General features: G+C 44.4%; 2 protein-coding genes across 5 annotated transcripts; one reads left to right on the top strand and one right to left on the bottom strand.

Moving 5' to 3' along the window:
• Window positions 1-8,272: 8,272 nt before the first annotated feature.
• Window positions 8,273-100,595, top strand: LOC120843665 (trypsin-1-like). The gene is made up of 6 exons (XM_040502667.2): window positions 8,273-8,297; window positions 11,421-11,628; window positions 14,051-14,144; window positions 17,642-17,825; window positions 23,480-23,640; window positions 100,443-100,595. Exons 1-6 carry the CDS (start codon window positions 8,273-8,275, stop codon window positions 100,593-100,595), a joined length of 825 nt encoding a protein of 274 aa, XP_040358601.2.
• A 7,974-nt stretch (window positions 100,596-108,569) lies between these two features.
• On the bottom strand, window positions 108,570-119,890 carry LOC120843651. 4 transcript variants are annotated; one of them, XM_040215080.3, is made up of 8 exons: window positions 119,708-119,890; window positions 116,442-116,562; window positions 116,032-116,161; window positions 115,772-115,887; window positions 112,727-112,814; window positions 109,860-109,949; window positions 108,803-108,838; window positions 108,570-108,708 (listed from the first exon to the last, which is right to left on the bottom strand). In XM_040215080.3, exons 3-8 carry the CDS (start codon window positions 116,142-116,144, stop codon window positions 108,705-108,707), a joined length of 447 nt encoding a protein of 148 aa, XP_040071014.1. In that variant the 5' UTR covers window positions 116,145-116,161; window positions 116,442-116,562; window positions 119,708-119,890; the 3' UTR covers window positions 108,570-108,704. The 4 variants fall into 4 exon arrangements, with proteins under 4 accessions (XP_040071014.1, XP_040071012.1, XP_040071015.1 ...); XM_040215078.3 differs by lacking the exon at window positions 116,442-116,562; XM_040215081.3 differs by lacking the exon at window positions 108,803-108,838.
• Window positions 119,891-131,411: the final 11,521 nt, after the last annotated feature.

The following is a 131,411-nucleotide window of genomic DNA, read 5'->3' on the forward strand; positions in this document are numbered from 1 at the left end:
CAAAGAAAAAAAAAGGAAAAAAACGAAAATCGGGTTTTACGTTTTTCGAACCCGGTAGATTGCTCGCACGGGGCCTAAAGCCTCGGACTTCAACGGCAGCAGCGTTGGAAGGCACGCCACAATCCTGTGCCGGCTGGGCCACGACGCCGCGGACATCCCACGCCGCGGTCACACATGCTAATACATCATGCAAAGGACAGTCTGCACGCGCTGTCCGCGCCGAGATTCTTTATTGTACCAAGTTCCTGCCAGACTGGTAATAAAAAAGTTGTCTGCAGTCATGTTCAACGGACACATGCGCATGAATAAAGCAAGCAGGCTTCGGGCATGGGTGACCCGTGTCCGCGTATAATTCTGTCCTCGTGCGTGTATTGTCTTTGATGTAAAAGCCGCGCGACTGTGGTTTCAGCTTCCGTATCGTCGACAGAGGCCGTCTAGGCGTCGTCCTCTAGGCGTCGTTCGAGACGTCGTTCGAGACGTCGTCCTCAAGGTCGTCCTTGAGGTCGTCCTCGGCGTCGTCCTAGATGCCATCCTTGACGCCGTCCTCGTTGTCGTCCTAGACTTTGTACTCGGTGGCGATCTCTAGGACATCGTCCTATACGTCGTCCTAAACTTTAATACTTGTAGAAACATTACCCGAAACATTTCTTCCGCGAGACTACAATGCTTTCGCCTTCCCACAAGTAAGCTGTCCTGAGCTGTCTTAAATGGCGGATGCGGTTCACTCCACGAGTGATATAGATGCGGTTCCTACCGAGAATGGTATGGTTGTGGCTCCTTCCACAAGTGGCATTGATGTGTTTTTTTGTTTTTTTTTCACGCGTGATATGGATGACCGTATCCAAGGGCGTCGACGTCCTCTGACAGGCAGAGTACAAAAAAGTTGCGAAAGAAATTACAGGAAGATCTATTGGCGCATTGTTAGGGAATCCATTAGTATAGGATTCATGGGAAACGCCACACACGTCTTCCTTCGGGAAACGCTAACACTGACTACGTAACTAGGTCCACAAAGAGTCATGAGAAAATACAGGAAGTGAAAGAGAAAGCCAAAAGAAAAATAAGTGAAGGGGTAAGTGTTAGCATACTCTAAAGAAGGATGTATGTAACGCTTCCAAGGGTCAGGCCTAACGCATTCCCGAAAAATCCACCAATCAGTCATCCTGTAATTTTTTCTTCGCCTCTTTTCGGATGTTGGGTATCTTCCATATGGGGATATGAAACAATAGCAGGAAAGATAGCGTCTCCTCCGCGAAGGAAGGCGCGGCGTTCAGCGGCGTTAATTAAGGATCACAAACACCGCAAATTTAAACGGCCACAGTGATACAAAAGAAAGAAGAAAAAAAAAGGTTGTGAAATCTGAAGTTGCTGCGTAGGTTGTTTTGCAGTGGAACGCATACGTACATTACCAAACTAGGTGAATAAAATAAAACTAAATTGATAAAAAAAAAAGTTCATGGTAAGGTCGGCGCAAAGTTAAAGCTTTGACGTCATAATGGGATATATACACAGCCATCTCTAGCTCTGTAGATCTGTTAATATGCGTTCGTATGTGCCTGTGGATGCAAGTGTATGTGTGTGTATTTTTTTCTGTCTGTTTTCGAGTGCACGTGTGTCTTTGTGCGAGCGTTCGAGCGTGTGAGCGCGTCAGTTTGTGTGTGCGTGCTTAAGTAAGTGCGTATGTCTACGTCTAGTAGTGGTAGACCATAAAGCCATTCTCGCAAAACAAAATAGAGTTTTAAAGCATAAAAAGTACCGTATCTGAGAACAGCTAAAATTGAGCGTAATAAATGATCGAAGAATAAAAATGGGCTTTCCAATTTTTTCAGTTGAATTTAGATTTCGATTCAAGCGTTTCCTGCCATCTACAAAAGAAATGGTGTCTCAGCAGAACTTTCAATTAAAAAAAAAAACAGACCGGAACAAGCTTTTGTTTAGTTCAGCAATTTTGTTTTCAAGAAAACATTTTGCACCATCAGGGAAGGTCGGCGAGGATACAGCAGTACCGCTACTAAACACCCATTCCTAGCCTATACTCTTACATTGTGATTCCAATTTAGTATCTTGAATTCATTTTGATGCGCCTGCCGGTACTTGTGAACGCTCCTGCATGTTTGTTGATAGTATTCAATAAAAAGTTTTATCGAAATAAAGAACTTCAACACGGACGCTGAAGCGCGAACGCTTGCAGCTGAAGCTTTTTATTCGGGTGCCGCGTCCTGCCACCACTATTGGGCAGGAGATCGAACTACAGGCGGTGCTCTGACCCGGTTGTTTCCCCACACCTCGGTTTTTCCTCTACACAAAGCCTGTGCACATACCCTCAGGCCTTCTGGGCATTTCCATGTCATCTTCTACAATAAAGCGCCGGGCACTGTGTAATGTCAAAAAATACCAACAATTGACGAAGTGACGTTAAGTACCGGATCTTCCCCGAAAGCAGTCGTCAAATAATGCGAGCTTTACCCACTCCGGCTTTTGTGCTGAGCTTGGCACAGTTCAGGCTGCGTTGTTCATGCAGGCCGGAGCAGAAAGAAAAGAGCCCCTCCTCCCCTTCACCGGAGAGCACGAACTCCCGCCGAAGGCTGACGCCGCGTTCGGTTATGTCGGCCGAGCGGTGAGTGATTGTATTTGTTGTCCCCATCCTTGTAGTTTTAAAGTTAACCGCTTGGGGCGTCACGGCCGCTTTACCTCCCCATAGCTTCGAACCCCAACGACACTTCTCTCACTCGTTTTTTGTTCCTTCTGATTTTTGGAACGCGTTCCCGTTACAAGTTTCATATGTGAAAAAGGAACTCGTTCCTGTTACACGAAACAAAATATAACGTATCGTTATACATACGTTACATTGGTATTTTGCTGACTTCCTGTTTAGTTAGTTTAAGGAACTTCTTTTATCTATCCCACCAAATGGGAACATACGAAATTCAATGCCGTGATAGAGAATCACCAGGGGAAGAAAACAAGTGAAAGCAGGTTTTCATTTGTTGATATAGCCAGCCGGCAACGACCAGGCGGCGCCAGCAGGGTGAGAGCGCACGGTTATATCCTGTCTCGTTGCAACTTAGCAAAGGGTGAACGATAAGCCCCACATTGCGTGCCGAAGGCTTCGAAATGCGCGACGTATACGAGCGCAACACACAAATATTAGAGCATGACGCAGCGAAAAGCCTGATACTTCTTCAGAGTTGAGGCGCGCTCCGGTGATATGCGGTCACGTTCCGATTGGCCCGCCAGGGCCGCAACTTTCGCTCTACTGGCACGTTACGCGATCACGGCTTCCTGGGATATCCAGTATTTCTTGCTTCAGACACTAGGCTAAGCGGCGCCACCAGAGTAATAGCTCACATTTGAACAATGCAGCCGCCACTCCCAGGGGTACCCAATATTTCTTGCTTCAGTCGCTAGATGGCGCCGAACCAAACAGCATTGCAGGTTGCCTATATTGACCTTTAAAAACCTCAGCTATTAACCATATCCATGTTTGCGGTGGGCAATTCAGACGAGCCAGATGTGCTGTTACTTCAAATTGCAAGGCCATTTTGTAACAACCTCACACATTTCAATCTAACAAAGACCGTTCAAACTTCTGAAATATTGCTTCGCGATGTTGCTGTCCGCAATACGAGCAAGTGAAGAGTGTAATGTTTTCAGAAGGTTGGGTTTGTTGTTCAATTTGAAGGTGGGGGACAAGGTGAGAAGGAATAAGGGTCAATTTTTATGTATCTTTTAAGTAACCAATGTCCGGAATACAAGGTTGAGTTCGATGTCTGTTAACCTGTTCTTTTGTTGTAACTGTAGGTCTCTTTGTGGAAGTTCAGTAATGACTGTTGTCGGCCTTAGAATTCTGGGTGTACCAGGATTTGTGGAAACAAAGAAAGTAGCTAAGTTTGAAATGACCGTCTGTCTCTGTGTGTTCCTCCGACAAAAAGAAATTGTTTTTGTACTGAAATCTCGGGCACCGAAAAAAGGATCGATGTCCAGTAGCTCTCCTGCACCCGACAGTCACCAAGCGAGGACCACACAAAATAAACCCTAAGATAAGTAACTAAAAATTTTCCTCATAGATATATAATAAAAATTACCCAGATGGGCAAAAAAAAAGAAACAACGCCGTTCCTTTTTCCGTTTTAGTAACAATGTAACGAGTTCCCGTTCCAGTTCCACAGATGCCAAATGGAACTGCGGCGTTCCTTCGTTCCTCCTAAAAGAAACGCGTTTCAGGAACGCCGTACCGTACAACACTGCCTAAAACTCCCTATTATGTTTGCAGCAAACGCACCGTATCTGCTGTAAGATGCCACAGTCGCACGAATGTGCGACTGTGGCTTTCGGCTGTGAAACGTGCTCAATCAGCGAGGACGCCGATTTGAGCCGAACGTTGGCGAGGCACCCCCCGTTCAATTTGTGCCCTGCGTTTGCCTTTTTCGATAACGTTAAAAAGTCAGCCCCACTGCCTCGCAGCCTAGAAGGTGTTGACTTCAGCGTGCTGGCCCTGACCAACGCATGTACAATAAACGAGGTTATGCGCAGAAAGTCTACATTCTCCTCGTTCACGCGGGTCCTATGACACGAACACCAAGATCTCGCGACTTCCGCGTCGCCAGTGCATATTTATCAACGCCACATCAGCGAAGCAAACAGATTTGATGACAGTGTCTAACGTGGTTTGACTCAGCGATTTCGTCGTACCAAGCAAAATAACACGCCGAAGACACTTAAAACTGCTCACGTGTAGGAATGCGAAGGCATTAGAGTCCCGCGGGTCCGGCGGTGACATCAGGCAACCCAATGCACAGGCGAGGCCCCGCGCCGGCATTATGGCTTCCGTGACGAAGCATCTGCGTTGCTGTGCTTTTCCTTGTGATTTATTTCTAAGGCGCGTCCGATTTGACCTTGAGCGGGGCTTGCTTTTTTTTCCCCGCCGGTTTCACCACTTCCGTGAGGAGGCATCTGCGTTGCTGTGCTTTTATTTGTGTTTTATATCTGAGCTGCGTCCGCTCTGACTTTGAGCAGCGCGTGTTTCATGACGTATTTTTATGGCCATCTTTCGGGCACAACACCGACGCCTTTTCGCGTAACGGGACATATAAGGCTTTCGCCTTAATAAAATCGGACAACCACAACGTTGGCGTTTAGTTTGCGGTGCTTGCGGAAGAGAGCAGATGCTTTACGTCATTCTGATGTTGTTTTCCAACGCTCACACTGTTCGCTATCTGTGATCAGTAATGTGTCTTCGTTGTCATATTCCTGCTATTAAAATAACACACTGTCGGTGGAAAGCTTTCGTAATGAACATGTCGCACGACGCTGTGAGGATACATTTGAATTTTCATTATTTCTTTTTAAGCACGTGCAGCAGAAAAATAGTGTTGTTTACAACCTCCGAATATTTTGTTTTTCTGACATCTGTTTCCTACTCAAGCCGCCACAGGCGCTCTGACCGGTACCCTTGACATCCTCGAGCAACGGCAACAAATGTACAAGAAAAAACAAACACAAAAGGACAACTTACGTCATGGCGTTTTTTTCCCCTGGCAAATAAAATAGGAACACTGATACATAACGGGACCACATGCCCCATCGACTTGGATGCATGCGTTTCTCTTTCCTTGCACGTGCGTTCAATACACACCTGCAGCTTTGTTGAAGTCGTATTTCTAAATTCCGGGCCAATTCAAAAGGCAACCCATTTGATTTTAAGTTTAGCGCTATGGTAGCCACGACTATCTTGGTTTTTTTGTCGGCTCTGGTGGGGAAGGCGCTGTCGTCCACTCCTGGTAAGTGAGATTCTTTTCGTCATGACAGCTTCGTTACTTTTTGTTATTTATTCTTCAGCACGTGTAAAACAAACTGCTACGAATCTATTAATTAAGATTATTATCATTAAACGTGTCTTTATTCAAAGGATTATCTTATTGGAGTAGATTGTTGGGCTAGTTGGTTTTTGAACTTGGATTACATTTTAGCGCTTAAAATACAAGGACACAAAGACGAGAATCAGACACCACAGTGCGCTACTAACTACTGATTGTATTAAATGAAACGTCACTTATATACCGTCCATGTTTCTGATATCGCCCCATCACTAGAATGCCCGATGCCAGGCCACTTCATTGAGGAAGGGGGGTTCCGTATCAAGTAGATCAATCCAGGTCACGCTGATACATGCTGCCCCACCCTTTTGAATCTTATCCCTTGTCTTCTGACATCGAAGGGAGCGTGGAGGCCTGGGACGTCAAGGCGAAGTCTATCAGGACGTTATGGACCTCCTCCAAAGCATATGTCTGGCCATCTGGAGACATTTGTGCGAGGTCCTTCAGGAGCCGTTTGTCGCTAGTGATGCTCCTGAATTGGTTGTAGGCCTGCGAGTTCGAGGATGATATATGTTTTAGAAAAACTACCATCATTTGGAAGAACAAAAACATACTAGGATCAATCTATGGTCCTGTTGGCTCTGGCATGTCAACATGGAGGCACCTTCCATAGGTTCCTTCGTGCCCCGAGTGCTTGTTGGTGACATGGTTGTGCATGCTGAGCCAGATGTCGATGAGCAGCTTCTTGTAGCCTCCTGCAGCCCCTGCTGACCAGCAGATGTGGTTTGTAGCCGTCTGGATCCAGATTTGCAGGTCTTGGCATACAGCCCGTTTGCTTGCTGCGGTCAGCTTCTTCACACCTAAAATTCAGAGTTGTGTCAGGGAAACCTGCAGCGTGATCACTGGAAAATGAAAGCTACAGGAATGGCCTATTAGGAATGTTTACTTTTGGAGATGTGCCATATGTCGAAGAAGTGGTCAATCCCAGGTTCGTGCGTCTCCATGTGCCTTTGTGTGGCGGGGTGACGGTCAGTCACAAATGATCGGATCTTGATAGCTGCACCATATAGTTTCCGTGGATAGCAAAATAATAAGTGATTTTACCAATTTGAACAAAGTACCTTAAAGGCCGCCGAGTACTGATATACACGAACTATGCATGAACATATGTTTCTCCTTGAAGAAATCCAGAGGCATGAGGAGGTCCTCTTTTTCCATGTTGACACTGGCCATGACCCATTCAAACTAGAAACAGGTGTGAAATGAATATTTTGCCCAAATAGTGCATAGCTGTAAAGTAAATGATGACATAACGCAAGAGAAAGATTACGAGATTGTTGCAACTGGTTCACCTAAATCCGACTACTTACCTCTCTTAGCTGGACCTGAACAGAGTGGAAAATCTTGTTGATCTGCTCGACATGGACTGTGTACGGCAGGTACTTGGCACAGAACCCAGGGGAGTCATATCTCCCGTCAGCAGAGATGTCCACCTCTTTGTTCTCCAACTCGTTGAGAAGCTCCTGTATCTCTTGCGGCCAGACCTGTTCATGCAGATGAATACTGCTTCAGAAAGGCATGGAGCGTACTACAATAGTCCCATCTGCTCATGTATGCACAGTGTAGTGTTATAGAATGAACGACTGAGTGAAAGAAAAAGGAAAGCGCAATTCAGCGAGTTTGAATGTGACTTAGATTGTGCCAGGTTGCGATTTCTGTTTTTACGTTTGCGTATTTCATAAAAGAGGCAGCCGGCCGCCAGTTACCTCGGAGCTGCCCTACCCTTTCCGCGCTACCAGCCACCCTCTGTTTCTTGACTGTCACGGAGAACCCGACTCACTCAACATGATGCCAGACAGTGAAGTGCCCCAGGATATTACACATAGCAGTAATAAATTAAAGTATCATGGATTTAGTAGCCCATCGCACATATTTAGCATGATGAATGACATTTTATCTCTTTGAACTATACCATTGAATGCGCATACTGAATTAATATATTTATTCATTTAATCGAAGTGTGACTGGAGCTCCAGTTTTGTAGCTTAATCGAAAGTTGGGTGTATGGAAAAGAAAGTGCAGCTGCATTGTCCTTCCGGAATATCGCTCACCTTGTGGGCTGCAGGTAGAGCGAAGGCTTTCCGATGCTCATAGAAGCTCGAGTCGGAGATGACCTGCACGTTCATATGGCGTAGCATCCGCAGCGTAGGGGAAATCTCTCCAGAGAAGACTAGGTGGCTGGTCAGCAGTATGTTCCCTGCTGGTCCGCCGTTGACGACGGGCTGGCTTTTCCATGTGCGCACGTGCTCCACAGTGCAGATGGTGTAGACTGTGGTCAGTGTACCGTCAGTTTCGACCCTGGTTTGGCACAGTCTTGAACACTCTTGGCACGTCTTGAAAAGCTTGAACACCAGCAACTGGCACTCTTCTAGTGACGGTGGTGGAACCGATGCACCATGCTAGATTCTGAAATGGGACCATGTGAAACATTCTTTGCAGATTCTATGTGTTTATATGCACAACTTACATCTCAAAATCCTCGCTGCGAGACGCAGAGTAGGTTGCGTCAGTCTGGGATGTCGCTGGGAACAGGAAATGTGCATTCATATGGCACCCAACTTGTACAAGTGGAGAAGGCTAACTCATGTGGATGCGACGGTGCAGGCACATCTGCGACAGGGACAGCTGGCACTACTGCAGGAATATTTGTCTCAGCAGAACAGTCCCTGAGGGTCATTTCTGCCTCGCAGGGTCCAGGCAGTCCAGTTGCCGAGGCCTGGGTCTGCAAAGGGCACTGTTTATTACACATTTAATATTTTTAAGCTTTAAAGGTGCAACTCGAGCACTCCAAACAATGTCATCACCATGCCAAACATCCATGAATTGTTTTGCAGCTCTTAAATAGCTTAGAATTTCTTGCACTCAATAAACGTTCACGCTGTAATACAAATGTAAGGGATGCCTTACTCTTTATATTTGTTTTTATAACTTACAGTACCATCTATATGTTCGGTCTCTAGTTCAGAAACCATAAATGTTCATGTCGCGATATGATGCCACATTACATACATATGTGAAGCTGCACCTTGACCTGTATTTACCAACCACTCAAGGAAATGCAACAAACGGGTGCTCATAGCCGCAAGTAGGAAACATACAGCAACCGCTAAGGGTTTTCAACGTCTAGAAGTGCCACTAAGCAACAAAATTATGGAGTCCATTTGCTTTATGCATATAAAATTGCAAACGCGGGTTTGCACGCAGTCGTCGGTGCAGGATAGTAAGAAAAAAAAAACTGAGTTTGCTCACAAGAGTCGATATAAAAGAAAAACTGCTTGTTAGTAGTCACGGACAATTGGAGCTTCGCTAAGCTGATACGAACGGGTTTGTGTCTGTAAACAAGCTGGGAAAATGTTTACTGAATTCGAGTGGGTCAATAGTAGAGAAAGGTGGTTCTGTTTGTGTTTTATTTTTACAAATAAGGGTTCGATCCTGGTGGCGCGTGCTGATATGGTTCGTCGTTTTCGGGTAAAACCCGATATTACCCGATTGTTATCCCCCGAACAGTTCTGATGAAAATCAGGTTACACCCGATTTGTCTTCGAAAAGCAGTGTTGAAATCACGTGACTTGATAGAAAATAGGAGCCATTCCGGATCTGTTTAAAAGGTGTTTCCTTCGTCATTCGTTGATGGTCTTCGATTTGCGTGACCTCCGCATAGATTCGCTTCAGAACCGATCAAAAGGTACAAACATCCTATGCCTATATAATATATTCTGTTTAGTTTTGTTTATCTAAGTAACATATTGCACGTCTTTGTACTTGATCGATAAAACCCCCCAAAAATCCGAATTTTGGAATGGTTTCTGGAAAAACACGATTTCCCCCCGATTATCGCCCTGAAAAATAGCACCCGATTTTTACCCCCCGATTTTCGAAAAATGTAAAACCCGAAATCGAAGAACCCCATGCACGCACCATTTTCGCGATAAGCTCTCGAACCGCTAGACCGGAGCATTACGCACCAATGATCAACTTGACGAATGCCATGTGGATTCCCATTTTACACAAGTGCCTCCTCAGCTCTAAGCTCAGAATTTAGAGACCAGAAGCAGCCACACTGCGCAACGCAGAATTGAATGTTCATGACACTCCCAAAAATATTTGAGTCATCGAAGAACTCACTAGAACTTTTTGGCGCTTTGGCGGAGGATCCTTGGTCTCATCGACGACGGGAAGTAGAAGCGTCGGCAAAGCACCTGATCGAAGACATGAACGACCCAAGTCGTCCTTTCGGAAAGCACTCGGCTCGAAAAGTTGGGCACATAAACGGGAAATCAGAGGCATGTTGTCGATGTCGTGCCCTCGCCCGGCGCAGCGTAACCACGCAGTTCTTCGTGGTTCTATCTCCGGCAAAGGGAAGAATCGCAGGCCCTTGCGAACGTTCTTCCCTGTTTGATGGTGGCACGTCTTGACGAAACAATTGTTCGGCATTTCAGGGAAATCGCTCAAAGTATGAAAGAAACTACTGCAATACGCGGTCGTATTCCACAGATGACAAGGAAAAGTTTGACTCGTTGACGTGGAAGGATCGCAAAGCTGGCTTCGGATTAGGGATCCACGGGAGGAAGGAACAGGTGTCCCGCAAACGCACGCCTGCACACGCCTCGGGAAGCAGACGTGCCGACGCATCACACCCTAATAACAAGCTTGCGGGGAGAAAACATAGTTCGCTGGTTTTGGAAGGATAATCGCGAACTTTGTTTTCAGCACCACAATCATTTTATGTTTCTCTCAAACTCTATTTTACAGCAACCTTAAATATGTTGCAATATCAACGTTCACATTCACGCGAGATGCAGCATTTCTATCGGTCAAGTTTTAGCGATCGGCAGGGTATGTGGAATTGTCTTCCAAGAAAAAATAGTCCCGATATATTTCTACTGCCATCTGCTTACTAAACGGTTTTGTAATCTAAAACTTTCTGTACATACTAACTTGCACCTACTACGCAATATAAAAACATAAGCAGACAATGTCAGAAAGCCTCCGGAGGGCCCCCCTTTTAAAAGTTCAGGTTTTGCCTCGGCGATAGCTACGCCATAAAGCGTACACCCCAGGACGAGTTCTACTCAGCTCGGCGTGAATATGGGCATATTGGAGGGCAGCTCATGGGCGCCCGTTTCCGGCTTGAGCGGCGTCGCCGCTCAAGCCGCGAACGGGTGCCACTGGCAGCGTTGGAGTAACCGCGCGTTGCATTATGGGACGTTTTCCCGAATGATGTCTCATGTGATGTCAGGTGTGACGTCATGAGTGAGTAGGAAGAGGAAGATTGAATATTTTCCGCTAAACGTAGCGGAAAAAATTGCCCGCTTTAGCGAAAAAATTTCCCGCTAAATCCAGTGGGAAATTGTTTTTCGCTGAATTCTGCTGGAAATGCAGCGAAAACTTCCCATTAAATGGGGGGGGGGGGGGGGGAGCACGAGAGGAGGTGGGGCATACTCTCTCCTCTGTACCCTCCCCTCCTCCTCCTCAAGAGCTGCGCTCTAATTTTGCATCACAAGGAGTAGTAAACGTTTTTAAACTTGTTTTCCCATAATAAAGTGTGCGGAGTCCGAGGAGCTGCTGCCAGCGGCAGTGTTCAGGGTGGCACCGCACAAATCGTGGGTGGGACGGCCGCCACACCGCTCGAGTTCCCCTGGCAGATCTCCCTCCACCTCATCCAGCTCCCGAACACAGATCTGGGTCACATCTGCGGCGGTTCCATCATCAACAAGCAATACGTCGACACGGCGGCTCACTGCATCCTAGAGTAAGTCGCCCGCCTTATTGAACAGGATTTCAGACAAATTAAAATAACTTTGGTTTCAGCTGAAATGGGACTCAGCTCACATCCTTTTGGCTGCTAAGTGGAGCATGCCGACAAAAACCGCCTGGTCCGGGATTCGATCTCGGGGCCTCTCCAAGGTTAACGCTCTACCAACTGAGCTTACCATGGGTTGGCATGTCAGTGGAGCAAACGGGTGTTAACGGTTTCCACCAGTCTTGATCATACTGCTAGAGTGAGATCAGTCGTGAATAATTTGACATCATGAGATTCGGGAAAAGTCCCCAAGGTGGGGAATATTTACACACTCGTATGTCAACGTTCCCGGGCAAGGCGGATTTTCTCAGCTGTCACCAGTCGCTTAAAGCGCGCGGGCTGCGCTCCATTTCAGGTGCAAGACAATTCCATTCTCACTTAAATCTTTTCCCCTTTTGGGAGTTCCCATAAGCCCCAGTATGTTAAAACGCCTACCTTTTCGCAAAGCACTTGAGAGGGTCGATCACCACAATAAATGGAGGGAGGTATTTAAAGCTATTTGTAGGCCTGAAAAAGTGATTCTGCAGCGACACTGCACATGCTCTAACTCCACGCTCAGTATCAGAACGCACAATGTTTTTTCTTTATTTTTTGTTTAAACATAATTTAGATTTCTTCATTCACCGAGCTCCCTCTCTAGATTGCGGCGATTAGGAAGTTTTCGTATACCATTTTTCGCACAGCGCTACCTCCGCGACGGAGACGCCGCTATCGCGCATGCGCGTCGCTAGCCTCGCCTGCAGAGTTCTGGATCTCGTAGCAGGTAGCGGAAAGCGTTGCGGGACGGCGGAGAGAATGTACGAAAACTCCCTAGTGACTCACCCATGTGCGTCGCGGGAACGTAGATGCTCAAGATTTCTCAATGCGCAGTATAAACATCCTTTGAGAAGTCAAATTGTTTGTATTATTCTTTTCCTTGTATTCGAGAGTGCTAGAATATTTCTTGACCCAACATTTGAACCTTGACAACAGCTTCCTTTTTTTTTGTGTGTAATCAAAAAAAGGAATGAAGATAGAGTAATCGTTACTCCAGCCCGCTGCTCGCCCTCTCGCGGGAAGAACGAAGAACAAGAGGAGTGGTGCTCGGCGAGAGGCTCGGCTTCAAAAGGAGACGACTTACAAGACTTTTATGCCATCTTCTCACGAAGCCGAGCCTCGAGCCTCTCAACGAAACTGTCCTAACATAGAAAAACTTTTTTGACACACTCTCACACGCGCGCGCACACACAAACGCACACACGCGCACAAAACAAACATGCACACTAACACACGCAAGCACATACACACACCTAGTCTCTCTCTCTCTCTCTCACACACACACACACACAAGAACACACAAATGAACTGTACTTGATGGAATGAATAAAAGTTTTACCAATCCATTGAAAGTCAAAATCAATGGCATACGATGACGAGAAAGTGGCGGTGATACACGAGACTTAACTGAGTTACGACCCTTCAAACACTCAGTTACTTCATACTTCAAACGACAGTTAAGAAACTGAGTTCAGGAACTGAGCTACGACATCTCCGATTCGTTTAAAAAACGTTTATGAACGAATATTAAAAAAGTGAGTGTACTAATAAGAAAGAAATATTAATACAAACCACACGAGTACATCATCTATTCAATTAAAGAATAACAACGCGACTTGGATGCATTACAGGTCAAGAAACTTGTAATGCGTAGCGCCATGTCTTTGCAAATATAAAAACTTTCACTTTTTTCTTTTATTGTGCGTTCCGTTTTGACAAATGCATGTCACATTTGGCCCTAAGACCTCTATTTGCAAAAAAATAACGGAATACGTGGCCGGCACACAGACAAGACATCTTCACCGGAAACAGGAGCGTTACCACGGCTGCCACCGGTATTATGGTTGGGGTCGCGATAAGAGAAGTCAGTATATTGCCGCGCGTAGCGTCACGGACTTGTAGAAGGCTCTCGTTTATTCTTGCTGCGGACATAACTTCTATCGTTTATCCCTGCTTATGTTGTACTAGAAAGTGCGTGTTCATACTCGCCCTGAGCGCGCTACTCTCGAACCTTCTCTGCCGAATCTTCGAGATAGTGACTCACCTTAGATAAGAGTTCGCCCGCGACCTTGTCGAGTCAGTTTTTGTCCCAGCGTTCGACTCTGCTCATTCGCCGACTTCGACGCTCGCGACGCTTCGCTGTTATCTTTCTTTTCCCTTATATTTTTTGCACAAGTTGGCCTCATTAAACGTTTCAGTTCCTTCAGATATTTGCTTTGTTTCACTTGTCATTCGTGACAATATTTCATTTTAGTAGAAATGTGGAAACCTATCGAACTTCCACAGCACACTGAAACTTTTAGGCTCTTGATTAGTTTGTTTGTTTTTATTTCAGTGGCTACAAGTCTCCGTCGAACTATATTGTTGTGATTGGCGACCAAAACCTCAACGTGGTAGATCCCTACGAGCAAAGAATCGCAGTGGCGAACGTAAGAACTCGAATTCTCTGCACCTGTCATGCTCAGCCTTCCCCCTCCCCTCTTTTCACCCCCCCCCCCAGCACCCTCCCTCCTCCCCTCCCGCCCCCTCCGATCCCCACGGCAAAAACCTTCGGATGAAGAACGCTTTGGAACCGGAAGTACGTGTTCCCACTATATGCAACATGATACAGGTTAAAGAAGCCGGAATAGCGAACTGACGTAATTAAAACTTCTACGGGCGAGAGGAAAGGACGCGCGAGGGCAAACGGTAAGGCTCCTAAAGAAAGTAGAAAAGCGAGGGCAGAAAGGAAATTCCATGAAATCCACTACATCACAGAAGCGGCAAACCAGCTGGGGAGCGACTATCCCCGGTTACGCAGTCAAAGTCCCGAAGGACCATGCACTCGCGCACAGCAAGTGCCGACCGTGCGGCTGTGCAAGCGCGCCCGTCGCTTCAATTGCGCAACCGGAAAAAAAAAATATGAAAATAAAAAAAGGAAAAGGATCTTGTTTTAGAGCGCAGCTCTTAGGCGCCCGTTCCCGGCTTGAGCGGCGTCGACGTCGCCGCCGCCGTCGGCGTAACCGCGCGGTGCATTATGGGTAAATTTCCCCGCTTGATCTAGCGATAAAGGTTTCCCGTAGAAAAAGTTCCTCGCTAAATCTAGCGGAAAAAATTTCCCCGCTAAATCGAGCGGAAAAAGTTTCCCGCTAAATCTAGCGTGAAAATTCCCCCGCTAAATCTAGCGAAAAAATTTCCCCTCTAAATCTAGCGGAAAAATGTTCCCCGCTAAATCGAGCGGAAAAGTTTCCCGCTATATCTAGCGGAAAAATTTATCCGCTAAATCTAGCGGAAAACATTTCCCCGCTAAATCTAGCGGAAAAATTTTCCCGCTAAATCTAGCGGAAAAACTTTCCCCGCTAAATCTAGAGGAAAAAGTTTCCCGCTAAAACTAGAGTGAAAATTCCCCCGCTAAATCTAGCGGAAAAATTTCACCGCTAAATCTGGCGGAAAACATTTCCCCGCTAAATCTAGCGGAAAAACTTTCCCCGCTAAATCTAGAGGAAAAAGTTTCCCGCTAAAACTAGAGTGAAAATTCCCCCGCTAAATCTAGCGGAAAAATTTCCCCTTTCAATCTAGCGGAAAAAATTTCCCCGCTAAATCGAGTGGAAAAATTTCCCCGCTAAACCTGGCGGAAAAAAATTCCCGCTAAATCTAGCGGAAAGATTTCCCCGCTAAATCTAGCGAAAAAATTTTCCCGCTAAATCTAGCGAAAAAATTTCCCCGCTAAATCTAGAGGAAACATTTCTTCTCAAATTGTAGCGGAAAAGTTTTCCCGCTATATCGAGCGGAAAAATTTTTCCACTAAATCTAGGGGAAAAATTTCCCCGCTAAATCTAGCGGAAAAATTTTCCCGCTAAATCTAGCGCAAAAGTTTCCCCGCTACATCTAGCGGAAAAAAATTTCCCCGCTAAGTCTAGCGGAAAAACTTTCCCCACTAAATCTAGCGGAAAAATTCCTCTGGGGGGTCACGTGACCCCCGTGGTCACGTGACACCCCCAGGTTACGTGACCCCCCCCGCGTGCTTGGGGAGGGGGACATGTGACCCCACGAAGGTGACGTGACCGCACCCAGTCACGTGACCCTCCCTTCCCCCCGAGGTCACGTGACCCCCCCCCCAGAACACGTGCACCTCAATACCCTTCCCTCCTCCTCCTCAAGAGCTGCGCTCTAATGCGGCGTTACAGGTAGTTGTAAACGGCTTTCATTTTAAAACGCCCAGAAAAAAAAAAAAAAAAACATTTAGACTAATACAGAAATTTAGTACACGAAAGAAAGTTTGGTGTTAAGGCCAATGGGGAATTCTGTTTTGAGGTTGAAGATCAGGCGGTTTTCCTCTCTCTTTCGTACTTGGGAGGAGGGGAAGCCTGATCTGGTGACACAGACGCGCAAGTTTAGTTCCGTATGGCCGTAAGTCGAGAAGTGGTCAACTACATGTGTGGATTGTTCCGAAGGAAGGTCTCCCGACAATCTCCGGGTGACGAGACGGCGGTGCTCACGGAATGGTTCGTGCGGCCGTCGGTCTGTCTCTCCGATGTATAAAATGTCGGGGCAGCTCGTGCAGGAAATGGCGTAAATGACATTGGCTGACTTGCAGGTCTGGTTGTCCGGAATTTTGAATTTAAAGTGTTGCGGGGAGCCAAGGTGCCTGCAAGTCAGGCGTTCAGGAGCATTACAGGGCGTGGTGCCAGGTATGATGCCAGCCGGGTCTGGGTTGGTTTTCGCCTTCAGGCTACTTTTGACAAGAAGGGTGCGGAGGTTCGGTGGACGGCGGTAAGCGACGGAAGGAGCCCTGGAAATTAGTTGGGAGATGTGCAGATGAGATGCTGCAGAGAGGAGTTTATGTGCTAGTTTTGGGACTTTAGGATGGTACATAACTATAAAGGAGTTCCTTTTGTCTTTAGGACGGTGGTTTGCGAAAAGGGCGTCATGTCTTCTAACGGTTTCGCCTTCCCCTCTCTCTCGGCCAATGTACCTAACTCCACCTTTGTGACGTGTCCGACCCCTGCCTGTTTCTTGTCGTCTTTCGCGTCTCTTACTTGAAGAAGGGCGTCCGCCCGAAACGTCGTGTATACCTCCTTGTCCGCGTATTTGTTTCGAGAAGCACAACCTTATCACTTGCGATTACGCATATGTATCTAACCTGGAAAGAGCCCAATGGCCGTCAATTTGCAAGAAGGTGCTGATCGATCGGTTCTGACAAAATTAGTTAGATTGTTTTCTTCTAATTATTTCATGTGCGTTTTTTCTCTTGAACTCAAATATCTCATGGAAGGCTGTCATTTCTCGGATTGCCTAGGGTGCCTCAATGACCTTCTGTTTAGAGTGATGCCACCCTTTGTAGTACCCGATGCCGACAGCACGCGCTCACGGGGAAAATACAAAGAAATCGACGAAAACAAAATATCGCCATAGCACAGTCAGCGCCAGTGACGCGTGCAGGGACACGCTCTTTCACGCGCTTCTGAACAAAAAAGAAATTTGAAGGTGGGAACAAAATGGCCAGATGTCGCCACCCTAAGCAAAGCGCACATGAAGGCACCCTAGGATAGCCTAAGAACCCAAGAGGAAAGTTAAATATTCCCATAAAAAAAGTTAGCACCCCAACCAGAACTTCAAATATTAAAGGGATCCTGAAAAATATTTTGTTCTTACTTTCATTCCGGTCTCCTTAACATGTGAAAGACATTTCTTGGTTTAGATCTTAACAAACTAAACGTTACAAAACACCACGTTTTTGGTTTTCGTCGACTTATGCCACGAGCTCGTGCCATATGTACCCTAATATACCCATCACAGTCGCCCGCTTTTGAAGGCAAACCGGTGCAATGCCTCTCGGCGTCGCAACAGAGAGGGGCGAGGATCGAACTCCCGAAGTAGCGAGCTGTTTGCTTCAACATTCGGATTAATTAACAAAAATAATTTTACATGTTTTCTCGAGCCACAGATCATGATTCATCCGCAATGGAACCGTTCCACCGTGAACTACGATTACGCCTTGCTGAAGCTGGCGAGACCGCTCAACTTCACGGGAAGCGAGAAGGCACTCATGCCCATCTGCCTTCCGACGCCCAACCAGGAATTCGACGGAATGACCTGCACCGCCAGCGGATGGGGACTCACGAAAGACGGTCGGTATCTGTTTCTGTTCGTGGCTGGGAATAGCTAATAGTAACCAAATGGCGAATCCAGAGCATCAATTTTCTTTTTTCTCCGCCAACTCCTCATTGGCGCAGAAGGGGTCACTTGCGACAAATTCTACTACGGTGCTTGCGGGGAAGTGACCTTGTGGGGTACCCGGTTTGGGGCCGGACATATTGTTCACTGAGCGTGCGCGTAGTGTTTAATATTGGACTGAAGCCTGACAAGAACAAAGGTTCTTGAACCTTCGGACATTGTATGCCACTAAAACGTGAGCGTAATTGCGTTATCTATTATAATGCAAGCGCTGTTTCAACACGGCCATGTACAAGCAGACGACACGACAACCGACCACGGAGTGCCTGCGCGCGGGAGCTTCCGAGGAACCCGAGAGACGCCCAAAAGCGCATGCGCGGTGAGCTGCCGCCGTATGTCGTCGCACCCGTCGCGTCTCCTGCGAGAATGACGGTCGCTTCTCCCGCAATACCTGGAGTCAAAAAGTTGAGGCCATTGTGATGCTTTGCCCCGCAAGAGGAACATATAGAAATCCTTTAGGCGTGAATACAACGGACAGTCGCTGAATAGACAATAACCGTGGATGGTGTTATTACACACAACATAAAGAACTAGAACTCCTGTATGGTGGTTTCTAACTCGGGATTGCTCTCAACTGCAACTTCAATGAGTTTGTCTCATTTGCTGTTGCCAATGCCGTTAACGGGAAACAGCCTTGGACATTTACGCTATACTCTACCAGTGCACTCTTTCATGGTTGTGGTGTCTGTGACTCTTTGATGGTTGTGGTAGATAAAGTGTTAACCACTTCAACTACGAGGCCTTCAGTATTCCCCCGCCAGACAACGTTACATTTTGCGTTGCATGTAAATCAATCTAATGCGCGAGCATTAGCTGCTTTATGGAGAGACGCCAGGATTTCTGTGGCCGCAAAAGATTACCCATAGCAGCAAAAAACCGCGGCTAAATCCCGATTGGCTGCGACGCGTTACAGTTCCAAGGAACGCCACCTCACGGAGAAGCCCTCATGCCTGCGGTGCGGCGCGCGCGTCGGTAAAAGAGAGAGGGTGGCGCGTGCGTCCTCTCCACACTTTCCTCCCTCTTGGGTCACGAGACAGGCGTGGCCGGAGGGGGGGGACGGGGGGAGAGGGGGAGCGGGAAAATTTGCCTCCCTCTCCCTGTGCACTACTGCATCACGTGTTGTACCATAGCCTCCTCTATACTCACAAACTCTGGCAGTTCGGTGACGGAGCCATAGAGCGCCCGGTCGCAGATTTGGAGCGCGAGGGTGTGTAAGCACAGAGAATTTCCCGGAGAGTCTGGTATTCAGCGCACAGCTTTTGCAGCGGCGAGGACCCGAAACATGGTTTTCAAACCCGACGAGAAAAGATGCGGTCGCCCGAGGAACGGGAGAGGCACCAGCGGGCATTCCATCGCTCGGGACAAGTGTGTTTCGGCGTCTCGCCGCAGAGGGTCGCCCATTAAGCGCGATCCAAACCAACGCGTTTTTGTGCGCGCGTAGGCAACACCCTCTAGAAACGTATAAAGCCTTAGCTCATTTCCCGTGACGTCACACGATAGGGCGGATTGGTAAATGTGCGGAGCGCTGTTCAAGAGAAGTTGTCGCACCAATTTACCTCGCGGGCACTTTTTTTCTTTTACGCAGACAGAGTACATCAGCCACGGGGCCTCATCGTCGATAATAACAAGCCTTTCGTCCTGTTCTATTATGTTCCGAAACTTCATCTCTTTGCTCCGCAAGTGTCCGATTAGTTCTGCTAAAGAATTAACTTTCTCCTCTTCATGTGCCCTGTTAAACATCTCATCGGACTCCGCGATAGCTTTTTGCATAGCAGCATGCTCCATGCTCGCCCGCTTAGACTCGGGATCTTCCCTTCTTGTGGCTTCCCTAGACAGGTAGGTCGGGCAGCTAGGGAACTTCGACGGTACAGCGTCAGGGCAAAGACGGACATGAGATAAGGGCACTGTGATGGTGCGGCCAGTACTTTCGGTATGCGATGGCTCTCGGATGAGGTCCTCATATCCGAAGTGAAGTTTGCATACCTAGAGAGGAATTTTGCGTCCAATGAACAAACCAATGGGTATTTGACATAAAGTGCGGATTGCGAGCCACATTTATACGAATGTATACATATATATTGAATTTCCATTTGCAATGAAACAATTAATTCTCTACCAAAAAGAAAGCTTACCCTTGAATTCTCGGTGACGGAGGGGTCTTCCCGCGGCACAGCGCGTATCCATGCGTCCCTCAGTGTTTGATCCTTTGGGAATTTGAGCACGCGCACTTTGGTGTCCACGGTGTAGTTTCCGCGGCATCGCGGCACACAGCACTTGCACGGCATCTCACCGTCGCTGTTTTCACGTTTCTCAAGCTTGCAGAGACACGAAAAAACTCACAACGACGCGCAAAAAACGAGAAAATCGACAGAACAGATATGCCCGTCGAAAAAGACACTCGGAAGCAGGTCGATTCTGCGGGGGACTGGTTCAGCCGCACCTGCAATGGGGCGACATGCCTTGACAGGCCCGGACCCGTCGAGCCGTCTCTCGCAGCCGCTCCATTAGCTGACGTAGCAAGAGTGGAAAGGGGGCAGAACCGAAGCTTTCTCCCTTTCCAGTTGGTGTTGGCGTAGGTCGTGCGACTCCCGGAAATTGCGTATTTCATGACGTCGCCCTCACTCCTTGCGCCTTCCCGGCGCGCACAAGGAAGTTGGATAATTCCGACTTTTTCTGAAGGCGCATTAAACGCCCTGTGACGTAGTAGGGCACTCCTCTCCCATATCCTCTCCCGGCTAATGGACCGATGTCACCAAGCAAACTGCGCAGGCGCGCGCATTCCGGAAAAGGTGCCGCCGCCATGCTACTTGTAGTCATCCCTTCCCGGCTACATACGGCTGCACGTACATACATCATCATATATTATCATTTAGCACATCCCGGTATGACCTTGATTCTCTTGCATGTTTTTAATTCATACAATTGTGTTGTTTGTGATGCCTTACTTTCCTCAGCAACTGCAGAAAAGCAGTTTCAGTCGTCTTATCGCTTTAGAATCGCTTTGTCGTCTGCTTCTTCGTCTTCGTGAACGCGTGAGCCCACTGCCGTTCACGGGGTAATCCCACTGCCGGCCGCGGAAACACAAAACACAAAAACAACGGCGACACTACTCGAGCATTCCGACTCCTCGGACATCTCAATTACCTTGCAAACAAGTGAACATCTAGTGCAATGGCAAAGAACACCGAAATTCGAGGGACCATTGGCTCGGTGTAGCACCACGAAACAGCATCAAATGTGATGAAAAACTGAGCTTGGTTGTGCTCAGTCTTGTGCATAACGTTTAATCAGCCATCAAGTAAGAGGAGCTAAATAGACTTTCTTGGTCAGCGATAGTTTTCTAAATGTTGTTTCATTCTCATTGACAGCCTGTGCCACAGAGTACCGATGAACAGCGGGAGAAGCCTGCACACAAAGTACTGATCTAGAGAAAGGCCATGCCTGACGCGCCGTAATAACTGGCATCAATCAAAAAGAAGCAACCATGCCAGATACCTGAAAGCTTGGGGTGGAGATGATTTTTCGTGCACAGTTTCTATTCACTTTTATTTTGTTTGCGGAAGGATCCGAACGCTAACAGTTGCCCGACGGGGGAAGCTTTTTTCTGCGGTCTCGACTGGTGCTAATGCAGAATGGATCAGTAACACCTGCCTAATAGACCACCACAAAATGAATGAGGTTTGTTTCTTACATTTTTGGCGGTAAATACGTGTTCCACTTCTAAATTGCATTGTGGAATCTTTTCACGTTTGTATAAAAAAAAATGGAGGCTGCTTCCGAAACGTCTGTCTTATTTCAAGTGGTGCATATCGAGATGCGCTGCTCTTTTTTAGTGATTGTCCTGATTTCTTGAAGTACAGTTGTGCTTGAAACATGTCGTCGCAATAACAGTTATAACCCCCAAAATACATCGAGCAAGAAGTGTATTAAAAACAGCCCCCGCAAAGCAGTTCGGAGGTCCTATTTGAGATAGACCAAGGAATAGGCCGCGGAGCATATGGTCAGAGAGACTCCAGCTTACGGAACACTTCCGCACGCTCTATGACTCGTGCTCTGTAATCTTACACATTTTAGGTGACGTGCAATAGGTTCGATATAAATTACGAAGCAAATCGCGAAACAAATCGTAAAACGCTATTTTTCCTGCCGCTCTGTCCGGCTCAGTTGACCTTTCTTTGCTATGCTTCTTTCTTGCGGGAAGACATAATATCCGAGGCCTTTTTGACTGGTGCTGTTATTATAGCTCCGTGGCATACAACCCTGTGAGGCCACCGATTGAAAACCATGAGTAAACACCCGGCTAAAAGTCTCGTGCTAACCCGAAAACTTCAAAACGCCTGGCGTACAACGCGCATCGACGCGGCCGGAAAACTGGGGAGAACTACAGGTACCAGAATCCACCGCGGCAGCGGTGGCGTCGCGCAACTCCTGGTGAGATCGATCTATTGGTGGAGGGCACCAGTTCCCTCTCCGCGTTTCTGCGCCGTCTGGCGCAGATGCTCTCCTCTTGCCCGAAAACGCACCGTCCTAACCAACGAGCATGCTTGTGACTCTAAACACACACCGGAAACAGCAAAAACGTCACAAAATACGCAATTTCCGGGAAGCGCACGACCTACGCGCGCACAAAAACGCGTTGGTTTGGATCGCGCTTTACACGCATCTTGTCTGCCGCTCTGCCTTTTTACTTTCGGCGGCCGCGTCTCGTGGCGATCTGCCAGGCTTTGTCAGCATAGACCTTTCCAAAAAAAGAGCGTGTGGCCAGTGCCATTTTGAGTGACAGTGCGTACGGCACGTGCTTTGCTCGCATTCTGAAGCGACGAACACACACGTGCTGGGCTGTGAAGAATTCACGCCGGACTGTGATTTTGTAATCATTGGAAACGTCTATAGAGGAGGCTATGGTTGTACGCTCTGCTTTCAGCCATGTCGCGCCGCCCGGCCAGCCTCTGCGGACGACAGCTTGGCCCGCTGCTTGTGGGAATGCACTGCGCGTAGGAATCCTTTCGCATTCCCACACGTAAGCAGTCTTAAGTGTCCTCCTGTAATTTTTTTTTTGTTTTGTTTTTTGCTTTGTGTTTTGGGGGAGGAGGCTTAGTCTAGTATAGCCTTCCCCTGTTATTTTGCGTAGATAACGTTATCATTTATGCTTTTATTAAATACATAAAGAAACCTGCAGCCTTTCCACTCGTGTGAAGAAGGGAGACCAGCGAAGCTGTACTACTGTGGTGGGAATGAAGTAATGCCCGGCTGCGAGTCGGCAAGCCAGAGTGGAAATGCTCGAAAGGTTGCCGCCATCTATGAGCGACGGCGGAAAGCAGACAATTGGCAAGTCGGTTGTCTGGCTGCCGCCGTCGCTCATAGATGGCGGTAGCTGTCCAGAGTGCTGTGTCATCAGGCCATTTAGGACGCACACGATCCTGGGGAAATTAGCCCTTTACAGCTCCGCTGTAAAAACGACTGACCAATACTAACCACCCAGTGTTCGGATACCATGGGTAAATGATAATGGACCTTGACTCCTGCTTTATTCGTCTTCTCCCTGCAGAGTCCCGGGGTGGAAGAAACCTATCCCAATCCCTTCAGAAGGTCGATTTGCCCATCGTGGCTTACACAACCTGCCACGATTACTACCGTTTCGTTAATCCGGTTGTACAAAGCACCATGATCTGTGCCGGTCCCGAAGCCGGCGGAAAAGGAAGCTGTCAGGTAAGAAATTCGTGGTATTTAGACTGAACCCCAGAGCGGAATTTTGTAAACGAAGGCATACTGATGTCCACGAACTGGCCAATAGCGCCTTTGTTTTTTTTCTATAGCACACGGATGCCGCGCAATAATTAATTTTCATCACGGCTCCTGGAACACGTGTCAGACTGGGAGTCAAACTGGGGTCTTTATCGGCAGCTTTAATTCGTCTTCATCTAGAACACGGCCGGCGCTGAACTGTCCGCGAGGCCAGTGCTTTCTCAGGGAACCACGTCCACTGTCCCAATTCCTTTTCTTAGAAATACCGGAAAGTTGTTCCCAACGTTTGTGTTGTTTACTTGTCTTGTCTTTGGGGCAATCTCATGTCCGTGTCCAGTTTTTTTCCACACAAGACCCGATAAACGCCGAATATTTTTGGACGTCAAACATTGACACGAGAAAAGGACGAATTCGTGGAAGCAAATAAATCCCGAATAACAACAACCCCGAATTCAAAGCAAAATATGACCCCCCTTAGAAGAAAACAAAACAAAAAAACGGGGAATTATACATTATTTTTATGTAGATGAAATCTTTAAGTCGTTTTTGAGTCGTGGTCACCCTGGTAATGCATCATACAAAAGACAGACTGCAGACACCCTCTGAAGCATGTTTCTTCCTTGTTTGTGATCCTTTCACACTGGACATACAGGCAATGCAAACATGCTTCGAACATATGTCTGAGGTATGTCTGCAGATCAGGTCTGCAGAGAAACTCCGTGACCTCTGCATGAAGTGTGCGAAGTGCGGCTGTGGCCTCAGGCTATCCGTTGCAACCGCGCGCTCTCTTTGTTGCCAGGGTGACTCCGGGGGGCCCCTGCAGTGCGCCAGGTCCGACGGACGCTACGTGCTGGCCGGAAGTATGTCGTGGGGCGTCGAGTGTGCGGCGCGCATGGAGCCCTCCGTGCTAGCGAGAATCTCTACCCAGGTCGCCTGGATCAATAGCATCGCCGGCCCGACCCCGTGAATTTGACCTGGTTTCCATCGAGCGCCCGCTGTCTTTTGTTTGCATTAAAAACTGTCCGTGTACCTGAACAAAACGTTATTTTAAAGCCTAGGTGATTCTTGCGTGTGGCTGTATTTTTAGTTGAAATCAGAGAAGAGCAGCGGACGTTGCTGTAAGGACGGTCCTGTCCACGAGAAAGTACCCTCTGACTTGCGCATGAAGGTGCCCTTCATATCCACACACTCGAGATTCGTGAGATTTGAGTGAGGTGCCACGACTGCGCATGCGTGCCAAGCCGACACCAGCGCCACCGCTCTGGCGTGACGTCAGGGCCGCCGCGTGTTGGTGTGTGCGATTTTCCCGCCGAGTTCAGGCGATTCGAAAAACTGTCCAAAAACACTGCGAGACATAAAAAAAAAAATATTATATTGCGCTCGATCGGCACGAAGTTTTCGCGGTGTTTCAGACTTCCCTTTCTCTGCGCTGGCTCGTAAGCAGCCTTCCTCACACTGAATTTGCCCGATTAAGTGACCGGCAGCGAACGCTAGCTCAGACTGTTTCCAAGTCCCATATCGCATAAGTTTCGATTCATTTACTTACAAGGCGCAGTCACACTGCCGATACATCATACCAGAGCAGGGGTGGAACTCATGAAATGTACTTGGGAGCAGCCACGGGAGCAGCTGAAACAGCGGTTTTGGAGCAGGTTGGGAGCAGCTAAAACTACATTCTGGAGCAGGCTAGGAGCAGCTCAGATCAGTTTGCATTGCACTTCAGCTTCTATCTTAGACAAGCACGAAAGCAACTTCAATTGTGCTTAGCAGCAGAGATGAACATGAGCGGTTAGGGACCTAGGTAGAGGGGATAACAGTGTAATATATGCGAAAACTTGAATCTTTGTGAGCCCTAATGAGAATCAAACAGCAAGTACTCTATGTTTCTGAAGATAGCGTCCTTGATATTTTCTGAGTGGCCTTCAGACGCTCAAGATGCAAACCAGCTCTGCTTATCGCACAACCCACACGTGCTCGACATAGTAATTATATGTGCGAACCACGTGACGTGCGTAAACAACGGACGTGCAGTTGCACGCAGGAACAGGGCAACAAATTTCGAGTTTATCCTATTGTGCAACTCGATATCGAAGCAGCAGACTACGATTAACGAAGTTATCGTATTTGAAGCGATAAGCAGCAGCAAGGTTAAAGTACGCCGAGCAGATAAGTAGAGCTGCTGACCGGCAAGGATTTCGGATCGGACCTCGTTTTAGTTCTATCAAATCACGATTTATCTTGCAAGAATGCGCTTTCAACTCCTAACGATGAAGCACCAAAAAGGAATATTTTGCTCATTTGCTTTCGACTGGATGACGTCCGGATCCCGGGCCGCAGAGCCTCATGCAATTTGACGCTTAACGACTCGACCTCACCTTCGGCCTACTTGCCCTACCGCTTATGGTTGAAGAGTAACAATCCAGTCGCAGGTGGTGTAGCGCTTAGAATCAGAGTTTTTTTCGCGGGCTTCCGACTCGGGATAGACAAGGGGAATAAACAGAACAAGGGATTGCAAGGCCGACCAGGCTAAACGCCCTCATTGTTGACAATCGAGTCGATAAAAACCGAAACCAAGACAAAATAAAACGTTTTTTTGGCGCACGTTTTGCGATTTGGCGCATAATGGCGCGAGGTATTGGCTGTGGCGCAGTTTCTGCAACATGGCGCAGGATGGCGCAGACACATGCGTCTGGCGCAAAATGGCGCAAATGGCGCAGCCGTTCCACCCCTGCAGAGACAGTCTTGCAGATACTGTCAGAGGTATTCCTTGTATAACGGTTAAATTGGCCGTACAAAAGGTGTCTGCAGGCATCTTCGAAGCATACAGGGGGATCGGTAGCCTCCAAGTGGTCTAGCGCCCACCAGCTCGGAGCACGTGGAGCAAAAGCTCGCGCTGCACAACCCAGGAATCCTGGGCTCAATCCCGCCCGTGACCGTTTCGATCTGGATGAGCATCGTACCGGCGTGTGGTTGTGTATCACTACTGCGTGGTGCACGTCAAAGACCCTAGGCTAGCGGCTGTATTACACGGGCTAAATTGCTCATCTACAGGGTGTCACAAAAGAAAATTTACACGGTCTTTTTTACCGCAAAAATAAACTAGGCATCGCCGAACGCTGATTCTCCACTCAAAAATAGTGCTAGAGGTCACAGCCAAATGTCAAAGCTTCAGCCCGATTCCATAACTTATTTAAACATTCGCAGTGATTTTTTGAAAATTTCAATGGGAAAATGTTGGCCGTCGGAGTTTTCGAACATAAGGGGCTTTATGGCACCAGAAACCGACAACAGGCAAAAATGCGCTCCATTTTCCCATTGAACTTTTCAGAAAATCACTTATAACTTTCTGATTAAGTTATCGGATCGGGCTGAAACTTTGGCATCTGGTTGTGACCTCTAGCCAGTCATGGGTAAGTTACTTTAAAAAGTAATTCGTTACAGTTACAATTACTTTCAGAAAAAAAATAGCGAAGTTACCGTTACGGTTACCACAGCAAAGGAGTAACTCGTTACAGTTACTTTTAAAAAGCAACGACATTACTTTTCAGTTACTTTTTTATAACACAAAAAATTTAGAAAAAACTAGAAAACGCCCTTCACAACGTTTTATTGCATAAAATGAAAAAGTACGCTTTTTACTTCTTATTGTAACTTAGCAGCCGTTGCTTCTCGAAGTTAGTGTTTGAAAGTTTCCACGCCAGAGTAGTGGCGCAAATCAAAATACGAAACAAGCACTGTGCGTAGTAGTGGCGCTGATCAAAATACGAGACATGCGCAGTGCCCTTCACATGTATGCACAGAAAAGAAAAAAAACCACAACATAGGTAGTGCTTGAAGACACTAAGATGTAAGTGTTCAGGCACAAAGTACAAGCGCGTGCGTAAAGATAACTGGATATGTTTTCATAAATCTACACGTGGCTATACTCGGGTCGTGACTCGTGAGAAAGAAAGTATCCACAACTTTGTGCAAGGCCAACTTGACACTCGAAATGTCGGAATAGACGATTTGGAAAGTGCAAGGAATGCCTAAATTACACTTGTCCAGTGATATATTATTCATAAAACACTGGAAAGTAACGACAAATGTAACTTCGTTACTTTCATCGTTACCTAAAAAAAGTAATAGAACTACAGTTACAAGTTACATTTCTAAAAAGTATCTCGTTACAGTTACAAGTTACCAAAAAAGTAACGAAGTTACAGTAACGCGTTACTAGTAACGCGTTACTATTCAAGACTGCCTCTAGCTTTACCTTTGGGCGGAAAATGAGCGTTTGGCGATGCCTAGTTTATTTTTGCGGTAAAAAAGACCGTGTAAATTTTTTTTTGTGACACCCTGTACAGAGTGGGTAACAATGTCGCCATGCTCTGGCAGACTAACCTTCCTGCTGTTCAAATCAACTAACACCTAAATCAACTAACGCTAAACCACTCGGCCATCCATTCCCCCAGAAAAAAAAGGAAAAAGTGAAGCAAGCTATGTTTTAAACGATCTTAGCTAGTTCATGAAGATGAACTGTGTCATCAAACGCAGTTGGTAGTCTAGCAATTGAATGCGTCTCTCGAATTTTTGTCTATTTTTGTGTTTCTTTTTTTTACACCTTTTACGACGTGCGGTGAATGAAATTCGCTTTTAAAATCGGTTCATGGCCCCTTGATGAAACCAAGAAAAAATATTGCAAACTTGATTTTTTCTAGGCTCAGGGCAAAAAACAAAATCGAAACACATCACAAAAATATATTTAGCCAAGTAATTGATTTGATGAACAACGACGAGCATTTTTTTAATAAAAGCTGAACGTTTTACAGATAATCTGTCTGGTTGGTCAAAAACGTACACTCTCAAGAAAAAGGGTGTAAAATGGGTGTATCGTTACACCCTCTGTCCCATATAATACACCACAAAACTTCATTTCAACATACTGAGCCCTACAGTCGAGCAGACGGCCCCAAATTTTACGAGGGGCTTGATAACGGTGCGATATCTCTTTTTAAACAGTTAAAGTACGTATCAAAGACCACATAAAAAAACACCGAGTTTTTACAGTAGGGCCAAGAAAAACCCGGATTATTTTTTTTTTGTAGTCAGCCAAACGTATATTAGATAATTTAATAAGTTATATCGCACCGTTTTCAAGCCCCTCGTAAATTATGGGGCCCTCTGTTCGACTATAGGGCTTAGTACGTCGAAATGAAGTTTCGGGGTGTATTACATGGGACAAAGGGTGTAACGATACACCCTTTTTTCTTGAGAGTGTAGGACATATTTTGTTGTCTTTTTTATTTCCTAAATATATTTTCCTTCATGATGTTTAACACTTTTATGTCACTTCTAAAAATTTTTAGTGGAGAGTTATCCACTTATAACAATACCATATATAAAGTTGTACCGCTTATAACAATAAGTTGCTAGTTCAGATACAACGGTAATCGGTTATAGCTATTGGATTTTCTGGTTTTCTATTATGGCTATAAGTTAATTGCGCAGTAAATGCATTAAAGTAATAAGAAAAACGAACCGTCGGCATGTAAATTGGCAATAAGATCGAACTTGAGAGGCGCTATGTCCAGCTTTTATTCCCCAAAATTGTGTGTTTACCCCTCATCTGTATTGGTAAGGTGGATAGCGGATCGGTAGCTCGTAGGTGGCACCACCGGCAGCTATTGCTTGACACCGGACAATACACGAAACTCTACGGGAGAAACACATAGAACTAGGAATATTGAAACGTGTATACGGCGCTCTAAGGCAAGTATTTTATGATATGCTTTGATCATTATATCGGGTGTTTGGAGATCGAATTACCAAAAAAACCAAAGGTGCCTGAGCACTAGAGAGTGTGCCGGCGTCGCTTACTTCAGTTGCTAAATAGATGACACGTTCAACAAATCTACGACACGCTCCAAGTTTTAGTTCGCCTCAGAAGCCCTCGATGTAGTTCAAAGTAAAAGGCTGCAAAGGATGTGAATGTCCCCAGTAAAGGTCTTTCGAGTCCTTTGAAGCGCTTGCACCAAGTACTTCTGGAGCAACCCTTTTGCTTTAATCTACAGCGAGGGTCATAGTCCTGCCTTCACGCTTAAGGTGGCAGTGAAATGTACGGACTTCGGGCAAACGAAGAATAAAGACAGGCTTTTCATCTCTGCAAGTGAAAGCTACATGCTTGTTACAGCAATTAATCGCTTACTTTTACAGCAGACCTCACTGTTGATATGAAAAGCCTGTCTTTATTGTCATTTTTCTCGAAGCATCGTACCGGCGTGCGGTCGTGTTTTACTACTGCGTGGTTGTTGTGTCGCTACTGAACATCATCATCATCATGAGGTCAACATGTGTTTGAAAGATGAAGAGCGCTCGGATGCCGGCCTTGCGGAGCAATGTCCCAGGCTGACTCCAGTTCCTCGGAGCGAAGCCTAGGCCTGCTCGGTGCGTCGCCGAGACCTCGTTCTCTTGCTCGGTGCGTCGCCGAGAGCTCGTTTCCTGGCTCGGTGCGTCGCCGAGACCGGATGCTCCAGCCGATTCAAAAAGATCCCAACCACTTCTGCTCCTCGAGCCCCCCCCCCCCCCCCCCCCCTGCTTTACTTCTTTTTTTCCACCTGGTGGCACACCCGTTACACTGCCCCCCCACTTTTGAAAATATCACCTTTTCCCTGGCGTCTTCAGTTGGCTCACCGTGATGCCGTCGAACGGCGCGCCTCGCATGCGCTCTGGCCACTTAATTCACCGCAGCATTGCTTACTGGCACCACCTGGTTCAAATGTACCACACGACGACAACCTCATGCTACAGACATAAAATTTCCGGTTGAGTCACACACACAAAAACAAAATATATATCAACAAAAAAGAAAAAACAAGGAACCGCTACCCTGGCATGTCACCGAGATTAGTTTACAAACACTCAAAAAAAAAAAAAAAAACCCGAATGCGTTTATACAATTCAAGAATCATTTCCGAAACCCTAATTCTCCTCTTAAATCTGACTTAACAAGTCTGCGCCGACGTCATCACCCCACTTGATATACTCACCGTAAAAATCATAATCAGTTTATTTTTGCGGTAAAAAATACAGTGTAAATTTTCTTTTGTGACACCCTGTACAGTGGCTAACAATGCCGCCATGCTCTGGCAGACTAACATCCTGCTGTTTAAATCAACTAACACCTAATTTGACTTTTGTGTGCGCTAAACCACTCGGCTATCAATGCCCCCAGGAAAAAAAAGGAAAAAGTTCAGCAAGCTATGTTTTAAACGATCTTAGCTAGTCCATGAAGATGAACTGTGTCATCAAACGCAGTTGGTAGTCTAGCAATTGAATGCGTCTCTCGTTTTTTTTGTCTATTTTTGTGTTCCGTTTTTTTTTCCTTACACCTTTTACGACGTGGGGTGGATAAAATTCACTTGTAAAATCGTTTCATTGCCTTTTGATGAAACCAAGAAACAAATATTGCAAAGATGATTTTTTCTAGCCTCAGGGCAAAAAACAAAATCGAAACACAACACAAAGTTATATTTAGCCAGGTAATTAATTTGATGCACAACGACGAATTTTTTTTTATAAAAACTGAACATTTACACACACCTGTCTGGTTGGTTAAAAAGAGAAATATTTCGTTGTTTTCTTTATTTACTAAATATACATTCCTTGAGGATGTTTAACGCTTTTATGTCACTTCTAAAAATGTTTGTAGGGTGATACCCACTTATAACGATACCACATATAACGTTGTACCGCTTAAAACAATCAGTTTCTCGTTCAGGTACAACGGTAATCGGTTATAACTATTGGATTGTCTGGTTTTCTCATTAGGGCTATGAGTGAATTGCGCAGTAAATGCATTATTATAATAAGAAAAACGAACCGTCACGACATGTAATTGGCAATAAGATCGAACTATAGGGGGCGCTATGACCAGCTTTTATTCCTTAAAACTGTGCGTTTACCCTGATCTCTATTGGTAAGGTGGATAACGCATAGGTAGCTCGTCGATGGCACCACCGTCGGCCATTGCTTGACACCAGACAATACACACAACTCTACGGGAGAAACACATAGAACTAGGAATACTGAAGCTTGTATGTGGCGCTCTAAGAAGAGTATTTTATGACGTGCTTCGATCATTATATCGGGTATTTAGAGATCGAATCGGTATTCGCCAAGCGTTCAAACGCCAATTAAAATAAATCAAAGGTGCCAGTAGCACCACAGATTGTGCCGGCGCCGCTTGCTTCAGTTGCTAAATAAATGACAAGTTCAGCAAATCTACGACACGTTCCATGTTTCAGTTCGCCACAGAAACCATCGCTGTAGTTCAAAGCAAAAGGTTGCACTAAAGTACTCGGTACAAGCGCTTAAAAGGATGTGAATGTCCCCAGTAAAGGCCTTTCACATCCTTTGAAGCACTTGCACCGAGTACAGCAACCTTTTTACTTTGGACTACAGCGAGGGTCATAGTCCTCCATTGACGCTTAAGATGTCAGTGAAATATATGGGCTTCGGGCAAAAGAAGAATGAAGACAGGCTTTCCATCTCTGCGAGTGAAAGCTACGTGCTTGTTACACCAATTAATCGCTTACTTTTACAGCAGATCTCACTGTGGATATGAAAAGCCTGTCTTTAATGTCATTTTCCTCGGAGCCCACACATTTCACTGTCATTTTACCAGCGTTGGACAAAATACTCGATCAAAGTATTTAAGTTAAGTAACTAAATACCTGCTTCATAAAGTATTTAAAATACTACTCAAGTTACTTTCACTGTAAGATATGTTGAGTAGAGTACCAAACACTTAGAAATCTAATTCAATTACCTTTGAAGATACTTCGGATTGCGTAATTTAAATCGACGTCAGTGACAACGACAATTATACAGTTGCGCAAATCTGGTTTACCAGAATGGTTTATTAGACGCAACAACACAAAACCCCCCGGCGCAAAAAAAAAACAAAAAAAAAAACAGCATCATAGGGCTATTTTATGGAGTCATACTATAAGGAGCACAATATTGTCACAACTGACAATAGATGAGGCGGCGAATAACTGAATAAACTAAATATTTAATGGGGCGAACTTGTGCAAAAATCAAAATAGAGAAAGGCTAGCGTGGCAGGCGTCGAAGTCGACGAAACAGCAGGATCGAGCGCTGGGACGAGTCTGACACCGAACCAAAAAAAAAAGAAAAAAAAATGGCCTGCTTTTGTATGTTTAGACAGCCTTGATGATGGTAAGCCTCAACGGGTGACCGGTCGCTTAGCTGTAGATGAGAAATTTAGCCAGTGCGGTATAACCGCTAACCTGGGATTTTTAGCATGCATCAGGCAATAGTGACTACACGAACGCGTGCCGGTGCGAAACCCATCCAGATCGAAAGGGGCGGGTGCGATGGGGATCGAACCAAGGAGGTTACCAGCGCAAGCTTTCGCTACCCCCACATGAAGCACCTTTTGTACCCACGAGGGCTTCTCGAACATTCGGCGTAGAACGTTCCTGGTGTAAAATATTCGTAAAGGCCCGTTCACACTCTTGCGTCCGACTTCGACCGAGAGAGACCAGACCGGATTTTAAGCCTTTTGCGACTTCTTAGGACCGGATGCGATACAGCGGAGCTGGTCCTCAGTAGTCTCGAGAGGCTTAAAAACCGGTCTCGTCTTTCTCGGTCAAATGGTACGTTTACACTTGCGGATCCGCTAGCGAATCCGCCCAGCTTTTGCCGCTGGGGCGAAACGCTGGGTGGAAAACGCGGCGGCGAGCCGTTTTGGTCCAGGACCTATTTCTGCCGCCGAACGAAGCGTTTCGCTGACGGGAAGTGACATTCTTGCGCGGCGCGACGCTGCCTACGTCACGAGTACGCGTTCTTCCGGGAGCAGCAACGCCCGGGAGAGAGAGAGCCGAAGCGGGAACTCTCGCGCCTTCTCGTCATATCTGACGAGACGTTACGGGAACCGCTGCCGCAGCCGGCGCTGCCGCCACTGCTCGAAGGAAATAGATGTAAACACAGCCAGCTCGTCACCGCCGCCACCGGGAGCGGATCCGCTCCCGCGGCAGCGGATTTCTTCTCAGGTGTGAACGTACCATAAAGGGGTGTCCAAACAGGACACTACAAAACGCACGACTCCGACAAATCGTGAAAATTGAAGCGGACGCTTCTATTTTTACGATTTGTCGGAGTCGTAAAAATTTTTGCAGGAGTCATGAAAATTTTTACGATCACGGCTTCTCTCCTCGCCTCCTCCACTTTTCTCTGACGTCACATGCCACCTACATCTGGCTCACCTCGCCACCGCTGTCGCGTACCGCCGTCGCCTCGGCTCGAAGACCAAGGGGGTCGGGCTTCAGGTGGATTTGGGACATTCCTGCGTCAAAGGGTGCGTTTCGCCCGCCTCAGATCAGCTTTCTTTGTCGAGATTAACTTTCGTCGTGATGGCGTCCGACGCGGTTCTGTACACTCTAAGAAAAAAGGGAGCGTGATTTAGTCCCTTCGGGGAGTAAATGCGCTGACACTACCATTAGTCCCCTTGGGGACTAACGGGGATGGGAGCAACTGTTGCACCCGTACGGATAGTCCCTCACAGTTAGTCCCCCTAGGACTAACTGTTGCACTCTTGCATTTAGACCCCTGGGACTAACAGTAGCGCCCTTCCATTTAGTCCCTTAGGACTAACACATGCACCCACCACTTAGACCCCTAGGACTAACTGTTGCGCTCTTGCATTTAGACCCCTGGGACTAACAGTAGTGCCCTTCCATTTAGTCCTCTAGGACTAACACATGCACCCAACCCTTAGACCCCTAGGACTAAATGTTGATCCCACACATTCAGTCCCACAGGACTAAATATTAATCCCGAAGGAGTAAATGTTAATCCATTACATTTGTTCCATAGGGACAAATATTTGAGCCCTTGCTTTTTGTCCCCTAGGACAAGCTGTACGCTTGAAGATGCACTCCTGTTCCCTCGATGGTTTTTCAGTTTGCAGCTCAAGTCAATCACACCTTTATTTGAGACCTGCTGTCAAAAAACATGTAACAAAATACAATGCAAGTAGTACAGTGAGCTTCAGTTGTATCACAGCATGCACCAGTTAATTCAGCCCGTTCAAGTTTGAAATCTAAACAAAAAACATTGCACATATGGGGTGAAAAAACATGAAACATGACTTATTCTGGGGCATTAAGAGACACTGATATACGAAAATAAAAAAAAGCAAAAGCTAACTGTGAAGATGAAAATTATGAACACATCCAACAAGTAAAACAAGTAAACAAAAGACAAAGAAAGTGGCAGCGGGCTGGAGTTCTATCACAGGGTGCACTGCAGGTACGGCACTATAGTCAGGGACAGGTTGAGAACCCAGGACAAGCTGCCCCGTAAAGGTCTACACCACTTGAGCAAATGCTGGAGAGGAGGTGAGTCCCTTCTCGAACCATCTCCAGCATTTGCTGTGCTGAGGTTATAAGACTAGACAGCTTCGGGGAAGGGGGGGGGGGGGGGGGGCTTGTACTGGGTTCTTAACCTGTCAATGACTATAGATCAGACCATAGGTAAGCTTGAATTCTAAACAAAAACAATGCACATTTGATGTAAAACACATAAAACATGATGCAATCTGACATTGATAAAAAAACAAATTAGGAAGATGGAATTCCACATGCATTATGCATAACGCAAAGTCAAGAACTGCAGTTAAAACATAAAAAAATTACAAAATCAGTACAGTGAGCCTGAATTCTATCACAGTGTGCTACAAAGCACAGCACTAGTTCAGACCCTTTGAAAGTTTAAATTCTTAACAAAAAACACTGCACATATGGGGTGAAAAAACACAAAACATGACTTATTCTGGGGCATTGAGAGACTCTGATATAAGAAAATAAAAAAAAGCAAAAGCTAACTGTGAAGATAAAAATTATGAACACATCCAACAAGTAAAACAAGTAAACAAAAGACAAAGAAAGTGGCAGTGGGCTGGAGTTCTATCACAGGGTGCACTGCAGGCACGGCACTATAGTCAGTGACAGGTTGAGAACCCAGGTCAAGCTGCCCCGCAAAGCTCTACACCATTTGAGCAAATGCTGGAGAGGAGGTGAGTCCCTCCTCGAACCATCTCCAGCAATTGCTGTGCTGAGGTGATACGACTAGACAGCTTTGGGGAAGGGGGGGGGGCTTGTACTGGGTTCTTAACCTGTCAATGACTATAGATCAGACCATAGGTAAGCTTGAATTCTAAACAAAAACAATGCACATCTGATGTAAAACACATAAAACTTGATGTAATCTGACATTGATAAAAAAACAAATTAGGAAGATGGAATTCCACATGCATTATGCATGACGCAAAGTCAAGAACTGCAGTTAAAAACATAAAAAAAATTACAAAATTAGTACAGTGAGCCTGAATTCTATCACAGTATGCTACAAAGCACAGCAGTTCCCTTAGCGAAAACTAATACGTTTGAAATATACCACATTCTAATTTGAGTGTATTTGAAATACAGTTCATAATTGTAAGTACACGAAAAATAGACCGAAAATATAAACTTTTTTTTTACTTGGTACTAAAATATAGTTCTAAAAATCAATTTAAAATACCTTTACTTAAACTACATTTGAAGTTCCCTTCATGCGTTTTGAAATATGTAAATACTAAATTAATAGGCACAAAATACCTTTCACATATATTTCTTGAAATATTTATTTAATTCATGCAAAATATACTCCAACCCTAAAAAATGGAGCAATCAAAAATACGTGCAGAATACTGTTAAAATACTTGAAAATCGTAAATACTGTTGTGTTATACTCTAAGTAAATTTTGACTGCAATACTTTGGTAATTTGACTTAAACTACCAAAATATTGAAAAGCTCCCCTTCTAGAAGTTCACTTTAAGCAGATATGGAGTACACTGAAGCGCCTAAATACAACATTTGATTAGTTTGTCAACTGAATTGTGCAGCATCGCACTGATAAATCAGCTCAGTTATGTTATTGTTTCCTTTTTTCTATCAAGAACACACCTGATCAGTTCCTTGCACACCAACCACAAACGGGGTTCGGGAACTACAACATTTGCTGATGCTGGAAAGCTTCAGCAGGTGCTGTGAACAGGTACGTTTGGCGTGGTTTTGTTAGCACAATGTTAGTTCACTGAACGTGTATACTCACCATTGTACGTGATGTGAATAGTGACTTTAATATAGTGACATTAACTACCATATTAAACAGTCTACTACTAAAAAGGGAAGGCAAAATAACTACTGTAAAATACTTATTTTTTGCGGGCTCAATAGTTCGTGATTTAGGTCAAAGTTGGAGCTTTGGAATAATTCGCAAATCCTACTTTTCGCGACGCGCTGGGATCGCAATATAGATTTTAATGTTTTTACACTTTGCCGGAATTGTTCACGGGACCTATTTTTCGGAATTGTAGGCGATTCGCGAACTTTGCGCGAATTAAGTCCTCACGAAAATAAAGTCGTTTACAGTATTTTAAAGTGAAGAAACTGCCCTGATTCGCTTCGTCCTGAGTGGTGCTACGTAGAGAAGCAATTACATGTATTTTATGAGCCGTTTGTGTGGATATTGTTTTAGGGACTGCGCCGAATTGTTATTAGTTGTACCAATGCTTTTTAGTAAGAGATATCATCCACGACCTTCAAAACACTGTTTCCCCTTTGACAAAATCTCGAGGAGAAGATCGAATACTTGGAACCTTAATAAGCGCAGAGGTGGTCACCGAAAAAATGATTGCCTTCCATATGTAGGCTATATAAGGCTCTAGAGCAGTCAACGGGACTGTGAATGAGCTGTTCAGTGCGTCACGGTGTTTGTGTTTGTGTTCGTTTCTAATGTAGCTTTGTGAGATGTATTTAGTAGTGCCCTCAAAACTTGTGTTTGTGTTCGTTTCTAATGTAGCTTTGTGAGATGTATTTAGTAGTGCCCTCAAAACCCACAGGGACACCATTTGCTAACAAAATCGAAAATAAAAAAAAAATTGTGTAACCGGTTTTTAATGCACAAATGGCATCTTGAGTGTGAAGGGATAATAATTTTGGTATATCTAAAATATTTTTTGATTCATATTTATAATGTACTTTGAATACCTTACGAAGGTATTTCGAGTGCGGCCAAAATAATACAGAATAAATACAAAATGAATATTCGTATTCAATATATTTCAACTTCGTTTGAAGTACGGTCTCTTATTGCTAAGGGTTCAGACCCTTTGCAAGTTTAAATTCTTAACAAAAAACATTGCACATGTGGTGTGAAAAAAATAAAATGACATTCTGGAACATCAGGAGTCAATGATATAAGTAAATAAAAAATAAAAATAGTGAAATGGAAATTCTGGAAACAAGATGAAGTATAAAACTACAGGGTGCTTCAGAAAGTGCAGGCCACATTGTTCCCACCAGAAATATGCACCCACAGTAAAAGGCTGATGTCTTAAGGCCAAACGTAGGAAAATGAATTGCCTAGGGAATATGAAGGTAGTTAATTATTTACAAATAATTAACTTTTTAAATAACAAAAATAAGAGCATAATTAAATGAAAATTAAAAACTCGTTACGTATGATGCAATACCACTAAACTGCCTCACTTTACAAAGATATGCGTGCATAGCATTCTTACAACGTCCTGAAAAAAGTATCATTAAAGCGTAAATTTAAGGTGCTTTCCTAGAGCACATTTTCTTCAGGATACTGTAAAATGTGGCATGCATGTCGCATCTTTTTGAAGTACAAAGATTTAGTAATTTTCGGTGATGCCCAAGTTTTTAATTGATCTATGCTCGTAGCTTTTTTAATTAAAAAGCAAATTGATCAAAACGCTGAGCACCTTTTTATTCCAAACATTATTAAGGGGGAAGGCTGGTCTTTAACTTCGTGTTTTACATTTTTCATTTATCGTGCTAAAATCTAGTATACTGATGTATTTCTGAGTGGTGATTTCAAATATGTAATTAGTTTTCAGGTAGCCTTAGTAGATGCTGAGTTATCAATAAATTTGTCAATTTAATTAGGTCCTGCTTACGGGCCATTACCGTAAAATTGTTCAGAATATATCAGTAATATTTATAGAATTTAAATCACCAAGTGATGTTTTGTGCGGTGATGCTATTTTTGTTGCTTTATAGCTCCTATAATAATTTTAATTAATTAGTCTCAAAAAGATAGAGCCTCCCGTTTTGTGCAACTTGATTGCAAATGTTTTTTACCAATGTAACATCATTAAATCAGGCTTAAAATAGCATCACCGCACAAAACATATCTTGGTCAATGCAATGCTATAGATATTTCTTATATATTCTGAAACTTTTATGGTAACGGCCCGTAAGGAGGACCTAGTTAAAATGATAAATTTAACAATAACTCAAAATCTAGTGGAGCTATCTGAAAACTAATTATATATTACATTTTACATGCATACATTTTACATATATTACAAATACATAAGTATACTAAATTTCAGCCCGATAAATGAAAAACAAAAAACGAAAAGTTAACCCACCTTAATTGTTTTAGATAGAAAAATGAGATCAACCTCTTTGCTCTGTGGTGCAAAGTTTTCTCATTAAAATTTGGCCTGAAATTCATAAAAAATAAACCTTTACAAGGTGTACAGCTGCCGGTGGGATAACCTAGCCACAAAGAATACCTATGGCCACCCGCACCAAAGTACTAGCTGAGATGCCAGAATTAACCCCAAACACATGTGACATTAACTGCATTGTCTTGGAGGCTCTTGGACTAAATTCCATATTGAACACCAAATACATGGCAGTCATGGTTGTAATTGCACCCAGCAGCGAGTCTTCCGTGACATGAAGTCCATCTACGGTCACAACGAACGATGACGACTCATAGACGTTCTCCTCATAGCTCAGTGCTGGGTACGAAGTGCGTCTGGGTCCTAAAGAAATGTAAAAAAAAATAAGCAGTATATTAACAAATACCATGGCACACATTTCCAAATTCTGTATTTTCTTCTATAATTATGTTATTGTATAAGTGAGACAAAGTGCCAAGCATTCCACCCAAAAAGTTGTGTTGTGCAGATGTTTAGACAACATGAACTTAGTCAGCCCTCAAAAGGGCCAGATAAGTTCTCTGCAGTAGATGGGTGATTTGGTGAGCACAGTAAGACTGCTAACATAGGATTGAGAACATGCTCACACAGTAGATACGCAAAGAAATGCCAGTATGATGCTCATTCAGATTTCTGACAAGCAAAGCGAACCTGAAGGGCACTGCTTCTGAAAAGTGGTGCCTTCTCAGACTCCGGGGTCTGATTCTTGGAGACCTGGTCCCAGAAGGTGATGTGGACTGGGAGTTGTATCTGCAGTTCCGCGAGATTGTGGACCTCGTCTTTGCTATGGTAATACCATGCGAGTACCTTCCGTACTTAGAGACGACTGTGCAGACCTTTATCGTGGACTTTGCACAGCAATATGGTGCTGCAGCCATAACTCCCAAGATGCACTACCTGGTGCATTACGCCAGATTAATTCGAGAACTTGGACCGCTGCCACAGGTTTGGTCAATGAAATTTGAGGCCAAGCATCAATATTTTAAGAGCCTCGCCTCACGCGTCAAAAACTTCCGCAACATCACTCGAACCCTGTCAACACGGCATCAGCTGATGCAGAGTCACCAGCTGAAGGAGTTTTCATTTGATTCTGACCTCGTGACCCCATCTGGCAAGCCAGTTCAGCAGAGCGCTCTACCTCCTTGCGCTCAAGGAGTCTTGCCACTGAGTGCGCGCCAGGTGTCGCGTGCGTCACTCGACCACCGTGAGTACCGGTGTGGTACTGTCCTGGTGAAACCTTCCCAGGATGCCGAGCCACACTTCTGTAGAGGGGAAGCTCTGTATGTTGCCGAACTCAAGCTATTCATTTTGATTGAATTGCTAATGAACGAAGGTTTTGACCGGCACAGGTTTTGCTATCAGGTGCGCAAGTCTAGCGAGCTGAAACTCGTGAAGGCTGAAGAAGATGACACGCTTCACTGTGCTTTAGATTTATACAATGAGACTGAAGTTGTGCCCAGATGGGAAGTACTGTAAGGTTTGCACTCGAGTGAAGTTGCTGTGGTCTGCTCAGAGACATTACACATATGTAAAAGAATAAATGTTGCAGTAAACATTCCGCTTGCTCTTAGAGGCCCTGTCAGTCGTATGTTTATGCTTCGAAACCCGGGTATGCGATGCGCGCACCCCCACTCGCGTTGCGGCCTAAGGTATTGCTGGCAAACACGCACAAACTTTTCCAATTACTTTAGACGGAAAAGTTTGTCCACACAATTCGATTGCAGCATTGGTTTAATAATTTCTAACAGCTGAAAAGTATGTCAATAAAAATTGATTGCAAGGGCAGCTTCTTTTTAATTCCTGAATTGCGGCTTTCTTATATGCGAAATATTTATTTAATTCAAAAATTAAAAAACCTACCAAATACCCAGACGTCCTGATCTTGATCCGAATGTATGTGTCGTAATCAAGGAACGACAATGACAAAATAGATAGAGGAGACTTAAAAGAAAAGGGAATTAAACCAAGTGAACAGAAAATAGTGTTGCTCCAAGGCTTGAACTGCCTAATTACGTTTCTGATGTATGTTCATCTCTGCATTACATCAGGCCATGGCCGCGAAAGAGCTCTTGAAAGTCCGCCATGGTCCTTCGGGTCTACTTGGCAAAGTCGGACTCATGTAGAAAACATATCGAACTTCTCCTTGGAGGCAACTTTGCAGTCCTGATTTTTAGAGCTTCCATAGAATCATCAGTAAAAAGGGTCCCTGCTGTGTTAGTGACACATTTCATCGACACTGATCGTTTCATCAACACTACCACACCGTGCTGTCAAGTTTCATCGACACGCAAATTGCACGCTGTAGGAACATTTCGGTGTGCGTTTATCACTGGGGTATGTATTAAACTATCCAACCCACCCAGTTCACGACGCTTCACAGCGACAGTCTGCGGCAGTTCATTACAAAAATGTGAACTCGCCCAACCCACCCGTGCAAGCCACTTCGCAGCAGTGTGTACGGGTGGTCTCGCACCCGTCCATGTACCCGTACCCTTGCTCACCAACAGACCAGTGCACCCCAGTGGCGACCCGAGGGTCAGCAGCACCCGGGGCAGTAGCCTGCCGTGACACCCCCCTCCCCACTGCGACTCCCAACCCCCCCCCCCCCCCGCGACGCCCCCCTGAGCGCTGCACCCGGGGCGACCAGCCCCTGCACCCCCTTGTGACGCCACTGGCGCACCCTTAACCAAAAAAAAAAGTCGTCGACGAAACATAGCAAGATACGTCGATAAAACAATGTGTTCATAAAATGTCGCAGTGTCGATGAAACAAACTGTCGGGGAAATGTTGTTTGATGAAACAGTGCCACCGCACAAAAAACCTGCTTCCGAGCCGCGTTGCTTCAACACCATTGCAACTTGCATTATTTTTAGAAACCCATTGCGAGACAAAATGCACTCAATAAACAAAAAGAAAAAAACTAGTGAATTTCACTTCCCTCTGCTGTTAAAGTTCACGACCTGAAATTGGATAAGGAGCAGCTGGTTCGTCTCCATCAGGCAAATTTAAAAGTTTTTGGACTGGACAAGGACTTGTTATTGGCATTATTGGTGCAAAATTATGACGAGTAGAGCGGGCTCGGGCTTGAGAGTTAAGGGTTAATGTGGGGCACCTTAAGCCGAGGGGCACGGCGAGTGCACACTGACAGTGGGAAGCGACCACCTCCTTTGTGATCTCGTTGCAAGTCTTATGACCTCAGCCTTCAAAGGGCTCTGGATGATTCGCCATATGGAATAACTTCTCAGCATCCATTAGATGGATCCTATGATGAATTCGCTCCAACAGTACATCCCCTCGCCTTCCAGGAGGCAACTCACTTGATCCGGGTGCGAGAAGCTAGGGACCCCAAATCATGACAGTATATATTTGACCTCTGGGCCAGCTGACGGGGGCACTACATCAGCACCAACGAAAAAGAGGATTACGCCTGTTACAAACCACAGCATCACAAAACCGAGAAACGCCTCCATTCAATCTAAACCAGTTCCAAAAGCCGTCCAAGCACTGAAAAACAGCCTTTCATTACTTCACACCACTGCCCTCGGCAACAAGTCTGGCCGCAGTCTGTGCGTTGTAGTTCTTATCGGCTCTAAAAAGGTTTGATTTGATCCTCTACATTGCACTAGTCTGGGGGGCTTAAAACTAAGGTCTCTATAGAGGACCGCTTCACTTCATCATAGAGTTCCTACAAGACTGACGATATCAAGCTTAAGTCTGATTGAATCAGGCCTAGTCACCGGCATTGCCATTCCACAGATCTCGGTCCTCTCACCCAACCTTCATCAATGTTGTAGCAGACTTTCCCTCACGTCAAGCAATTGGTGCTGTTTCTACGATATATTTCAAGTGAGCACAATGGCACCTCCAAAATTTAGAAAATCTATGCCACACCCCTTCAGACCACACCTCGGCGCACAGGGCACTGCCTGCTCCTCATCCACCACGAGGTGTTAGCCAATTCACCGAAGTGCGACCCAAGAGTCATAATGGCCGTCGACTTCATGGAAGCTTTCGACGTCCCTATTATGCTTCGAAACAGAGCACTAGAACCGGGATTTTGCTCTCCACTGTGCTAACACGAGTTATTGTTATTCCCAGGGTGGCCTCAGTCGTGTGAATGGCCACAGGCGTCCCATTTATGCTTCGAAACGAATCACTGGTAGTGATCGAGTGTTCACTGTCCACAGTGTTGGCACATGTTATTGTGATCCTCAGCCACAGCCATTCCGTTCATGCTTCGAAATTGTGAGGCGACACAACTCCGTCAAAAATTGTGGAAGTTGAATTGCGTCCAGCACTCTGGCATTCTGATGTCCGTTCGAACGGCATCAAGCAAACACCGCAACTTTTTTCCTCGCTTCCTCCACTTTTCGGCGGCCTCGGTGCTGGTCAGTCTTGACCAGGGGCGGATGCAGGAATTTCCTGAGGGGGGGGGGTGTCAGGTGTTGGTCAGCGTACCATGTGTTTAGGAACCCTTTCCCCCTCTCCTTCGTTTTACACCCCAAATTTTACACATGCAGAAATCAAGGGAGGGGGTCAGGACATCCGGACCCCCTTTCTGGATCCACCCCTGGTCTTGACGTCACATGCCGTCTGCGAATGCTGTCTATCAGTTCTGTTGAGCCCTCGTATCCTTGTTAGTGTTCCAAAATTTACTCCATCTTGCTCCAGTGTAAGGGTTTTGTATCTTTGCATTTGAAGACCTACTACCCGCGTCCAGCATTGCTCCGTCTGTGTTATCACATGGCACGACCCGCAGAAAAGAGGCGTGGATCTACATGGCGTAAGATTTAGAGCACAGCCCTTCTTGTTTTCGGGAGAGCAGTGGAGGCATTGAGCGATTGATTGACAACCAACAGAGCTTGTGAGTGGCTGTCTGGACCCACGTGATGGGCATCCTCAAGACCCCCGTGGAATACACGGGCGAGACTTGACTAAGGAAACTTTCCCCTCAGCAAAAAAAAGCAACAGACGGAAGCGGAGTGTCGGAGTCTTATCGCCTCATGATTTTGTAAGTACCCTCTTTGGATGGACCTTTAGTCGTGTAAATGACCACAGACGTCCCGTAATTATGCTTCGAAACAGATCACTGGCAGCGAGAGTCAGCCGCTCACAGTGCTGACACACGTTATTGTGATTCTTAGAGTGGCCACGATCATGTGAATGACCACAGACGTTCCGTTTATGCTTCCAAACAGATTATTGGCAGTGAGAGTTAGCTGCTTACAGTGCTGACACACGCTATTGTGATTTTCAGAGTGGCCTCAGTCATGTGAACGGACACTGATGTCCCGTTTAAGCTTTGAAACAGATCACTGCCAGTGACAGTTAGCCGCTCATAGTTCTGACACGTTATTGTGATACTCAAAGTGGCCTCAGTCATGTGAATGGCCACGGACGTCCTGTAATTATGCTTCGAAACAGATCATTTGCAGTGATAGTTAGCCACTCACAGTGCTGACACACATTACTGTTATTCTCAGAGTGGCCTCAGTTGTGTGAATGGACATCTACTACCCGTTTAGGCTTCGAAACAGATCACTGGCAGTGATAGTTAGCTGGTCACGGTGCTGACACACATTACTGTGATTCTCAGAGTGGCCCCAGCTGTGTGAATGGCCACAGATGTTTCGTTTTGGTTTCGGAACTGATCACTGGCAGTGAGAGTTAGCCGCTCACAGTGCTGGTACACGTTATTGTGATTCTTAGAGTGGCCTCGGTCATGTGAACGGCCACAGGCGTTCCGTTTATGCTTCAATACAGATCACTGACGGTAAGAGTGAGCTGCTCACAGTGCTGACACACGCTATTGTGATCCTCAGAGTGGCCCAAATCGTGTGAATGCACACCGATGTCCCGTTTAGGCCTCGAAAAAGATCACTGGCAGTGAGAGTTAGCTGATCACAGTGCTGATCAAAGCATAGTCCCAGTGCGACTGTCTTATGCGTATCTCCAAGTGTCTCTGGAGGGTGTGCACTGCCTCAAGTGTAGTGTGGTAGTTGTTTTTCTTTGCCTGTGCAAGCAGTTGACATTTTATTCGAGCTTCGATCAGTATTTGTTTTTGGTATCCATGGCGCCCGGGGTTTGTTTTTGACACTATAATGGGGATGCATTTGGCTGCAATGATGTGCATAAAGTCTAGCCATGTGTCATAGGAGTCTGTGGGGTTGTCTTAGAATATCATGCTCTAAGGGGCGAGGTGTATAAGCGCATTGAGGCATTTAGTATTCAGTTTTGCGAAGTGGTGGAGGCGTCTGGTACGGGGTCTGAATCTAGGCAGCTGGTGTTGTGTCCGTTATAACTGCTTTGTAGTAAGAGCCCATGAGGCTGGGTTCTGTAAAACAATTTGAGATGAGTGTGAGGTTAGCAAAAAACATTAGATCAAGAAAGGAAGTGTAGTTGTTGCTGGTGCTGTAACTTGGTTCGTTTCATACTTGGATAAGCCCGAGTGTATTCCTGTAGACTAAGTGGGAGAGAGTCTGATGGCTCAGAGGGCACAGGTGTACTTGTGTCTGACCAGTTAATGTGGGCATTGAAGTGTCCAGCCACCAGCGCGTTCGAGTACTTTTTTCGAGGGGGAGACAGAGGACGTGCTGACTGCAGCAAACTGCAGCTTTTTGACTTTGTGCTGGGGGGCAGGTATGCGACATCGAAATGTACTCTTTGGAGTGGAGGTCCACAAAAATGGCCTCAAGTTGGTCTCCATCCAGGTCGTGTCTTCTAGAGGAATTAATTGAGAATGGTACGGCGACGATAACTCCACTGCCAGATCCGTTACAGTCTTGTTTGTAGACAGTAAACCGAGCAAGATTGACGAGCCAACTGCCGTAGATAGAGTTGCCCAGCAAAGTCCCACATATTGCAAGTATTGTTTCAGGATGGAACTCAGTGAGTACACAGAACTCAGCATTTTGTTCTTGACAGATCTGAGGTTGGGAAATCAGATGGAGGCTCTTTCTCATTTTTTTCATGTGCTGACAGCCACTGGAGGGGTGGGTTCGGATGCAGCGCTGAATGGTGTTGAAAACAGGGCATCGTCGAATGCCGGAAAATGACAGATACCACAGTACCACACTTCAGATGTCAACGTGAGATGCATGTAGGACTGCATCGAGAGCAGTTCGCACTTGCGATGGAGCCAGGTACTGCACCCATTATACTGCAAAGCAGCGACATTGTCGTAAACGGCTCGGTTGCGAGGGGGGGGGGGGGGGGGCAAGTTATATGTAGTCCGGGATTTGTCGATATGTCCCCTTCAAAAAGGAGCAGTAGGACAATTTGTAGCTGGTGGAGGTGGGTGGGGCGGATGAGCGTTGTTTTAGAACTAACAATCAGCCAACAGCTGAGCGAGTCTTCAGCCGAGGTAGTGTCAGGGGTCTGTGTGAATGAAGCAGCATGTGGTGCGTGATGAGCAGAGCAATCACTACACCTTCTCATGGTACTAAAAGGTGATTGAGTTCAAAGATGCTCACAGAAAAAAACAAAAGCTGGAGATACATGAAAACATGTAGATCTCTTATCGCCATTTTGATTATTATGTTCAAAGACAGAAACCTATTATCTGCCCTGTGCTTGCAGGATGGCAAAGGCAGCAGCCAAGGCCATATCGATAATTGTGAAGTCACTGAATTAGGAGCTACGAGTAGGAACCCTGACGTTGGTTTGTCAAAAACGTATAGGTTCTTGAAACACTGTTTCCAAGGCAGGCCAGTGGTAGTTGGGATTTGATCTTGAGTTACAAAGCATTGAGCGATGTAAACAAGCATTTGTTATGAGTGTTAGCTAACCACCCATGAAAGAGGCTTATGCAGCTAATAATAGCAACATCAGAAGTATATAAATATTGCTAAGTATGAAAAGGTGGCACAAGCCGACGCGTGGCATGCTTGTAAAAATTTACCTAATGTTCTCCTGAGACGAGGCACACAGGGCTGAATGGAAGAGAAAAGTGACGAGCCCCGGAAACGCCATCATACACACACAGAATCTTCAAGAACCTGTAGAAATCTCACAACACAATTTTGCTACAATATGATAGAGAGATGTCCTTTCAGCAACGATACAGCATAAGAGAATTATGATTTTGAGATCGCGTTGATGAAGTATTTGTTCAAGAATGCTAGACAAGCTGACTCGTTTCACTCAGGCATGAAAATTTCCCACGAGCATTGGCAACCTTTACACACAGCTCTAGAAACAGTAGGCCGTAGATGTAGCTTGAACTTGAACACGACGTTGGGGTCGCATGAAATGCTCAAGAAACGGTCAAGAAACCTCCGATATAGACAGGCACACGGAGCCACAAACTCGCTCCTGCTTTGAAAGACCCGACGCACGGCGGCACGGGAACGTCGCAGCGGCGGTCGCGTTGCGCAAGCGTAGCAAAAACTTGGAGAGCGTGCTGTGTGCTTTGAACGTACCGTATGCGCACGCGCGTCTCCGAACTTTTTTCTTGCGTGCGCGAATAGCTGAACTTTCTGAGCAGCTGACTCGCCTCTTGGAAGCCATCTAGTTCGAAAAAATCCAAGGTCTCGAAAAGTATTTCCACTTTTTCCTTAGCAGTAGAGAAAAGGACTTCCAGAGAACTTCGCCCGTTGCTGCTGCTCATCGCGACGTGCGTCGCCTGCATGCGGTTTTGACGGGCCGATCGATAGCGGGCCCTGTCGCGTTGCTTCGTCGCGTCGCTTGGAGGAATCACTCATATACGGTTCATATATACTTCAAGCATTCACACGTAGCGCGAAGGCAAGCGTCACTGATCGTTGCACATTTAAGGAATTGGAATTTTCAAAGCTTTCTACAAAGTTTGGTGAACACTTCGGACGATCGAGTTCGGCTGGGCAATGAAAAATTAGGGCTATGGTGCCATAGTTTGAGGGACTAAGGGATGGAAAAGCACCGTGGCGTGGCGAGTCTAACTGCTGCTGATACTCCCGTTCATTTTTCAGATAGTCCCAGTCGAACGCAGATAGTCCCCACGCTTTGCACACGGTACCTAGATCGGACCGGATGGTCTCTTCGGGGTGCAAATGCAAGATCAAGGGACCAAATGCGGTCGTTAGTCCCCGCGGGCTCGACTTTTTCTTAGAGTGTATTGCGAGCGGAGGCCTTGAGCGATTGACCGACAGCCAACAAAGCGTGTGAGTGGCGCTCCGGACCCACGTGATGAGCAGAGCAAGGCCGCCGTGGAGGAAGCGAGAGGGAGATTTGTCGGAGGGAAGTTTCCCCCCGGGAAGAATTGACGGAGGGAAATTTCCCCCCGACGGTCGGAAGTGGAGCGCGGCACGATTTGCCGGAGTCGTGAGTTTTGTAGTATCCTGTTTGGACAGGCCTTTACTCGGTCGCAAGAATGTGAACCGGCCTTAACTCGATGACACGACAAGGTTTTTGAACTTACGAGAATGTCAAGTTGAAAGAATAAAGGAGGAGTCCGGTTTCTGAAATCTAACTCGGAGGCTCCGCGCGAGAGCCAAGCGCGGTAACCATTCGGCCTCGAGCTCGCTCGGCGACGCGCGTGGCAACATCAGTGTTACAAGTTACAAAACATTCTTGGGACAGAAATAAAGGGGCCCACAAGGCCTGTGGGCATGTGCACAGGCCTCGTGTTGGGTAAACATCGAGGTGTGGGGGTGACAAACGGGTCAGTTTGAGCGCCTCGCCAATAGTGACGTCGCTGAATATCACGTCCTACGGCGCACCTTAGACGCGTCGTTCAACTACAGCCCATATTCCCTATATGGGGAGTTCACTATGAACGAACTTGGGATACGGGTATGAGTGAATCGTTAACAAAGAGAAACCACATAAAAGCCATCGGCAGTGGTCGCACCTTCTTCAAGTTGGTTGCATTCAGAAAGGCACTCAGCGTTGGAGGGCGCTTTGTTGGGATTTTGAGTGGGTCATCCAGCTTTTAGTTCGTTCCCTCTCCTGTTCTCCGCTTATAAATGTTCGCTTATAGACATTGTTCGCAAGAGCAATAAGTGCCGGATTGACGACAAAAACAATATAAACAAAAGGAAGCCTAGATATTTTGCCCTAGGGGGGGGGGGGGGGGTCAAATACAACAAGCAAAACAAGAATATTTTCTTTTATTTTTTTCTGTCCACTTCTCTTTTTTTTTTATCTATAATTTTCTCGGCACTCAAGTCGGCATTGTTGTCATAGGTCGCTTCCCGGCCTGCGCCGCGCCTCAGTGTGGCATTCAATCCTAACTTCCGTAAAACCACCCCTTTTGTTTAAATATTTTTCGGGGGAAACTCTAGGAAACAAAAAAGCGCCTTTGCGAAGGCGAGGGGAAAAAACGTCACAGTACGAACTTTGGACTGAAATGTGAGTCACAATCGGCAAAAAAGCGATGTTTTTCTTTCGAGCTCAACTAAAGGGGTTCCACAACCAAAGTCACCTTAGCTAATCGGAGCTAGCAACAGGATTTGGTTGCTCGAAAGAATGTTCACGTTTGCTCGTACTACGCCCACGCCCCTTCACACCGAAAAACTCGGAAAATGTCGGAATGTAAAAAAAATGTGTTTGAGATAATGAGTGCAAGATACTCAGAAATGTATTTAAAATAGAGTATTAAATACTCTCGATCAAAAGTATTTGCAAGATACCAAGATACTTCAACAAGTATCTGAAATACAGTATCTTGAGTAGATAGGCACAAGTCTGCATTATACCCTTGAATAGAGAACTATTACCCCACCCCTGTCCGTTTCCATCCGGATGAGCATCGTACCGGCATGCGGTCGTGTTTCACTACTGCGTGGTTGTTGTGCCGCTACTGTACATAATCATCATCATGAAGTCAACATGTGATTAAAAGATGGAGAGCGCGTGATTAAAGGCCGTTCGAGTTGGAACGTTGCCGAGTTCGGACGCATTTCTTTACTTGCCGATACACCATAATTTTTGCGACGAGGATGTTGCGATCTCGAGCATAGGCGTTGCTGGTTCGGTCGTCCTACGATCTCCACTACGATGAACACCGGCAGCCTTCCGCCGTTACCTTCGTTTCAAGAGAAACCAGGCAAGTCTCCCGTACCTTGGAAGCAATGGCCCCGGATGTTCGAGAATTATTTGATCGTCATGGACGCCGGCAAGTCCAGCTCTGAACGAAAAGAGGCGATGCTGATCCACGCGTTCGGTACGGAGGGGCAGCGCATTTTCCACACATTGCCGCCAAGTACAACCGATTTAATTTCTACGCCTACTACGAGCACGTCGGATAAAGATGGAGGCCAATGCAGGCCATTATCGAGACCGGATGCTTACATTTCTGCAATGGGCCTTTGATGATGAAGATTATGATGATGATAATCTTGCAGCTGTTCCTTTTGTATCGGGCGGTCCCGAACCACGTTCGTACCTAGCCAAAAAAAAAAAAATTAAACGAAAAAAAATACACTTATTTCTTCCACTTTCTCCTAGTCCTTCGCGTTCACTTTGGTTTTGTCCTTCGCCACCAGTCCTCCAGTCTGCTTTTCGTTCTTTCGAATACTTCCCAGCTCCGTCCAAACGGCTTCGCGGACGCTGCGGCGCGCGTTTCAACCTCACTTCGAATAATAGCAACAGCATCTCTATCTAGAAACGCGTTCAGCACCGACACCGTCGCAGGTGATTGGAAGCCGAGTGATTCCGTCAGCAATTGGGCTTGTGAAAGGGCCTTGCCAGGCGTCTGTACGCTTTCAGGAGCGTAATACCACTGCACCGGATGCCTTGGTTGCAGGCTTGTGCATGAGAGGACGATGTGTTTGATCGTTTCATCCGATTCTCCAGAAGCCCGGCATGTTGTTGTTTCCACCATCCGATAATATTTCTGTTGGTACACTAGCGTTCTCAGCCCTCCTGCACGTGCGCATCCGCAAATGTTGGGCGCTATCTATCGGCAAGTAGGAGAAACGTTTTTGATGGCCTGTCTTGCTTCTGGTTGTGCCCGCTCCAAAATATGTTGGCTGTCTGAACGCGGTCGGTAAATGCGCTCAGCGTTTTTTTTTTTCGATCCAACGATATCGTCGAGAACATTTGTTTTTAATGAGTGTGTTGACTACGGACTACTTCGTCCGTTTGTACATTTTTCCGAAGGGACGACGGACTTCGCCGTGGCGCCCGTAGTGACTGACGGCACAGTTGAGCTCTCTTCGACCAGTGAGAAAGTACAGTCGGTTACAGTAAACTAGGATTCATGTTATATGCAGTGCCGGCAGTAAATTCAGAAAATATTCGAGACCAAGTTACAATTAAGACAAGATGTTTTCTTAATTCCGAGTTATTCGTTTAACCTGCTCGAATATTTTAATTGGCAAGATGTATTCGCATAAATGTGAAGGCTCACTCCAAAATCATCCGAAAAACTGGGCGTCCGCACGTACCAATTTCCAATTTTTTTCAAAAGGGTATTTTAGTGGTTGATTCTGTCTTGTGAAATTTCAAAGCGTAGCTCCATTCCTGTGAAAAATGAGACGAACAAACTTGCCCGGGTTAACGGCGGACGCGTTCGGGACTACTAAGTCGTTTGCGACCGCCGCTGACCCTGGGAAGTTTGGTGGTCTCGTTTTTTACTGGAAGGGAGTAACACTTTGAAGTTTCACTAGGAGAAATTAACTACTAAATAACATCTTTAATCACTATTCAAGATGCATTAGTACAGCCGCCAATTTGTGAGCGAGCCTCGGCATTGATGTCACCCCGCTTCACGCTACAGCGGTGTGTGACTATAAGTCCTGAAGAAAAAACAAGAAATCGGCCACACCTGTCCGTTTTGAGTCTCGCGTCTGTAGGCAATGTTGAAAACTAATTTCTTTATTCGACACATACATGAAGACAACTCATCAAGTCAATTGTTTCCTCTTTCTTATTTAATCACAAGACCAGCAGATGTGATCGTGATCCCATTTCTCTTTCCGGGTGTGCACATCGCACAGGCTTTATAAATATTTGGAGACTGTGGGCGATTCCAATGTTTACAACATTCAAAAAGCAGACAGGCAGTTCGCGTAGCAACGCGAGACCGCCACTTTTGCAAGGAAAGGCGTGCGCGAGTCCAACGCCAACCCAGAAACGCGAACTCCAAAGCGCTCGCTCTGCATGGCACATAAGCGACACGACAGCGTACATAGTAATCAATCTGCTGACTTTTATTTCCACACCAATAACAAATGAAGGAACAAAAACATGAGCACTCCTTGAAGTAGTAACTGCAAACACGGGAATGCATTAAAGGCAGCCTTTAGGAGCCGTCCAGATTGTTTCGCCGGATCGCCAGAACCCACAGCTGCCGCTTCGTCGGGTGCAGGCTAGTGAAAGGAAACCTAAAGGAAAATAAACCGCGAATACTATCGCTCTCGTTGCTGCAGAAGACAACGAAACAGCTTTTGGGCATGTCCGAGAACCTCGAAACGCGCGACCACCGCTGCCTCCCGCAGCCCCGAGCCGGACGTACCACGCCACCAAAAATGGTGGACTCCTGTCTGCTGCTGCTGCGCATGCACCTTGGAAACTCCGGAAAAGGCCCATTGCTACATAGGAGAAGAGATATGCCGAGACATACAACGTCGTAGCCGAGCGAAGAAAATTTCGACAGCGAGCCCAAATGCCCGACGAGAGCGTCGAAAAGTTCGTCACAGCCTTGAGAGGTCTTGCCACCACATGCGACTTCGGGACGAGTCTGGATGAGGCACTACGCGAACAACTGGTTGAAAAGGGTTTTCTACCTAAAATACGAGAGCGACTTCTGCTCGAGGGCTCTGCACTCAGCTTGGACAGAGCTGTTCTACTGGCTCATCAGGTGGGGCAAAGCAGAAAGGAAAGCCAGCTTATGGATTCAAACTCGGCAACTTCTACTCCAGTTCAAGTTCTGCACGATACCAAGCCAAAGTTTACTGGAAAAACCAGTCAAGCTGGTATAAGCGTTCCAAACCAAGGTCCACAAAACAAAGAGACATGCTACAGATGCGGCTCAACAGACCATTGGGCCAATTCATCAAAATGCAAGGTACAGAAAAGTGAATGCCGAAACTGTCATAAACGCGGACGCTTCGAGTTAGTCTGCCGACAAGAAAGTGGACCGAACAGCACACGCGAGGTGAAGATTGACCATGCAGGAGCTGAACAAAATGCAGCCCAACTGCTACATGTACGATCACCAGTGAAGCATGCTGCGGTATATGTCACCGTAGATGTTGAAGGGACAGACGTTACTTTTCTGGTTGACACCGGGTTATCAGTCTCCATCATGTCGTGGGGTGTGTACAAGGCAACTTTTCCAACAAATAAGTCACTGCGAGTTCCAGAAGTCAAGTTGCTCGACTATTCCAGGAAAGAAATTCCCGTTCACGGCTGCATTACTGAGCAAGATGCGCACCGATACTTCTGTACATCACTTCTCATGGAACAACTCTTCTTGGGCTGGATGGACTCTCAGTGTTATCACTTCGAATTTAGGGCTCTACACTGCAGTGTTTGCAGACAATACCGGAGTTGATAATCTGCGAAGCCAACATGAAAATTGAGTTCCCACAACTACGTTCGCCTGAGTTAAGACTTGCTAAGGGCTATGCACACTTAGTGAAATAAAGGCAGGGCATACAACCGACATCAGCAAAGCTACGCCGACTACCTTTTGCCGTCCGTGAAGAGGTCTCAAAAAAGATCCCTCGCCTTTTGAAGATGGACGTGACTGAACCTATCAATGCGTCCGAGTGAGTCTCCCCAGTTGTTGTAGCCAGAAATCAGGACGGGAGCATAAGGCTCTGTGTCGATCTGCGAGCGTCAAACAAAGCGATCGCCGCAGATTGTTTTCCGCTGCCAACTACTGAAGAGCTTCTAAATGAAATGGCTGGAGCACAATGGTTCTCATAGCTTGACCTTACGGCAGCGTACCATCAGCTTCTACTTTATGAAGATAGCCGTGACTTAATTGCTTTCATAACCGATGACGGGTTGTACAGACACAAAAAGTTGCTTCAGCCCCATTCGCATTTCAAAAACCAATCGCTAACATCCTGAAAGGGTGCGTGGGGTCGTCTGATACCCTGACGACATTGCTATTTTCGGCCGAAATGCAGAAGAGCATGCTAAAAATCTGCGCAAAGTTCTGCAGCGCATTGCAAATGCAGGGTTAAAACGCAATGAAAAATGCGTGTTCGGCGTGAGGGAGCTCAGTTTTGTAGGTCATGTGGTAAATAAAAACGGCTTGTTGTCTCTCCAACAGAAGGTAAAGGCAATCTAAGAAGCCCCCACACCAACAGACCTGCAGACGCCTCGACCCTTTCTAGGCATGACTGATTACTATGCCAAATTCATCAAGAGCTACGCCGAAGAAGTGAAGCCACTGAGGAACCTCTTAAGGGATCAAAAACCCTTCACATGGCCACAAGATTCTCAAGCAAGCTTTGACAGACTCAAATCACTAGTGTCAAACTGCTCTGCATTCTCCGCTTTCAACCCAGCATGACCGAAAACTGTGATGAATGACGCCTTATGATATGGAGATGGCGCTGTCTTGCGGCAGAGGGACGGAGAGAATTTGCGGACCATCGCATTCGCGTCCAGGATACTATACACGCAAGAGCGTAAATACTCAACCGGAGAAAGAGAGGCGCTTGCATGCGTGTGGACCATTGAACACTGGCACGTATACTTATGGGGTAGCCAGTTTACTCTACAAACTGATCACCAAGCTGTGGTAACGCTGCTCAGCACCCAAGGAACGGGTCATCAACCGCTGAGAATCGCCAGATGGGCAGCACGTTTGTATAACTGCAGTTTTAACGTCACCTATAAAAACGGGAAAGGCAACGTCATTGCAGATGCCCTTTCTCGATTGCCACTCCCTGATTTACATCCGAAACGCGAAGAGGAAGGTGTTGTATGTCATGTGACCGACTGCATTTCTAAACTTGAACTTCAACAGGGAACGTCCAAGGATCTCTGCACCTAGAAAATATTGACTGCAGTGCGGAGTTTCTGGCCATCAAAAAACTATCTGGACGACCAACTACGGCCATACTTCAAGATCCGTTCAGAGTTGTCCGAGATGGAAGGCTTACTACTACGGGGGGATAGGGTCGTTCTGCCTCCCGCACTAAGAGCAAAGGTCATCGACCTGGCTCATGATGCTCATCCAGGAATAGTGCGCACAAAGCAAAGCCTACGCCTACTCTACTGGTGGCCAGGAATGGACGCAGCAGTGGAACATACTATCCGACAATGTGCGCTGTGCCAGACAGCTGACAAGTCGGCAAAGACGTCTGCGGCATTACTTCAGTCACTTCCCTTACCTTCAAGGCCATGGGGGAAATTGGGAATGGATGTGGTCGGACCTTTTGAGCGTGCTCCACAAAGCTGCAGGTTCATGGTAGCAGTCGTGGATCTTCACAGTCGCTGGACAAAGGTGGCATTTGCAAGCAACGTGACGACCACCACCTTGATAATATTCCTGCGTTAAATATTCAGCAAAGAAGGGTAACCACTAGAGGTGGTTACTGACCACGGCAGTCAGTTTACTTCAACACCTTTCAAGGATTTTCTTCGAGAGAGAGAGGAACCTGTCAGCTCTATTCGTCTTTATACCACCTTCCAGCGAATGGGATGGTTGAAAGATTTAACGTTGTACTTAAAAGTTTTGTTCAAGTTGCAAGCTTGGAAGAACGTCCCTTGCAAGAGGCTGTCACAGAATACCTCGGAGATTATAGAGCAACACCTCATTCATCTACCAGTTCCATGCCAGCCTACCTCTTGTATGGTCGGAATATTAGGACAAAGCTAAATGCTACAGGCTTGGTTTCTCGTCCAGTCGTCGGAAAATCCGCGGAGACCAAGCAGGAGCTCAGAGAGAAGGTGGAGAGACACTAAGTGAAAATGTAAAGTTACACAGATGAGAGGCGAAGTTCAAACGCTCGTAGTTTCAGCCGGGTGATGCGGTGGGAATGAAATTACCTTCGCGTCGTTACAAGGGATATATTTCATTCTCAAATACAAAGAAAATTATCGCAAAGAAAGGCCCCAACGCATTCTTGTTGGACGACGGAAAATATGGAATGCCAGCAAGTTTTCAAAAGTGCCAGAAGAAGCCACTCCTGGGTTTACGGGACCTTCTACATCAAGGAGTCCAGGCCCAAGACCAACGGTCGATGCTCTACCTGAAATACTATGGCTGCCGGCTGAGGACTTACAAGAGAATGATACTCTTCCAGGATTACAAAAGAACGTCGACGCACAGAACATCCCGGAACAGCAAGATGTTTCGGCTACGTCATTACCAGAAACACCGATGGTAGAACCTCGGAGGTGTGAACGAAAGAGAGTGGCTCCTGCCTGGTTTAGGGACTACGAGTAGTAGTATTGGAGTTTTTCGTGTGTTGGGTGTTGTGTAAATACTTAGTCTAAATATTTTCACAAAGGGGAAAATGTTGTGTCGCTACTGTACATAATCATTATCATAAATTCAACATGTGATTGAAAGATGAAGAGCGCGTGATTAAAGGCAGTTCGAGTTGGAACCTGTCCGTGTTCGGGCGCATTTCTTTACTGGCCGATACAACAGTGGTGCACGTTAAATGCCCCAGGCTAGCGGTCGTACTGCACTGGCTAAATTGCTCATCTACAGTGGGTAACAATGTCGCCACCTTCTGGCAGACTTACCTCCTGCTGTATAAACGACTAACGGCTAATTGTTTATTTTATTTGTTTTTTTTTTTCGGGGGGGAGGGATTATAACGTCAATTTTGTTGCGTGTTTGGATTTGGGTTTGGATTGGGTTTTTTGTGGCGCAAGAGCTGCTGAGGCCAAAGAACGCCAAAGAAGGAAACTATTACATTCAGAATAAGCAAGAAGAAAGGACTCTAGTGGTCAGGGTTAAAATTAAGGAATGAGACACGAAACCGGATTTTGCCACAAACAATCATCGGCCTAAATGAGAAGCTTTGAAGTTCACAGCCGATCTAGAAAACCAATAGCATCTAAAACTTAAAAACCTGCTTGTAAGTCACGAATGGTTCATCACCCAGTAACAACAGTGGGTGTAAGAGAATGTTCTTTCTGTATAACTGTGCAAAATGAGACTGGCGTTCTCGTTCATGGAAAGGGCACTTAATTAGAAAATGGAGAACACTTAGAGGTTCGTCACACTGTTCACACAAAGGGGCATCCTCCCCACGGAGCAGGTAGCCGTGGGTCAGATGCGTGTGGCCAATGCGCAAACGACACAGTATTACTTCATAAAACCGTTCTTAGCGCTGTGCGCTCGCCCACTCACCCAGCTTAGGCTTAATGAGATGAAGCTGGTTGTGGATCTCCTCATTTCACTCGGCTTGCCATTGTGCTCGTGTGCGTGACCTTACAGAAGGGCGATAATCCATATAAGGGGTCCCTTTAATATCCACCTCTCTGCTGACGTATGTGCGGGCCGCACGGTCGGCCGTTTCCTTGCCTGGGATACCAACATGGCTGGGAATGCCACAAAAGACCATGGTACAATGCTTTCTAGCTGCCACTATAACTTTCTTCTGAACTTCAACAACAAAGGAGTTCCTTGTAGGCAGCAGCAAAGATATGGCTCGCAAGGCACTGAGAGAGTCAGAGAAAACCACTGCCAGGGGTATCCTGTGGCGAGCTAGGTCTTCCGTAGGCAACAGGAGGCCATACAGCTCCGCTGTGAGGATGGTAGCGGCCGTATTTATCCGCCTTACAACTTCGACTGAAGAGCCAATGACAAAGCAAAAAAAAAAAAAGGTCTCTGATTTTGTTCTATCTGTATAGAACTCTGTGTAATCTTCATACACTTGAGCGAGTTCATGAAATTCTTGCAGGAGTGCCGCATTTGGAGTGTTTCTCTTGTTCTTCTGAGCAAGAGACAGGTTACAGTGTATGCCAGGGTGCTTTCAGGGTGCATGATGCCAAGGAATTCGACCACCTGGGATGCCACATCTAATCCGACAGACTCGGCCAAGGTCTTCAATCGCATACCGAATGGAGGGATCACGCTAGGTTTTGCAAGAAAGAGTCGTTCGGAGCGTGTTTCTTGAACAACTTTTCGAGTGGGGTGCTGGAAGACAGATCAGATGCGAAGAGAGTACATCATGCCCAATGCAAATCTACGTCTCTCGAGGCAACACTCAGTAGCCTCCGCATATAGACTGGGCACGGGGGATGTACGAAATGCACCTGTAGCCAAACAAAGCCCAAGATGATGAAGGGGATCCAACATCCTGAGCACAGACTCTCTGGCAGACCCATAAACAAAGCAGCCATAGTCTAGTCGGAAGCGTACCAGGGAGCGATGGATCCGTAGGAGGCACAATCGATCTGAGCCCCAAGACCGGTGCGAGAGAACTTTGAGGATATTAAGAGACTTGTGAGCTTTCAGTTTCAGGTTTTTTACATGAGCATTAAAATTCAGTTTACTATTAAACGTGAGACCCAAAATTCTGTGCTGAGGTTGGACACTAACGTTACTATTGTAGATTGTTAGGGATGGTTCAAGAAGGATTCCGCGTTTGCGGGTGAAGCAAACACATGCAGTCTTTTCAGGAGAGAACTTGAACCCATTACTGTCAGCCCACTTAGTAAGCTTGTTGATACCCAGCTGAACCCTGCGTTCACAGACTGAGAGGTTACAAGAAGAGACTGAAATTTGTAAGTCATCGACTTAAAAAGAATACTGAACCGACGGAGGGATTACAAAAGCAATGGAGGTAATTTGAACTATAAACAAGGTGACACTTAGCACTCCCCCCTGCGGCACACCATTTTCCTGCAGAAATTCACGGGAGAGTGTGTTTTCCAACTGGACTCGAGACGTGCGCCTGTCTAAATAGCTCTGAATTGCTCGAAGCATGTAACCACATAGTCCTAGGTCAACCAGATCCCTCAAAATGCCATAGCGCCAAGCCGTGTCATACGCTTTCTCGAGATCGAAAAACACTGTGAGGCAGAGCTGCCCGTGTGCCAAGGCCTCACGCACTACAGTTTCGAGACGGACCAAGTGGTCGACAGTAGACCTTGATGAACGATAGCCGCCCCGAAATCTGTCGAGCACCTTATTATGCTCCAGATAGTACATTAGTCTACGATTGATCCTTCGCTCCAGTGTCTTACATTAGACAGCTGGTAAGAGCAATGGGCCTATAACTGGAAACACAAGAAGCATTCTTACCAGACTTTATAAGTGGTAGGACGTGTGCTACCTTCCAAGGTTAAGGGAAACAGCCCTCCTCCCATATGCGGTTATAAAGATATAAAATGATATCAAGTGTAGAAGGATGGAGATGCTGTAGCATTAAATAATATAAACTATCTGGTCCTGGAGCCGAGGGCCTTGTGTTATGAAGAACAGCGAGGAGCTCGTGCAAGCTGAATGTAGCATTATATCCTTCATATTCACCTTCTGAAGTTTTCAAGGAATTGCTCTCAGCCTTCAGTTCGTGTTGAAGAAAAGTGGATGGATAAGGATGTGAACTGGATACATACTCAAAATGTTCTCCAAAAATATCAGCTTGTTCCTCGAGTGTGTCTGGACAGGTTCCATTCCCGTAAAGCAGGGAGATTTTAAATGCAGGGTAAGAACCATTGATCTTGTGTATCCGATCCCAGACCTCCCTAAGTAGGGTACTGCTTTTCATAGTAGACGCATAGCCTTGCCAACTTTCCCGTTTGACTTTTCTTCGGGCATAGCGAGCACGGATATGCGAAAGGATATGAGGTCATCTGTAGTGGGGTATCGTCTCAGAATACCCCAAGCCCGATTTTGTTTCTTGCGTGTCTCTTCACATTCCGAATTCCACCAGGGCTTCGTGCTCCTAGGGAGAAATTGAGATGTCTGCGGGATGGACATCTTGGCTGCTGCGATGATGTGCTCGGTTGAAAGTTGATTGAGTTCCTCAATTCTGAGACTATCTAGACGAGAATATACTAAAAGCGGCGCCTGCTCGAAAAGGCCCCAGTCAGCCTTGTCAAGCTTCCAACGAGGAGTGCGTGTATGAATTAAAAGAGGAGCTGCACTGCAGGTTAAAAGAATGGAAACATGATCGCTTCCAAGTGGATTGGAATCCACAGTCCAGGAAAAATCTGGAAGTAAAGTGGCAGAACCAATTGAAAGGTCGATGGAAGTTGATCACAAAGATGATGGACTAAGATAGGTTGGCTGGCCCGTGTTAAAATGACAGAGACTTGGTGTGGGTAAAACTGATTGAACTATTTTTCCTCTTACATCTCGACGTGTGCTCCCCCATAACGGGTTGTGACAATTAAAATCCCCCATAAAAAAAGGCTCAGGAAGCTGGTCTAACAGTGAATTAAAATCTGAGCATTTCAAGGTGAAAGAAGGTGGAAGATATAGAGAGCATACTGCCAGAGCTTTATGGTCCATGAACCGAACTACCACTGCTTCAAGTGGTGTGGACAGTGGAACCTCTGTGCACGTAACGTCTCTCGGGAGGACCACCGCAACTCCACCAGAAGAATTGCCAGAGCTCGGGTGATCCTTCCGGAAAACCTGGTAACGTCTCAGAAAATTTGTGCGACTGGGACGCAAACGAGTCTCTTGCAAGCACAACGCTCGTGGCTTGTACTCCTCCAGAAGGTGCTCTACATCATCCAGGTTTCTTAAAAGGCCAGGACAGTTCCACTGTTCAAGTACCGAAGCCATTTTAGGGACAAAAACCGGAGCACATGGAAAGGTGAGTCAGTTACTTCACTTAGGAGGAATTACGTTTTTTTTATTTTTGTTCTTTTGTTGTCTGCCACTCATCTCGTCCTGGTCAGAGCCCGGAATCGATGAGGGGGCAGACAAAGCAGTGCTAGTGTTTTCCTGAGCCTTGCAGGCAGACTTGCCTGCCGGCCTGGGTGGGTCCGTGCCGCGAGGCACCGATCCGCGGCCATGACCAGAACTGGGTGGAAGGGTGGTTGATGAACTAGGGAGGGGTTCTACCCCGTCCGTCTGTTCCACCTCGTTTCCCGACAAGGAAGCTGCATGCGACGCACGCAGCTCCTTGGTTCCTGGCTGTCTCTCCCGACACTAAGGCTGTGGCTGAGGTACTTGCTTTTTCTTCTCTAAAGGAGTGTGGCCTGTGTTGACAGGTACAGCCGGTGCTGGCCTGTCCTGAGCAGAGGAATCAGCTGGAGCGCCCTCTCCGCGAGAAGGGTGAGCCTGCTGACCCTTCGCCTCCGTCTTGAAAGGGAGGGCGGGCACAGCTATTGCCGGCCCGTCCTTGCCCAGGGGAGTAGCATGCTGCCTCTGTTGTGGGGATGGGGCCCTTAGGTCGGCAACTAATATCTCAGGAGAGACCTGGGTCGCCTTTGTCTCCGATCTTGGCGCAGGGCCCTTGCGCACCACCTCGGCATAACCCCCCTTAGAAAGGAAGGAAAAGCGCTTCTTTGCATCCTGCGTAAGACAGGTTTTCTTTAACCTTAACTGCGAGGATGTCCTCCTCTTGCTTCCAGAGGGGGTAGCTTCGGTAGTAGGCAGGATGTTGTCCTCTGCAATTTGCGCAGTGTGCCTCTGCCTCGTAACCATCAGACACGTGACCCTGATTTCCACACCTGGCAGATGTCTCCTTCCCGCGACAGCTGCGTGATCCGTGGCTAAAGCGCTAGCAACGGAAACTGCGCTGGGGGTTGGGGATGTATGGGCGAATGCGACAGTTGAGGTAACCGGCTTGGACCGTCTCCGGGAGTGCCTATCTTTCAAAAGTGAGGATAACATGTTTTGAGGGGATATTTTCACCATTCTTGCGGAACACTATGCGTCTGACATCGACGACACCCGAAATTCTTAGTACCTCAAGAAGTTATTCACTGGTGTAAGGAAAGGCTTCTTCAGACAGGACATCACGGACCGTGTTTAGTGTACGGTGAGGGCTCACCGACACCTTCACGTCCACAATGGTGGTCATTCTGAGAAGCGCTTCGCTTTGTTTTTTTGGTGTTTACTTCAACAAGGAGGTCTTCCGAGTGTAGTTTCTTGGCCCTGTAAGAAATTCCAACACGGGTTTTTACCACTTTGGCGACAATAAAGGGGTAGGTTTGGACCCTTTGCTACAGGTTTTTGGTCGTCATGTAAGTGAATAACAAAAAAAAAAAAAAAACTTTGGGAATGTTTCAACGGTTTCTTTTTCAATGGTCTGTGGTTCTGAACGCTGCCTCTTAGTGGTTCATCCCGAACCGGGTTTAGGGTTTGCGGAAGCCATGAAAGACGGAGGATGTTCAGAAACTGTGGCGCACCACCCACCACCCAGCCCAACAAGGGGGTAGGTAGCACCCCATAGCAAGAATGGCTTGGCTGGGATGCTGCACTACCAGTGCTACCAAGTAACTATAACCAAGTGTTGTTCGAGAAAAATATCTGTCTCCACCCAAGGTTAGCCCTTGCCGCCAAAGAACGTGAGAATGAAAAAGAGAAGAGCAGAAAAAGGAGAAAGAAGGGAGGGGATAGTAGAAGAAAAGGCGACTGACTGATTCATCCTGGTCGGGCCAAGCCAGGACACCCGTCTACGGGAAGTGGGGGCCGAAGTGGTGTATTGCCTTACCCGGGGGGCCCCGAAGGGTCCAAACCTACCCCGGGCTAGGCTCAACCACCAGGGTGACCCTTTCCCCGGGCACGGGAAAGCTGCGCACAGCCAGACGTGGGCGGGCGAACCCGCATGGCTCGGGGTCTGTGGTGACGCCACTCACCAAACACCTGCTTTCACAGGTGCACCCTGCGGGGTTTTGTTGCGTGTGCTCGTGCACACCTGCTGCTGCTGGCTCGTAGAAAGATCTTGCGCCACTTATTATGGACACTGAAATGTTTGGTTCAGTATCTCTTTAAGTCGCACTCGCTTTTGAAGTTTCGTATACGTAATCATATTTTATTGTTACGGCGGCTTGCGTTCAATTTTCTACGACCTTTATTTATTTATTCGGTACCTACATCACCCGGTGAGAATTACAGTAGGGGGACGGAAATAATTATACAAAGCGAACATATAGCGGAACAAACAACAAAAATAACAAATACTGGAAAAACATGCCAATATATACTACAATAATGTGAAAACATGATCAACAGCAAGCGCAGGCCAAACAGAGCAAACCGTCAAAACAGACTACAATTACATGATTACATCAAAAAAGGATTGAACGTTGGGAAACGGATTGAACGAATCCGTGAAAACGATTGAACGAAAAAGGAACCAGAAGAAGGACTGAACGAACCAGTAAGTCGGGCAGCACGTTCCAAACACTAATTGTTTGGGGGGAAAATTTATATCTTAGGACGCCAGTTTTTTACAGGGTACGGACGTGTGAAATATTTTCGGGTCTTTTTTCTGATTGCCAGTCCAAGGAGAAACATAATGAGGTGCCAATTGGTATCTTGATTTATCTATCAGAATGCTACCGTAATATATATTGCGCGATGCTGAATTAAACCCAGATCCGGCTCTGCAGCTGTTTCTGGACGGGCAAAATGAAATTAAGGGTCAACTAAATAGCATTGAAATCAATCAAATGGCTACCACACAGGCACCCATACCAAACATTGATGACCTTGAAAATCGCAAGTAGGCGCTGCAATGTTCTACTTTTACGGTGTATAGGATGTAGATTCTCGCGAGTCATGGGCGGTATCAGAATCACTCGTTCAAGAACTGCACAAAACGAGGCTTAGCGTAACTTTGACAACAATTAAGACAGCTCATGGATAAGAAAATTCCGGCCGGACAAAAATCGACCCTCGATGACACGAACTATTGAAGGGACTATAGAGATGACGTTGAGGGAAAGCGGAGGTCTTCTCTTCTACTTGGTATCCGCCCAGCCCAGGCAGGTCATGGATTTGCCAACATTGCTTTCAGTAGGACGAAACGTCACCACGAATCACACCAACCATCATTTTCAATTAATTTTTTAGCAGCACAGAACTGTGTTCAAGTGACTGTGATGACTACGAGACTGTGAAATGTTTATGAGCACGTGAAGAGTACAGTATAACAGGCACTTAAAAAGGTGCAAGAATCACGCGTTCGCACATGTGAAAGCTCAAAAGAAGCCGTACAAAATTTAAAAAAAATCCCTGGCATGAATTCGATAGATGACGAGAGATACTTATCAGCTGGCAGGTAATTATAGGATGTTTTTGGGGGCTCGCAGTGATGAAATTAGTGCCACGAGATGAGGGGCGAGCCTGAGGCCGGTCGAGATTCGAAACAATACCACCTAGAAGACAAGGCTTGCCCGCCTGGCCCCCTTCAAACATCAATACTAGTGAATGCACTCAGAGTCACCTAGCTTACAGCAGCATTGCCTCCAGGGCGTCTTGCAGCGCCAATTTGTGTGACGTCATGATGGCGTCATGCACATGACATCTTTTTAGGTGGCATTGGTCGAACGCTGGTGGCACGCGCACATTGGAAGCCGAAGCTGACATCATAAATACTAACGTTTTTTTCCATTCGTTCTGGCATTTTGTCTGTAATCACAATAAATATAAGAAAACACGTTTGTTGCACACTACGCCATTCCTAGAAATAAGGCACATGGAAAGCGATACAGTGTAAGCCCAGCATTTGCAATCAGTACTTTTATATCCCGTGAAAAAGGAAGAAGTAAAGTTTAACATGTACTTATTTGAGACGAAGCATCTACGGAGTGGCGTCACCTTCTTGCAATGCTCTTTTTTTATTTCCGCTTAAACGTGCGTAAGAGATCCTTAGTCAATTTGAGCGAACAAGTGCAATGTGTCGTTTTTAACGAACCCGTTCGTTTCAAGATACTCCGGGGAATACACCAAGGACCATAGACCATCCGCATTAGACTTTTTCTTTGGCATCCGAAACTGGGGCATATTTCGATCGTCACTCTCATCTATATTTTTAATAACATTTTTCATTCATCCGTGCTGTGAATGAGAGCGACCCTAAAATGTTTGCTGAACAGCCACTCAATCTTTGTATCGTTGGAACCAGGACGAAATCGAAATCCAGATTCGAATTTACTATGCTCCTTTCCGTAAGTGAGAGCGACCACAATGGACACCTTGTATCCACACACGTACTCCGATGGGCTTTCAGCTCTCGCAGTGCCCTCGTTGATTGCCTTTTTCTTCAGGGATGTTTATTTCTTAAGCTACCAGTGGAATTCCTCTGTTCAGCAAAAACTCAGCACCTTACGGCAAGCACCGATTGTGGCATAACGAAGCTTCTGGCTTTGTTCACGCAACGTCTTGGCCAGGCATCCCTTTAATACAGTCAAACTCGCGCTAATCGCTCTGGCCAATTCCTCCCTAAACATCTTCGACTGAGCTTCAAAATGTTCTTTGCTCCTTCTTTCTGCTTCCCTGACGTCCTTGCGGCACTGGTTGAAGCTAGTTTGCAGACTAGACAGATCATCTGAAAGCCTGCTCAATGTTTCTTTCAGTTCGTTGCTCATCTTGGCGACATGAGTATGATGCGGAGTAAAATCGCTGCCACCAGATTCATCGGGACAGACGCGGCAGCCTCTTTTAACGTGTCCCACTATCTCGCTTTGCCGCAGAGTGGATTGGCAGGCAGGACAAGACACGGTGTGGAAGGCGCACTTCTTGTAGTACTCCAGGAGACTGGCAGTGGGTCCCACAAAACTGCAGCCACCGGGTTTGTTCCAGCAGGCTACCTTGGAGACAAATAAGTAGCATAATACAAAGCGCGTATATCATTACATGCTCATGACTGATTTCTGGGCTTCCATTACAAAATGCGATGTCCAATTCGCCAATATTTCTGAAAACATCTACTCTTAGCGCCTTTGCAATTAAAAGCGCAACCAATTATTTAATTGCTGCGCACGGCGTACCGACTTCATATATCAAAGCGCAGACATGTTTCACGAGGTCACGTAAGACAAACTAGTTCCATAGGGTTTGTCGCTAACGTGATGGAGATGTCAACGGATACGGCTTCCACGCTGAGGAGCGGGGTAGGAACCCTTCGTGGCCCACTTCAGTTTTTTTCTTTAATCTTTGCTCTTTTGGTAAATTTCAGGTCATTATCAGCGTACCTCGTGTACATATGAAAGGAGTGGCAAAGCGTGGGGCCCAGGCAAATATCCCTTCCGTCTCCGAATCGAAATGCTCGATATCTGCTGTTTTAATGTGTAGCCACAAGGTCGCCTCACTGAATTTTTATTTTTAGTTTCAAGTTATTCTGCTATTTTTATTCGTGACGATACAATATTAAACGAACAATACTAAAGCTGGATACTGTTATACAAATTAATAAAAATTATTAGTAGAACAAGATGGGGACGTTCGGTAAAATCACCTACGAATCTCTTAATGTACAATTTGGGGTATGGGTAATTTTCTGAAGGACAAAGGCTCACGGCCTGCCTGAATACACATTAAACTAAATTAAAGGACAGACATAACAATTACGATCTTCTAATGCTAGAATCCTTGTTGAGAAATGATCACTAGCAACTGGTTATGCGCAGCTTCCAAACACTATTTTGGGTGAACTTGCGACAAGAGACTTGCCTAAAAGCCCACCTTCTTAAAACATGTATGAACAGAAGCAATTTTCTGGCTTCATGAAAGCACCGGCAATGCTTCCGGAAGAATCTCAGATGATTTAAATTTTAAAGTATTCACAACTTGTCAGTGTAGATGTATTTACTCATAAAAATGCAGGGGTATCCTCAAGTAATCATACTTTTTATGCGAAATGCCAGCACTTGCTGTCTCTCGATCGTCTTTGTGAAGAGTATAATAACGAAGCATACATGCGCTAAAGATTCACTGGTACGGAAATATCTCGGCCGGGTTATAAACTAAAACATTCTGACCAGAGCCATTGGAATATCCTGGATAATTTAAACGCCAGGAACGGACACCGCAATAATAAATTAAATATTCAAATATTGTGGTAATTTTGCAAAAAAAAAAAAAAAATGTAAGCGAACCTCGCTCGGGTACTTAGCGCTCGCGAAACATTGTGTCACTGACCGTTGAGTTATCGTGGTGCATAAATACTCTGTTATAAGCTTCTGAGATACCAGATGTACAGTCTAAGTGCATTAACCAAGTTGCTTCGCGCGATCCATCAAATGCAGGTCGTTGCTTGCTGTAGAAACTTGCATGCAACCACCCAGGTAGGACAGTCCTTTTGGGTCTAACGTTTACTTTTGTCCGGGAATTCAGCACCTTAAAACGAATGGAGAAGCCAAGGTTGAACAAAACTTGAACATCTTCGGCCAGAGTCTGGGTATCTTGGCCCTTATTTACCGAAATTCCATAGTTAGGTTGCATTAGTAGTAGTCTGGGTGTCATCTTACAATTCTGACCCTTATCGCCAAACGGATGTCAGAATTAGGCTTCACTTCTGTTTGTTCGGTTCATACGTACCATCTCTTGTTCAAGTCTGGCACCTTGGCAATTATGCGACAAGCCAAAAAAAAAAGAGGCCATCGAAACAGAAAAGAAAACGTGCTCTGGCAATAACTCGCCTTGGAGAAGAACGGCATTAGGCCGAAATTAGACCTCAGGATTGCCAAGCTTATGTCAAATTAGGCCGTTCTCTGGCGTACAACCTGGGCAATATATGTCTACCCTTACCTTGAGCTTTTCGATGAATGTACCCAAAATCTTGAGTCGAACAAAACTCTGGTCGTCGAAGGGCTCGTTGTCCAGACGGCAGGTGCTGCCTTACCGAGCGCACTACTCGTGGCAATCGGTGCAAAGCGTGTGGTCACAAGACAGCCTGACAGATTTAAGGAGCACCAGCCTGCACAAGGAGCATGTACTCTGTGCCACGACGGGCTCCTGAAAGAGGATGGGCCTCCAGTCCAGGGCGTCGGAAAAGTCGGAGATGCAGTTGGACTTCATCTTCAAAGGTACAAAGTCCAAATACTTCTCAAGTTGGTCCTCGATGACTTAAAGCAAACCTGTGGAACAAAATGTACACAATTTCGTAACGAGGCTAAATATCATCCAACATTTCGTGCTCCGATAGCTGAGAAATGCGATAGGGATGAGGTAGCATTATCTACATTTTAAAATTGTATAAAAAAACAACTTTATTCCTATCAAGTTCCGAGTAGATCAGACACGAGACCGTTGCATACATTGCACGAGACTGTTAGCGGGAACGACATTGTCGCTCCTTGACATTTCACCTCGAAAGAGAATTTGTGGGTGCCATATTTCACCGCTTATGCTCGTACCTTCATTAATCACTTCCTTCGACACTGTACTCACTTTCCCCTCCAGGATCGAAGTAAAAAAAGTCCGGCTCTTCGCGGAGCACTACTAATTATTATATTTATGTAGGTAATCAAAATATATGCACGACCATTTTAAATTATATATATGTTATTTTATTAAGACGGACATGTTCAAAGGTCAAAAGCATCGCTTATTCCTCCGACAAAAAATCTTGCAATAACTATTTCGCGCGGCGTATTAACTATGCGAAAAACTTCCTTTTTTATAATAGTGTACACGAGTATTGTCCCGAATGACAGATGATGAGGCCACGAATGAACAGAAACTAAAAGTTTAATTTCGCGAACTTGTACCGAAAACGTCGAAGGTCGGCGGAGTTGCATGATCGAGTGCGACAGCGGGACTGATTCCGTACCGCCACGCGGAGCATATTTTGTACCAGCGTGGGCTTCTGCAAGATTCGGCGATGAACGTTCGGCGCGTAGAACATTTGCAACTCCGATCAGACGACAAGATTCTCATACTTACGAGGACGTCAAGTTCAAAGGATAAATAAAAGAGGAGTTCGCTCCTTGGAATCGTACCTCTACTCGCTGGCTAAGCACGGTAACCATTCGGTCAAGGACGCCTTTTTCTTTATTGCCTGGTTTTGACATGACAAACATATTTACACGACACCCACATACAATATAAAGTGTCAGGCCGCCAGCCAGTCTTTGGCTGACGTTGTCAGATTCAAAATCGCTTAACGTCACTAATGATTCAATTCTCGATAACCATTCGGGTACAGTGGGTTTTAACACCTTCAACGTAAGGGGTATCACTTTCACGAAAGTACATGCTCGCAGGCCGAGACTCGGCATCATTACAAAACCTCGCCGTCCGGGAGCACAATAGACTGTGGAGGCCCATAAGCATCATCAAATCAAAAGGCACCCCCTCGTCATTGTCTATTGCTAATAAGCGAATACCATGCTGATCTAGAAGAAAATATTTATGAATAGTTCGTTGAAGTACTTCTCAAAAGAAGACTCCCCCCCCCCCCCAACAATGCAATAAAACTTGCTTAGTTGTTTTGGTTTGTTTTTGCAAGTATAACAGATTGTTCCTCAGGGGACGAAAATCGCCTTTTCTTCTAAATATGTTCTTCTAAATATAAAGTTCGAAAAAAAGAAAAAAAAACGTCTTCAGCCCTGATTTAAATGGCATCCTCCGCTTCAGTCTTTTCAGAACATCCTGTCCTGTGCCTTCACAATGTATGGCGTTGTATACTAAACAAAAAAAAAAAAGAAGCAGGCTATTTTTTATATTTTTATATAATTTGTTTCGTGGCATACTACTTAAAGGGTAACTGCAAAGAAAAAAAGTGCATTTTTAAACACCCTAATTGGGACAACCATATCACAAAACAATTTTTCCGCCAAAAACAAAATTTTTTACAGCAATATTTCTTGCGCGAGACTGATTTTAGTTTGTGGCTATTTCGTCCGTTTTAAGTCGCGCGCCACAAAGTTGGTATTGCACGTCAAGTAGTGGCTGCTATGCGTCACGGCGTCGAAAGAGCGCGAGTTTCAAATGTAGAGAAGTTGTGGCTCTGACTAAATTACGTCCTGTGGCGTAAATATTGCTAGAAAAAAATTTGTTTTTCTCGCGGAAGATTTGTTTTGTGACATGCTTGTCCCATATAGGCTGTTTAAAAAACACTTTTTTCTTTGCAGTTACCCTTTAAATATTTTATGTAAAAAAAATTAAAGCCGTTTACAACTCCCTGTAACGCCGAATTAGAGCGCAGCTCTTGAGGAGGAGGAGGAGGGAACGGTACTGGGGGCGGGGGTCACGTGACCTGGGGTCACGTGACGATGCCGATGCCGATGACGTCATCAGTAACGATGACGATGCGGATACCGATGACGTTATCAGTGACGTCACTGATGACGTCAGCAGTGATGATGACGATGACGATCCGGATGCCGATGACGTCATCAGTGATGATGACGATGACGATGCGGATGCCAGTGACGTCATCAGTGACGTCACTGATGACGTCATCGGGGGTCACGTGACCTGGGGGTCACGTGACTTGGGGAGTCACGCGACTTTGAGTGTCACGTGACCTTGGGGGTCACGTGACCCTGGGGGAGGGGTCACGTGACCTCGGAAAATCACGTGGCTTGGCCTTGGGGTGACCTTGGGGGTCACGTGACCTTGGGGTGACCTTGGGGGTCACGTGGGCTTGGGGTGATCTTGGGGGTCACGTGACCTTGGGTGATCTTGGTTACGCGGACGCCGACGTTGTGGCGTTTCTTGTGAGTTGCAACAGGTTGCATGCAACCTGTTCCATCTTCTCTGAGCTGCATGCAACAGGTTGTACAGGATGCAACAGGTTCCATGCAACCTTTTGCATACAACCTGTTTTATGCAACCTGTTGCATCTTCTCTGAGCTGCATGCAACAGGTTGCACAGGATGCAACAGGTTGCATCAAACCTGTTGCATACGACCTGCGTTATGCAACCTGTTGCGTCTTCGCTGAGTTGCATGCAACATGCAGCACAGGATACAACAGGTTGCATGCAACTTGTTTCATACAACGCGCGGTTACGCCGACGGCGACGGCGACTCCGACGCCGCTCAGGCTGGAAACGGGCCCATAAGAGCTGTGCTCTAAAAGGTGAAAGCCGTTTACAACTTCCTGTAACACCGAATTAGAGCGCAGCTCTTGAGGAGGAGGAGGGAAGGGTACTGGGGGGGGGGGGTAAAGTGACCTGGGGGGGGGGTCACGTGACCCTGGGCGGTAACGTGACGATGCCGATGATGTCATCAGTGACGTCACTGATGAGGTCATCAGTGACGTCATGCGTACTCCGATGACGTCATCAGCAATGATGACGATGTCGGTGACGTCATCACTGACGTCACTGATGACGTCATCTGTGATGATGACGATGCGGATGTCGGTGTCGTCATCAGTGACGTCACTGATGACGTCATCAGTGATGATGACGATGCGGATGCCGGTAAGGTCATCAGTGACGTCACTGATGACGTCATCAGTGCTGATGACGATGACGATGCGGATGCCGGTGACGTCATCAGTGACGATGACGTCATCAAGGAGGTCACGTGACCCTGGGGGTGGTCACGTGACCTCAGGGGGTGTCACGTGACTTCGGGGGAGGGGTTCACGTGACCCTGAGGGGGGTCACGTGACTTCGGGGTGGTCACGTGACCTCGGGGGGTCACGTTACCTCGGGGGAGTCACGTGACTTCGGGTGTCACGTGACCTTGTGGGCCACGTGACCCTAGGGGAGGGGTCACGTGACCTTGTGGTGATCTTGGGGGTCACGTGACTTTGGGGTGACCTTGGTTACGCCGACGCCGACTGCGATGGCGACGGCGACGGCGACGCCGCTCAAGCCGGGAACGGGCCCCTAAGAGCTCCGCTTTAAAAGTGAAAGCCGTTTACAATTCCCTGTAACGCCGGTTAGAGCCCAGCTCTTGACGAGGAGGATGGAAGCGTATTGAGGGGTAGGCGACTCCTTGAGGTCACGAGACCTCAGGGGGGGTCCTGTGACGTCAGGGGGGTGACGCGACCTCGGGGAAGGGAAATCACGTGACCTCAGGGGGACACGTGACCCCCTCCCGCGTGACCTCGGGGGGTTCCGTGACCTTAGGTGGTCGCGTGACCTCGGGGGGTCACCTGACCTCAGAGGGGTCACGTGACCTCAGGGGATCACGTCACCTGAGGGGGTCATGTGATCTCAGGGGGTCACATGACTTTAAGGGGTAACGTGGTCTCGGGGGGTCACGTGATCTGTGACCTTAGAGGGTCACGGGTCACGTTCTTATTTACAATTAACCTCATAGTACGATTTTGGTACAGATTTGCCACGCACTCCCGAATTACGGCACACACGTTAACACAATCGCAAATCCCAAACAAAATGCTATGCGCCACACAGTAAAACGCCTTCTCGCGATCCAGCTGGAGACCTGCGACTCCAGCGTTCAGGGCGTCACAACACTCGAGCACACACCGGAGCTCGTGGATGTTGCTGAATATTGTGCGGCCTTTACGCAATGCCACACGTGTGACGTGGACCAACTATTTCTGTAATAACAGTCTGCAATCTTTGAGCCCCCTAGCACATGCACTCAAATTTTAGAATCAACATTAGTTAATGAAATTGCCCTGTTGGTTATTATCTGTTTAGTATATAAATAATCAAAATTGAACAGATAACGAGGAGCTTATAAGGATCTTAATCCTCAAGTGGTTTCACGGGCGTTAAGTGGCTCCCACTGCGTGAAGTAGTTCATAAGTGGTTCGCTTAAGTGCTACCGAAAGTGACGTCATTCCATTAAGTGCTCTTTAAATGGCTGTCGTTAAGTGGGTCTCAAGTGTTTTCCTTATCAGGTCATCCCTTTTGGTTGTCCGTGGTCACGTCTTAAGCCGTGGGCTCCTGATGTCACCCCCATAATGCCACAATGACAACAAATTTTTATTGTTATTTTATTTTTATGCTACCAAATCACACAGATTTTGTAAAAAAAATATCGCCGTCGCAGTTGGGATTCCAATTCGGGAGAGCTGAACTACAGTGAATTTATGAGCCCAGCATCTTTGTTACATACAACCGCATGCTTCAGTTCCAGCGTGAATAAAAGTTATTGTGAATAATAATAATAATAATGATATTAATAATATATTTATTTTACACAAATTGGAATTCAAGTACTAGATACGGGCATATCAAAGCCTGCAGAGGGCTTGTGTGATGACGCCCATAAAAAAATTCAAAAGAGAGTTATCATGATTCCACAATGTAAGACAGAACTATAAAACAGAAAAAAAGCATAAAGAAAAAAAAGCATCAAGGGAAAAAAAGCGAAAAGCGGTAAAAAAAAAGAAAGCACGAAAGAAAAAGAAAAAAGCACTTAAAAAAAAACACGAAGAGCGTTACGCGAAAACGAAGTAAGAGGGGAGAAAAAATAAACAAAAGGCGAAACTAAGTTAAAATTAACTTAGCTAATTACAGTTCAAGCTCGAAGCATGCAGACACAGCAAAGAGATGCTAGATGAAATCAAAGTTGGTGCACTTGAGTTCTTTCTTCAGTTGTTTCAGTGATGTAACGTCAATGAAAGTGTCAAGGAGGGCGTTGAACAAACACGGAACGTAGTAATCCCGAGTGCATTTACCGTACCTGGTCGAACAAATTGGCACTACAAAACGAGTAACGCGACGAAGTATTCGGGGAGACTGAAATGGTGTTTTAAAATCATTTTTCCAAACGCTACGGAGCACTACTGTTTGTATAAAAAGAGAACGCAAATTAGGCAATTGAAGACTTCGAAAGATATCACTGTTGCTGGAAAATTTTTAATTATATGCAACGCTTGTCAGGATTCCTTTCAATAAATAATTAACTTTGGACTGCCAACAACCCGAACAGTTGCCAAACACCGTAACACCATATCGAAGGATACTGTAAGCAAGCTTAAGCATGGACGATTATTATTCTGATACCGACTGGCATAAACAATTTAATATTATAAAGCATACAAGACACAATGCGTAATTTGCTACAAATATATGACATATGTGTGTTCCAAGACATATAAAAATCGAAATGTACGCCCAAGTATTTTACGCGATCGACAGACTGGATTGAAACACAATTGCATTGAGCACAACTGGAAGGGTGAAGCAAAAACTTTACTTGAGCCTGGCGTCTTTTAAGAGGGTTGTGAAAACACACTAGCTTTGTTTTAGAGCGGTTTATGTCTAAAAGATTATTGCCGAACCAATCCATTATATGAGAGGCGTTTATTTCGAGTGTGTGGAGTGAGTCAGAGAAATTAATATGACGTGACACAAGGAGAGTGTCATCGGCATATTGGTAAATTTTACACCCGTTAATAGCCTGGGCCATGTCGTTCACAAAAATATCAAAAAGTAGAGGAGAAAAAACAGACCCCTGAGGCACTCCCGCCAGTAATGAAAGCGGAGAACTCCTAAAGTTTCCAATTAGGACAAACTAGGACCTTTTAGATAGAAAGTTTTCCAGTAAGGAATAAAACGGACCATGAAAACCGAGGCGATATAATTTTGCTAGGAGCAACTGATGGCTGACAGTATCGAAAGCCTTGGACACATTAAGAAAAAGAGCACATGCAAACATATTACTTTCGAATGTTGAATATTTGTAATAAAAAAAATCATCAAGGGCCGGTTGCGTGCCTTTCCCAGTAATGAATCCGTACTGAGTAGATGAAAATATTTCGTTCTTATCTAAAAAACTGTTCATCGTCAGAAAGAGGTGTTTCTCAAGAATTTGTCCCAAAATAGGTACAATCGAAATGGAGCGATAATTTGTAACATTGGACCGTTCTCCTCCTTTGAAACGTGGCCACACAATAGCAGCCTTGAGCTCATCAGGTATGCTGCCAGACGTAATGAAGCCGTTCAGCATAGCGAGCAGAACGTTCTTAATATATGTGATTTTTCTCTGAAGATCATACGCTCGAATACCATCAATACCGGGAGATTTGCTGGTTTTGAAACTAAATAAAAGGGAGTGCATATCCTTCTCGTCCAAGCAAGAAAGAAAAGCTGACGCCAAAAATTCATTTATTAGTCTGCATGAGTTCACAGCAGGCGTTCTTTGCACGCCAGAGTATTTAGAAAAGAAGCCGTTAAAGTCGTCTGCTAATTTTGAGGTAAGTGACCCGAAATTTCGTTTGAGGGTTTGGTCAATAGAATTTCCAGAACTAGTTCCTCGGAATTGATTAATCAGTGACTATGTTTTGGCTGAACTAAATCTGAATTTTTCGAATTGTGATTTAAAAAACTGTCTCTTTGCAGAACGAATGACAGCGTTTACTTTATTTCTTAATTGCTTGAATTCATTTTGTAAATCTTTGTTGTTCGGAGATCGGCGACCCCGACTCCAGAGGACCTCTTTCTCTTTAATCATCTTAAGTATATTACTGTTTAGCCATTGATGATGAGGTCGCCGCTTTTTCAAAGTTACAGTTCTACTGGCAGGGACAATAAGCGTACGAAAAACTTGAACAAAACTTGAGTATAAGTCAGCGTTATTAACTGTACATAAAAAGGCCTGCAAGTCATGAGAGGAAACTGACTTGTCGAAAGCAACATTATCAATAATTTGGGCTTGTGTTGAACTTTCACATTTAGAGTTTGACGCCACTGTGTGTGTTAATTGACACCCCACGAAGTAGTGATCTGCTAATTTTTCCTGAATTACAGCAGATTCCACAGAGACACCTGGTGCTCGTATTAAAATATGGTCAATGCAGGAAGTGACTAACTTAGTCCCTAAAATTTCTTCTCGGGTTGGAGCATCAACAACGTATTCTAAGCCAAAGTTCGACAAAATGTTAAGATATTCACATACGATGGAATTGGCTGCGTTCATTGTGTCTATATTTAAGTCACCCACCAAACAAAGCTTCTGTATAGAAGATAATGTGGAGAGAGTTGCCTGCAGCTCATTCAAAAACATTCGAACATTTTGTGAAGGAGGCCTGTAGAAACATAACAGAGCAAGTGAGAAAGTGAAGTTGTCAAGTTTGATAGATAAATTTTCGACTTGATAAAAATCTAGATTAAGTGGAGAAACTTGCCACATTTGATGTACAAAAACTGCTATGCCTCCGCCACTACGGTTTGAACGCGTGAAACAAAAGTTGTAGTCTTTGAGAGTGAATTGATAAGTCATGGAGTACGAGACATTAATTTCCGTAAGTATAAATGCATTGACATGAAACATAATATTTTGTACCATTATGAGAAAATGATCCCAATATATTAAACGATTAATAGTAATCATACTAATACTAATACACCCCTTTATTTCCATCCATCGATGGCGGAGGCCGAGGATGAAAGCCACCCACAGGCAGTTTGACGAGCCCTCGACCCCCTTACAGTGGCAGCAATGAAAATAATAAACACCTCAGAGAAAGAATGTTAAAGATTGAAAGATCTTGATATTTCTAAAATATGAATTTAGTACCTTTACGTGGTAAACAAACATTTTCAGAAACAGAACGAAAACACTTCAAAGACAGCTTTGTCAAAGAATATAAATATCTAAAGAGTCTCTAAAAACGTGTATCACAGTGCGATTTCGACCAGAAACATGCTACATCAAGCACCAAAAAAAAAGTAAAAAGAAATAAAAATATTCACCTCCTTGAAATACACAAAATATCTCGTTCATGTTGAAAGACGTAAACACCGTCTTAGCAAGCAAAACATTACAGAACTACGAGTATATTGACCTTTGGTTGTATAATGTAATATTAATGAAACATATTTTGTTATCAATATGATCTTTCAGAGTTTTGGGAAGAAAGTATTTCAGCATTTGGATTCCGTAATTAGTTTTACATGTATCCACGTTCCAGAATTCGCAATGACGGGTTGAGTAAGCAAGATGATTTCTAGTTAATGAAGCCAGTGATTCTAGATTTTGCGCGTTAGGTTTTAATTCTGATCGAAAGCTCTCACTAAACCTATAGGTACAAAAATAAAATATAAATGTTTATAATTAAAAGTCTTTCAAACAACGGCGAAGCATGACCATCGTAAGAGGCATTAGAAATAGAGCGCAACATTCTTTTTTGCAATACATGAATTCTTTCTAAGTTGGTAATCGTGGTCCTGCCCACACAAGATAGCAATACCTAATATGTGAGTAAAACAGAGTTGTACAGTAATAATTTAACTTTTGTATCAAGTATGGAGCTGTGACGTCGTACTAGACCGACTGTCTACGCTAATCTAAATGTAACAGAATCGATCTGCTTATTCCAAGGCAACTCCTCTGTAAACAACACTCCAAGGGTTTTAAACGAGTGTGTCGATTCTATAATGCATAAGTTGTATAGAACCTGTTTCAAAATAAAGATTACTTTATTTCTCGGGTGAAAAAGGACTGCCTTTGATTTTTGCAGTGTTAATCTTCAAGAAGTTTTCTCGACGACCATTCGTGCACTTTTAACAAAGTATGATTTGCTATAGTTATAACATCATCAGGGTGTTCATGAGGGAAAAACTGGTTAGTATCATCTGCGTATATAACAAACCTTGTGTTCAAAATAATGCGAGTTTTATGATTAATATAGATATTAAAATAAGGGGCCAGATATACTTACTTGCGGAACACCCGAGAGAATAGGTTTCATTTCTGAGCAGCGTTCATTTATGTTAACGTATCGATGCCTGTACTGTAAATAGGAACTGACAGAGAAAGGGCGTGTCCTCGCACACCGTAGAGCTCGAGTTTGTGAAGCAGTTTTCTGTGATTTAGCAGATCAAAAGCCTCTGTGAAATCAATGAAGACCCGAGTAAAATTTTTCTCTCTTCAATGTTCAGTAAAATTAATTCTTTTTGAGTAAGTAACGCAGATTCAGTAGAATTACTTTTATTGAAGCCGCATTGACTGGGAATGAGCCCATCGTGTTTATGCAATAGCTTTTCCAATCCTTTTGAAAATATAGGTAGGATATAAATAGGCCTATAGTTACCAAGATCATTTTTGATACATTTTTATATATAACAGACACTTTAGCGACTTGCATACGTTTCGGCAACACTCCCGTTTCTAAGCAAAGGTATGTGACAAACAAGGAACTATCAGATCTATTACGTGTATGATGGGGCGAACCTGAATGTTATCACAGTTCGTACTACAGCTATTTTCAGTTGTTTGTACTTCGATATTATCATAGCTTCATTCGTAGGGGCTAAGGAAAACTGAGTTAGTGTTGATGAGCTTGAAAGGCAAAGAAGCTTCTGCACACGCGCTGAAAACTATGTTATCAGAAATAGGTACAAAATCATTGAATTCGTTGGCTAGTTCTAAGCCACTGAGTTGCCGATCACCCTTTATAAGCGTTTTAATTGGTTTTAGCCCTGCATTTGAATTTATTACTGAATTAATTTTTTTTCTCCAAGTTATATTATTGTTACCCAAAGTGGAAACAACTGAACCTTCGAGATACTTTGTTTTCGCCAATCACAGTCGTTCTGTTATGTTTGTTTCGGAAAGACTTCAAAACCTTAAGAGCAGTGATGTCCGGAGATTCTAGATATTTCTTGGTATAGGACGCTGTTTATATGAATATCTTTTACAAGTTTTGGGGTCATCCGTGGCTTACGCATTTGTTTGGGATAATCTCAAAGTCTTATAAGGAAGAGATGGGCGTACAGACGCTCAAATCCCATCAAAAAGGCATCGTACGCTTCATTAGCATATTTTAAATTAAACGAAAAATCCCAGCTTATGACGGATACGTCTTGCCTAAATGCATCTAAACGTTGTGTCTCGGAAAAAGCTATTTCTTTTACAGTCGTCTTTGATATCCTACTAACCCCCTACAGAAAGAAATACTGGAAGGTGGTTGCTTATCTCGGATTATATAATCCCGGATTTAATGTTTTCAAATACGAATTAAAAAAAAAGAGTTCAATCAATCTCTTGGTAGATGCGGTAATTCATGTGGGCTCAGGTAGTAAAATAAGGCATCCGTTCGTTTTTATAATTACAACCATTTCTCTTACCATTTCCCTATCGCCTAAAATATCTATATTAAAATCCCCTTCACATACCACGTTCTATTTACTATCATTCGCATCAGCTAGAAATGCCTCCAGAAAATCTAGTAATACCCTGTAGTTTTCACTGGGAGGTCGGTAAAGAACTGACAAAAATGGTGACTTTTGCTCGCAGAGTTAGAATTTTGTAACCTTGGGTTTCGCGCGTAAACCTTGATACTATCTGACAGTCTATATTATCCTTTATAAGCATACACACACACCCTGCTCGACGCGAGATACGATTAAGACTGTAGTTGCTGTACATCCGTAGCGTAAACACATCAGCGTTATTGGTATACCAGGTTTCAGAGACCATTATCACGTCAAAGCTGAAGTTCAGCTGAGAAAAAACGGCTTCTAGGTCATCGGTCTTATTCTTTGCTGACTATGCGTTTAGGTGAAAACAGTTAAAAGAATTCTTCGGTTCATGTTGTAGAGGAGATTCAAGCTCAGTTGGAAGAAAGTATCCAGATCGTTCCATGACAGGAAGACAGTCAAATTATACATTGTTCATAATGGCAGTATCGACAATGCTTTAGCGTTTTATTCATCGAGTCTCATTTCTCATTTTTTCAACATCGGCCATGTTAGCGATTCTCAAAATATCTGCCGCTTCATTCTTTTGTGCAAAGATTTCCCCGTCTGATGTCCACACAAACCTCCATCCAACAATACTTTTCTTCCATGTAATTGCATCGCCCAGAAGCATTTTGTTTGAGCATGTCAAATGCAGGTCAAATGCTGGTTTACATGCGCAGTCCTGGCTTCCCCACAGAAGTCGAGATCTTCAGTTGTGAACCTCTTCTTTTGAGATCTTTCAAGGATTGTATCTATTTTCCTGCGTTGCACGAATCGGACAATTTTGTTATTTTCTGACGGCTTAAATGTGGGGACACGGTGGCATACATCAATGTCGGAGTCCAGTATCGGTTCGTCTAGGAGTGTCCCGACCAGTGAGCGCCATCTCTTGAAGAACGTGACAATCTTTCGAAATGAGGCAGGGAATTTCGAATAAAGGTCACGAGCGCCAACTATCGGAGAACACGACAATCTTTAGAATTGAGGCGGGAACAACGAGCTCTTCTAGCCGGCGCTATATGAGTGCCGTTCATGAATATTTCAAAAACTCGCCCAAAACTCATGTCACCTCTAATTTTTATTTCGTGTCCGACATTCAAAAACGTTCCATTACGACACAAACGACAACCGTTTTGACGCCAACTTGGAATATTGTTTCCAGACGAATGTCGTCCACGAAGGTTGTAGAGTTAGGCAAATGCAGCGTTAGGGAGGATGTTTTCCCAAACGGAAGCATTCTAACAGATGTAGGCCACATTTTCGTACACGTCGCAGCTCCAATTTACCTCAGTCATATAATTCTGTGATTGACGTCGAGATGTTGCTTCCAGCTATAAGAAAATATTGGTTTTTCTTACAAGAATTTCAGTACGATTTTGACATTGCTCATGGTATGCTGTCCAAATCGACAATAGCTTTTACGTTAATCTTTTCTCAAACGCTTCGTCATCAATACTTTAGGACAATACCCTCAGTAAAAAGAAGGTATAATTGGCTCATTTTATCTAATTAGATGAGCCATATGAGGCAGCCCCAATGAACAAAATTTTCCACTCAGCATAAAATATTCGACAAAACCATCTAACAAGTTGTATATTCTTACTCCATTGTACAGTGGAAAAGTTGAAGCCAGCAAGAAGATACGAGTTCCAGAAAATCAAGAGTTTCTTCTGACTGTAAAATCTAGATTGAAAGATTTGTTTCGACTCAAAGGAAGCATTGATCGAAGCGAAAACTGTTATTTCATAACCTTGCAGGGAAACAATGAGCTACGCATTCCGTAGACATTGGCTAAAAAACTCGGCTTTCCCAAAAAGATTTTTGGGAACAGGTGAGCTTATGGATGTTGAGCAGACGTTCGATCATGAAGTTCAAATAGAGCTGACAAGGGTTAAGTAGGCCATGAAACGGGAAAGAATTGAGGTGCAGGAAGGTTTCTACGAATAAGCAGAGGAAATGATTGCTGCAATTAAAAACGCATACCAAACTCACCTAAAAGTTTCTCAGTTGAAAAGTCTTTTTACGCTATAGCCACTATATTAAAGCTGTGGAGTTAAAAATGCACCACAATTTATCTGATACGCTCGGATTTGGTGATCAAACTGTGTACACGGCGTTTTCCCTAACAGATCACGACATGCACTTTTTCCAAGCAATTATATATTTCAATACTGTGATATCATTGAAGCAGAACATGTTGGTGGTGTTAAAGCTCCTTTCCTGAGGCTGATTCCTTTCGTGGTGAAAAAAGGAAATGAACGGTTAACACATTTGTTTAACTTGTTACAATATAAAATGTAGTCGTTAAGGAGCTCGACACTATTTGGCTTGAGTTAGTTGGAGAGAATGGAAGTTTCATACCGTTTCTAGACGGATCCGATCGTGTGGCAGCCTCCCTTCACCTCAGCAAAATTAGGAAGGAAAATGAAATGTATTAATGTGCTCTAGGAAGACGCAGGAGCCAATTTATAAGAGTTTTTTGATAAAAAAGAACGATTTTTTATTACTGCCTGCCTAACTTTACACAATCTATGTTAGGCAGGCTCCGTGGTCCATGTCATATTTTTCTTGCTCTGGAGAACAACACCGGCCTCATTTTGTTGGTGGACCTTTTTACGAGGTGTGTAGTGGTTTCTTCACGGCTATGTATCAAATATTATATCCTATATTAACCAAACGGGTCGCATCCTCTATTGGTCGTAAGCTTTTATCTACCGGTAAACATGTTGCCAAAGAAAGGAATCAAGGGACTTCATTGAAAGATGTCATTGAAAGATGCATTGAGAAACGATTTTTGGCTCACTTATCAAACAACGAAAGACGAATTTGGCAGAAGCTTAGAGATGGTGGACATAAGAGAAGACATAAAAGAAAGAACACATTCGAACTCACTATAAGATACTAAAGGTTGGCAATTTCTTTGACTCATAATGGCTGCAAACATATTCACTGTACACGAGAGGTCATGCCTGCGCACGTCAGAGGAGTTTGACCTTTTTTTCGGTGCCAAGCATAAATATATCAGTAGAAAAATCGTAATATCTCGAGTTCGCTCTAGTCTTGGCACCAAATCAAGTAATCAAATTCCCTGTGCTTTCCCTCGGACATCATATTTTTCTACTTGAGGTCTAGCTTTTTACATATCAGGCAAGGATTGCACGTGCCAATGGTGATCCTCCAAGCACGACTGGTGTTGGTGGAACAGTTACGCAAGATAAAGTCACTCCAGTGCAGTTCTTCGCAAACTTTTTTTCATTAATGTTCATGTGTATCTAAACCAGTAGTTGGTAAGTTCGTATGAAAATTATTTGTACAGATATTTTCTTGATATTATACTTAATGCCAATCAGGTGTCGACAACCCCTACCTTGTCCTCTTTATTGTTTGAGGCGGATCCGATAAATGCTAGTGAACGATTAAATATCCCAACCGAAGCCCGATGATTAGCAGCTCGTTTTAAAGAGACACAGGGATCTACAGTTTGTGGTGTGAGTAGCCTTTTGTTCCTAGACATAGTTAATCAGTTGCGGTACATCGTCAATGGGGTGGACATCCGTATTTTACTTCGACAAAATACAGAGGATTTTAGACTTTTAGCTGCATCAACTCTGCCACTTAAGCTCATCGTTTTAGTTCAAACTGACTGTGGGCTCCGTTACAAGTAAAGCGTTCCCGGGAAATCGCGAACGCGACCCGTTTTAATTCCAGCATTTTAATCTAAACAGAATTGTTTTGGATGTGGGAGGGGTGCCTATACGAGAAGATTATGATTTCTCAAAAGACGTCTACAAGAAAGCCTATATGAACCTTAACCATCGACTCAATAAGAAAGATGTTTCTTTTCCAAAAGAGCAATTTCCAAAGACCACTTACTTTTGTATTACACTCTGACTCCCGAAAGAGAGGAGAATACTTTGCGCATTATTGTGACTTCTAACGTAAGGTCAACGTCGACGTTTAAAGAATACCCAAAGAAAGCAATTCCGGTCATATTTTTTTCCGAGACTCGGGACGGTTTTCAAAATTAACAAAGACCGAAAGGTGAAGTTTGTCCCGTGATGGAAGAGTTTGTGTTCTACCCACTCCTTTTTTTTAAATCATTGCAGAAGGCACTTGCTGAGAGGCACAGTTTCCCGCGATAAACTACGCAAGCAAACTCACGAACCAGGACTCTACATCGTGAACACTGCTCCAAAAAAATCAGCTGGCGAGCATTGGGTTCTTTTTTTAAAATTTATTTTAAAAACAAACGAATCTGAATTTTTGATTATTTTGGCATGATTCCGTTATACAAGAAATTTTACGACTTTATTGGGAGTGCCCCAAGATGCTACTACAGCAAGAAAACAATTCAAGGCTCAACGTCAGCAACCTGCGGATTCTACTGTTTGTATGTCGGAGCCCTTTTATGTTGTGGAATGACGCGGCAAGAATGTAGAAGAAAGTCCTCCGCAACCAATCCTCCCGTCAACAATCGGCTAATGCCCATACTCTTACGGAAAGAATTTGAGTTTCCGGAACAAGATCTGACATGCTCCAGCGTTTTTAGATTAATAAAAAATTAAAACAAAATATCGAACGTAACATAGTCTATTCGAGCCTACGCTTGGAAGTTGAGGGATACACGGAACCATACATGCCTGGGAAAATTTTTCCTGACGTCACCGGAATGTAGTGGCACAATACATGTATTTTTCACTTCAGAGACGCATTTATTTACGAAAAAAAAACAATTATCTTCGAAATCAAGTCTCTCAGTATCATATCTTCATAAATGTCTTGAAGATGTAACCCGAGCTTGCAGCTTTCTTGAGGTACCACAACGCTTCAGCAATCATGTAAGGCAGGTCGGCTTCTGCTCTAGAGAGATGTGTGTCCATTGACCGAAAAAGGTCGCAGAGGATTCCAAACGGACGTTTGGATCCGGCGCTCACGCTTCTCTTGTAATGGAAGTAAAGCTGTTGGACGTTGTGCATGATGTCTTGATCTCCGACGGAGGGGAATGTTCTAAATAAAACCAGTTGTACCATGCAGTCGAATGCCTCTTTTGAACCGGAATTTTCCTGATGCGTATGTTGCTCCAGACAAAGACCGACATCGGCGATGGATACGTGTCGCGTATGATACACAGGAAGTAATCGCGACGGCATCTCGGCACCCTACTAACTCGCGTTTATCGGCATGCACTTTACAAAGCTGTTTTGTTTTTGCTCTTGTCGATATCACTCGTCTTTAGCCATTTATTATGAGAACTAAAATACCCCCTCCATCTTACAAGGTACTCTTTCCAAAGCGCCGTCCGACGTTGTCTAATGGTATTCTCAATCGGCCAAATTTATTCACTGGTATTTGTATTCTTTGAAGTTTAGATCCATAAAATGAGCCGAAGATAGGCTCCTTGTTTTCTCTATCTACTAGATAGTAAACTATGGGGGTTCTAAGTTTTATTTTATCAATGATAAACACTTCATCGAAGAACGGCGGTTTTGTATTGCTTTAACCAAAGGTGTTAAATCTTTGAAATTCGTACGGTATTATCCATCTCGAATTTAGGTTTCCTAGTCCTAGGCTGGGAAGGATAGTGTAGCGAAAAACTCGCTTTCGTTACGGTTAGAAATGCCGACCGGTCAAGCTCTTAACAAGTGATGAAAGCTGTTGTTGTAGGATTTTACGAGCTTATAGGAAGCACATGAACATATCTACGCGTTCTAGCATATTCAAAATATATCCAGATATGGTGCAATATGGTCCTCTGGATACGGTCTACGAGACTAGCATTCTTGTCGCTATATGAATGATGTAGGCAAGTCTAATTCTCTTCAAAAGAAAGGCCTTAACAGTTTCTAAATTCCATCCCCCTGTCAGTTTACAACAGCTTGTATTGTTTAAGCTTTTAAAAGTTGATATTAAAAGCTCGCACAATTTCGTTGCACGTCCATTTTCGAATCGAAAGAACGGGCAACATGAGTGAAAAGACGTCGATGGTGAACATCAAATTTTGAAACCCGTCGTTTTTTTTGGCGATATTTTGTACTTCTTCAAGGTCAGACTGGTACGAATCATGCATGTCATTGGCAATTGTTTTGCAAAAATCCGGGGACATTTTTTTTCTCGAAACAACGTATAGTAAATGAAACAACGTATAACTCCCTTTCGCACACAAGCCTCATGCATGTTCTCCAAACCACCATCGAAGAGAAAGGGCTCACCAAATTCCAAAACGCCGCAGGAACGAGCTTAGTAGCCTTCTTAGAAATCTTAAGGTTCTACCTGGCAGCGACGGTAGTGGCCCAACAAGATCACCAGTATGTGCAAAAGAGTGGCATTTGCATTGGCTCTCAAGTGGCCCCGCATCTACGCGAAATCATTCTTGCGAGGTGTGGAAAAGCCATCCAGGAAGCCATACAAGATGCACGGATAGGGATTATTTTTAGGTATGTAGATGACTTTCTTATTTTGTGTACCACAGAAGTCGATGACCAAGCCGATGGATGTCTCAAAATCACCTTGACACAATTCGAAAAAAGCTGCATGGGCCTCCCTGTCACCCATGAAACTCCAGTGAATAAATCAATTACGTTTCTTGATTTGGGGTTGAAATTCCAAGCAGGGCATATATGTTGGCTGTACCAAGCACGATGGGAAAAGGGTTTCTTTTGTTATGATTCCGAACACTCAAAAAATGTTAAGCAAGGAGTGGCCATCGCAGCCCTCTACGCAAGCCTAAAGAAGACCTGCCCCCGTCAAGCCCAACAAAACTTTGATGCACAGATTTCACAACTTCACAATGCCGGGTATCCAAAATCCTTATTGGCCTCTTTATGTGAAAAAATATGACGCAGTGTCAAGAGTAACAATGTCCAAAGTGAAGAACAAGCAAGCAAAACAAAGAAGTCCTTTGTAGTAATCCCGGACATTTGTGGGGTCACCCACAAATTGAAAAAATAGCAAATCGGCAAAACTTTTAAGTTGTGTGCTCGGCCCCCAATAAGGCATATTCCCTATTCCGCAAGATTAATCAGACAAAAACGGACAAGAAAAACATGTGTGACACCCAACACAGGACAAAATACCTTCTGTGCCAAAAAGGAGTTGTTTACAGCATACTGTTAACATGTAAACGATGCTACATTAGATAGACCGGGAGATGCATAAACGACCGTGCACGAGAACATGTGGCTAACGTTAAGAATCTCGCGGGACCAGGACACCTCGCTGCCCATTGTCGAACTTGCAAGTGCACACCAAAGCTTGAGCAAGCCAGCATTATAGGGCACCATAATAACCAGCTTGCAAGGGAGATGTCGGAGGCCTTGTCTATAGACAACGAAGAAGAAAACTGTGTGAGCTCCGCCTCAATAACCCTGCAACTGCAAGATAAGCCCTTTCCGAAGGGCGCCCTCTCTGCTAAATAAAAATAGAAAAAAATGGATACGCATAAGCTTTAGTAGAAGAGGAGGACGATTCATTAAAATAGTTGGTAGTCCAGCGATTGATTGTCTTTTCTTTTTCTCCTTCCTTGAATGTTCAGCTGGTTCCACCCGTAACGTATGTCTGCACCTTTTAAAAAATCCCGAGCTTTTTTTTTTACCTCCAGCGTGTGCAGTGACGAGTCTGGTGATTCCTGCTCTACTTCTACATGCACTACTCAGTATCTGCTCTACTTCTACATTATTCGCTTCCGTGTTGTTCAAAATACAGGCGATCGGAACTGCGGACGTTGACGTGGGGCGCGGTTGCAAAATTGCTTTGAGTTTGGGGTCTTCCACCTTTGTGTCCCTGAAGGGGACCAACTGTTTTTTTTTTACATTTTACACTCCCACAGCCTTGGCGATGGCGGGACCATCCATCGAACAAATGAGACCTAAAATGGTTGACAGCAGCAGTTGTAGAAACACACCGCGCATAACTATAGTACCTGTTTTATAAGCTTCTAAGTCTTCTTGCGATTGGCTAGGCTTCTTATAACCCCACCAAACTTCTTTATTTTTTTTAATGCAATCCCTTAAAGACACGTTTTGAGCACACAAATTTAGGCGAATTTCACGAATGATATTGAGATGCTCTTTTTTAGCATGCTTCAGTATGGCACGCCTTTCTTTAGCAAATGTGGTCTTTGCTAGCAAGTGTAGAAACCGAGCGTGCTTTTTGAGGTGCTTCATCACATTTCATAGAAAATTTCTGGTCCTTCCTTGGGCAAAACATTTCTCCCCAAGCGAAATGTGTCCGGGCAACCTTACGACAGATTGATGAAGATATACGTGAATGGTTTACAAAAAGCATCGGAATAAACAGACGGGAGGATATGACTTTTATTCTGTGAAAACAGCTGTCTCAAGAGAATTTACATCTGATCTGTAATCCTGTCCGATCTAAACATGATGAATGACGTGGAATTTAAACTTATGGTGCCCATATAATAAGATAGTAAAAAAACAAGTTTTGCGTAAGAAAAATGACGCTAGAATTCCGGTGATGTGAAGCTTCTATAAAAAATGCAGATATTTCTTTCAGGTTCGATGAATTCGCTAGGAAAACATCGAAGATAATTAATGAACTCGTGTCAGGGTTCAAATTTTTAAGAATGTTTTGAACGAAATTCACGTCTTTGAGCTCTTGATGGAAGAGTTGATGAAACTCGTTAAGATAAAATATTGCTTCAGGCGGAGTATCGAACATTTCGTTTTGGACAGCAATTATCTTTCTCACCCTAGTCGACTTTCCAGACTGAGAAGAACCGCTGATTATTATTTTTCTGCATGGTGGGAGACAAAACTGATCCATTGATTCATCGCGTTTGGCTAAATGCAAAGGAATGCAAATTATCCGATGTTCGCGAATATTTAAAAAGACTTTTCCTTGCTTGTAGAACTTAATCAACAAACAAGCCTGGAGTATGGAGAATGAAAGTCTTCACGGAAGAGCTGTTTCCTGCCGCTGGTCAGGAACTTGTCTAGATAAACTTTGTGATAGGCAGGCTTTAGCAAAAAAAAAAAAAAAAGAACGACTAAATGCAACGCGAAAAGCTTTATTAGATGCAGGTGAAACTATATTATGTACATGTGACTTCCTATTCTAATACGTTCGATATTTGGGCATCTTTGTGCCAGGGCACTACTCGACGAGCTTCGTCAGCATTAGTTCCTTTAACTGGAGCACGAGGTTCATCGATGTCTTCTTGTCCAACATTCCCAGTGGAACACACATGCTAATTCGAAACCGCTGCCAGTGGTCTGAAATCGCTAATTTGTTCCAGTTTTTTTTTTTCGTTTTAAGTTCTATTTTGAGAACGCGGGAATAGGACGAGGAATCTTGCGACGATCACCACAACGACACCTTAGTGGTGTCGTTGATGTTGTAGGCGCGTCGTGCTTCTCGTTTAATACTGATCCCTTTGAGGAAATGACACTTGCAGTATATTCCTGACCATGGAGAGAGGTGTAGAATATGCAAATGTCGCCACTCACACCCTTAGAAATAGGGGATGTATAGGTGTACACCACTTGTCCCATGTGTAACATCCCAAAACTACATTTGGACGTTCAGTCGTGCTTGCAAATATATCAGCTTGAACTTGAGAATTAAACTAGAACACGAAGAAAGAAAGTACAGGATAGGACACACAGCTGTGTGTCCTATCCTGTTTTTTCTTTCTTCGTGTTCTACTTTAATTTTGAAGTTCAAGCTGATATATTTACAAGTATGTGCCTTCAAGCTCAACTCTTAAAAGTTACGACGTTCAGTCCACTGCAACGAGCTGACGATACCAACTTCTACGAGCGGCTTGATAGGTGTTGGATATAACGTATTAAATACCTAATGTGAGCATCAAAACTAGAAAAATAAACACTAAGATTTTGCAGCAGGGCCGAAAAACCTTGATTTTCTTACTTTAGTGTTTAATGTGTGCATTAGCTATTTTAATAAGTTGTGTCGGTCGACTATCAAGCCACTCTTGAAAGCTGGTAATGTCGGTTCGACGTCTGCGGACGGAACGTCCAATTTTTTTCGGGTGTTATATATGGGACAAGGGGTGTACCCCTATACACCCTTTATTTCTTAGAGTGAGCCGGGCCGCTTCGATGGTTCTGCTGATGGCAACTTTTCCGTTGCTGGCGTACTCAGGGGGGCTTGGCACTGGAAGGATGTCCAGCTCACCCTTATGGTTTCTGCAGATATGCCTTTTCACCGTGGAAGCGTTCTTTTCGCCCTCACCTTCGGAAGCCATGCCGATATCTTCACCAGCTTCGACAGGGGACCGGGAAAGCAATTTCCCGGATTTCCAACGACTACGCTTTCACCAGCTCGGCATCTGGCAACAAGGGACGACTGACGAAACAGGATGGCTACAAGAGCAACAACCGCCCTCGCATCACTCGGGGCTTGGCACTGGAAGGATGTCCAGCTGACCCTTATGGTTTCTGCAGATATGCCTTTTCACCGTGGAAGCGTGCTTTTCGCCCTCACCTTCGGAAGCCAAGCCGATATCTTCACCAGCTTCGACAGGGGCCCGGGAAAGCAATTTCTCGGATTTCCAACGACTACGCTTTCACCAGCTCGGCATCTGGCAACAAGGGACGACTGACGCAACAGGATGGCTACAAGAGCAACAACCGCCCTTGCATCACTCGGGGCTTGGCACTGGAAGGATGTCCAGCTCGCCCTTATAGTTTTGCAGGTTAGTTACTTATCATGTTCAAAATACCGGTTTAGGAAAGTTTCATTGTTTGAGGTGCCATGCCCCATGGTCTTGCATACTGTACTCTGTTTTGTGTTTCACAATACGTCGAGTGTTCTTGCTGTTATTCAATCACTTTTAATGAGCGCGGGAGATATTGAAGCCAATCCCGTCCCCGACGGGATTGAAACGTCATCTGTTTCTACCTCGAGTAGGGTACCGGGAGCAGACTGTGAAGTCATTGATTTTTTGACTAGACTAGAAGCCGGGCAGAAGAAGCTTCTGCTGGTCACTCACGACATTCAGTTAAAACAAAAGAAAGCTGATGACGCGCTCGCCGCGATTGACACAAGGATGGCTAAAATAGAACAGGAATTGTGGTGGTGCATGAGCTAAAAACTGACGTGGAACAACTTCAAGTTGCTGCGAGTGAAAATTCGGCACTTACGACCCACATTTCCGGATATCAAGGTGACCTTGAGAGTAGATTACGAAGAAATAATTTGCACTTTTTTGGCTTGGCCGACAAGCCAACAGAAACATGGCACGAGTCTGAACATGCGGTACTAAAGCTCGTTTCTGAGTCACTGCAAGTACCTTTAGAGCCGAGTTTGATCGACAGGGCGCACCGTTTAGGTAAATTCCCAAACGGGAAGCAAAGGCCGTTTATAGTATGCTTCAACCAGTTCAAAGTTAAAGAGGCCATTCTTTTAAGTGCTCCTAAACTAAAAGGACAATCAGTTTCTATTAGCGAGGACTACTCCCAAAAAGTAGTCTACGCTCGAAAGCGCCTGATTGAGTATGCAAAAAATACGAATGCCACGTTCAGGCTGCGCTTCGATAAGATGTTTGTTGGGAACAAGTGCTTTATTTATGATGATGTCAGCAACAGTGTATTAGAGTGTACGCGATGACGGACTAAACCTGCATCTCATCCATCTCGGCCTTCTGACTGTCATCGAAATAAAACGTTATCTCTTAACTCTACCTCTAACTTTTCGTTTTTACTGCGTAATTTTCGTAGTATCTTGTCTAAACAAGATGACGTTTGTTCAGTCATTGACACGTGTAGTCCGCATATAATCCTTGGGACCGAAACTTGGTTATCAGAGGACATAGATAATGAGTAGCTTGCTTTTTCTGGCGAATACAATATCTTCCGTAAAGACAGAATTCATTCGAGAGGCGGCGGGGTCATGATCGCAGTAAAAAATGTCCTCTCATCCGACATCCTTAAAATCGCATCTGAACTTGAGATAATTCGGGTTCGTGTGAAATTAGTATGCTTCTACATTATCATTGGAGTGTGTTATCGACCACTATCATTCTCTGGGCAGTTCAGTGATAAACTTAACGAGTGCATAAACTGTGTAGTCAGTAGTTATCCCAGATGCCCAGTAGTGTTTGCCGGAGACTTTAACTATCAAGGGATTAACTGGAGTAACTGTTCGCTTCGCGCAGGCTGCCGTGATTCATCTGAGTGCCGAGATTTTTCGGCAGTCACTCAGTCGTAAAACCTTACTCAAATTGTTTTAGATCCTACACGAGGTGATTCCGTTCTTAATTTGCTCTTTTCATCACACCCTGAATGTATGTCTGCTTGTCATATATTAGAAACCATTAGCGACCATAACGCTGTTCTTATCAACTCTACATTCTCTCCGGCTAAGCGGAATATCATTAGAAAAACATTCCTAAACTTTTCCAAGGTGAACGCCAATAAACTGCAATGCTCTTTTGACTCATTCTCAAGCGAGTACCTGCAATTCTTCGACACTCGTTCTGTATCTGAGAACTGGGCGCTACTGAAGTATAAAATAAACGAAATTGTTAAAGAGTGTGTTCCGGTAGTTTTCATTAATAAGAACTTAAAGAGTCCTTGGTTTAATAACTACCATAAACAAACTTTTAAAGAGGAAGAAACGGTTATTTTCTTTAGCCAAGTCAAGAGACACTCCTGACTTGTGGTCTAAATATAACGAAAGTGCAAAAACTTACAAGTTAGAGATAAAGAAGAGTAGATTCAAATTTTTGAATCGCGACCTGGCTAACATGTTACTTACTAATGCAAGGAAGTTCTGGCAAGCGGTCTCGCCCAGCAAACATAACCCCTCACTCATTCTCCACGATAGTAGTGGAACCATTTTGTCACCTCATGACTGATCAACCATATTTAACTCGTTCTTTAGTTTCGTGTTCACGGATGAGTCATTGCCATTACCGCACACGTTGTGCCGTGCCGGCACGAGCATGGATGACATAACATTTGCACCAAACGGAGTAGCAAACGTCATCGAACGTTTGCGTGAAAATTCGGCTTGCGGGGACAATAACATCACCTCTAACTTTCTCAAAATAACCGAAGACAAAATATCAATTATCTTGTGCCGCCTTTTTCAAGCTTCACTTGATTTGTCAGAATTGCCGGTCGATTGGAAAGTTGCAAAAGTCATCCCCGTACATAAGCATAGAAACCGCAACGACCCTTCAAATTAGAGACCCATCTCTCTGACAAGCATACCATGTAAAATATTCGAACATGTCATCTACTCTCAAGTCATGGACTATCTTAACAACTTTAGCTATCTTCACCCTCAACAACACGGCTTTCGCAAACATCTTTCCTGTGATACTCAGTTATTTGAATTCGTAACAGATCTCCACGATAACTTTAACGACTCTTATACTACTGACGCAATTTTTATTGATTTCGCTAAAGCCTTTGTTACTGTCCCCCATCAACGCTTACTTCTAAAACTTTCTCAATTAAACACAAATGACCAAATCGTCAGTTGGATCTCATCATTTCTCACCAATCGTAAGCAGTATGTATGTATAGATGACACGTCCTCGCCCGCCATTACAGTTGAATCCGGAGTTCCACAGGGCAGCGTCTTAGGTCCACTTTTGTTTCTCATCTACATAAACGACTTACCTTCACTAATCTCGTCATCAGTGAGGCTTTTTGCTGATGACTGTGTACCGTACCGCCGAATTTCTCATCCTAGCGATTCGGAGCTCCTGCAACGCGACATCGACATCTTGGGTGAATGGTGCTTAACATGGCAAATGAACATAAATGTTACTAAAACCAAGCTCGTTTCTTTTAATTCCTCAAAACACCACAATCCCTCGTACTCAATCTTTTGCGATCCTATTTTATCCACTCAATCATACAAGTACTTGGGTATCACTTTTACCGATGATCTAACCTGGAAAGCCCATATCGAAAACATCGTTAATACATCATTAAGAACTCTGGGATTTCTGAGAAGGCATTTATACCTTGCTCAACAGGACGAGAAACTTACTGCATATAAAACCCTCGTTAGATCGAAACTTGAATTTGCTAGCACCATATGGGCTCCTCATCAACTTTACCTTATTAATAGGCTAGAATCAGTCCAGAATAAGGCCGTCCGCTTCATTCATTGAAACTACAGTACGAAAATCAGTGTCTCCCAACTAAAGGTTCTTTCTAATTTAACTTCTCTTGAATCACGTCGGACAGTCGCTCGTCTTACTCTTTTTCATAAGTTTTATTACAACATGCCATCATTCATGCTCACTCACTGTAAGCCTGCCTCATACATTTCTTTGAATCATGATCATTCCTTAAAAATTGCACCTATATTCGCTCGCACTAATAGATACAAATACTCTCCTCTTGCTCTGTCTATTAAAAATTGGAATTCTCTCCCAAACGACATAGTCAATGAACAGAACGAAATTATATTCCGCGAAAAATCTTCGGCTTTGGTACCATGATATGTTTTCAGCGCCATATCTGCTTGTGTTTACTACAAATTGCGCACTGTGTCCCCAGTGCCGCTGTGCCCGGTTTGTGTAAACTTTGTTCCGAATCCTGTATAGTTCGTTCTTTGTTTTTGCTTGTTAATTTTTAACCTTAGTTAGTTCTTTGATTGCCATTGCATCTTGCATTTGTTTGTATTTTTCTATCCCCCCTCATGTAATACGTTCGAACGAACGTCTTTGAGGGGAATAAAACTTGAACTTGAACTGGACGGAGGTATTTCTTGAGGGGGGGGGGAGGGGGGGGGGTGTTGGTCAACGTATCATATGTTCCCCTTTCCCGTTTCCACGCCCTAACTTTTTAGACATGCCGAATTCAAGAGGGGGAGTCAGGACATGCGGACCCCTCCTCTGAATCCGCTACTGGGTGTACTCTGCTCTCCGCTCGATATACAGGTTGTTTAGGGGGAGTCATCAATCTTGATGGTGAGTGCAGATGCATAGTCCTCTCGATCCTCTGGCATTAAGTAACTGTTGCAGAAGTCGAACAGTGTTTCCACCGCTGGAATGGGGAAGCACGTCGTGGAATATTCGGAAGTTTGGCGCACAAAGGCGTCGCACTCGTTGCAAAAGACTTTGAAAGGACCCTCCTTATTCAGGACCATGCTGTCAGAGCGCTCCAACATCGCTTCCAGTAGGTTGATCACAAATAGTCCTTCTTGATTGTAAGTCTTCAAATTGCCGTACTCCTCCAGACCTTGCTGTAATAGATGTGTATCGATGTCGGATGATCCACTATCTGCATGAAGTACAGCAGACGTTTGGGCTGCACCTCTATACAATTCACGCTCCCGAAGCACTCTGTCCGAATTGAGCTTAAATTCATCTTCGAATAACTTTTCGATCAACTGAGTAGACAGGAATTCTTCTGAATGAACTTGAAGGTCCTTTGCTTCTGGGTTTGAGAAATTACCTTTCACATTTTATGGAAAACCTTGATAATTTCCGTAAAAATTGCGGCCCCTCTTTTCTTCCTGTCCTATAGTCGGATGCATATCCTGTCTCTTGCGAGGTGGGGCGAGTGCTCCTAAGAGCACGCTCATCCTTTAGATATCGATACATAGCGATGCAAAGTTGACTTCCTCGGTCAGGAAACCATCTAGACAGCCTGGGAGGCATCGATAAGGTTGTGTGCAAGTTCCTCTTTCTCGCTGAGCATGCTCATGACTTCATTCACTTTCAATAAAAGCGCAGGTTCTCCGCTCCTGGCTTTAGACGGCACGTCACAAAAAAATTTAAACAGTTTAAAACTGGATACCTTGCTTTCCTTTGCTAATGATAATTTTTTTTCATTAGAGCCCTTGAAACTCCATTCAATTCTTTGGACACCTCAAGGACGTGGACAAGCAGCGTTAGACTGAGGGATTTGACAAGCAAGGCACCTTGAGAGAGTGGACAAGCAAGGAACCTGTAAGCGCTGTGAAATTTAATGTTTGACCTAACTGAAGAATTGAAATCACTTGAAGAAACACCAAACTTTGTAAATTGCAGTGGTGTCAATAATTGTAAAACCGGGTGTTATAGACATAGGACGACTGGAGACGAGGTACGGCCCAACCACTGTTTCACCTTTTACTTATATGACGTTGCCAAAAATGTTTTTCTTCCCAAGCGATTTCTAAAGTTCACAAAGGATGACATCAAAGAAATGTTTAAAAAAAGTTCAGGTTTTGGAACAATGAAAAAGAGCCGGACGATCCCCTAACATTATCTTTTCTTAGGCTTCAGCACGGATGCCTGCCATCTTTGTTGCCCCGCCGACCGTCAACAGTATTCCAGTGAAGAGTCGCTGCAAGTTCGCCTAGCTCAAGTGCATAACATGGCTCCGGAAAATTTCATGCCGTCTTATGAACGAGAATGCGTTCTTCTAAATCACACTGCATACTTTGAGCGCCATCTGCATGAGAGAGATACCGAGTCCTATGATGTGTACACGTTTTTTAGGGAGCGTTGACAGGAAATCGCAAGGGTGCTTAGGCACTTTGGCTTGCCGCTGCGATTTTTTGTAACGCTTACTGTAGAACTCGGACGTCTCCTCCCTGATGATCAGATCGAAATTAGTGTTCACGTTTTCCATTGTGTTGTCCACACTACCTTTATGAATTCTAATATCGAGACAGCCTTGCGGCAAGACTGCTCTGAAATAGTTGGTAGGTTGGAACACTACCCGGAGCAAGGATGCGGTTTCTTTCTTGTTGGCATACAGGTTTGCGGCATCAGTTTGGGCCGCTTCCTTCCTCCAATTCTGAATTGCGCCGTTCCTCTCCCAAAGGACCTTTCCGCAAAGCAGTGTCGCGTGAATATAACCGAGGGTCTTAATGAATCTGAGCGGGACATGTATTTTGCGTTAGCGGCGCTTGCTGCTTTACACCCCGCTAAAAGATCTTACAGAAAAAAAGAGTGCATAATCATACCGTGAGCACATGGGCGAGTACTTGTTTCCAGTGACGTTTTCCGTAACTTTCCCACAAGGCGTTAAGACATTTGAACGAAAAAATGCAGTCTCCATCAACGTGTACGGATTGGATAATGGCCAAAAATTAATCTATCTACTCAAAGTCGTTGCGGGTGAGCTGGAGAAGAACGTCGATCTCCTTCTTATCGACAATCAGTTCGCGACAATTACGAACCTTGCCGGTCTCTTCCCGGAGGCTCCCAGGTTACATGTACGATGTAAAAGTTGCCTCACTGGCTTTCAATCAAAAGCCTCACTCTCTGGTCACCTATCGCTGTGTAGAGATAAAAAGCCAGGAACAAGTTTTCCCACGTAAGGGCAATGAGCTCTGCTTCAAATGCACACACGTAATATAAGCATTTCCTTACTATTGAGTTTGTGACTTTTAGGCAATATTTGAACCAACTGGGAGAACGGGAAACATCTATGTGAAACACGTCCCCAGCTCTTTTTGTCTGCTTGTAATCCTCTCAAAGGTCTCAACTATTGTCGAGGAATACCTATAACGCGTACCGGACTGCGTTGAAAGATTTATTTCCGTTCTAAATTACCTGTAAAGGAAATGCCTCGACTGGTACAGTTAAGTAAAATACAGCTTCAAATGACGCCCGAAAATGAAGTGACCCATGCTTACTTCTCCAAGTGTGCTATCTGCTTTGAAACCTTTAGCAAAATAATTAAAGCTCGTGACCTCGACCAGATCACCGGAAAGCACAGACATGCCCTGTGATCACACTATAACTTAACCCATCGGGTTAACAAGACAACAATTCCCCTTGTGGAACATAACCATTCGTACGACCTAAGCTTTATTATCGGAAAGATAAAAAATTTTCACTCCAAAAATATGAACGTCTTTTCCTCGAGCTTGAGAACCTCCGTTTTATCGATAGCTTTACCAATATCAACGCAAGCCTAGAGCCTCTTCTGCAAAACCTTCACTCGAAGGAAATAGAGCAGTTTCATTGCCTTCGCAAGTCCCTTCCGAATATTGTGCAGCTTTTGGCTCCTCAGGGGGTGTTTTGGTACAACTACATCACGAGCGTTGATTGTTAAAAAGAGCAGAGTCTCCACCCGCGCGAAGCCTTTTTCAACAAGCTTAAGGGGGGATAGTACCCCGACATGCGACTTCGAGATGTTCTGCCATTATCTCAGCTCCTTCTGGGTAAAAACGGTTTAAGCTTTCTGGGCATATTTTGCTGTCCTTCTAGCTATTCCAAGCAAAATATTATTTAAAACTATTGAGGTATTTTGTATTCATAAAAATTTGAAATAGAAGTTTTCTTGACTTAGTCAAGGGACATTTAAAATATAACTAATGCTAATAAAACGATGAAACTTCTCTCACACTTTCTATACAGTATTGGCATTTGACTGAACTAAAATAATAAGTTTGAAATGCTTAGGTAGTTCAGAATCAATTTTTGAACTTTGATACTTCAACTTATGTGCTTTCTGCCTTGAGGAACTTGTAAATAAAAAAAAAGTTTTCATGCAAATATTATATTTTTAGTTCAGTAGATGCGCAGGTTATGCAGCAAAACACGAGAGAAATATTACAAGAAAAGGTTCATTTGTTTGAGAGAAAATGTTCCTTATACGAGCAAGAACAGCGTTTTTCACAAATCACTTTTGAAAGTTTAGTTGTTCAACGCTCAGCCTAAAATGCACCTGGTGCGTAGTCTTTAGCATCATTTGCTTCAGATTTCTTCGCAAAACCTTTCCTTGCACTTGCTTTGGCCTTCCTTCTTCGCTTGCTCTGAGCAGAGATCCGAAAGTCACTTTTGACTATTCGGGCCTTGTCCATCCTGTTCAGGGCCACATTACAAAACACTCCAGGTGTGACGTCTAAAGTCTCAAACACTTGCTTCCTTGCTTGGTTGCCATTGTTGTAGAAGCTAACCGCGTCATACACGGCTGCTTTTACTGTGCATGCGCCCACAAATGTTGTCTTTGGGCACCTGCACCAGATCAGGTTATTCAGGGATTCGTTAGACTTCTGGGTTCGCCCATGAAGGCACCTTTGTAGAAGCTCCGGTGCTGCATCGTGAAAACTAATTTTTCACAATGTCTTGTCAGTAGCATCAATTAGAAACAACTTTTCTTTCCAGTTGCACCGTTTTTTTTTTCAATGAGAGTTGCAATGTAAAGAAAGCTTTCTTAAGCCACGCCCACTTTAAAATGCGTATAGTATATTGATGACACTATTTTTAAAATACTTCTGGTGCTGCTACGAGCGTGCCGTTTGGAGAATATGTTTTGTATGAACCTTAGTATTTTTTGGTTCTAATATTAAAAAAAACTATTTTTGGGTTGTATTTACCTACCATCCCCCCTTAAATGGGAGTGACATAAGCGAAGAGGACCACAGGCATGCACAACTCGTATTTGAGACGATGAGCCTAAAGAACCTCGGAGAATACAGTAACGTAAACCTCAAGACAGACTGCCTCCTACTGGCTGACGTTTTTCAAAACTTCAGACGGTGGACGCTGGACACGTATAAAATTGAGGCCTCCCATTTCGTGTCCCTGCCATCGTTGAGCATGCCATGCGCATTATAACACTGAAGGGTCACACTGCAATTAATTGACGATCTAAACGCCCATCATATGATATAGAAAGAAATTCAGGGGGGAAGGGGGATTACCCCATGCACGACACGCCACGCTGTCGCAGACGTCCCGGGAACTGACGAATATAATCCGCAGCAAGAAGAGTCTCAAGTTTTGCAGTTGGACGTTAGTGGGTTGTACGCGTCAACCAACATCGTTCTTGTGAAGGGCGTTTAGTAGAAACAAGCCTTGTACCACTTTTGGAACACATTACCTAAGGTCACGTCCCGAGGACAAGTTGATGCCATTTATTTCGATTTCTCTAAAGCTTTTGCTCTCGTAGATCATAGGTTGTTACTTCCCAAATTTTCAGCTTTGGACATGACTATGTCATTTTACAGTTGGTTGTTTAGTTATCTCGGCGGAAGACCTCACAAAGTGCTGCATGAAGGGTATTTTTCTGCCTCATACGTTTTAAATACTGAAGTGCCTCAAGGGTCCAATCTAGGGCCGTTGTTATTCAACATGTTTGTGAATAATTTGGTAGACGGCGTGCAGCATTAAAAATGCTGCAGTCTGCAGACGATGTTAAGATTTATCGCGAAACTTATCCAACTACTGACTGCTTAATAATGCAAGACGATGTTGAGGCAGTTCTAAACTGGTGCCTGAAAAATAATTTGGTACTTAGCTTCAGTAAAACCAAGGTTGTTTCCTTTACTCGTAAGACAAGCTGCATTGAGCACCCTTATACCGTGTTAGGTTCAGCTATCGCAAGGCCAGATACTATTCGTAACCTGGGAGTACTGTTTGATTCCCGCCTTTCATTTACTAAGCATGTTTCGATAGTTGTGAACGATTCTTATACCCAGATGCTAGGCGCTATTTCCTCAATGACGCGAAATTTTCGTACTAACGCTACCATGATCCATCCATTTCGCGTCGTTGTTTTGTCTAAATCTGAGCTCTGCTCACTCGTAAGTATCACCATTGGATCGACTCAATCATGTATTTTAGAAGACTCAATCATGTATTTTAGAAAAAGGGCAGCGTATTCTCAAGCGTATTATTTACGATAAATGGGTTGGGAAGCGAATTTATTTTGATTATGCATACGTGCTTAATCTGCTTGACCTGGTACCCTTGCACAAAAGAAGATTAGCGCGAGACATGGATTTTTTGTGAAAGATAGTGAACGCCACAATTGATGCACCTTTACTTTTAAGTGCGATTTCTTTCAGTGTTCCTCAAAAGCGTATCAGATTTTCCTTACTTTTCTACCCGGAGAAAGTTGGTGTCCAGTCCCCGGTGACACGCCTTCAGCTCCTTTATAATTGCAATAGGAGTGATTTAGAATTGTTTTCACCCTTTTTTAATTTTAGAAGAGCATTGCTTGCCGCTTGACAAGCATCTGTGCTCTGTTGTTCTCCGCAGTTTTATTAAATTTCTTTTATCTTATCTAAATCAGGTCTTGCTTGCTTGTCTGCCTGTATACGTTCTTTTATTGCTTTTATTATGTTCGCACTAATCAAGCCTCGCGCTGTTTGTTGGCACATTAAGCAAAAAAAAAAAATAAAAATAAGAGAGCCACTTTCTGTGGGAGACTTTGAATGGATGAGCGACGACGAGATCGCCTTTCTAAGTATCGAGCAAGTTCCGAACGACGCAGCGACGGGATACATTCTCTAAGTCGACCTGAGGTATCCGCATGAGTTGCACGACACTCACTCGGACTTCCCTTGGCCCCGGTGAAACAAAGCGTTCGCTATCATTGGTTGTCTGATTATCAACAGAAGGTCATAGACAAGTTTGACATGTCAAAAAAGGAAGTCACTAAAGAGCTGCTACTGACACTGCATAATAAGATAAAATACGTTTTGTATTACCGGAACATGAAGCTCTACATGCGACTGGAACTAAAAGTCACCAAACTCCAGCGGTACTAAAATTCTCCCAGCGTCCGTTCCTGAGGGAGTTTATCGACTTGAATCACAACATGAGAAAACAAGCCACCAATTCGTTCCAAAAGAGTCTTTCCAAACTCTTCATGAACAGCATATATGGCAAACGATTGAAAATGCACGCAAACATGTTCACATTAAACTTTGCGTTAAAGAGGACGACGTGCTGGAAATGCTTCAAAATCCAAATCACTAACTGACTCAGTTTCGAGTCCTAAGCTCGCAGGTTGTAATTTTTCAGTCCGCGCCAACAGTTTTAAGGCTCAATTAACCACTCTATGCAGGATTATCAATACTTGACACTTTCAAGACCGTCATGTACGACTTTTTCATAACGCTCTTCGTCGTGTTATGCCCTCTGCAAAGGCGTTGCATGCTGGCACGGACTCGTTTTTTTTGCACCTTCATGGTTCAGGAGTTAATGAGCAGCTGCTACAGCTCAGAGAAAGATGTCTGGACAAATCTACATATCCCGAAGGGCATAAACTGTTTTCGAGGGAAAACAAAATGAAGCTTGGCGTGTTTAAAAACGAGCACCGAACTACCTACCTGCTGTCACTCTGTTGTCTAAAGCCTAAGCTTTGCGCTTTTAAACTTTCGAACGAGACAAACTACGTAAGTGCAAAATAAGTAAAAAAGTGTAAATCACGAAAGCTGAAATATCACGTTTATAGACACGCACTCGAAACAATATCATTACTCAGAGTGACACAGCACCTAATTGCTCGAAAGCTTAATGAGAGTAAATCTTAGTAGAAAGGATTGCCCTAAATGTATTTGACGATAAACGGTTTATTTGCACGGATGGGGTAAAAACATTACTAATAATGGCAACGTGAAGCTGAACAAAGAGACTGATTGACGCCTATGTTTATGTGCTGTTTGATAATCGCTTTAATTTCTGCAATCAGTTATAGATGCTTTGTATAAAGTCTTCTATATTTTTTATGTAAAGCAAATACCATTGTAAATCGTGAATGCTCTTTTGTGATCAAATGGAATCTTTGTAAATAGAATGTTATATGTTTCTTATTTATTTGATATTTTTGTGAAACTGTAATCATTACAATTGCTTGAAATTTATGTTACACAATGCCTTGAAGGTATAATTATGAAAAAAAAAATGTCTTGCATTCACGGAAGTGTATGGATGAGTTCATATCTCCAAGACGTTTCACACAGTGCTACAAACATCCTAAAAATGTAAATTTTTGCTTTCCATGGTCTCTCTGTCAGACCAGCCGCAGCGTCGATCCTTCGTAAGCGCACTACGAGCCACATCTCAACCCCAGCCCAGAGCTCCTTTTATGAACGCTCCTAATATTATCGTTTCCTGTTGATATCCTTCTGCCAAGCAGTGAAATAGAAAATATTCTCTCTTAGGCAAAGGCAAAGTGGCGGGTTTCTTTTTGCCGTTGCTATCTGACACCTGCACTCAGGGCCAAGCAGAGTTGCCTCGATTAGAAATCCTTCAATCATTCAAAATAGAACCAAGACAGGATGTTTGGCATTTGGTAGCTCTCGAGCGCATAAGGGTAACTTTATGTTCTCTGCCTGCTTGCTGAGACGAGGAAGTTGCTACCGGATGCAGCTGGAGACCGCGATGCGACGTTGCGTCCCGCGATTAAGTTTCCGCTACATAAAGAATAAAATAAACAGAACCTCAGGGGTGCTTCCAAAATATTTACGTTTCTGGCATTGCATGCGTGCTTGAAATAGATGTCGAGCGAAGCACTCCAACACATTTCATCATTACTATAATTTTAATCTATACGCATGACTTTTAATATTCAAAGCTTGCGTCAAAACGGTCGTTGTTGGTGTCGTAACCGAATGTTTTTCAATGTCTGACGCGAAATAAAAATTAGAGGTGACACGAGTTTTGGGGCGAGTTTTGGAAATGTTCTTAAAGGGCACAGTAAATGCCCATGGAAGAGCTCGTTCTTCGCTCCTCAATTCAAAAGACTGTCGTGTTTTCCAATAGATGGCGGTCGCGACCTCCATTCAAAACTTTCCCCCTCAATTCAAAAGATTGTCATGTTCTTCAATAGACGGTGTTGAAAAGTTATCATTCACTATAACTTTCATTCACGCTGGAACTAAAGCGTACGGTTGCAAAGATAGTTGGCTCATAAATGCAATGTGATTGGCTCTCCCGAGTTCGAATCCCACATGCGAAGGAGTTATTTTTTCTAGAAAAACTGGGTGACTTAGTAACATACAAATAAAGTAATAAAAATGTATCGTCACGGTGGAATTATGGGGATAACGTCGCAAAACCACGGGCTAAAGACGGGAACGCCGACAACCAAAAGGAGCACTTAACGGATGACGTCCTTTCCAGTAGCACTTAAGCGAACCACTTAAGCGGCTGATACTTCAGAAACCCAAGGGCTTAAGGCGGGAATGTGGACAACCAAAAGGGATGACTTTATAAAGGAAACACTAAAGGCCCTTGCACACTCTTGCAACCGAGTACGACCGAGAGAGACGAGACTTGTTAAAACCTCTTAAAATTTCTTAGACGAGACGACACACTGGCATGCTGGCGCCATTTGTGCGGTGAGCTTGGAACAGCATTTCACAAGAGCGAAGGGTTTGCGGGATTTTCGGGGTCAAATGTGCGTAACACCTATAAGAAAGGCTCGTTCATAAAGTTTACAAAAGTTCCTCGAGCCAAGAAAGAAAGGATAATGCGGGGGAGAAATAGAAAATATGCCGGACCGCCAACTTTGCACTGCTACCCAATAGATGATGTCAGTGTATCCTCTCGTTGTAAGAGATATTAAGAAGTTCCAAGGCACAAGTTTTTAAGAGGTCGCAAGAGTGTGAACGGGCTTTTAACACCCACTAAACAAGAGTCATTTAAGGAGCACTTAATGGGATGACGTCACTTCCGGTAGCACTTAAGCGAACCACTGAAAGGCCACCACCGTGAGAACCACTTAACACCGCGGGAAACCACTTGAGCCTATTAAGATCCTTATCTGCTGCTCGTTATCTGTTTAATTTTGATTATTTGTATACTACTATATATCATGCGCCACAGAGTCAAACGCCTTCTCCAGGTCGAGTTGGAGCACTGCCACTCCAGCGTTCATGGCGTCGCAACACAAAAGCACATACCGCGCTTGTGTATGTTGATGAATATTGTTCGACCCTTAATGCCACACGTCTGATGTGGGCCAACTATTTCTGTAATAAGTCTGCAATTTTTGAGCTATCACCTTCATCCAAACTTTATAATTGATATTAGTAAATAAAATCGGCCGGTGTGCTGTTACCAGTTTAAGTTTGTCCCTATTTTCTGTTTCCGGTATTAAAATGGTGTGCACCTCCGCGGAAGACGGGGCAACGCTTTAAGGTCAAAGGCTTCGTTGTATACCGCGGTTAAAGGGGTGACAATGCATGCTGCAATTTCCTACAAAAGGCCGACCTTAACCCATCTGGGCCCGGCACCTTCCTTGGGTTCAAATTGAAGATAGCACATTCCATTTTCTCGACCGACATCGGCTGTTGTAGCCTTTCTTTGTTATCTTCGTGTAGTCTAGGCATTGCGCCGATAAATGCCAGTTTCAATCATTCGAAATCTACCGCACTGAAGGCAACCAAGGCCTTATCGCATTTAGAAAATGCCCGCTCAATGTCCTCTTTCTCAACTAATAATCATCCTTTCCGTTCAATTTTCCTTATTTGATTCCGGCGAGCGTTCGCCTATTCGACTCCAAGCATACGCTTTGTGGGCATCTCTCCGACTGCCAATCGCTCCGTTCCTGCCCGCACGAGTGCCCCGCGATAGCGGTCTTGATCCACACAAACAGCTCCTCAGACTGGTGCTCGGCCGCGAATAGCAGATATCCCAGAAACTGCCTACGATAGCAGCCAACTTCACTCAACTCCGAGACATGTAGGAAAGGTTCCGCACCACGGGAGACTGCAACGACGAATCTTACTGTCAGGTGTTCCGCGGAATCGTACAGAATCGTTTGCGAAGGACCTAAACACGGTTATGTACGAAATATAAGATAGTCACTCTTTAGGGACACCTATCAAAGCTGTTGCATCTCTTGTGAAGGACCTGAAAATCTCTAACTTAAAATTTTGTTTCTGGAATAATGAGCGTCTACTGCATATCCCCAAAACAGTGCAACCTCGTCTCAATATTTCAACCTACCTAGGCCCTCACAGAAAGAGAGCATTCTCTCAACGCGAACGGTGACTTTTTCGTCACCATGTCAAGTGAAAAACGAGTAGCTTGAACCGTTGCAGGATTGAAGAAAGTATATTTGGAAAACGGGAAAAATATATAAAAATACGTAAATGAACTTGAGTCCTAGTCAGTTTTTGTGGACTTGATTTTCCGGTTGATGTCACCGGTCTTGTCACCGTCGCGAAGCTCCACCTAGCGGACCAGCTGTTCGCCTGCTTGGTCGTCGAATCCATGTGCTCCAACAGTGGCACTTGCATTCAACCTTTTTGCGGGCACCAACCGATGTTAAAATGGCCATGCCTCGGGCGCCTGCCGGAAGTGAAGATAGTTGGGTGGGTTCCTTCGAGTCACTGCCAAGAGTTGCTCCCACTGTTTGCCGGTGAATAGACCCTTTCCGGAATTCAGTGCCATCTGGTGACTCAAATGGCAGTTGATATTTTACTATACTAATGGCGGCAATGAACCTGCGGTCTGCACTATTTAATGGTGCACCGTCACTTAAAGGTAAAAAATAAACGAAAATGTGCACTTCACTACAATTATTTTTCAATCTCTTTTAGTGTCGATGGCGAAACAAATGCAGCCAGTCGGAACGAAGCGCCAACCCACATAGACTCCTTGATAGAAATATATACATCAAGGAGCTTTGAAGCCGAGTGAGTGCTACTAACAGATTGACTGGGACCGAGTTAGAAATGAACGCTTACGCAGCTCTTGCGTCCAATACCTGCTTCACGCCGCGCTAACATCTAGAATGTATTGGCCTCGAATCATCTGCTTAGGAGCATCCTCAGCTTCTTCCTTCATCAGTAAACAGAAGGCCGCCATCAGTATAGCACATATGCCGTTTTAAGATGATGATGATAGTGATCAAAGTGGCCAGACTGAATTCCGGAAAGGGTCTATTATCAGTCCAGCTTCTCCTAATCAGGTCTCCCGGGTCGCAGCCTAGAATCCCTGCAAGCGCTTCGGGTCACTACCGAGTTTGTCCGGTTGTCGCGGAAACAGTCATCTTGATGATCGGTGGGGTCGACTTGCACGGGACACGCCAGACTTGCACGGGACACGCCAGTTCAATCCTCGCTATTAGCTCCCCGCTCGCGGTTGGTTCGCCCTTCCTCTTCATGGGGTGATCCCCTTCACCAGAATTTAGTTGCGCTAAATTTCTCATGTGGAATGTTATGCAATCTGTACAGTTTCCAAGTCACATAAATTTGTAGCCGTAAAATAATAATACTGTCTGTGATCTCTCGCCTTTATCACGCTGCCAACTGCTTTTTAACCGCATCAACAATGCTGAAGTGGATATATTTAGCGACTCTCGGGTGTTCGCGATGAAAATGAAAGTACTTGTTGCCAATTTGTAACGTTTGTGTATTTTTGCCATGTCTCTGTTATTTTATTTCCTCATTTATTATGTGTACCAAAAAAAATACCTGTTGGTTGTTTTTGGGAACTTGAAAAAAATATTTATTATTATTATTAATCATATCGTGTGTGTGTGGTCAGGCAGCCGGAAGTTAGTCAGCCTCAGTGGACACCTGGTGTCTCAGCTGTAGGTCAGAAATTTAGCCAGCCAGTCCCTTAACATCCCAACAAACACAAATGACATATTTACTTGCACAGCCATATGAAACAGCCAACACACTTCCCATCTTTAACTATGTCACTAATTAACTAAAAGCTTTATACAGTATATTTTTAAGTAAAGATAAAACATGCAATATTTCCTACCTAGCAAGTATTTTCTCGTACCGTTTTGCAGCTCGGAGTACATACAGCAAAGGCTTCTGCGACACAGCAATTTTGGCTTGTCTTACTATACTGACTGACTGAGTGCAAGCTCATTTCCATAAAAAGATATCTACATGTCTTAACATTTGAGATAGCAGAAACAATCTTTCATTTTAGCAGCATCCTGCATAACATTCGACATCCCGTGCTCTTTGCTAAAACGTATGTTCTATACCTTTTGCAGTTGCACACCGTTAGTTTAGGCACGATGTCAGTGCTATTTCGCATTTTGCACGAAATTGACCGCTTGATTTGGTGACCTTAATGAGCATGCTCCAGGATACTGTAGTTGTTTTAATGACAACATTAGCTCTAAGATACAAACATGAAAAATCATCGTTTGCTTGTATGTGGTGTGTTGCACCTCTGTGGCCATGCTCGAATAAAGCCTAATTTTGTATAACTTGTTTCGCCGTCATCTTACATCTTCGTTCGTTTCTCTGGCCAACCGACATTCAGAAAACACGGCTGAAAAGTGTCGCGTATTTCCTCTTGCTACTTGTGTGACTCGCAGTTGTTTAACTGCGTGTGGAAGGGGCGGCGCAACAATTTTCTGACTTTGGCCAATTAACTGCAGGAATAAATCTGTGTCACCTATAGAATGAAGAACTTTCCTGCGTGCGCTAGTTCTTATAAAAAATTCGAAACAAATCAAAGGTCAAAGTGCCCCTCGACTCTCGCGCCGTCTTTTGAGTGACTTCTCTGGGGGATCACCCGGTTTTCTGTTGGGTTCTTTCTTCAGAGGCCCCAGCAGCTCTCTCCGCAATTGTCGACTTTTCTAAGGTTAGCACCGCCGGAGGTCGCGACGAGCTATCGATAGAAAAATCAGTTTGCCACGGGGCTGTCGGCAAATGTAGCAGGAGAGGGAGACAGGTTTTGTTGACTTGCGCCTGTACCCCAGTGACCTGCCACGGTAGGTGCGGTGGAAGCTTCATGTTCGGAACACTCATATTTACATCTTTCACCATGTGATCGCGATTTCACTTACGCCCACACTCGGAGAGGGGCGAGGCGATGAAAGGGAGATGGTTGATTGGTTTAGCGCGCACGTAGCTTCCACATCAGTGACAGCTGAGGTGTGAACAGAGTATAGAGTAATTGCTCCTCACATATCTCATCATTCTTCAAGAGCAGTGTCACATCTTTGTTCTTGATCGCCAAGGAACTACTCAATGTCAGTAGTTGTAGAACTCTACTTGATAAGCCCTGTACGTTGAACCTTAGAACAATTTTTGGAAGTGGTCTCCTATGCACGAAAGGTCGGCCCAACCTTAATAACGAAGTTCATGCCCCTATGAAAATGGTTAATACCATTTGAAAGTCATATTATTGCCAAATGGCAACAGCTGTTTACAAATAGTCAATCAGCAGGCAACAGATGTTAATCGTCATTGAGACGTCACCCTGCTGACCCGGATAGCCATTTCGCCACCCTCACCTTTTTGCCGTTCTATTGGTTATGGTCGGTGTATCATCAGTGTATCTACATGCTAACGTTAAATGGCTAAAGAAGGCAATCAAAGGACTATACATTTTATAATCTTTTGACTGCCTCCAATAGCCAATTAGCATTAGCATGTAGATACATTGGCAATGCACCGACAATAACCAATAGAATGGCAAAAAGTTGACGGTGGCGAAATGGCTATCCGGGTCAACAAGATGACATCTCAATGACGATTAACATCTGTTGCCTGCTGATTGACTGCTCTTAAATACCTGTTGCCATTTGGCAATAATACAAAATGGCATCAACCATTTTTATAAGGGCATAATTATCACATAGACGTCATTTGACCGAATTTCGTGACCATTTCGCCATTGTCAACCCCTCGTAAACTTTAAGCTGGCCAGCCGAAAAACTGCAATAGTTTACATGGCCTACCATTGATTCCATGCCTGATACACATAGTGCCGGCTTGCAATATGGGAAGAAAACAAAGATTGAAGGACAATTTAAAGACCCAGAATTTATTTATCACAATGTCATTAAAATGACGTGTTTTTTTTCAAGACTAAGTTAATCACCCAAATGTAAACGATGAGTGAAAAAATAACCTTTCCTTGCTTCCTGACATGTCTGTAAGGTGTCAGCTGAAAGAAGAAAAACATTATAAATTAAGTGGGCATATAACCAGAAATATTCTTGCAGCACATTCAAAACTATGCACAGAAGAACCTTGCTCACATGTTTTCTCGGCTGTTATGTTCACGGAAACCGGTCCTATCGAACGTCTAAAAGTATATATGTGTTAGAATTACAGGCTTCATGAATTTCCTTCTTGGTTCTTATGCCCAAACACTGCCACTCAAGGTGGCCGGCATGACTACTAGGAACACATACCCTGTTCCTTTTGCTTTACTCCCTTTATTTTACCTTTTTGCCTCTCTGCACTGTGTTTCTTGCTTGGTCCTGTATGACAATAAGAGATTCAGGCTCTCACGACCCCCCATTTTTCTTTACCACCTCCATGTTACCATGTCCAAGCAGTGCTGATTGCATCAAGCCCCACTGCTTTGATGTGGCATGCAGGGTGCAGTGATTTGTTTGAGGCAGCTGTGGTTTAGCTCGATGGGCTCAGAATTTTCGCATCCTTATATTTCAATATTTTCAACTATAGACAACGCATCACTGCGATGGCGCGGCTATCGGCACAGCACATGTACACACATGTCTGCTCACACGAATCTAGTTCCTGCGTATGCAGTGCCCATAGCTGCTGTGGGCAAACACAAGCTTGTCTGTAAACAGTGTGTTACTTATAGTTCAACCCCAATTTTAAGTGTTGAAAAAATTGTCAACATATAAAATAAGGCAATCTTTTTTACAGCCATAAAAGCTAAGGTGAGATAAACAGAGAATACAGCTTCCTGAAACATCTATAGCTATCCCAAGGGCATTATCAGTTGTTACATCTTCGCTCATGTCATGATCCTTTATTGTGACTGCATAAAGATGCAGCAGCAGGGTTCTACTGTATTTCACACAATGTTTGAATGTGCAATAGCTTTAACTTCCACAACACATCAGCCAACCACAGGTTGTCAAAATGTCAACTCCGCAATAATGTAATAAGAATGAATACAATAATAATCCCTGGAAAAGGGGTACAAGGGGGAGAAAGGTCAAAGAGGAATCTCCTTTGTCCCATTGTTCCCCATTTTATTTGATGTGATTATTATCGTCATTCTTGTCTTGAATAAAAGGGTCTAATCGTGTCTCTTAAGAGAGGGAAGCAGCTTACCTGGAAGAGCATAGCGCCCCCGGGACAGAAATCGAGAGAGGCTGTCCTCGACTTCCTTCCCCACATTGCTGTACTCCGTGAAGGTGCGAGCTGAAAGAGCAAATGAGAGTTGCAATTTAAAATGATAATAGCCCCTAGAAAGCTACACTCAAGTATTGGTACCCTTTTCCTCATTGTCCAGTTCTGCCAAAACGGTCATTCATTCATTTGTATGGTGAAATTCGTTCATGCGCATGCAGCTTGTGGGCACTGCCATGTTGTTATTGCGTCATTACTTGAATTTAATGTAAATATTCACTTCACCTTAGACAAAGATTTATTTATTACTTTTGATAAGATCTTTGGATGCTTGGCAATTTTAACAGCAGCCTGGGGGGCGCACTCATAGATGCACCACTCTTCAATCAGTTTGGGGAGTGCGTCTTTAAACGCTCACTCTTTTTATCGTACGGGAGGAAGCACCATCTATCCCCTAACATCGGAAATAATTTTCCTTTAGAAATTAAAGCTATGATGGTAGCACAAGAAAAGTTTCGTACAAAAAAATATAGGCAAAATAGGGACAAAAAATTGTTTTTTTTTGTCATGGGTCCCCAGTCAAGGGGTCAAGAAATAGATTAATCTTGTGTGTTAACATTTTTTTTTCGAAGCAAAAACATGACAGGACTATGTTATCAAGTGTATAGCTCTTTTTACTGTGGTCATAATAAAGTGGCATAGCCTTTGTCATTTGCCCAATAATGCTCAACAAACACAAAACTAAAACAAAAATTCTCGCAGACCAAGAGCCATTACTACATGCAGGGCAAGTTTCGAGGGTAAACATTTTGGCAGAGGCCTGCCTGGTCGGGAGAAAGCTTAAAAACTCAAAAACATCCGCCCACACACCAGCATCTGTGTTCCCTACATAAAGGGGACTAGCGAAGCGCTGTCATGTATGCTAGTAAAAGAAAGTATTCAGGAGTCCCACAAACCGGTATCAACACTTTGACGTATGATGCTGCGAATTAAAGGTCATCCCTCTAAACAAAGAGCGCAGGGCATTGTATATTCAATTCCATGCCACCTACATTGGAAAAACAAAGAACTTCCCAGAAAGAATTCAACAACACAAAAACAACTGCAAATTCGACCATGAGCGCAGCGCTGTTGCAGAGCACTGTGAGGACAATGAATATCGCATCAACTTTGCCAACACCCTCATAAATGTTGAGACAAACTTCTGCCAGCAGTTTTTTATAGTCATGGCATATCCAAACAACACCAGGAAACATCAATAGGTCCACTAGCACATTGCCATCATGCGACATGAACGGACTCAGCCACCTAACAAAGTGAAAAAAAAGAGACTATCGTAGAAGAAAACGAAGCTGTTGTCCCCTATCTGGAAGCAGTCGCCCCTGAAGAAAAAAACAAGCTGTTTTTGAAACGTTGGGACCTTGTTGTAGGATATGGTTGGTGATTTTTTTCAAATTCCAATGTATGAGTTTTGCATTTGTTTGAGTCATCATTCACTTTTTTACCATATTTACCCGCATAATGAACACACCTCTTTATTCTGAAATTGACATATATTTCGGGGGTGCGTTCATTATGCAGGGTAAATTTCTGCATTTACACACTTTGCGAAAATGTAATTTTAGGTGGCAGTATGACACGGCAAAGTACTGTGGCATGTCTCCACTGACGGAGGCGCATTGACGGCTGGTCGTGGGCGCGCTACAATAACCATGTTCTACAATTTGAAAACCTTTTTTTAGGGTGCTTTCGGTGTGCCTTCTGTCAAAGGAAAAGCGCCCTCCTAGTGAATAGTAAAAAAATCTTGCATGTAAGAAATTTAGGTGTCCAATAAAAGCATATGACCAAATAAGATCATATAAAAACTTTATAAAAACATATAAGAACAATATAGGAAATATATAAGATTATATAAGAAGTTTTAAGAAACTGAAAAGAAGTTTCTTATAACTTCAAATATAATTTTATATTGTTCTTATATGTTTTTATAAGGTTCTTGCATTTTCTTATATGATCTTATTGGATCATACGCGTTTGTTGGACATAAATTTTTTTTTATACATTTAAGATTTTTTACTAGGGAAGCTCACTCAGCATGGTGAGTGACGCGACCGTCCTTAGGCCTAACCACTTTCACGATTTCACTGTCCGAAAGCACACTACAGATGACCGCGTGCTTGTTGGCATCAATGCATTCGGTGGGCGAAACATGTCCAAAGCTGGGCAATTCCTCGACCCCAGCTTTGTTACGTGTATGCGCCACTCGGTTTCACTCTTGATCACATCCGCATTTACACACTTGCAGCCATGAAAGCATGTAACGCTATGCTTTGCCTGGTTTGAAGTGGCCTGGCCGCTTGGCGGCGAAAGAAAATTGGCTTGATGGCTAGCCGAGTTGGACGTAGTTTGAGACTCATGGAGCGAGTAGACACGGTAAATAAAAACATTCTAAAAACTTCTCAGGTGTTCCTCAAGCTTTGAGTGCTGTGACCTATTTAAAGCTTGAGTAATTAACATTCACCTCTAAGCTGACTGTGGTGGTAACTACGCACCCACCGGATCAATCAACCACCTTCCTCTCGTTACCTGACCCCGCCTTCTGCACATGGTTATGGGCGGGAGTGTAACACATGGCAAAAGGTAGACATATGACTGGTCCAACGAGCTTGTAGCTTCTACTACGATTTCAGCTGGTCATTCAACAGAATAGAGTGATGCAGCACAAAAAAAATTTGTGCCATTTCAGAATGTCTGAAGGAGAACACACCCTCAAACATCCTGAAACTGTAGAGTTTCCTGCAAAGCCGCTCGATTTGATTGGCCAAGCAGTAAATAAAAGGTACACTCACCAAAGCACTGTGTCGCCCATGATAAGCCTGCAACTCCCTTCAATAATTGGGAAACAACCAAAAAGCCACAGGAATGTAACACTAGATCCTGAAACAGAAAACAGAACAGCAAAATGCAGGAATTAACACAGTATACAAACCGCTTCAGCGAGTGACACTTAAAACTAGCTATAGTTCTTTGGGCACTGTCTTTTTATTACAGAAATTGTGAGTGAGGACGTGCTGTCATTATTTTTCTAGCCCTGTAAACCTTTCCCATTCGAAGGTCTCCGACGTCGGTTTCGCAAACTTCATAAAATCTGCCATTGCTCCATTATCAAGTTCTAAAGCAAGTGACAAGTTAAAATTTCAATGGTGGAGGCTCACAGACATTAAGCACCTGCTTCAAGCCCCTCGGCTGTCGAGAAAACACTATGTCAACCGCTCCGAAACATAGGTTTTGCGCAGAAGAGAGATTGAAGTGTGCTACTGATTCAGTAGAACTACATCATATTCATCAACCATTGTTAGCCGATTCACTATGCGACTCATCGTGAAAACGAGACTTGGACTTGGCCAGGGCAATATGTTTTACAGAGAAATGTTTACCGATTTGACGGACGCTGTCATTTTATTAAGCAGCCTTATATATTTGCTCTTTATGAAGCAGATAAAGAGGAGCAAAACACAAATAGTGCTATGGACAACGGCAAGTTGAAAAAGTGATAGGACAAGCGCTACTTGTGGTTCTTCAACTTGTCCTCGTACTGCCATTTGTGTATCACTATTGTTTGAGCAACTTGTCAAGCGGTTCAATTTAGTACCCGTGAAGCGGCTTGTCAGTGGCCTTGTCACTAAAGCAGGGAACATGCAGACAACAAATCACTTTGATGGTGATGATCACAACATTTTCATGTCATCTCAGAAAAATCGCCCCCGCCCCCCCAAAAAAAAAGCTGATCCTGCACTTATGTTGCATAATGTGTGCATCGTCTGACGGCAGAGACTGGAGGGTCACACTGCAGTTCTCTTCGTGCGTTACACTCCCTGTTTCAATGCGGTGACCAATAAATGTTTCGGTGATGCAAAAAAATAGAAAGAAAAAAAAAGACATTGCTCTGAATATTTTGTTGTTTCCCTTGTTTAACTTATCAAAACAAATTTCCCGTTAATTGGACCTCAAGATAAACGTGACACGCCGACCTATTAGGGATAACAGCAATCCAGTCCTCGTCAAATTAACTGAGGGCAATAAAAAAAACAAACAAGGAGGTCATGCAATAATTGTATAGGGGAATGGCAACGGTCCCAGGAAGATATGCTTCAGTTTGTGCAGTATCATTGATTTCCTCATTTGACAAGTGTCATCAGCTTTGGCCACTGCTCATGCATTACACTTTAGAGTGAAGCACACTGTACAATGGCATGTTTACTCCATGACATGCCAACCTTTTGCTGGGTTTCCAATTATCCTGAATAACACAAAAAATTGCAAATAAAAGAAGCAGTTAGATCAATAGGTCACAAAAATCTATGTGAAACGAGCAGTCTAGATCAGTGCATGCAGGGTGACTCCATGTGGGGCTGTATAGGAGCTTTACAACCACCCCAATAGCTTGTTAAATCAAACCCAATCATCCTCTGCTAAATGTGTGAGCTACATGGTCTTGGTAGACAGTTCAAATTCCTCACTTACCCCGCATATAAGTCGAGTTGTATTCACACTGCTTGCGTTTGCTTTGGCCTCCACCCCCCACCCATTTTCTCCCACACTAGGTGGCAGAAACACTGTTCTTATTCTGCATGTGGCTGATTATTAAAAGCCTTTTGGCTTTTCAATTTAAGTAAATGCACATATTGAAAAGGACCTTATTGCCTAGTAATCAGGTCTACGAGAAAATTTTGAAGTGTAGAATATATGAAGTTTGCTAGACCTATGGCGGACAATATTTACCCTCCAAATCAAAGCAGCACCAAATGTGTCAGCCATGTGCCCATGACAACTTCAGATGAGACTAATGACAAATGCATAAAGCATATGATAATTACAGAACGACCCGATACTATGACCCAGAAAGTTGAACAAGCTTACGTGAACACGCTTACAAAAAGATATCTAGAATGCCAAAGAATCAATGGAAATAAAAATAGGAAGACTTGACTGATCCTCTCTGAAGTCCCGATCTTGGTATCAATAGCATGCATCGATGCTTACAATCATGCTCTGCGGTGTGGCCAGAAAACACACCTGAGTGAAGCTCCCAATCATTATGCTCTTAGGTGGACAAAAGGCTCACTTCAAACAGCTTTCAGCAATAAAAAAAAAGCATGCCAGATACTAACATAACATGGTTTCCCCAAAAATAAAACATATAAATCTCCAACATCTTTAGGGGCTAAGGAAACAACCAAGGACGCACAAGAATGAAGCACCTCATCCCAAAGTGAATGGAACGCCAAGGTGCAACACATCGCTCTCCTAAGCAACTAACACTACTTATAATTTTTTGAACACCTTCCTGGTAAACTAAGAGCGGGAATATTAATTATAATTGCATGTGGTGCATCGCCTTCAGGATTGCTGGATGATGTGAAACTCTGGAAGATCTTCAAGATTAAAGTGAGCAGAAATTTTTTACTTGGCCTGAAAATGTCTCATACTTTGTATCTTGTTCAGAGTTAAGCAATAACACCATAGCTATCTACTAACACATTACGCCTAGAAAGTATCACCTACGTAAGACAAGAATGATTCAGACACTACCTATTGTTAGCGCCATTTTGTAAAAGAGACTTGCACAGTCTGCTCACTTTCCATGTGGCACACCCATGAGTTCTTTCGCCGGGCAGATGTGCCAGACGCATATTAAATCTCTCACACCGGCCTCCATGTCCACAACAAGGCTCTAACATTTCAGAAGTGTTGTCACGTGGCCATGCCCCTCTGCAGATTGACTGCTGTGGTGACATGTAGCTCAACAACGGTGGACTTCTCCTACTAGAACCTCAACATGGAAGGAACGAATTCCCAAGGGCTACGGCAGAATGTGCGGAACTTGAACTGACCGGCCGTGGCAGCAAACCCTCTCCAAGTTCCAGCCACCATTCCAACAGGGACGACGGGGAGCACAGGCTTTGTCAGTAGCGACGCCACCCCCACGAGCCAAAGTCCGTGGCAGCACCTGCGACAAAGAGCCCTTGCATAATCCCTGTCACCACTCCGGCTGGGATCACAGGGAGCACAAATGATGGCGGTGGAGCCACCACGAGCCAGAGCTACATGGCAGCACCTGCAGCAGCAAGGCCCCCACAAGTATACCACTCACCATCTTGAATGGGAACTCGGGGAGCGCAAGCGTTCGGAGGTGACGACAGCGCCACCACCAAAAATGATGTGGCAGCACAAGAACCAGGTTCTGATGGCAACAGGCGCTGACATCCAAGTCAACTCGGTGGCTGAGAAGGCAAATAATGTTTTGTAGTGATCGAAGTGGCCAAAAAGTTGCCAAGCGAAACTCAGCATTCAACTCTAATGATGAGCCACGCTGTTTCGACTATGATCGACATATGTCTGCGAATCGCTCTAAACCGCAGAAGTGTGAAGGCTGCATCAATTTTAATGGACATGGACAATTAATGGACCATTTTTGTGTGCAGGGAACAAACTGCCAGCAAAAACAGTGATGAAAACTCAAATGAGTTACTCCGACACTGCTAAATAAATAGGACAGCTTACCATCATCTCCTATTGATATCTGCCATTAAGCCTGTACCTCGGCACTCTAGGTGATGTCAGTGGTGTCCGTCTCAGGCAACTCAAACTAGTAGTTCACTGAGCAACCCCTCCTTGACCAGGCCTGCAGCGATTATAAATATGAAGAACAGATATATTACGTTACATAAATGACACAATATAGAAAAGGCACAGACAGTACCATACCTTCCAAGTTTGGGGACACCAAATTCGGGATAATTTCTAAGCAGGGGAGGGGGGGGGGGTGATTTAAAAAGAAATATTGAGAACAAATTTGCATGAAGACAACTTCATTATATTTATATATTGCACTGCCTATGCTCATGGGATTGCAGCAGTCCACAGTGATGGCAAAAACTCTTCTTTAGTACAAAAGAGAGGGGGAGGGTTATTTCTCTTTTCGGGAGGTTTTTCTGTCAATCATACAAACTGATCAAAATTTAAGAGACTTCTGGGTAATACGGGGAAGTTGGCAGGTGTGCAATACTAAACAGACACAATTTGCTACCGGCAATGGCAAAAGAGAATGCAGGTTGGATCAGCTATGCATAAAGGTACTTTGAACAACATATACCATATAGAGTGTACTCACGCAAGGCTAGCGAGCGCGGCACTCTGGGTACATCACCGTATTTGTGTTCGTGAAAGCAGACAGCGGAAAGCGCACAGCCTCACGGGCCACACTATGAAGCGAGCATTCTACGGTTCAGGTGACACCACGCATGAAAAAGATGTCGCTCTTGTGCGACAGTCTGCTGTTGCACAAGGAAAAAAGATGAACTGGAGAAAAAAAGACAAGGACAGCAGGCGTTGCAGGCTCCCAGTTTCTGCAAATCCCGAGAGTCCGAACATGCGTGCAAAATGGTTTGGACACTCCACTTGAAACGAGAATGACTCACTAGCATCATCGGGCAAAGCCCACACAAAAATCATGACAAGTGGAGAGTATGTGAGCATGTTAGTGAAGTTAATTAGTGCCCGTCTATTTTGTATGTCCAAATAAATAAATAAATAAATAAATAAATAAATATATATATATATATATATATGAGTAAAGCTATACACCAACTCAACTCTCCTACGTCACGCCGCGGTGGTGGCGCGGCGGACGCACTTCCGGTCTGGGGCGGTGGGCAGAAGTCGCCGTGCCAGACATGCATTCCTGTGTTCCCTTGGAAGAAACGAGACAAGAAACCTGCCTTCTCCTCAAAATGCTTCGATGGGGGCTGTACCAAGAGAGTCTGGAAAGGTTTGACGGTCAGTTTTCATGTGTTTTTGCCCCCTCCGTTCGTCCGAGGACGTGGATAGTAGCCGTGAAAGGGGCGAACCAGACGCTGTCGAACTACGATTGCGTGTGAGGGCAACACTTTGTGGTCGCCAGATGTATTTGCTTTGTTCCAACATGAACGAGAGAAAACCGCCAAGTTGTCCGGACCACCCACGGGTTCCCCCAGTGCGTCTTCAAATTCACACGGCCGCCTGATCGTTCAAACTTTCGTCTGCTCTTTCAAACTTGTCTGCTTTTTGTCGTCTGCTCGTTCAAACAAAAGCGGCCCGTTGACCAAACTTTGACCCGGTGATTGCAATAAGAAGTAATTGCAGGTCTCAAAAGACTTAAGTAGGCTCGGTGTAAACAGTAGATACAAGATGTTGATCATTGGTACCGGTGGCCATCACCGACTTGTTACGCTTGGTCTGTTCCCGCTTCCGATTTCCAGTATCGACGTCGACCATCGCCGTTGCCTTCTACACTTTTGCAGCAGGAGCGACGTCGCGAGCGAAAATAGCTAGAAGAATCCCATCATGGTTTTGGCTTCCATTCTGCGGCGTTCATGCGGATGAATCGCCGCACGTCAAATTATTTACGGAAAGTTAGCGGCGTAACTAGCCTTGATAATTTCGCTCAGGCGATTAAAGTGGTAAGACATTGCGATGAGGACGTAGAATCGACAATTACAACGCGAAAAAGAGTATGCAGACTCACACAGACGCCGACAACGTGATATTCGCATGGTTTGTTGACGCGGGACGCGGTGCTTCTTGCCCGCACTTCATATGCATCCGGTCGAACTGTCGTCTGCTCTTTCAAACATGGCTGCTTTTTGTCGCCAGCTCCTTCAAACGACAGCGGCCCGTAAACCAAACGTTGAACCGGTAATTGCGATAAGAACTAAGTGCAGGCCTCAAAACACTTTTGAAGGTTGGTTGGGGTGAGTAGGCTAAGTGTAAACTAGATACAAGAAGATGTTGATCATTGTTACCAGTGGCCATCACCGACTTGTAATGCCCGATTCTACTTGCGGTTTTCAGTATCGACGTCCACCATATCAGCTACGGTCCACGCTTTTGCAGTCCGAGCGACTTCGCGACTGAAAATAGCAAGGAGAATCTCATCGTGGGAGTCGGGCTGTAGCGCCCATTCTGCGGCGTCCACGTGAAATGAATCGCCGCACGTCACATTATTCACGCAAAATTTTGCCTCGTTAGTTTTTCTGAAGCCGCTCAAGTAGTCATACATTGTTAGGAAGACGTAGAATCAACAATTCCAACGCGAAAAAGAGCACGGGGACTCCCACCGACGCCGACAACAACGCAATTCAATGGTTTGTTTATGGGCGACGGCGGGCTTTTTGCCCACCATCTACCGCGCATGCGCGGCGCCTGTGGCGTCCGCTAGGGGCGCTCCGGTTCGTTTGTAAACATGAGTTGGTGTATACGCACTCCGGAATGCACTTCGGACGGAAATGGCTATACGCACTCCGCTTTTCTCGCATAAAACGAGTGGTCACAACGAATTTTCTAAGCGGAGGCATGGCATATATATATATATATATATATATATAGCGCAGTAGATCAAACGGCTCCAACCACAATGTTTTCTTTTTTTACGCGTTTCGCTCGCGTCGCTTGAGATCACCCACAGCGATAAGACGCGCGGGCCGACAAAGAAACCTGGCCAGTACAGATATGGGTAGGCAGCGATGCGTGCCGACGCGAGGTGACGACCCACGTGCGATAAAACGTTTGACAGGTCGACCGACGTGTTGGGTGACCGAATCATGGCTTCGCGATTAGAACTCGCAACCCGTCGGACGGTTTGACGAAAAGCGCGAGGAGAGATGCTCGCCTAAGGAAAATACCTGTCAGAATACACTTCTCGGGCGCGATTAGGCAAAGGCAGGGCAAGGAAACAAACCAAGGAGATGCTTGAACGGAAGCTTAGGAGGACACAGAGAAAAAAGGCTTACCTTCGAGAAGCACCGAGCAATGAGCCAATTGAGCAGTGCCCATAACCTCCAGGGCTGTTCATTCTTGCTCGCGTGGTGCCTCGCCACTTATTAGTCGCAAAATCCATTCTCGGACGCGGCATATCGGATCGATATGAGTTCTATGTAAAAATAAAAGACACACCAAACCGCAACAAAGCTTTGGAAGCTTCGACGCAAATGAAGTTCAGGGTGGATTGGATTGGCTTGTAAAAGACTTTGTTTCAGGGTGCATAATAAATGCGAAAATAAAAAAAGTTAACGTAACATTATTCGTAAAACAGTGGCGAACCGAAACAATAAAACGTTTTAACAAACTTAAAAACTAAAACAAATGTATTGAAATAATAGCTTTATACGCGATACGAAATTTCGCTTAGCCACACAACTACGACGGGATTTTAGTTTCGGTTTGGAATCGGAGGCTGCGTATTTTCGACACCGATTGGATATCCAGCGGGCGTGGACAATGGCGTCATGAACGTAAAAATAGCAGCTTTTATTTTGACATCTTAGTTATTTTTACGTCAACAACACGTTTTCTTTGGATGCCGCTGACTGCATTGTGAAATGTCGGTAGCTCGGCGTGTGTGTGGCCGGGTGCTCGGCTCGGCAGCTCGGCGGTGTCCGCGCTGGTGCGTGTTGTCAACATTGCCGCCTGTACTCGTCGCGTCCTTAGGAACATCAAAATAAGCGTTCTCCATTTTCAAAATTCGCCCGGTGCCGTCCGTCACTCCTTTTGCAAATGAAGATTACGTGTACCGGAGGCGACAGAACCCAGCCGCAGTAATTTCGTACGCATTTTTACGGAGCTGTACTTGTGTGCAGTACGACGGATTATCACCCTTGCATAGAATAGCTGCGAAGGCCGTGCAAGCAGCGAGCGAGTAGCCTTGACTGGCATGGCTGCAGCCGATGCTGGAGCGCTCGTGGCGCGCGAGCCAAAGCAACGAGCTCGCGCTTTTAGCACTGTGGTCGACAGCACTTTTTTTTTTCAGTGTTAGTCATAAAAAAGAAATGTCGTAAATATCGCCAAATGTGCCAACAAAACAAAAAGTCCGAAAAAAAAGGCGGCCGAGGTTGAGGTTTTTAAGGGTCTATGAAGTAATTTTTTTTTTATTTATTTGTTTGCCAGTTTTTTTGCGCCCCTCTTTGAGTACTGTCGCATTTTTTTGTATTATTTTCACGTTTATTTTTCGTTGGTTTTACTTCAGATATTATTTGCATAAGCATTTTTGAGCTGACTTCGCACCTGTGGATATTGTCATGATGGATTCGGGAGCCCATATTCGGGTCTTATAAATTTTGAGCCATTGCAATTTCAACTCACTGTAAATAATTTAGGAAAAAATTAAACGTTTGTCTGTAAATATGGTTGTATTAGCGCGTGTGGATGTAGATTGTAGTCATATATTAACACTATTAAAATATTCAGATATGGCTAATTGTCATATTTTTGTTTGCCTGGCTAACAAAAGTGTGTCAACCAATTTTATTTTAGTGATCTGGTGTCTTCGTGTATATAAACTAATTTATTATTATTTATTGAAAATATAAGAACGTAGGATTTCATTATCCCAAATTGTTAACTTCTCTCATTAATTTAAGAAAATTTACAAAAAAAATGTACAATTCGTGACATATATTCGGCGATTCAAACATTTGGGCAAGGAATGAAGCAATGCGTTGCATCCTTAACATGTTGTTTGAAGTTATATAGACGAAAATGGTCGCTCCCAGAAATAAGTAATTGTAAAGTAATTGCATTACTTTTTGATGTAATTTGTAATTGTAATGAATTATTTTTCAGATAGTAGTAGTTGTAATCATGGTTAAACTACTTTTGGAGCGAAATGATTGTAATTGTAATTAAATTACATTTTGGAAGCAATTTACCATGTATGGTTTTCTGCAATTTGCCGCGGAACACAAGAGCCAATTGAACCTCTAGCGTATATTATAACTATGGTTTGTACCTAAAGTTTGATTTACTTGCAGCAGAATTTGGCCGGTATTGCACTGCCACCGGGGGCGCTTGATTGACGATAGGATAAGTATAAAAAGACGATACCCGAATTCTGTAATGACACCTGCCAATAAAAAGACGCTAAAGGGTTCTTTCGCCATTTTATTGCCATTGTAGCGCCTACCACGTCAGTGCCAAACTTCAATAAAGGGGTAATACCGTGTCCATAAATTTAAAGCGAGAGCAATCGAATGGCGATAGGGGCAATAGAATGTCAGTCAGATGTATATTGAATGGCGGAAGCCATTTTTATAGGGGTGAACCGAAAGTGTTGCAAAGATTTATTTAATTGCAGTCGGGAGTTTTGTACGCAACATGGGGAAGCCACGTTTAAGTGAATTCATATACGTGAAAAGTGTTTGCGTAGTGCCCTCTACAGTTTTTTGTCGTTTGAGACTGGCTCGCCAATTAGAGCCATGCTCGCCAATTATATTGCGTCCTCATGAAGATTTCTAGGTGGGCGACAAAGTAACGTGGTTGTATGTTTAGAAAAATGTAGTTGAAATAAAAATCACCTTTCAAATCTTTCTAAGTGCTGTAAGTTCGAGCTCATATCTTTTCAAAGGTATTCTTAACAATGAGCACCTTTTGACAAGTTATTTTTGGTAAATAACACCGAGCTGTCGTTATAGTAGCAGAAATGCAATAGGCAGTCACTAATTCAAACTCCACGACGCCACAAATTGTGTTTGAATTATCAGAAATCTATCTAAATATGATGGTAGATAAAATTATTATTGGTCATATGAATGGCTACGCATAGAAAGCAGATATTTGATGATTTCCTTTACATAGGCCTACTGATCATAAGCAGGTATGTCACACATGAAACATTTGTGAAATGCATGACATAAGTTTATTTATCCATTAAAAATGTTGTTTATCGTGGACTGTTTAGACAGCACATCACAACTCAAAACAAAACAGTGTTCATCGAGCCAAGAAGTTGTCTGATGTAGACTATTAAGCACGAGCGATGAGAACGGGCACCAGGTAGCAGTTTTCACATCAACTTCCGTGGATCCTGTGACGTGGACCTATCCCATGTCGCCACGTCAAAGCGTCCGCGCAAGTTGCCGTAGATATTTCTGGGTGGTGCCCGTTTTCATGGTTCATGTGTGCCCACTTGAGCCCTGTTGAGTGCGATTTTCACCAAGCATGGTACACTGCGGAGAAGCAACGCCCGCTGACGCAAGAGCCGTATATAGAGAGAGTTTGGTAAATGGGCGAGCGGGCGAAGCCAGGGCGTGCACCAGACACAAATAGAAGGCTTGACATGCTCTCTTGGCCACCCAGAAGCCGAAAGTAATCCCCTAGCGGTGGTCCGCTAGGGGGTTATTTTCCGCTTTTGGTTGGCCGAAGTCGAATTTGTGAAGACGACTGGAACACACCCAGCCCGCTTACGGCCAATATGGCCTCCTCATTTGGCTCTTGTAATCCCCAGGCAATGGTCAAACTTTCTCTTTTTATATATGGCTCTGGCGTAACCAAGCTTCGCAGGAGTTGCCCCTCGGCAGTGCACCGGTGATCGGAAAGAAACGCACTCAACGGGCTGCAAGAACACAAATTATGAATTACACGAAAACGCCGTACGAATTAAGCGGCTTATGAATACCTTAATACATAGCGGAACAACCAAACTTTCGAAATTTGATTGAATTAACCAGAATTATGAAATATCAGTTTGAATTATGGCGAGCATACTGCACTCAGCATTGTAAAGTGTATTCCACTCATAACATGAATTTACAGCACAGAATAAAAAGAAAACATGTAATTTTTCATCAGAAAAGCAAACCAATATGTGAACAAATGTCCGACTTGTACGATACACTCAAACAGATGGGCCGCAGCAGCAAGCACTTCACGGATGCCCATGTAAATTACCCCTTATAACGTGAACCATTCTTTGGCTAGGTGTTCGTCAGTTTGTGATGCCCAAAAGTGAAGCCTGGATAAACGTGTAGCCGCAAGGCCCGACACTGATTGGTTAACGGGTGGGAGAAAAGGAGTAAGGTGCTCGACACTGATTGGTTAATGGGGAGGTTGTGACCAAGGGTAGTGTGAGGAGAGGTAGGCGAGCTGGGGAGAGGATGAGTGGGTTAGAAGGTTCTGGAAGATCACGAGGTTTGTAATTTTAAATGTACGCTAGCCACACGTTAAATTATCTGATGAAGAGCGCCAGGAATGTAGGCGTCTTGCTTAACAGTCTAGACGTGCTGCTAAACAAACTTCACTAAACGTTTGCGATGCTGGGACATCTCACGTATGCAACCTAGAAATTTGCGATATTTTTATAAAGGTTGAAATATACCAGGGCATCGAGGACATAGAAGTTAGAGATTGAGGACAGATTTGCTAGAGAAAAAACACAGCTCGGCAAATCAGCTCGCAATCCCAGTCATGGAAAGGCTGCGCCGGTTGCACCAAATTCCAACATGAACGAATCTGGGCTACATCTTACGCCAAAAAGCCAATTTTGCTAAGAATTCCGCCACACTTGCGCCAAGATGGGCTTAAGCAAAGCAAAAAAAATAATTTATTATTGGTCGACCCTAATAATCAGAGAAGTAGGAGGAAAGAAAAATGGTACAAAATAGTAATTCACAGCGTTTCTGCCCACCGTATAATTTGTTTTATTTAGGTCAAAGCACACTCGAAGCCTGGAACACATAGAACCACGAACACGTGGACTTAAAGCGCAAGGCACGGGGCATACACTGCATTTGACTTAGTCTATAAAAGAGAACGCACAGAAAGGTGGACGAATGCCATGATAGTCGATGTCGCGTTTTGAAATGAAATGAAATGAAGCATACAAATTGCTTGTCCACCGCGCTGGCCGGTTGATCGCCTATATTGTCTAAATTTCCATGCGATGTCGGCGATGCCAGGAGCTAAAAGTCTTGATAAAACATTGCGTAATAATAGGATGGCGACTACTGTGATAAGACAGAACTAGGGTTTTGTACTCCTGATGAGATCACTTGATTGTCGTGTCCACCGCATGCCTCAGTGTCACCTCTCACCGCCTCTCGTAATCGCGAGTGCGTCGAGCTTCACCGCTTTGCAGTGGAGTGCTAGAAGCAGCGGCTGGCACGGTGGAGATCGTGGGTTATTAAGATACGCACAAAAATTATGCTCAATACTATTGCAGGTCTTCCTTCTTTTGTCTTAATGTTAGGTTGATCTCTAATTAAAAAAAAAAAAAAACTGCGTCGAGAGAAAAAAAAAAAAAGAAAGAAAGAAAACCGGGGCTATGCTTGAATAAATACGGCAGTCGAAGTTGTTCCCGTGCAGCTGTCGATCAAAGGATTAGCGATTTTTGACTTCACCCTGTTTCCAACGCCGCTAAAGAACAGTGTCACTTTTGAAGCACAAGCGTAGGTTTTCATAATATTTCTGGGTGGTTGTTTTTCTAGTCAGGGTCTTGAGTTGGGTAGTCTCATAAAACTTGGGGGATGTATTTTTATTGATAGACATTTTAGCGGGTATGTGCTTTTTGATGGTCCTTCATAGACATTATGCTTACATTGTTATCGAATGTAAAATGGGGTGTGGAGAGAGGCTTTATCATAACTTAAGTGTTGTGCTATGATTCATTTCCAACAACTTTTTAATACCTACAGTAAATGGAACCTGTGATGGAAGAAAAACTAGGCCCGCTCCTTGACGCCAGCATCCATTTATATTCGAACTGCACTCGTTTCGTGTCCTGAGCTCACGAGCTCGTCCTGCCCGTTGCCCTCGACTTCTTTGATTGTATTCAATAGAACCTACCCTGACCAGAGCTTTATTTGTAAAAAGAAGGCTATGTGTTCTTTTTGTGCCTCATATATTTTCATTATAAAAAAAGGTAACAAGTAATGCGGAGGGCATGTTCACCTGCTTCTTGCAGAGGAATTGCGATGTTCTCAGAACGCCGAGCTCTTATTGGCTGACACAAAAAAAGAAGAGTGGGTAGACCTCAAGGCATCTAGCATCGATCTCTTCCCACTATCTTTTCGATCTAAGTCAATCAGAGCTCGGCGTCGTTTTGAGGTCATCGCAACTCCAGCGCAAGAAGCTGACAATATACTTCGGGTGTGGGAACAAATGGTCCCGGAACTAATGGTCCCGGAACTAATGGTCTCGAAATAAATTGTCCCGGAACAAATGTCCCCGGAACTAATGGTCACAAGTCCAAGGTAGGAAAAAATGGTCCCGTAAGAATATCGTTAAGAAACTAAGATACTCCATGCAATATACTACATCCGTTATGCAATCAGTGATTTCCTGGTGGAATGAAGGAACTCGTCTATGTTTTGAGGCCGGTTACTTCGAAGGAAGTCGTCGGGTATTCAACTTAATTTTCTTCAAAATCGTCAGAATATTTTCGAAATGAATACTGTCCAACAGTTATCTCCTAACTGTTAATTTAGTGACCTTATACGATATTATAGGAGTTACCACTATTTTCAATAAGTGGCTTTAGGATAAGTATAGTATCAGTAGGCTTTTTTTAAACAAAAAATGAGTACCCTTAGTCATTCTGTTGAAGCCATGAAACTCGAATTACCTCTATCTCGCCATGACCCGTGATGGTAACACACATAACGAGCGGAGCACGATGCCTTTATAGGTGCATTAGCTTTCTATGCACATTTGGTGTTCCTCCATGTCTCTTTAACCAGATCAGCAACTGCACTAGCTAGGTTAAACTATATTTTACGACAAGATGTTCAGAAATTATACAATTTATTGATAGCACATATATGGACGTGCCGTAACATCCTACACCTGGTGTTCAAAACCGAACAGTGCGATTGACACCTCGAAGGCATTTCTCCATCGCCTTTGCTCCCTAGTGGTACTGAGTGGAGAGAGTCTGCACTCGGCGCTGCATCTGGACTAGCACTGTTTTTGTTTTCATCTCCGTAAAACTCCTGAGCAGTTTTTACGCAGACAGACAAAGGTTCCGCCCGTAGAGCGTCGATCGCCTTCCATACAGTTGGATGGCTATGCCCGACTATGCTGCTGAATGCCCGGTTACATGCCTCGCAATTGTTTTTGAGCATCATTTTTATATAGCAGCGTTTTTTAGCAGTATATTTAAATAAGCGAGCCCCATTCGATTATTGTCGTAGAGAGGCTACCTAACTTTTTTTTTTATATGGGCTGAAAATATATTAATACGTGACGCTTGTAGCACAAGAGTTTAAATAAAAACAAAAAGAAAATCAGCGCAAAACATTTCTGAGCTTTCCAAAAAAATATAAAAACCGGACAAGTTTGTGCAACCCGCAGCATCGAAATTCGAAGCTTTTCGTAGAAATTCGAAACCGTAAAATGTTTTACCGACGACTGTTATTGGATTTTATCGGATTTATTCGAAAACGCCGAACCGATATTGGCAATATTTATCTGGGACCATTTTTTCCTAGTTTGTACTTGGACCATTAGTTCCGGGAGCATTTGTTCCGGGTCCATTTGTTCCGGGACCATTTGTTCCGGAACAAATCTGTTTGCGTATCAAAGAAAAACCTTCAGTAATTATAAAATATTAACTCATTTAGCACCGAAATCACTCAATTTTCAAGTGTTGTGCTAACTGATGTTGGCATTTACTCCAAAAGCATCAGTGGTTGATCCAAACCAATATTTTTGCCTGTTACAAAACCTGCTACCAAAGGTCAAATGCTGCTTCCATCACTGCAATCTTGTTGCTTGACATTTCAAGGGTATGCGTGCAGATTCTTGATGAGCCTCCAAAAAATAAAGACATCCGGGATTTCAACAATTAGGTGTTCTCTACCACAACTACAACGACCTAGAGACAAAATGCAAGCAATAGGAGGTCGGTTTTATCGCTGAGCACATGACACACTCTTTATTTCTTGCATGCACAGCAGAATCAGTCTTTGATTTGAAGGCAAAGGGCTTCTTAGAAGGAAAAAAACCTTTTAGTGAGTATGTAAGAGTAAAGCAGCGGCAGCATAAAAATAATTACGATAAACAAAGTTTTCTTTGTTGGCTCCATTTGCGCATTTTGACACAGCTAGATTTTTGGCTAACTTCGAGTCTAGACTACCGGTACTAAAATTCGTGTTGTGGAAGTTATGCCACCCTGCGGATGGTCTGGGATAAATATCCCAGACCATCCGCAGGGTGGCAAGTTATTGTAAAACAATTATGTGTTGTCCTCCTAAAGGTAGTTGAGGTGCTGATAAGGGTTCGTATTGGCTTTGTCCGTTGTGCTTTCAACATTTTTAACTTCATGCTTGAGGAAAACAATGAATGACCTTCATAAGTTAGTAAACTTCTATAGCCAAGTATAAGTAATTGTAGAGTACAAACGTACCAGCGACTCCCGTCACAAGCTCCAGAAAAGAAGTGAAGTTTCATGTTAACGCTTTTGAGATATGGGATTAAGGTATTGCAGTCTATTGGAATCAGGTCGCCATGCCCCAGTTGTACTGGATCCGCATCATTACAAGCATGCAGGGAACATTCCTTTGCGTGAGCAAGTGAAACTGTAATTTTCGCAGTTGGGTCGAGAAGTCGCACGGATGTGAAGGCGGAATCCTTTTTCATAGGGTATTTCTTCCATAGTCGGCGAAGGTGTGGAATAAATTTCTTCAGCTAGGCACGTGTTACAACTTATAAAGTTTACGCACGATTACCCGTCATCACATGAATGTTTTTGTGCGAATTTCATTTAATGCTAGATAAAGCGGGGAATCTGAATATTGTTGGCGCAATATTGACGTGTTATCATACTTTATTTGTTGTGAAGTGGTAGCTGACTCGCAAAAATTAGGTCGTCACATAAATGATTCTTTTGGAGGCATAAGTATGGGCTTTCACACCCATAAGTGCACCATTGTGATCACACTTGATCATTTCTGTGATGACATCTGAATGGGCTGTTGTTTTAACCTATTAACTGCTAATGACGAAATATTTCGGCACGTTGACGTTAGGCTACGAGGGCCAACGACGAGATTGCCGTCTCATCGTTAGACTTTCTGGCTGAGAAAGAGCAATTCTGCAAACGTATTTTGGGAAAACATAATTTATTCAAGGCTCAGCACTCCGAACATACCCCGAAAGATTTCTAGCTTGTTTTGGTCTTAAACCTCCACCAAATTCAACACAAATCTAGCAGTTTAAACGCAATGCTATGTTTTAAAAATAACTAGCTCTCCACGTTCAGCCATATGAAGTCTAAACAAGGTACTCCTTGTTTATCCACCCGGGGGTAAAATAAGCAGAACACCATTTCTCCTCTTGACCACCGCACTGGGCGACGTCAGCCCTAATAATGAACTCTTTTTGAAAGCAAACTCTTGTATACTCCGCAAAGTGTAGAACACCACCTTTACCAATATACAAGTCTCACTAACAACTACGTTTCACGTTATGATGGGCCGCAGTGGGCGCCTCGAGCCGTCGGAGTCAATTTAATATCTAGGGTGTTTCGCGTGACCTTAGGAAGGGGTGTATAGTCACGTGATGCGTAAACTATGCTGCGTCAGCTGCGATAGTTTGTAGCGTCTGCTGCAGTCCATTGTGAGATGAAACGGAGTATATAGTCCAAAATATATGGCAGTCGGTGACCTCGGCTGTTTTTGTGCACATTTGAAGGCTGTGAACAAGAGAGGATTGTTGTGGTATGTGCACGTATTTAGGGCATTTGTGTTATGGTAACTCACTTTGTTCGTGATGAGTTAAGGGTCTTTCTTATAAACCAGGAAGGGGCCGTAGCCTAGTTGGGGACCTTTGGTGTGTCGCCCGCTTTTTTGTCTCTTAGTCTCGGGTTTCTATATTGTTGAAAGTTCACCATTTCTACTTGTAGCTAGCCTGTTATTTTTGTTTCCATGAGATCAAACTGGTTCACCGACGCTGGTTGTCTGTGGCAAAATGATCTTCCTGGTTCGGCGAGGGGAACGGCGAATGTACCAGTAATCCTGTGCAATACATTCCTGAGCTGCGGTTCAAAACTTGTGCGGGATTGTTGTTCTTCTACATTGTCTTGTGACGAGTAACAATAGAGATGGCTCGCCAACGTGTTTCTACTTTCACAATTGTGTAAACTCCTTCAGGTTATAAGTTGACAAATAATTGAAAGGCTTGTGTAATTTAAGACGAAAAATCAAAGCAGTCAATAACCTTGATCTAATAGATATCGGTATACAAGACGGCTGACCGATGTCGTCCCTGAGTACTTGTAAAATGTCAAACAGAACCCTAGAATATGGCAGAACACAGGAACCAGCTCCTACCTGCGACTTACCAACTGCCATTTGATGTTATGTTTTAAATGATCGTTTTCCAAGTTAGACCAGCGCGAAAACAGCGATCCAAGCAGCCGCTACTCGCCGAACGATAGATCAACGCAGAGGACCAACGACAATGTAGGCCGCCATTTTGTCGATGGAATCGATGCCGTTGGGATTATTGCTTTGAACAATTTTGAATTGTGAACACCAGAGCTATTTGAATCTAAATAAATCATAAATGCCACCATTTTCATATAAATTTGAATATATGACCACTTATCTAATACTGGATACAAGGAATTATTAGGTTAAAACCAGCAACAATTGTGCATCTGATTATCATCATCACCAAGGAAAAATGGCTGCATCCAGACAAGCGATGAAACGTAACCCTTTAAGGCGTTAGCATGGTAATTCAGGATACTTATTAACTTTAAATACATAAAACGTGTGTGAAAGCTTAGTGAAATATCTAAAAGTTCAATGTCATCACGTGATTTTAATCACAAGCTACGAGGCCTTGTGACTGTTCTTTTACTTTTTACGTATACCAGCTCGTTTGAGTCAATACAGTTTATGAATTCATCCTTGTGGCAAACCAATTTCACCCGCATTGTCCTTCGTGGAATGGGTCATCCGCACTCCCGAGGCACCACTGCTTTCCGAGTCAAAATAAATAATCGGTAGGTTTCAGTGCAAACGTGTTTCCACTGTTTTAGCATTTTACGGGACACTCTTTTTGTAATGATAAAGCAATTAATGCAAAGGTGCGAGCGACTGGGCAAGAGTAACGATAATAATCGGTGGAGAAAGGTAACAAAAGGTACAAAGGGCAAGCACAAATCTCCAAACACAGCTAGATGACTGCAACACTCCACTGGAAATGGAGAGGTCCCTGGTTCAATACCAGGACCAGTCGGATTTTTGCAGTCATAGGTCACATAGGTCTGTTTGTAAATTTGTGTTTGTCGTTTGTCTTCTTTGTTCCCCTCCTTCAGGCATTATTATCGTTATTCTTGTCCAGCTCGCTCGCACCTTTGTATTATCATCATAACCTTAAAACGCAGGACGTTCACCCATGTTGGTGATAGCCTGGTGGCAGCTGTTCGAACCCGTTTGCTTCACTGACGTCAAACTCCTCGTTAGCCCAGTAGGTACAGGGCTCCACTGGAAATTGGGTCCCTGGTTCGATACCAGGACCAGGCGGATATTTTTCGGTCGCGCACCAGTCACCTTGCTGTGTTTGGAAATTTGTGTTTGTCTTTTGTCCCATTTCTCCAGGGATTATTATCGTTGCTTTTTTTTAATTACACCGTTTCATACTTGGTATACAAAGCTGTAAAAGCTGCTGGCCCGATCATAGAATCTGACCTCTTAGAGGAAGCCGCAGGTTTGCGCC

Source organism: Ixodes scapularis, unplaced genomic scaffold (assembly GCF_016920785.2).
Source record: "Ixodes scapularis isolate PalLabHiFi unplaced genomic scaffold, ASM1692078v2 PGA_scaffold6__148_contigs__length_123643588, whole genome shotgun sequence".
In the NCBI taxonomy this organism is placed as follows: domain Eukaryota; kingdom Metazoa; phylum Arthropoda; class Arachnida; order Ixodida; family Ixodidae; genus Ixodes; species Ixodes scapularis.

Bases quoted from the DNA above. Each gene is read 5' to 3' on its own strand.
- LOC120843665 (XM_040502667.2), top strand. From the start codon at position 8,273: ATGCTAGATTCTGAAATGGGACCAT. The intron at 14,145-17,641 runs GTAAGAACTCGA...CTCGAGCCACAG, and splicing joins AAAGAATCGCAGTGGCGAAC to ATCATGATTCATCCGCAATG. The intron at 17,826-23,479 runs GTCGGTATCTGT...TTCTCCCTGCAG, and splicing joins ATGGGGACTCACGAAAGACG to AGTCCCGGGGTGGAAGAAAC.
- LOC120843651 (XM_040215078.3), bottom strand. From the start codon at position 119,750: ATGGGCACTGCTCAATTGGCTCATTGCTCGGTGCTTCTCGAAG. The intron at 109,950-112,726 runs GTGAGTGTACCT...TTGCTCTTTCAG, and splicing joins ATGGGCGACACAGTGCTTTG to CTCGCACCTTCACGGAGTAC. The intron at 108,839-109,859 runs GTAAGCTGCTTC...GACGTTCGATAG, and splicing joins GGGGCGCTATGCTCTTCCAG to GACCGGTTTCCGTGAACATA.